This window comes from Aulonocara stuartgranti (assembly GCF_965226115.1).
Source record: "Aulonocara stuartgranti genome assembly, chromosome: 7".
NCBI classification, from domain to species: Eukaryota; Metazoa; Chordata; class Actinopteri; order Cichliformes; family Cichlidae; genus Aulonocara; species Aulonocara stuartgranti.
The window spans coordinates 7,669,763-7,810,923 of NC_138945.1; the positions used below are offsets into that span (position 1 = coordinate 7,669,763).

The 141,161-nt window shown below is 40.8% G+C and overlaps 3 protein-coding genes and 2 long non-coding RNA genes across 9 annotated transcripts; 3 read left to right on the forward strand and 2 right to left on the reverse strand.

Annotated features, from left to right (window-relative positions):
- Positions 1–4,821: 4,821 nt before the first annotated feature.
- On the reverse strand, positions 4,822–40,194 carry LOC309709529 (myocyte-specific enhancer factor 2C-like). Of its 4 annotated transcripts, XM_082538166.1 has the most exons (12): positions 40,016–40,194; positions 37,149–37,259; positions 24,739–24,907; positions 22,466–22,669; positions 13,279–13,422; positions 13,001–13,181; positions 12,151–12,195; positions 10,492–10,655; positions 10,367–10,390; positions 9,803–9,932; positions 9,599–9,719; positions 4,822–9,187 (listed from the first exon to the last, which is right to left on the reverse strand). In XM_082538166.1, exons 3-12 carry the CDS (start codon positions 24,790–24,792, stop codon positions 8,848–8,850), a joined length of 1,407 nt encoding a protein of 468 aa, XP_082394292.1. In that variant the 5' UTR covers positions 24,793–24,907; positions 37,149–37,259; positions 40,016–40,194; the 3' UTR covers positions 4,822–8,847. The 4 variants fall into 4 exon arrangements, with proteins under 4 accessions (XP_082394292.1, XP_082394295.1, XP_082394293.1 ...); XM_082538169.1 differs by lacking the exon at positions 10,367–10,390; XM_082538167.1 differs by lacking the exons at positions 37,149–37,259; positions 40,016–40,194 and adding an exon at positions 36,782–37,142.
- A 12,477-nt stretch (positions 40,195–52,671) lies between these two features.
- On the forward strand, positions 52,672–55,915 carry LOC309711587. Its single transcript, XR_014278020.1, has 2 exons — positions 52,672–54,890; positions 55,499–55,915. It is a non-coding gene; the product is annotated as an uncharacterized lncRNA (long non-coding RNA).
- Positions 55,916–57,636: 1,721 nt separating this feature from the next.
- cetn3 (centrin 3) lies at positions 57,637–62,714 on the reverse strand (the record flags this gene model as incomplete). 2 transcript variants are annotated; one of them, XM_082541994.1, is made up of 5 exons in its annotated part: positions 57,637–58,288; positions 60,617–60,808; positions 60,929–61,043; positions 61,248–61,383; positions 62,545–62,714. In XM_082541994.1, the coding sequence occupies 5 exons, from the start codon at positions 62,559–62,561 to the stop codon at positions 58,245–58,247; spliced, it is 504 nt and encodes a 167-aa protein (XP_082398120.1). In that variant the 3' UTR covers positions 57,637–58,244. The 2 variants fall into 2 exon arrangements, with proteins under 2 accessions (XP_082398120.1, XP_082398119.1); XM_082541993.1 differs by lacking the exon at positions 62,545–62,714 and having other exon boundaries at positions 61,248–61,406.
- A 14,783-nt stretch (positions 62,715–77,497) lies between these two features.
- LOC309712030 lies at positions 77,498–84,312 on the forward strand. Its single transcript, XR_014278161.1, has 4 exons — positions 77,498–77,514; positions 81,275–81,388; positions 83,325–83,418; positions 83,619–84,312. It is a non-coding gene; the product is annotated as an uncharacterized lncRNA (long non-coding RNA).
- Positions 84,313–116,934: 32,622 nt separating this feature from the next.
- LOC309711823 (hyaluronan and proteoglycan link protein 1-like) lies at positions 116,935–124,986 on the forward strand. The gene is made up of 5 exons (XM_082542306.1): positions 116,935–117,063; positions 118,245–118,408; positions 118,833–119,031; positions 119,830–120,132; positions 121,602–124,986. The coding sequence occupies exons 1-5, from the start codon at positions 116,958–116,960 to the stop codon at positions 121,889–121,891; spliced, it is 1,062 nt and encodes a 353-aa protein (XP_082398432.1). The 5' UTR covers positions 116,935–116,957; the 3' UTR covers positions 121,892–124,986.
- Positions 124,987–141,161: the final 16,175 nt, after the last annotated feature.

Below are 141,161 nucleotides of genomic sequence, written 5' to 3' on the forward strand. Positions count from 1 at the left end.
TATGAACGGTTCAATATCGATACGAGTATCGTTGCACCCCTACTTTCCATAAAAGCAAAGTGATTGGTGTTCTGCTGGATCAGCTGGAGGAGGTTGATGGGGAGAAGCTTAGAAGTTGTTGGGGAGTCACTCTCTCTGTGCAGCTGACACTAACATTCCCCAGCTAGACAAGAAGGCACAACAGAAACTCTTCTTCCTCAGAAAGTTGAAACAGGCCAAACATCCAAAGAAATGGCTGGAGAGAAGAAAAGTATTATTCTACTATCTATCGGTCCGTGAGTCGTTTGGTACCGGGCGGCGAGAGTTGAGGCTCAGGTGTGAAATGTATGGTTTTCAGGGTTTTCAGCGTTGTTATCGTTTTTATCGTTAACCCAATTTTCCTGGGTCTTTTCACGTGTGTTATGAATAAATCTTCTTTTTTTCGGTACCGTTACTAGTTTTATTTTGTTGTATTTATCCGCAACACCCTAAAGGCCGGTCTGTGAAAATATTGTCAAGCATAAACCGGTTTAGTGTTTACAGACAGAATACTTGAACCCCAGTGGATTTGTTGAAGGCGATCTTGTTTAAAAAGTTCAGTGCAGTTGAGAAATTATGCGAAATTATCTCCACAAAGGGCAGACAAGAGGTGTAGTGATGAGAGAGCGCAGAGGGTACACAGCTGCAGTAGCCAATCCAGTGGCAACCAGGCTATCACAAGAAGTGGCAGGATGAAGAGAGATGTTGGAGTGGCTTGTCGGGCAGCCATCCCCTCTTCAGTACTCAAACTGTAACCCCTGAGGCAGATGCATCAACCGCTTTAGAGCAGACACCTGACCAGAACTTAACTGGTTATTTGGGTGGTTGTGCACTGGAAAGCAGGGTACATCAACATTTTACAGTGGGTCAAATTTGTTGATTTGTTTCCCTAGTATGCTCCTTACTGTCCTTTACCAGGACCAGGCTCTGGGTTGCAGGGTGCAGAGCACAATTGGGACTTTGGCATATGTCATCGGCCAGAGCCAGGAGATATCTGAGATGACTGGATGTCCTCCAGAGGTGGCCAAACCGGACCAGAGTGTGGTGTTACAGTGAGCTGCGACCGAGCACTAAGTGGAGGGGCGGCTGTCGATGTTTCCACAGCAGGAGATGTGTAGAGACGGTAGGTGCTTCTCTTGTGTTAGCCACATATGAAAATCCCATGATAAGTTCCCACTTTGGTCACTGCATATCAGCTTGTAAAAGTGAGTATGTCAGCAGGCAAAGTTCACAGACAGCTATAGCTTGAGGGTAACAAACAGTTTGCAGACAGACCTCATAGACAGACATTAATGACCTTGTAGTATTGTATCACCACAATAGAGGACTGCTGGCTTACTTGTGGTGCCTAGGGTATTTCAAAGCAGAATTTTAGGCAGAGTCTTCTGTCATGGATCGGCAGAATCATAAACCCACTTGCTAAGTACTGGGAAAGATTAAACAGGTATATTTACAGGTAAGTGAATAAATGCAGAGTTAAAGCAATCTATGATTGCATTAGAGATCTGGGAGAAGTGGTGAAGGTACGCAGGCTTTTCTAATCTGCACACACACGCTGTCATATTAAGTTCAGGTGTATAAGGCCTCAGAGTACATGGAGAGATCAAATGTATACTTTTTAAGGATTCAAAGACTTTAAACACTTGATTAGTAACAAATGAAAAACACAATTAGTAAAACTGGCTTTTAAACCAAGAAATATCCACTGAAACTGGACTAATAAAGGGTGTAATTCCTAACAAATGAGAACCAATGTTTATAGTGCTGTCGGTCTTTTCTGCCCTCTGGTGGTTAGTCTGCTGAAACAAACATGAAGATTTCTTTGTGCTGTATGGATTACTTGCAATTATCATATATTTATCCAGATATCCTCTACACCCCCCCCCCCCCCCCCCCCCCCAATTTTTGCACATGTCGAGGAGCGTGTCAGGCTACATTTCACTGTGTGTTATACTTGTATAACTATGCACGTGACAAATAAAGAATAAAGAAGAAGAAGAAAGATAAAGAAGATAAATACTAGTGAGTGAAAAAACAAAGGGAAGACTAACAACCTTATGATGAGTACATTTACTGCTTACCTCCTGAGCTACAGCTGTGAGACCAGCTCCTACACAGCAATTCTCCATTTCTCTGCGTGAGGGTTGAACAACATTCTTCATTCTCAGCACCGTCAATTCAATTCAAATTTTATTTATAAAGCACCAAATTATAAAAACACTCACCTCAAAGCACTTTATGCTGTAAGGTAAAGAGCCTGCAATAATAAAGGAAGGAATAGCAGTAAGAAACCTCTGGCAGGACCAGGCTCAGGGAGGGCCAGCCATCACCTGCAACCAGTTGTTGGTGAGAGGATGTCTAACACCTTGCTCCAATAGCTGTTAAACTCTGCTGTGATCTGATGAGCATGAATGGATTTGTTCATGGGAATCATCATCCAGAAAAAGATTACTGCCATTAGAACAAGAATCTGTTACAGTAGGATAAAGGTGGTCAGTAAGAACAACTTTGTACGGTGACTGACATGTGGTAATGTCCTAAGATACTGGAGCAGAGCAGGCTACAGCACAGATTGTGCTTCTAGTGTAAAATGAGTTCAATCCAGTCTTTGAGAATCACAAGAGAAGAGTCTTTATTTCCAAGTCTGGAGGTGTTCGCTGAATCCTTGAAACCCCCCCCCCCCTAAAACTTATTTATCAGCTAAAGTCTTCTTGCTTATTTTGGGCAATGCAGCAAAAATCGAGAGCTCAAATCAAAATTTATTTTCTGTTGTTTGTGGGATCTGGATCTCATAACCAGATGCGTACTTAGCTTGGCCTCCAGTAACACAGTGAGGAATGGTGGAGTTACCCTGTTAAAAGGGAGCCATCTTTCCCACTGTCGCCCAGTGCTTACTCATAAAGCATCTTGAGGTGACTGCTCTTGTGATTTGGTGTTATATAAATAAAATTGAACTGAAATTTAATAAATAAAATAATGTCAGACTATGCCATCACTAAACCATTTTAATGCATTTTGATATTATTATATGTGAGCGTATGTGAAAGTTTAAAAATTATTGATGTGTACACCTATACAGTGGGGCAAAAAAGTATTTAGTCAGCCACCGATTGTGCAAGTTCCCCCACCTAAAATGATGACAGAGGTCAGTAATTTGCACCAGAGGTACACTTCAACTGTGAGAGACAGAATGTGAAAAAATAATCCATGAATCCACATGGTAGGATTTGTAACGAATTTATTCGTAAATCAGGGTGGAAAATAAGTATTTGGTCAATAACAAAAATACAACTCAATACTTTGTAACATAACCTTTGTTGGCAATAACAGAGGTCAAACGTTTACTATAGGTCTTTACCAGGTTTGCACACACAGTAGCTGGTATTTTGGCCCATTCCTCCATGCAGATCTTCTCGAGAGCAGTGATGTTTTGGGGCTGTCGCCGAGCAACACGGACTTTCAACTCCCGCCACAGATTTTCTATGGGGTTGAGGTCTGGAGACTGGCTAGGCCACTCCAGGACTTTCAAATGCTTCTTACGGAGCCACTCCTTTGTTGCCCGGGCGGTGTGTTTTGGATCATTGTCATGTGAGAAGACCCAGCCTCGTTTCATCTTCAAAGTTCTCACTGATGGAAGGAGGTTTTGGCTCAAAATCTCACGATACATGGCCCCATTCATTCTGTCCTTAACACGGATCAGTCGTCCTGTCCCCTTGGCAGAAAAACAGCCCCATAGCATGATGTTTCCACCCCCATGCTTCACAGTAGGTATGGTGTTCTTGGGATGCAACTCAGTATTCTTCTTCCTCCAAACACGACGAGTTGAGTTTATACCAAAAAGTTCTACTTTGGTTTCATCTGACCACATGACATTCTCCCAATCCTCTGCTGTATCATCCATGTGCTCTCTGGCAAACTTCAGACGGGCCTGGACATGCACTGGCTTCAGCAGCGGAACACGTCTGGCACTGCGGGATTTGATTCCCTGCCGTTGTAGTGTGTTACTGATGGTGACCTTTGTTACTGTGGTCCCAGCTCTCTGCAGGTCATTCACCAGGTCCCCCCGTGTGGTTCTGGGATCTTTGCTCACCGTTCTCATGATCATTTCGACCCCACGGGATGAGATCTTGCGTGGAGCCCCAGATCGAGGGAGATTATCAGTGGTCTTGTATGTCTTCCATTTTCTGATGATTGCTCCCACAGTTGATTTTTTCACACCAAGCTGCTTGCCTATTGTAGATTCACTCTTCCCAGTCTGGTGCAGGTCTAGAATACTTTTCCTGGTGTCCTTCGAAAGCTCTTTGGTCTTGGCCATGGCGGAGTTTGGAGTCTGACTGTTTGAGGCTGTGGACAGGTGTCTTTCATACAGATGATGAGTTCAAACAGGTGCCATTCATACAGGTAACGAGTGGGGGACAGAAAAGCGTCTTACAGAAGACGTTACAGGTCTGTGAGAGCCAGAGATTTTCCTTGTTTGAGGTGACCAAATACTTATTTTCCACCCTAATTTACGAAGAAATTCTTTACAAATCCTACCATGTGAATTCATGGATTTTTTTTTCACATTCTGTCTCTCACAGTTGAAGTGTACCTCTGGTGCAAATTACTGACCTCTGTCATCATTTTAAGTGGGGGAACTTGCACAATCGGTGGCTGACTAAATACTTTTTTGCCCCACTGTACATACTCAGTAGGGTTCATCATTTTGACTGAAACTGCAGTATATCTGTCTTCACACAATCCTGTTAAAACGAGGCAATGATAACAAATCAGACAGAGACCAATATATTTTAATATATATATATATATATATATATTTATTTTTTTTTGCAAAATACAAATACTACCACATTTCTGAGTGAGGGAATTGCTGTACATCTGCAACAACAGTGTGTTTAATTTGTTTTTCATTGTCTCCAAATTGGCGACAAAGGCCAGCTTATGCCGCTAACAATCTCTTTGAATATCTAACTTAATAGTTATTAGAAACATTAGTGCATGAAACAATGGCATAACAGAGCCAAAAGTGTACATTTCCCCCAGTGTACAGAGGACATTCACTGATGTCACCAAAAAGAGGAAATGAAACTATTTCATTGGGGCGCTTCAGGTACAGGCAGTAATCAAACTGAAAACAGATACAGAGGGGCTTTCACAATGTCAACACTGCATCTCCCTGTTTTGTGAGCTTCACCTCCACCCGTACACAAGCCACTCCACTTGAAGCCCAAGGATGAGCTCCTGGCTCTCACTTCATTGTGGTACAGTAAGACCAGCTTGATGAAAAGGAAAAGGGTGCAGAAGTGAACACATCTGGGCTCTGCCCTGGTTAACAGACATCACTTCATCCCATCACAGCTACAGGGATTTTCAGTGAGAGAATTTATTCGCTGGATTTACAGTAGAGATGATGGCTGAGGGTTTGAGCTCCAAATATACAGTTTTAAAACCAAAATATTCAAATGTGAACAAGCCTCAGCCACCAGCATCTCTTCAGTATTAAAAACTAAAAATAAGTGGATTTCACTCTGCAGTCCTTCAGCCTGTCTGTGGCTGGCGTCAGACCCAGCTGACATGCAAGGCACAACTCAGTCACTTATGTACACTTGTAGAGTTACACAAACACAAACACGCGGTACTGGAAAGTAGCCAAGTACTTTAACTTTTCATAACTGTATGTTTTGTTCTTTATTTTGCAAGATTTTATATCCAAAGATAAACTTAGTGTATGGTGGACAAAATTCTTGTTCTTAGTACATTTTTTACTAAATATGGTGGCAAATCCTAAAATGTATTCACATGTGCTTCTATTATTGCTGTTACATAAAAAGGTAAAATCATGAACAATCTTGTAAAATGACCATGGGAAGCACTAGACTCAAGGGCGTAGATTTGGTTTTGGCATTGGTGGGGACGGATGATTCAACCACTGAACGCTGCCCTGTTTCTTATTTTTTTCCTTTTTGTCTTTGCTTCTTGATAAAAAAAAAAAAAGGAGAAATATACTTGCCTACATATGCTATTCTACATGCTTTTAAACCGTTTAAAATTACAATTCATAGTTTTATATGTGAATTATATAATGTTAAATTATTATTAAACAAATGACTAAGTATTTTAGGCTTTAGTTTACTTCAGCCATATTCCATATAAATCAGGTATCATACAAAAATAAAAATAACTTCAAATACAGTCATGACAATAAAAGAATATGACTTTAAAGACTTAACATTACTTCAGTTATAGTACACCAACATCTCTGATACATTAGCACTACGGGAACACTGAATGACCTGGTGGTTTTTGTCCATAAAACTACTCTAAGTAAAAGATCTCTCACCAAAATTATGCAACATTTTAGGCACTATTGCCTCTATCAAATCAGTGAGCTGGGATTTCTTATTCTAAACATGAACTACTGTTACAGCAACAGACATGGACTACTGATGTCCCACACAACAACTCAATGTCTTTCTTTACTGTCCCATCCGTCCATGCCAAATCTACGCCCTTGACTAGACTAAACCATGGTGGACAGTCTAACGGGTAACATTTTTGGCTGGTACTTCGCTTGAACTTAACCGTCCTGAGGACTTCTTCCACCACTGCTAGTATTGAAAAATGATGAAAGTGGTAAGTGGAAAACAGGAGCTTTGTCCTTTGTGCTCTGACGGATTGTCGCTGTGAGATCACGTTGGGTCTGACACCAGCTAAACAAACTTTTTTCTACCTTAGAGCAAACGTCTCCCTGAACATCTGATGGGAAACGGTGTGCATGTGTGCATTCTGCTGCTGCTTTTTATATCGTTGTTATTACACGGGACTGCAGACATCCAAAAATATCAATCTGATCTAACAAGCAAAGTTTAGTTTGAAAAACACTACACTACAAACTCTGTGCAGCAAAGCATCACTTGTCCCAGTCAATATGGCTTTTAGGATCCTCACCCTGACTGCTAAATCCTGCAAAGCTATCAGCACATGCTAACTTTCATGCATCAATTACAAAGACACGAATAACAGTTTCATTGCTGCAGTCGCCTCACGCGAGCGCCCTCTGCTGTCTGGTTCCACACACGACCTCGTTTGTTTTCCTAGGAATAACAACTTTTAGATTGTCTTTTTATAAACTGGATACCAAATTGTGAACTATACTTCACTTCAGATTACTTACATTTGAACATTTTAAAAAGAAAGTAAGTAAATCTATTGTTTAATTTTACAAACTACATTTAGAACCAGAATTTGGGTGTAATTTCCTCATTTCTTTTGGTTTTATTATTTATATAATAATAATTAATGATACAATTCTAATTAATAATAAAATTCCTACAGCTTTTAGCTTCCTTCTGCTAATATACATCATTTTGTGTATATGTAGCCTGTGTGACTGACATTTTAACTAAAATACTTTGAGGTGGGTCATTGTCAGAATTACTTACTTAGTTACTTCCAATCACAGCTTTTTTTGCTTCAGTGTTTTCTGATGTTTTTGGTATCATGTCTGAATTAACTGTAGTCCCCCCCTTTTGCTCTGAAATTGTCTTCACAATAAATGAAACTTGTTTTCTATCCAACTTGTTCCAGATCACTTTCTTCTCCCTCACAATGAAACCTCTCACGATTTGACATCACTTTCTCTTCCTGCACTTACTCATACTCCCATTTTTTCAACCCATTTTCTTCGCCACACTTTACTTTCCATATGTTCTGGTTACATGAGTGATTGATTATGTGCATAAATATGTTGTACCTGCAGCAGTGAACTGATGCTCCATTTAGCCACCTGACATTAAATTCACCATTAGAGTCACTATTCAGAGTGCCAGATTTTCTCACCTTGATCTTTTTGTTGCTTTGCATACATATGCTCATAAGTAGCACATATGTACATATGTTATTTGCTTATACCCACACACATGAACACACACACATAAAACAAGCAATACATGTACACCAACAGCCCCTCTGACAGCTTCAATATGTTTGGCTCCTGAATGATATCATGGACCAACAGTGTTTGTAGAAAAGGTGGGGGGGAAAAGAAACTCTTAACAATTTCAAGCTTTTACTTCTGAATGAAAACAGTTGGATATTTCCTTCTTACTTTTTTCTTTGTACTAGTTGAAGTTTAAACTAGTTGTTTTTAATTTTTTCACATATTTGTGATTTACTGAAGTATTTCCTTTTCAGGAGAATTTTTATATTGTTCTTTTTACACTCCTACATTCCTCTAATACATCCATTTTTCTTGACTCTTTGGGATTATTCATATATTCACTGACCTCAACATTGGGAAATGAATGATATGAACACCCGCCTTTGGAACAGTAAGAAGAAGTGATTATGAATACTTTTAGGCCCAGACAAAAGTCTCATCTAACTCACTGAGCACTTCTTTAATTTGACTGAACTCTTTCATTTAAAGCTTTTGGATGTTTTAGAATCTGGCTCTGGTTGGGATTGGCCTGGTTCACTTTTACTATCAAATGAATAAATGAATAAAAACTTCCTTGGACAATATGAAGCTCTGAAAACTGTAAAAAGTTGGATTTAAGTCAAACAGTTTTCTTCCTTTTCTTTCTCGATGTCTGAAAACTGGTTCTGAACTTCAAGCAGTCATTAGTGTGAAGTCTACCAAGAGTATATGCTGGAAATACAGCTGAGCAATCACTGTATCCACACATAGCAGCCCCACCCCCATGTACATGTTACACATATAGCACACCCACTCAGTACAAGAAGAATATGATGTTAATAATAATAATAATAATAACACTATGCGGTAACTTTACTAATACTCCTCCCCCGGCTGTAGAGAGGCTCTGATCATGCCGTCCACCCTTCTGATAGCCTCATCCGTTTAACTGATGGGTTGTGGTGCTCCTCATGACTGGACAGGGGGTGGAGGAGGAAGCTGTCGTTCCCATGGTGATCCTCTCGCTCATCGCTGCCTTCATATGAGCTCCCACAGCTGGACACGCTGTCACCAGGGGAACGCCCTTGTTCATGGGACCCCCGGCCTGTGGTGGAGTATCCAACTGTGGTCATGCCTCCTTCAAGTCCTGTTCCAACCATCCGGTCTCTGGGAGGGGAGGCTGGCTCAGACTTGATGTGGACATTTTGATGGCCAGAGGAGAGGTTTAGGTTTGAGTTCTGGCACAAATTCCTGTAAGATCAAAGCAAGAGAAACAGCATCTTAAACTCAGAGCAAAGCAAATTTTAAGAACGTCTTTAGAGGAAATGTCGATTAAACGCTTGTTTTAATTCTTTGGTGAGAATATGAAGATTCTTGTTTTTGGCTGCTGTTTCCAATTGAACATACAAGTGGATGGAAACATTGATTTACAGAAATGTGATCATGTTGCACTTGGGCTCCGTGGAAATGTCTGTTTTTTAAGGGGATTTCTGAATAATTAAGTAACAATTACTATTAATTAAACTATTTTTTTAATTTTCATTTTTTCCAGTGTATGCTGGATAAACCAGGACACTAACAGCTGAAATTATTGCATTGATTCTGGACAATTCTTTCTAAGGCTTGGCCTGTGGCCTGAAGGTAATATACACAGCTGCTTACCCCATGTGTCCCAGTGCTGAGTGTTGTAGATTCTGTATCTGCTGTTGCTGCCAGTTCACTGATCCCAGAACAGAACCTCCAAAACCGGACAGCGATGGCAGGTCACTGCTGAGGGAGAAATCTGAAGATGGACAAAAAGAGAAACTTGAGCAAAGACGAGGAAACCTGTGGAGTCCAGCAGCAGTGTGCTTTTGTTGTAATCACCTGTGCCATAAGATGAGGAAAGTGTAGATTGGTACCCACCCATCCCCTGACTGGGGATAGTGGTGGCAGAGAGAGTGACAGCAGGGGTTGACAAGGTCTGAGCTGTCTGGGAGTGATTTATTCTCTGGTTCTGCAAAGAAAAGGTAAGATGTCACCAAGCTAAACAGTGACAGCTGATTCAGGGCCAGCATTTTATGGTTATCTGCCATGCCTGGTAATCATGATTTGCTCATTTTAGAAAATCAGTAATCTCAAGTGGTACTTCTAGCGTTTGCTGGTATTCACGGTGACCTGGTCATGCCAATAACTCCTTTAGAGATCCTAAATTTTCAAGCTCATCTTCAGGAGCCTTTCTTCATGGTTCCTTAAAATCACTTCAGCGGCAGAATTTTTCAAATATCTCTAAAGTACAAATAGTTCCCTTACTTAAGGTAATAATGTAAATGACATTGGCACTAATTTCACATATTTGTAGCTTGTATATCATCTATAAACTAGCAGAAGGAGGCATACATGAAAAGTATGGTTCTCTCTGCTGATCAGATTTTTTTCAGAGCTACTTACCAACATCAGGTCAAAGTCCTCACACTGCAGGGCAGCAATAAAGCACAAACTCAAATGAGTCCGCACATAAAAATCAACTTATGAAATCAAACAAATCAAAAGACTAAGCAGAAGGAAGCACTTACAACAGCTGGTATGTTGTTGCACTTGTTGGAAGGGGGCATCAGTGTTCGCAGGTCAGGTTTACGGCTCATGTTCATTGAAGGACTTTTATCCTGCATGTTCTTGGGGGCGCCTCCTGGAGACAGCAGTCCAGGGGAGGTGCAGTGGTTGCTGTAGCTGTCGTTTCCTGGTCGGGCAAAGTTTTAAAAAGGTATCTCTCATTACAAATGACTACAAAATCACTACTGTACCCCAAACCCATTTTTATTTGTGCCTATATTTCATGGAAGTATATTTATCATTGCTGTTTTCAAACTTCTGATTCTGACCAACCACTTCAGCAGGATGTTCTAAGATTTCGTGCGACACCATTTTTACATAAAATAGGTGAATCTTCCCTTTTTCTAGTGTGAGGCTGGTAAAAGTGTCTTTAACTTCAGTATCTGCAGATGTATAGTTGATTGAATGCTACTGGAGCACTCTTTAACGGAACATCTGGGGAGAAAGTTCAAAGTGCATCACTCCAATGAAAAAGTCTGAAAACGTGCTCATCCACTCAAAGTTTTATAACTGCAAACTCTAGCTGAAGTCAATAACCAGAGAGGGAAGATTGTCTGTCACAGAAATGAATTTTATATTTTAGAGTTTAAGCAGCTGAACAATGAGCAATGACAGACTCCCAATGTACTGCTTTATTCCTCATCTGAACTGGATACAGGGGAGATACCTAGCTGTCCAGTCACAGGGGAGGAGACTTACACGAGTGCTAAATAGCAAGAAGAGACATTATCGCTACAGTTTTCTTCATGCATGTCCTCAAATTACCAAATGAAATGAAAAATGACACTCTGAGAAGCACCTTTTTTAATTGTGGGTCTAGCAGCAGTAAGCTGTTGAGGTGCTTGCAAGATATTTCATCAATGGATGTTCTATATCTTAGCAACCAAAGGGTTCCAGGTTAAAAAAAAAAGTTGCACACCCAACCACGTGCTACCAGTTTTGATCTTGTCAAGATCCTAGTGTGTGAGAAGAGCCTGAAAGAGGATGGTGTGTTTTCAGCTGGACTTTTAAGAGAGAGGAGATTTACAGCACAGGATTTACCTATCATCACCCTGATTTACTCAGCCCTTAAAAACAGAGTATTTGAGCTTATGTACTCCTTGCCCTCCAGGAGGCGCTATAGTGCATCTCTAGCAACTAAAACTGTATTAAGGAAATGCTGCTGCAGTCAGTGCCCTGATGACATTTACCACTGGTAACACCTACTGTTTAGAGCAGGCATATTTCTTCTCATACTGAGCACAAGGTGGCGCAAACATATACATAATGATGCCCTAATCAGCAGTGCTGGATCCACTACACTCACATTTTACCTGTTTCCACTAGAAGACTACACTATCATGTTCACCACAGCAGCAACAACTGATGGAGTGGAGGAATGTAGATGAAGCCCCTCAAGAACTGGCTGTTCTTTCAGTGCCTAAAACCGACTGTTATGTAAAACATCATCTACATTTGTAGTTATGGCTGCTCTGCTATCTGACTTTTCACACGTTTATGTCATTTAATATTTAGGTGACCTAAAGACAGTGTTCAGTTTACTCTGTTATGACGAAGATCTATCTATACAAAGAGAGTGATAGAGATATATATAAAGAAATAAGACAGAGTTGCGTTCTTACCCACACTTGACAAAACAGTGCTCGACAGCTCTGAACCCATCAGTCCTACAGACAGAAACACACACATCAAATGAGTATACAATCTGGGTTTTGTTGTTCATTTTTATTATACAACGCCATAATACTTTGGGTGTTAGATTCTTGATCAGGAACTTTTGCAAACTATTTATCATGTAGAGCTCAGCTGTTATTCCAAACCTGATATGCAGAGATTGTCTTCATTCTTAAGAATAATAATTATTCAAATGAACATACTATATAGGGCTCCCAATAAATTACTACTAAAGAAAAAGACGATTCAAGAGAACCTAACACAGCTGGCAAAATTGTAGTTTTACTAACCGTGTTAGGAAATGCAAAGTTAACGCAAACCCACAATAGAAAGATTACTGGGAAAATGATCCTCTTATGGCCTTAGCATATCTATTGATTGTCATTATCATAGAAAAAAGTAGGAAAACACTCACGGCTGAGTCACTTTTTAAGTTGTATTCTTAAGTCTAAAATGCCATTAATGCCTGACTGCTACACCTTTTTGTCACTGCTGGACCAAATGTTGGCCAATACTGTTTTTTTTTCTCATATAGAAAATCTGGAAACACTGCAGCGCGTCAGGCTGTCTATGAAAGGAAAATCAGCAGGATTGTGAAAAGATTTTTAAATAGAAGACAAAAAACAGGAAAACACGTGCTAGGTAGGTTAACACCGAGTATTTGCTAGGTGTGGACCAGCCTGCTTATTTGCCCAAAGGCCCATTTTGAGCTCTAGCTGTGTTACAGTCCAAAACAGCTGAACATTTAATAAGGTCTTTGATGAGGACTGAAGAAAAAGCTACTGACCACAAACATACCTGCATTTCCTGTGCTGGAAGGACTTTGAGGCGACATGCTGTTTCTTTGCAGAGATGAGTGAGAGATGGGCAGCAGGCTATGGTTACCTAGACTGCCCCCTATGCCCTGATGGGAGTAGAGCAGCCCACCCTGATTACTGCCTGGGATGGATATACCCATGTCATAGTTGGAGGGCAGACCCTGCACATAGAACAAACAAAGCCAGTCGTCACTGGTAAGGAAACACGAAGCTGCTTAAAACAACGCTATGCATCAAAAAGAGCAGGTGTGAACATACACAGATTCTCTGTCGGTTGATCATCAGGTCAATGTCTTCATTGATTTTCCGGTATTTATCGTCCAACTCTGGGCTCTGGCCAGCAGAGTCATCAGCCTCGATGTCAGGGCTTTCACAGCCGTTTAAACCCTTCTTTCGCAGGGTCTGGATAAAAGAAGACAAACAAAAGAGTCAAACACAGCAGGGTGACTTTACTGTATGTACTACATCCACGGATCTTCTCTGAGACCTTCCTCTTTTCCTCCTGCCCGGCAGCTCCATCTTCAACATTTTTTGTAAAGTGTGTCCACTATCTCTCCTCTGCACATGGCCTAAACTTCATCTCAGGTTCACCTCTCTAACTTTGTCTCCACATCCCTCAACCTGAGCTGTCCCTCTGATGTCCTCATTTCTAAGCTTGTCCACCCTCTTGTGTTAAACAGTCTGGTCTAAAAGTCCATTACCCTCTCTCCCACACATCTGCATAACTGCACAGGTATGTCACCTGGACCAAATCTTCATCCAACTCTTCTTCATTTGCTAACTTTCCTCCATACTCACTATAAGCCTTTTTGTTGCTTCCCTTCTCTCTGCTGTACATCTAGCCTCCCAGCACTCCTGTCTACTTTATTTCTCTTTATGGCTATCGCACTTTTTCTTTGCTAAAACTTCCTCATTCCAACAACATTCCTCATTGTCTTTGCTCTGTCCTGATACACCAAACACCTTCTGGCAGTTTCCCTCAACTGTACTTTTCCAGTCATTTGGTAAGTCTGCCCTACCACCCAGAGCCTTTCTCAATTCCTCCCTGAACTAAGTGCATAATTCTTCCTTTTTTGACTTAAATCGTTTAAATCCTTACGTCTGCCTTCACTTCCTTAGTCGTCTTGATGTCCAAAGTCAAAATCGACAATCCTTCTCTCCATCATATCAGCTTTCCCTTTAGCAGCCATAGTCCCTACTCTCAACTCCACACCCCTGCCTTTCTTTCCCTCTCGCTGCCTCCTAACACACCTCCCTCTATTTCTGTTGCTATGTATTCAGCCAGCAGTAGTACAATTTCCACCAGCACCATGTTGGCCAACAGCATCAGAGGCAGTAATTGTTATCCGGTCCAGAAGAATCTGGAATGGAAATCTCATTCTTGATGACCCACATATTCAAACTAACAATGACTACCATTCCTGATGGTAGCCTCTCCGTTTATACAGGCATCGGACTGGCACTGCACTGCTACTTGTGACTACTACAATTAGTAGCTCTATAAAACTATAAAACATGCAATCTAAATATGATTTTTATGAATTAAAGGCCCTGGTTGTGTGGTTAGTTAGTCTGCTCTGAGAAAGTTTTGATCTTTCACCAGGACTCTTCTTCTAATGAAGAGGTCGAACTTAGAACAAACATTTCCAACCACAAGAGGGCGATAAATGAGCAGCTATCCCACCAGTGAGGTTCCAAACTGACTTCTATAAGCCAGACAGCAGTGTAAAATGCAAGTGGTACAATCAAACCCAACATACTCGTTTCACCAGCATGTGACAGCATTCACAAAAAGGTCTCTGAATTTTTATACTCATGTTATGTGTGAAGAATAAACAGAATTTAATTTGTGTGTGTGTGTGTGTGTGTGTGTCTCAAAGGTCAGATGCTTCATGTGAATATTGGGAAATCTCTTCTCTTACACAGATATTGGATGATAATGATGATGGTGATGTGAGTGTGTGTGCGTCTGTTTGTACATGTGTGTGGTTTGGGTCTTGGTGGCCTGCTTCAGCGCTTCACAGCCCGTTAGTCCAGTCTGTCACCGTATGAGCATGGCAGTGCCTCTTTCAAACACAGACATACAAATATGACTGTTGGAGCAGCTATCCCACTCATCCCAGTCATGTACACCTGTTGTGCTTTAAAAGGGAGGGGGGGTTAGGGTCTGCAGTGAGGGGAGGGGTGAGGCAGCTTCCACCAATACCAGTGTGGCTACTGGAAGGATGGCCGTAGAAGGTTATTTTTTGCCACTGTGCTCCGCAGTGTTCCTCGTCACTCCCTTGCAATTTGTCAATCTGGCTGCTCTATTAAAACATAAAACTGACTCCACTAGCCTACTTTTCCCTCATCAAATACACACAGAGCACACAGTGCTACTACATTACGCCTCACTTTGCTTTTTTAGTGGAAATAAAGACTGAATGCAAGGAAGTCAGGTGGAAACATTTTACTTATTAACTTATTAAAGGAGCAAACTGTAAAAATACTTCACGTGTTTATGCAATAAAATGTGAATTTAAGGTAAAGTAGAGGTCTCCTAATGACTGGTATTACATCTGTAAACAGTGTTTAAGCATTAAAGTTAGTCTTAGTCTGCTGGTTTCAAATTTAGGTTTGACCCAACTCCAAAGCGATTGTGAAATGATTCATTTGAGAGGATAGAAGAAAAACAAAATTGTAATTAGGGCTGAGAGATAAATTAATCTCAGTAATTATCACAGGAAAAATTACCTCTATAATAATGACGATAACCTGATGAGTAATTGGCAGTCTGCACAATCATCTGTACAATTAGCCTCTGAGGTTACAGCATCAGGGTTATGTGGATAAAATGTTCACAAAGATCAAGAAAAAGACAACACACACAGTTTCTTTCGCTCTCTCTCTCTCTCTCTCGGAAAATTAGAATAAGTGATCATGGGGAGAGTGTGCAAGATGAGGCGATTGTTGTTAAGAGACAATCACTGACAAGAAAACAAAAAACTTTTCCAGGATTTTAAAAGGTTCCACAACCAAGCAGCCAAATCTGCTAACAAGCCTCACAAGTAGTTCAGTCTGCAGCTTCTTTTCTTTAACAGAAACCTATCTGTAGCTGTTTGTCAGCTACATCAGCAGCCATGCAGTCAAGCTTTAACTGCAGCCAGGCAACTTCACCCGCTCACTTTCACCCATCCGGCAGACAAATCTATGCACATCATTTAAGCTGCTTTGGTTTGCCTACAGTTGCTGCACATAACAGCTGCTTTGAAACCCACCTCCAATCCACAGCATGTCTTTTGTCCCGTCTTCCTCCCCTCACCCACCCCTGTCACGGCAGATGGCCGCCACTCCCTGACCCTGGTTCTGCTGGAGGTTTCTTCCTGTTAAAAGAGAGTTTTTCCTTCCCGCTGTTGCCAACGCGCTAACTCATAGAGGGGGTCTTATGATTGTTGGGGTTTTCTCTGTTGTATTATTGTAAGATCTACCTTACAAAATTCCATCCAACTCATCTTTCCATAGCGTATCTGACTGAATCCTATTTGTTTCCCATATATCCTGTCCATCTCTACTGCATCCATCTAATAAGATACTTAAGAAAAAGCAATTCAAGTTGTAACATACAAGTACACAGTATACACTAAATTCTTCCAAGGGACTAGTGTTGTAGTTTGCCGAGACGAAGCTAATGTGTTACAGATTCATATACTTCTAGGTACTGCAATACACATCATTGCTTCTTACTGTATAAACTGAATGGAGGAAACTTAACTGGTGGTTTTCAATCAGTCAATTACTTGTAAAAGGTAGTGGGGAAATTTAGCTGCCAGTGGTGAGACTGATAGAATCGCACGCAAATATTCAGCTAACATTCATTAGAGTTCAATTCTATTTCATTTATACAGCATTAGGTGCCTTTCTTTTAAGGCACCTAGTGAAATATCTATGAAGAGTACTGCTCTATAGCAGAACTCTTGCCCTCATTGACCTCCAGCTCTCTCTCTGGGCAGCAGCTGTGCCCACACCAAAGCTAGGCCCTGTTTGAGAGTCACTCTGTTGTGTCTAACTTTGTCGCTCAGTGATCATTTGTAAATATAGCCAAGATCACAGCACATTCATTAAGTGGTGTGAGCTGGTGTTGTCAGACAGTGCTGTTAAATCAGGTGCAAGGTTCTTAGGTTCTTTGTACAAAATATGTCTGAATACAAAGAGCATTAAATTACATCTTTAGTCTTGTTGTGTTTTAATGAAATTCAAAAGCATTATTTGGGGGTGGCTGTAGCTCACGAGGTAAAGCAGAAGGTTGGTGGTTTGATCCCTGACTGCTCCAAAGTAACCAGATATTTGGACAGTAAGCGATATCACAGTCTTCACATAATAATGCAAATACATAAGTACATGTTCTGAGGTCTTAGTTATTTCCAACCACTGATGAGGAGTGTGTGTTTGTCAGGGCTGAATATGTGTAACGGCAGGTGGCTGGAACAGATTCCTGCTTTGGCATTTGCAACTTAGGGGGAGACAGCTGACGAGGAAAGAGGGAAAGGGAGATCCCATAATATCAAATCAGCTGCCCGTCTCCCACCCAACTCCACCATTCATTGCTTTTCCATCCATTTTGTTTTCTCTTTTTGGCTTCACTTGCTCCATTGGCATCTCTTTTCGTGAGCGGTCTCCTTCTCTTTAACATCAGACGATACTTTAAATCTATGTGAGCGTCAGTGTGTGTGCGCAGTTGCTCTGAAAGTGAGCATGTGCCAAGGAACATGACATGCAACATTTACACCATCGCAGGCAGCAGATTGCAGTTTTGTCCAAAATTAGACCAACATTATTTACAAAGACACAAGAAACAACTGTAAACATTCAAGTTATGGATCCCAAACTTTCTACGCATTTCTCTGAAAATTTCCTCATGATTTCCTTAAGAAATAGCTTCTATGTAGCTATCAGCTGTAAACCTATTACTTCTGACTGAGGTTGGTGAATGACAGTTTGTAGAGGATGGGAAAAACTCCAACATGATTCTGTAGTACTGGAAAAGTTCATATATCATTAAGCAGTTTTGTCCCCTTTATGACGGTTTCTATATTAATTGTAGAATCAGATGTTGTGTAATGTTGCTCATGAAAGGTATGTCTGACTACCTTTCTTTTGAAGAATGTCCCTTTCATCACCTCCAAAGTTTCTGCTCTGTCTGATAGGTCTGCTTTTTTTTTCAGCTCAGTGATGCAGCAATACCTTTTTAGACCACACACTGAGAGGTCCATCCTACTGCCACCTATGCAGAGAACACCCTTAACAGGTCTCCAACCCACTTTGTTTAACAAAGAGGGACATATAAGCATTCACTGACCATGTTAATTGACCACGTTACTGGGGAGGAAGCCAGAATACCTGGAGAGAACCCATGCAGGCACAGGGAGAACATGAAATCCACACAAAAAGGCCCCAAGCCAGCTGGTGGACTCGAACCCAGAACCATCTTGCTACAGACCACACCCCAATGCTGCCCAGGGGATCATTTCCTTTAAAGGATGTAACATAACTAAGGACCTGGAAAAAATTTCTGACCCTTAATTTGCCACGAAAAACTAAAAACAGTCCACACCTGTCCATGAAACCGTAATCACACATCTAAATGTTTATATGTGTGATTATTTTTTAACTACATTAACAGCACACAGATTTCCATCCACAACACTAAAGAAGTGAGACAGTAGTGTAACATTAGTTTCGCTCTACTGTTAATGTGGTATTTTCAGTATTTCTGTATTAGTTTTAACTCACAAGAGTGCTTCTGCAATGCTGCTGTTATATTTAGTTATGGATCTAATCTTTTCCTCCACTGCTAAATGAGAAATAAAAAAGGACATCTCATTGTGTATATATAAATATCGGACACACTTTTACATGAAGTCCTTGACTTCCTCTCGTTAGGTATGTGCTGGACTGGACAGAGAGGGGAAAAGGAAGGAGGGAAGAGAAGGAGGTTGTGGGGAACTTCAATGTGGTTACTCAGTCTGAAGTTGCTTCTTTTCCTATTCTTTATTTTCCTCCTGTGGTTCACACACTTATATACACACACACACACACACACACACACACACACACACACACACACACACACACACACACACACACACACACACACACACACACACACACACACACAGCAAACCACAATCACACACTCACTGCCCGTCATGGCTATTCTTAGCTGTGTTCTGGGCTATTTTTAGACCACTACCGGTTTCCAGCCATTTAGCAGGGAGGGATCTCAGCCAACACAAAGGAACTGGACTCACTCCGCAAGCATATGTGAGTGTAGGTTTCATCTGTTTCTAATCAGAACACGGCACGGATCCACAGTTTAACACACACACGCACGCACAAACACACACAGCGGGCTAAAGCAAAAGAAGGTTAACAGAGTAAAAGTGAGGAATGCAGACTTATAAATAGCAGCAATGTTCCCAGTCTAAATGAACACAAAACAATAAGCTGATAGTTATCTGGCCAGTAGCCTGTACACACACAAACAAGCACATGAGAACAAAAAAAGATAACCAAAACAAAGGAGCCTCTCTTCTACTAAATTCCTGCCTGCCAGATATTTCATTGGCGGAGTCTTTTCACATCTCTGTGGACATACTATCATCTAGAACTCACACTTCATTCCCCATCCAACTCAGTTTTTCCAGTACATAAATAAGCGTTTCGCTCATAGGGAGTGATGTGATTGTTGGGTTTTTCTCTGTTTTCTTCGTATCGTTGTAGGGTCTTGACCTTACAATATAAAGAGCCTTGAGGTAACTGTTGTTGTCATTTGGTGCTATATAAATAAAATTGAACTAAAAAAATCCTCTTGGTCTTTAAAGATACTCTGCACTTAATAACAGCTGTGGGTGAATGTTTTTTACATAACTGACACATTTGAATACTAGTCCTTTGTTTGTGCTGTTGGTCCCTTTTTGGGCATTTGTAAAGGGATTAGGACACAAAAGATATGGTTACTGTGTGGTATAGACTGACCAAGAAGTCTGGGTTAAGTTCATTTCTACACTTCCTGGCATGTTAGCTTATGAACCTGGCAAAAATAATCAGTCCTATGCTAAAAAAGGTAAATAAATAATAAAAATCAACCCTGAGACAGACCTAAACATACCAAGCCTTCATATTGAACAGTCAAAAATGCAATAGATGATGTTATGGTGGTCAAGTCTAGTCTTTAATATCTATAATTTATAGCATGACATGGAGTTACATGAAAAATAGTCTCCACAGGACATTCAACTGCTTCCTTACTCAATCTTACTGCTTCCACAGGAATTAAGAGAGAAGCTAGCAGCCAGGTGCTGCTAATCAAATTCACTTGATTAACTGATCATCAGTGAATGTGTGCACCTCCAGAAAAGCTGAACTTTTGCCAGTTTGCTGCACTGAAGCATTCAGATGTGTGCTAACACAATATCACGATCTTCACAGAAGTGAAGGATATTCACCCCAGGCTCACACAATACAATGATCAGAGAAAGCTTGCAGTCAGTGAGTGGAGCATGAACTCTTCGATAAACCAAATAATCAAATGTGAGGCTATTTGTATGACAGCTAAAGTGAGAGCTTTCTTCTCAGACTGCATGCCTGAGCATGCAGCCACAGCTCAGGGTGTATGGCAATTCACTATAGCACTGTATCATAATACATTTAAAAAAGTAAAAAAAAAAAAAAAAAAAAAAAAAGGTCCGTCTTTCATAGATTATGGGGCACAAATTTACAGTTGTGCTCAAAGGTTTCCATCCACTCATCATGGGCTTTTTCAAGACTAGAATGAATTTGCAGCATCCATCGAAGTGTGTGTGCAGATAAGATGCTTAGGTATTGAGAAAAGCACTTGTGGGCGAGGCTTCAAGTAAAAAGTGCTTGAGTGCTAAGTTAGAGTCTCAGTCCATTTCATTTGGCAAAACAAATTAACAATGGCACCCTTACATACAGAGCTGGAATTAAAATGAGTCCAGAGAAGAAAAACTCCACTGGCTTTATCAAAATGATCCACTCATTCATCACTCCTTTCCACTACAATTTTACGAAGGTTAGGAAACTAACAAAAACGCCATGGCTAGGCAAAAGAAAAAGTGTGCACACACACAGGAAAAGAAAGCTGGACAGTAGCGAGGGAGGATAAGTTGTACAGAGGTTACAGTGGCAGCGACAGCAGTGAGCAGTAAATAACGCTGCTGTTCAAACTGTGTCTTTACAGCACAGAGATGAAGGGACTGCAGGTATAGATTATAGTAATGAGCTAAACAGGATTGTAGTAGATTACAGAGGATTACATAGTGCGTAAAGCTGGCTCTGATGGGGTTGCCCGAAAGGTCATGTGGTCGGCAATGTGGGGGAAAAGCTCAGGTGATGCACGCATACGGTGTGTCCACGTGCAGGCAGAGAGCAGAGAACGGCATCAACACAGTCCTCTGCCTTCTCGTCTCAACAGGATAGTCCTGCTTATGAGAACAAACCTTGGCTGTTTACATTTAATTGTCTGAGTCATCTTCCTCATCATTTCCTAAACATAATCTGTTGTTTAGCAATATGTCACATGTTTCATTCAGAACTGCCTGGATTCTGACATCTTACAGCTTAGATTTGACCTTGGTGTCATGGTGTTCTTAGCAAGTGTCCAAAACGTGGGCGCGTGTTTCCACAGAGTGTGTGTTTGCATGTGTCTGCAGAGGCAGTTGCTATTGTGCTCTTTTCCTAATACTGTGACTATTAAGATTAGGCAGAACAAGGTTCAGTCCAGCACAAACTTTAGTACTGTGTGTTGCTGAAATGTTAAACAGTAGGTCACACACACATTTGCACAGTGAGGTCAGATCCTCAAAGCATCATAGTTCCGATTAATAAACTATACAGAAAGAGTTTTAGCTACACAACACTGACTGTGAGGACATAAGCTCCATCCACCAGTTGTTCAAAACTGCTCTTTAACTTGCTGGGCCCACGTCCTCATTTTAGGTTTGACAGTGTTTTAGTAGATAAAGGCGAATGGCTTAAACATGAATTGAGCTGCGGTTTGGGGAAGGCCTCGAAGGGGACTGGCGGTGGCTCCTGGGCCTGGAAGATCCCCACGTACTAAATAAAAGTAAAGAAGTTAAAGAACTGAAAAGGGGAGGGACGTAAACGAGAATGAACAGCTTGTAGAACTGGGGGAACATAAATAGATGAGAGCCAGAGGGAGCATGTTTGGAGGCGTGGTCCCGCTCCTGAAATTCTGATATGAGGGGCAGCTAGTTGGGAGAAAGTAGTCTTGATGTGACAGGGTGTCCACATCAAATAGAATAAGTAAGAATAGTATAAAAAAGATTAATGGATGGTTTCTCAGAATTCTTTTTGCTCAATCAGGAAACTGAAAAGACCAAGGTCAACAGCTTATACATGTTGAACGTGTGTGTGTTTTACTTACATCCACAATGTCGGAGTTGGTCCTGCTCTCGTGTGGTTCATTGTATTCGGTGTATTTCAGCAGAACTTTGTCCATGTCTGTGCTGGCATACTGAAACAGCTTGTTGGTGCTGTTGAAGATGATCAGTGCAATCTCACAGTCGCACAACACACTGAGCTCATAAGCTTTCTTCATTAGGCCAAATTTACGCTTAGTGAAAGTCACCTGGAAGAAAGGAAGGTAAAAGGAGAACCGTGAAATGTCTAGTTATTAATGAGTCCATCTACCATTTTGCAAATCGTCACCCTATGACATATTATATATAACTTACATGGTCATATATATGGATTTAGGTATGCAACAGAATCATCTTCATCAATTATGGAAAGCCATAAAGGTTGTGAACAGGTGTAAACTGCTGCTGAGATATTGCATGTGGCCCTGACAAAATAACAGAACATCTGAAGTACAGTGTGCCACCAGAAGAATCTCAGTATGAAAGCATAGGCTATAGAATAAAAGCATATAAGATAAAGGCATAATGTTTTTATCCTTCCTAACTCCATGCTAACTATTGGTGTCAGCAGTCAAAGACGAAACTGATAAAATGTCCAGCTTAAACAATTACAGGTTTCTGTGGCTAGGTTACTGTCAAAGGTATTACAACAAATTATTTTATATTGTCTTCAAAAACACATAACAACTACCAAGAATCTTGCTCGGTCAACGGGATAGGCAAGTGAAGGCCAAATGTTTATAATAAGTAACATTATTGCCTTTCACACTGTGCTGATAAATGTATGTTCCAATGATTTGATGCTGAAAATATGGTTAAAATCAGAGTCAGAGAGGGGAAGAGAAGACAGGAATAAAGCATAGAAAAGTAAAAAATAAATAAATAAATATCAGGATAACAAGATTATCTCAACAACTTGGTAGCTTGGGTGGAGGTGGGTTGCAAATCAGCTTGCATTTGCACTACAAAGAGTACAAGTGTGTCAGGTCAGCAATCGCTGGTGCTTGCTGCTATTTTCCACACATGTTAGCCATCATAAACTGAGCCACTGACATAAAAAAGGAAATGTTATTTTTTTTCAGTATGAATAATTGTCATCAATATGACCAAGTACACATACTTTTACTGTGTTCACACCACAAGCCTGCACACAAAGAGGCACTGGTATACCTTGGTACAGACCAGGGAAGGACTGGGAGGTCAGTTCTGCCCTGTCAGGGGGGTCAGGAAGCACATGTGCCTGCATTTCCTGTCATAACAGGAAGAAAGGAACCACTCCCCCAGAAAAGATATGTGTGTGTGTTTGCGCCCGTGTGTGTCAGTGCACCTATTTACAATCAGTAGTTATAACACAGTTGTTATTTTGCCATGAGCTAGATGGTGCTGGCACATTTTGAAATGATTCTCACACACAATCACACAGTCGTGTTTGTGGGCGTCACATGACATGGTTTTGCTAGCTTGTCTGTTTTAAGTGTTCTTGGTTTGTGTTGTACTTGAGTGAAAGCAAGCGAAAGAAAGAGCGTGAACATGTATATACAGCAGCGTTTCATGTGTTCACCTAAACACAGACATCCCTCTGCACAGGGTTCTTGCTCAGAGTAATCATGAATAAATGTTTCATTGCATGTCACAGAAGCTCCTTTCTTAATGAGCTCATCAATTTGTATAATTCCTCTTTCTGCTGTATGATCTTTTTGTTTGATTTGATCCTATCCTTTAATTTTTTATTTTTACTTAAATGCAGCAGCTTTTCCTTCGTGAATTATTAAGGTTATTTTTTATTTTAAACAATGCGCACTTTGGAAACTGACATGAAAACACTTCAGTTCGAGTTGTGAAGTTTTCAAGTGGAGCTAAAAATGTACCCTTAATGAACTTGTTCTATAAATACACTGTGGTGAGAATAAACAGGGGAAAGACTGAGGGGGAACCACAGGAAGAAGATGAGTCCTAAGTTCAGAGGCTGAGCCAGAAAAACTGTTTGGTAAATATAAAAAAAACTCTTTAAGTACTTTAAAGGAGATGTTTTATACTCATTTTCAGCTCAATTCAATTCAAATAATCCTTCTTCAGCTTATACTTGGCCCGGTGCAGCTCCTTACTTTATCCTTTGCCTGCAACAAGGCAGCATGGAGGCTGAGTGGTTAATTGAATTGAATTTAAACTTGCGAAAGTGTACCTCATAAGATTCTGTTCTTTCATATCTCAGTGATTAAAATAATAAACTGGAAGCACACTGTGAAATAAGTGCTAGTCAGAGTCTTACATCACTTACATGTCTGTTCCGTTCATCCATAATCCGTGCTATCTGGATCTTCTTTCGCCCCATCTTTTTATCGTTGACTGTTTTTCTTTTTCAGAACTGTCGTATTTTCAGGTTCCTTCGATTTACTTCCAAGTCCTCACGCTTTTTCACTTCTCACTTTCGAACTGTTGTGTGGTTCCTGCAGAAAAACAGCAATAAACAAATCGAGATTAACAAAACTTATGTATACTACAAAATTCACTGTCTGTAAGTCGTGTTGATGATCAAAACTCAGAACGTTTTTTGTTTTACAAATGGGATTTTACACACACACACACACACACACACACACACACACACACACACACACACGCACAAAGAAATGTGTGTGTCTGTGTGGTTTTCTACATTTCAACCCACTCCCAATTAACCAAAACAGACTCCAACAGCAACATGTATGAACACATACATGCATAATTGAAATAATTACCAAAAAATTAATTGTGAGTGGGTATCTTCTCATGCTACAATGCACAGTTTAACTGACATGCATGCGTGGTCAGGCAGCACATTGTCTGTTTGCATGTCACCGCTGTTGTATCCCCCCAGACACACCCATAAACCCAGCTTCCTCAAGGGGTTTACTGTACACTCAGGAGGAAGTGAAACAACTGGGCATGTCAAAATGCAAATGATAAAGACGGAGGAGTCTGGCAATGTCATACGGTAAATAAAAAAACATCTACGTTTGAAAAACCAAAGTCGCAGACTGGAATTAGGTACATCTCAACCGCTCACCAGAAAACTTCCTCTTTGGGCGGAGCTGAATCGGACAAGAGAGCGGGAAACACCACGACCCAACTCCAACTACAGTCTTTACCCTCAAACTGGTGTCTTTGAAAATCAGTCCTAAGCAGAGCTTAAAAAAGGACAATTCACTGATGAAAATTACAATTTGATAACACAAGTAGAACTTACATAACTAACAGTTATTCAGTAAATTGTGTTTTTTTGTACCGTCTTTAATCTAGCCTTCAAAATCTTGATGAGCAAAGGACAGAACTGAATGACAAACAACCCACACTCAAATAGCAGCAACTAGTTAAAAAGAACTTCAAGTAGGACCATGATTTATAAAACCAACACCATGTTGTATTTGGTAAGACTTGAAACTATCAACAAGACCATAAACTGATCAGGCAAAGGCTGACTGCAGTCACAGATCCGGTAAGTGATTTCAGTACAACTGAATTTCACTTGCTTTGGCAACATGAGGAGCTAACCTCTCAGGGTACCCACTGTTACCACAAGGAGTTAGTTACAAGAAGAAATCTAGCCATTATTCCGGTAAGAAAAAACAGAGGAAATAAGGAAGTGAAACTAGTGATGTTAAGAGTGTGCAGCGTCGATATATAAAACATTGATGTAGCAGGTTTTCAGTGGTGGGACATCAGAGAAAACCCACACAGCGGACATTGCAAACTCTACACACACAAAACCATACTCTCCTGCTTATTCTAAGCTCAACGGTATAATATCTAAGGCAGTTTTCATTTCCCTGCACATGCATTTTTACTGGTTTATCTTGTGACTAACAGTTAACACAAAAATCAGGTACAGGACATCATCATATGTCATTTCTTCCATTTCTTCCAAAAGCATCTTCCGACTTTTTGTGATTATTTCTGTAATTTCACAAAATGTAATGCAAGTTACATACCAGTGCCTCTAATGCAGCTGAAAGGGGGCTAATTTTTTGTTTTAAATGACCCATGCAAAGATTTAATTCTCTGGAAAAAGGCACAGACTTTAAAATGATCTGTTCTTTCACAACTATGTGTAAAGACAGGCTGCATGGATAGGTGCTTGATTTTAGACACCTGTCGCAAATCGACTGAAAACACATGAACTCAAAGAGGGATCCAATACTTTTGACTATGCAGTGAGTGTGTGAGAAGAATCACAGTGAGCAGTATGTGGCGTTGTGTTACTAAATCTCACATTTAAGAGAAAAGAGACTCCTGTCCTCTTGGTGCAGAATGTGACAATTCTTAGTAGCAGCATGAATCTAAGCAAAGGGTTTGTTAATAACTTGTGTTGCACAGAGCATGAAGCAGGATGTGAGCTAAACAGGGGACATAGAAAATTTATGCTTAATATAAAAGCAAGAGTACCAGTTAATGCAGTGTGTGTGTGTGCGCGTGTGAGTAAGAGAGACTGCGTATGCCATGTGACCTGTGTCACACTCCTGAAGTGGCGCTTAAGAGCACGCTGAATTAACTGGATGTTCACACATGCAGGAACAGACACCCACAAACAAACACACATGGCAGGTTTTCTTGGCAGCTTCTCTGCCGTCATCATCATCGTCGCACTGCAAGGACAGAAGAGGTGTGACTGTTAAGGTGGTGTCAGCCTTTGGGCACACAGGATGAAACGAACAATAAAATAAGGATTTATGCCGATGTAAGCGATGACGAAGGTGTGTGCTCTCTGAACAAAAGCTAGAATGACTTTGCTGCAGAGTGTACTTCTTTTTTTGCCTCATCTCTTTATAACCATCATCATCACTATTTAAAAGGTATGAAGGCTACAGACAGCACACAGACATAAATCATGGCAGCACAGGAACAAGCTCTGAGTGCAAGATCCATAGAGGCTGGGGTCTATCACACCAGGCAAGACCCCAGGTGCAGGCTGGAGACAATCCAGCACATAACAGCAAGGTGCAAGATGCTAGCACGCAGGACATACATGAAACGCCATAACCAAGTCGTCAGCATTGTATACAAAAACATCTGGAAGTTACGAGGTCAAAATGGAACACCCCGCCTAGGGTGGTTGAAAATTACTGAGCTAAGATACTGTGGGACTTCCAGATACAAACAGACCAACAAAATGGTGGTGGCTAACCAACTGAATATAGTAGTGGTAGACAAGCAGAGGAAGATGGCTGTAGTGATAGACGTAGCGATACCGAATGATGGCATCTTCTGAACAAGGAACAGTTGAAGCTGAAGAAGTACCAAGGGCTCAGAGAAGAGCTCAAGAAGATGTGGAGGGAGAAGGTAACAGTGGTCCCAGTGGTCATCGGAGCACTAGGTGCAGTGACTCCCAAGCTAGGTGAGTGGCTCCAGCAGATCCTAGGAACAACATCCAAGAGCTCTGTCCAGAAGAGCACAGTCCTAGGAACAGCTAAAATGCTGGGCAGGATCCTCCCATGTATCTGGTAGAGGATCTGAGCTTGAGAGATAGACCGCCTGCAGGGGCAAGAGGTGAGTATACGTCAATGGACACTGTACTGGTGACTATTTTTCAGCTTAACCAATCTAAAAATAAAAACAGAAGGTTCTGAACCTTAATTACCTATGAAAACTACTTCTCATTTCAGCCCTGGTGTTCACATCTCTACTTGTTTTCATGTTACACAATCTAAAGAACAAAGATTGACTGCACTCTGAGAAGATCCATCCAAATAATAATTACTACCAAAACACTCTTGTATAGTGTGTTAGTTCACACTAAATGTGTGAGCTGAATCAGTCTGCCATGTCACAAATAACACATAAATAATCCATAAAACAACAACCAAACGCTCAATGTGACCACTGAGAATTCAGTAAAAGATTTTGTATAAAATAAGGCTGTTGGCAACAGGAGAGAAAGGCAGCATCACTTTAAATGATTAAAGCTGAAACTGCAGTGCTGGCTTTAGTGGTTTGTTCATGTTGATCACGACCCTTCTGCACTCGTCATGTGCTTCAAAACCCCTCAGTGGTTCATACTGTGTGCCCGAGTTATAAAAGCAAGAACAACGAGTAAGAAGACATTTTTCAATGTTTTGTGTTTGCAGCAGATGGCCGCCACTGCCTCAGCCATACTCTGCCAGAGGTCTTCCTGTTAAAAGGGACTTTGCCCTCACCCAGTGTTTGATCATAAGGTATCACCTGATCTCATGGGGTTCACTCTTAAATAGATGCCAAAGTGTAACTTTTTTCATGGTGAATTGACTGATTCTTATATACTGTACACATTTTCTGCTCTCAAGAAGCACTCAAAGCATACCTCATTCACCCACTCATACAAGCACTTTTTTCTATCTAACTTTCACACACATTCACACTCCAATGCATGCATCTAAGAGCAACTTGGGGTTAGTATCTTGCCCAAGTCTGGCATGCAGACTGAAGCAGCCAGGGATCAAGCCACCAATTTTCCAATTAGTAGATGACCAGTTCTACCTCATGAGCTACAGCCACACAGAAAAGGCTTCTTCCTTTGTAGACAGAGAAACAAACTTCTCCGCCTCAGTTCTCACTTATACAATGGAGAAAAAACTTACACTGTGTAATTTTCTTTACCTCGTCCCCATTACTGTCTACTTTTTTGTTGTTGTGTCAAAAACAAACAGAGACAGCTCATAGAATATAATAGAACAGAATTCAACTTTATTGTCATTGCACATGTCACAAGTAGAAGGCAACGAAATGCAGTTTGCATCCATCCAGAAGTGCTTTAGCCATGATATAGATATATTACAAAATATATATTAGCAATAATATAGGTATATAGCTATATTACAGAAATGGGTCTATTATGGGTATGTTACAATGTACAAGGTAAGAAGATATGTTATGAATATGCTATAACTAAAAGTATGTACAGGCTGTAGTGGGTATACAAGCTATGTACAGGCTATAAACAGGATATAAATATGAAACTATACAGAAATATGCAAGTTATAAACAGTTGTAAACAGTTGTAGAATTATAATTATCGTATTGTACAGAATGATTGTTCATGACATGAAGCCCCATAGTTGTTGTTGGTATTGCCACAACAAATGACCAAAATTAAGCAGTTATTTTACAGTATCAAAATCGTCTGCAGCAAGTAGCAGCATGCCGACTAAAGAGCATTACATGAATATCTCGTGTGTGAGTCATCCTGCCTGTGAGCCTTCCTCATTTTAGGACATTACAAGGAACAACATGGTTTAAATTTAGGGCCTCACAGGCGAGCACAGTCAGCATATTGTAGGGAATTTTAGGCCAAATGGAGATGTAAGCTGGTGAAGGAAGATTGCGTAAAACAATAAAAATCAGTATGTGGGCACTTGTCTGCCAGTGATTTAACGCAGAGTTTGATCTTTTCTTGGATGACGGCAAATCTACACCCAGCTCACACTCCACACGCCCACATGCACGAACCTCCCAGGTATTTTTAGACTTGTTTTAAAACAGGATTCCAAAAATACAAGAATGAACTTTTTACCCTGAACAACAATACGGCTGGTTTTTGGTTTGCAGACAGAGGAACAACTGTTAAACAAAGGAAAAGATGAAAATCAGCTGTCTCACGCAGCCCTCAGCTGCTCCCTCGGCAATTATTTTCCTACACACCAAACCTCACAGACAGAGTGTGGCTGTGTGTATGTGATTGCCTATGCGCTGTACATTTTTTCTGTGTGCGTGTGTCTTGTTACATAGGAACGGCTAATGGCTGACATGCGGCAATGCCCTTGTATTTCTTGGCAGGACACCGCATGCCTCTATATAGAGACATAGAGCCAGAGAGGGTGGGGGTGGGTGGAGACTGCGGGTGTGAGGGGTCTGACAGATACAGGATGTGGATGGTGAATTCTGAATGGTCCCATGTGATCACTGCCTTCAGTGAGTCTAATGTTGAGTGTTTTTAGATCAACCTGGAAGTGAATCATTTGAAAAGCAGCAGCTACAGAGTGAGCAGAACTAAGGGTGCTGGAATCAACATGCAATGAATCAAATGTGTCATGTGAGAAGACTGCATGAGTGTTATTTCTGCTAATACCACCTGCTGTGATCAGTCTTCTCTCAGTAACAGGCCGTGATGGGAATAGCGGCGTTACAAGTAATGGCGTTATTAACAGCGTTACTTTTTTCAGTAACGAGTAATCTAACTAATTACTATTTGTATCTTTACAACGCTGTTACCGTCACTAACAAGAAAATGCAGTACGGTCGCGTTACTATTTTGCAACAGACGGTTGAAGCTGTGTTCAGCTTATCACATCTTATATCAGCTGCACGGAAGTAGCTGTAAGTAATCTGGGCGCTACAGCTTTAAGCAGCTGTGTGCGCTCCCGCGGGTGGCAGTCACTTTTGGCACAACACCTGGAGCTAAGGGGGCAAAACATTGCACGAGTGCTGCTGTTTGACTGAGTAAGAATAAAGTAATCATGGTAAGCCAATCGCATGACCACTTCAAGATGACAAAGCAACAAGGTGACATATACCAGTTTTTAAATTGTGTTGATAGGCCACGTAAAACCAGAGTCATGATAAACAATATATACGCAGCGTTTTTTCCTCAATAGTTTTGTCACATTTACTGCCTAAGGACAGCGCTAGCAAGCACTCTCTGCTTATGACCAAAAAACAAGAAACCAAACAAAACAAAAAAACAGTCCATTCATGTTGGTGGAAAAATGCACCATGTCGACCAATCAAAAAATGATATCGCACCATGACATTTGTCTGTGAAGGTTCTCAGTCATCCAGGTCATCGTAGTCAAAGGAGCTTGCAAAGAAAAGCGTCTGGACTTCTTTAAGTTGCTTGAAGACGTTTCACCTCTCATCCGAGAAGCTTCTTCAGTTCTAAGGTCAAATGGTGGGGAGTCCCAGATTTAAACCTAGTGGGAGTGACCCCCACAGAGTGACAAAATGACCCCCTGATGATCCTCTAATCGCCTGAGCCAAGGTGTGAAACTGGGTGTGGGTCCCAATCAGCCAGAGTTTCGGGTGAGCTCATTGTGAAACCTGGCCCCACCTTATCATGCGAATTCCTGAGGTTAGATGGCCCAGGATGTGAGTGGGCGTTAAGGCATCTGGGGAGGGATCTCAAAACTGGATTATAGATGGCAGAGAGTTGGTGTCGTAAACCCCCGCCTCTGTTCAAAGATGGTCGCTCACAGTGGACATAGATGGCTTCTTTCACTCCTCTTTCAAACCATCTGTCCTCTCTGTCCAAAATGTGAACATTGGCATCCTCGAAAGAGTGTCCTTTATCCTTAAGATGCAGATGGACTGCTGAGTCTTGTCCTGTGGTGAAGAAGAGGTGGCTCTTCTGTGTTGTGCCATGCGCTTGTGAAGTGGCTGTTTGGTCTCTCCAATGTAGAGGTCTGGGCATTCCTCGCTGCACTGTACCGCATACACCACATTGTTAAGTCTGTGTTTAGGAGTTTTGTCTTTCGGGTGAACCAGTTTTTGTCTGAGCGTGTTGCTGGGTCTGAAATGCACCGGAATGTCATGCTTGGAGAAAACTCTCCTGAGTTTTTCTGATACACCGGCTACATAGGGGATGACAATGTTGTTGCGTCTGTCTTTCTTATCCTCCCTCGCTGGTGTCTGGTCTTCTTTTCTGTGCCTCTTTGCTGACTTTAAGAACGCCCATTTAGGATAGCCGCACGTTTTGAGTGCTTCCTTTACATGTGTGTGTTCCTTCTTTTTTCATTCAGGCTTAGAGGGAACATGTTCTGCCCGGTGGTGTAGGGTCCTAATTACTCCAAGTTTGTGTTCCAGAGGGTGATGGGAGTCAAAGAGGAAGTACTGGTCCATGTGTGTGTGGGCTTCCGGTAAACTTCGATGCTGAGGTTGCCATTCTCTTCAATGTGCACAGCGCAGTCCAGGAAAGGCAAACAGTTATCCTTTGTGTCTTCCCTGCTGAACTTGATGTTTTTATTCACAGCGTTAATGTGCGCAGTGAAGGATTCCACTTCTTGTGTCTTGATTTTGACCCAGGTGTCGTCTAAATATCTATACCAGTGGCTGGGTACTCTTCCTTTGAAAGAGCCAATTAAGCCAATGACATTTGGTTGTTTAGGAAGAGGGGGAAGTTTTAGGAGTGACGGCGAGAGACAGAGAGACCGAGTTTTGAAATGTGAGAGATTTGTGACGTTTAGCATGTTTGGAGTGTGTAGTTAATGTGTTGTCTTGTGTAGTTAGTGTGTAGTGTTGTGGATAGTTTTGTGTTGTGTGTCAGAACAATGACTGCTGAATGAAAAACGGAGTAGTGATACACCTGCTGCTGTCAGACCTGCAGGTATCTGTGATGTTCTCCTTTATGGTGGACAGAAATTATTTTTTTGGAGTGGCACAAAAAATTTGTGTGACATCTTATTGATTGCAGAACAGTTGATGGTTATGTAAATAGTTTGAAGGTTATTTAAAAAAAAAGGGTAAAAGGTAAATTGGTGCAAATAACTTTGTTGTTTGCAAAACTTGCGCGTATGATTTTAAAATTTATATTTATATTTGAATTGAAAGTTATGAAATATGATTCAATAAACATGTTTGTGGTTGTTACAGTAAAAAATATAACTTTTTCTACTCAGATTTTATGTTTTTTGTCTGATTTTAGATCAATTGTGTTAATACAGTATGTCAAAATGAAAACACAACTGTAAATTCAGACACGTGAGGTTGTGCTGAAAAGAATGATACCAAACAAGGCAAAGTAAATAGTTTTTAAAGGTGAAATGCAGAGGTCAAATCAAAAGTAGTTAAAAATGGCCAATTATACCCTGGACCCCATTATTAAACATTTTTTTAAAGTAACACAATAGTTACTTTTCAAGTAATTAATTACTTTTAGAATCTTGTAACTCAGTTACTAACTCAGTTACGTTTTTGAAGAAGTAACTAGTAACTACTACTTTTTCAAAGTAACTTGCCCAACACTGGTAACAGGTACTGCAGTTCTCTGGATTTGTCCATGTTTTACTAAATGGGTATCAACAAAAGTCACAAAATGTGATTTTCCGCTACAAGCCACAAAGCTTGAAATTAGCTGTATGCATAGAAAATATTTAATCTCAGGTCCAGATGGGAATTCTCTGATATTTCTTGACTGCAAACAGTTTTCTCAGCATTTTCGCAGCAAACAAACTCCATTTAAGCTACAGCACAGACACAACAAACAGCAGGCAGAGTTAACAACTAGCTGGTGGACACAGTGAGGCATAGGACAGCAGTAAATCATGCCGGAAATCTGACTCCATCCCAGGCATCCCAGTTCACAAGAACCACCAGACATCAGGAACAGGAGCAAGTCACACCTGATGCGTTCCAGTTCCAGAACTGGTTCTGAATGTGTGGACTCACTCCTGCTAGCAACACTCCTCAAGGTAGAGAGAAACAATTGTTTAGACCTCTGCTAAACTGTTCCTAACAGGTTGATTACCTGTGAAGGTGATGACCAAAAAAAGAGCTAAAAGACAGTGAACACAACTCCAAATAGAGCATCAGTTTACTCAGCTTATCGAGACGCTGCTAGTTAAGAAACTTTTATGATTTTTATTATGAGGTGACATTATCTGAAAGTTATTGTAGAAGATAACACTGGCAACTTAACTGATTTAGTACAAATATACTGTTGCTAAGTTGACAGACCCAGTGATAACACATTGTAATGGTGGTGCAAAGATCAACAAGTATTTATGGTTGTGTAGCCATGTGATAATCATTAAATATCTCAGTAACACACAGCACACAGTAGGTTTTTTTTTAATGGTGTGCACTCAAAAGACATTTTTGGAGCAAAAGAACCCATTTAATGAACTCTCACTTGATTTCTCCCTGCTGGATTTTAATCTTAATTGAAGTTCTGGATTTTAATCACCATAAAAACGTGATAACTTGGATACTATTATGATGATTTTTTTTTGTATTTTGTTCTATAAAGCACCCATTTTGTCTTTGACAGCGCTTTCTTTATAGGGTGCACTTTTACACTGAGGTTTGGTAACCTGATCTTCTTTGGAGATGACCTCTCTGGGGGATTTATCCTGGAAGAACCAGGATATAAATGCAAATTCAGAGAGAATGTTTAACCCCCAAAAGATAAAAATGTTACCTTTGTGTTTTCTACAGCATTTCTGAGCTCACACTTTAAAAAACCTACAATCAAGTTTAGCTGTTTTGTGTTTGCACTTTGACAAAAACACATGGAGCTACAGAAGAAATGGCTGTCTCATCACTCTTAGAGGACCTACTGCTAATAAACAGAACTCACTGAGAAAAGTCCAGGGCATTTTATTTTGAAAGCCTACTTTCCGTAAACCAGCTGGCTCCACCCAGCTCTGTCTCACAGAAACACTGATAAGGGAACTACTATAGTACACTTAAACATCCAGGCTGTTCTGTCCAGCGGTGGCATAAAGAAATCATTTCAGACCTCGGGCATTTTGATACCTCTGCACAAAACTTTGTTCAATTTTCTACCTACTGTGGAAGTGGACATCAAAAAAATGTTGGAAGACTTTTACTATTGGCAAATTTAAACTTTGGGAGGAAAGCAACCTCAATAGTACTGCACACAGCAGGCTAACAGCTGGTGTGTGGTGTGGGAGAGCTGTGCAATGCTTCAAAAGTGCAAAAAGCATATTGGTTATGTTTGGGTGCCTGATACGAGGCAGAGCAATATGATAGCAAAGTTCAAAGTCTCTCATAAACTTTTACCAACAAATAAGTATGCAAGGCTAAACTTCTGATTAAAGTTCCTTTTAAGGCTTCAGATATAGACATGTGTAACCTGATCTAATACATGTGGTTTGGTTAGGGACATCCCTCTATAAGCAGCAGATGAGTCACTGTGTGGCACAGACACTAAAACACATGCTCAGCATAAGCGAATGACATCATACAGACATTTGCAGCATCTTTAAAGGGTTTTACATTTATCTGTGCAAAGCTATGATGAACTGGAGTGCAAGTAAATGTCTGTTTCAGAAACACACAACACAAAAATCTAACATTTTATTTAAGAAAGTACTATTTAGTCTTTTGGGCCACTGAGTGGCTCTATAGTGTAGTGGTTTAAACATTCACCTAACAAGCAAAAGATCCCCAGTTCTTTTGGTTGTTGGAAGACACAAATTTTGGCAGGTATAAAAGCTGAATACACCCGTGGCTTAAATCAAATATTTATGGGACCATATCTGTTGCAGAAGGTCCCATAAATGTGTGGCACTTGTAGGTTGCTTTGCTTTCACTCTTATGTCCAGTTCATCCCAAACCAGCTTGATGGGGTTTTGCTGGCCCGAGACCATCACAATTACTCCTCCATGTTTGACAGTTGATGCCACACTGTAGAACCAATGCCTACTGGACATTATACAAAGATGCTGTGTGATGAACTAAAGATTTGAAATTTTGATTCATCAGTCCATAATACCTTCTTCCAGTCTTCAGTAGACCAATGGCGGTACCATTTCAAGCTATTCATTGGACTTGAACGACTTGAACTGCAATATATAACTGAAAAAAATGGGGTGTTCTGATTCTGAATCTCAGAATACTACATAGATATAACGGGGAACACATCAGGCTTGTGTATGGATGCGTGCCCTATTATAAATGTATATTATTAGCTGGGACCACATCTTCATTTAGGCTTGACAGTGTTTCTAGTAGAATTTAAGTAACAAGGGGGTGTGGGACACCCTGTGACCACCTCTGTACATGCCCCCTGGATGCATGCTGTATGTAAACTTAAGTTTCGTCTCCTGTAATCTCACCAATGTAATTCTAAAAGTTGCTATGAGCAAAAAAAAAAAAAAAAAAAAAATTTATATATATATATATATATATATATATATATTTATATATATATATATATATATATATATATATATATATATATATATATATATATATATATATATATATATATTGCCTGCTTTCCAAATTTAAATATTATTATTTATTATTATTATTATTTTTTCAGTGATTATACAGTCATTTTTTACACAACAACTTTCCTGAACTGGTGAACGAGATCACCTGAGGAGATACAGTACCGGAGACATATAACTTCAACTATTATTTATTTATCAAGATTCTTGTCATATTGGCTACAGCTGGTCAGTTTCTGGGTTACACAGCTTCAGCCTTTAATAGTGGTCACTTACAACAAACCTGCCTCATCAGGAATTCATCCCGTCCAGATAAGCACCTCGATAAACAGGCGGATGAATAAGTACAGTGGTTTCCATCAGCTGCAAACTTTCTCCAAGCACTCACTCCAGCTGTCTTACCTGCGCTGCTGCAGCACAGCGGAAACATTCCTGAGGCGGAGCGGCGACGGTACAGGAAAGGTCCCGAGTGACTCCACCAGTCTGAACCGGAGGGCAAGTCGAGTACCGATCCGAAATGTAAACTACGCGATAGTACGACCAAGCCGAACAAAAATAAAGACAATTAAATTAAGTTAGCAGGGAGCCGACCCCGGAATACAAGTTGTCCCGAAACCGGCGAGCCTCCTCTGACTGTTGAATCCGATGTGCAGACAGAGAAGGATAACCCGCTGCTGTTTGCTTCCTCTTGTTTATTTGTCAAATGCCGTGTCAAGCCAGCATCGCGCGCGCGCGCACACACAAAGCGCATTGAGGTGAAGCAGCTTACCTCCACGCTCACTCCCGCATGTCTAATTATTTGTGACTTCCCTCCGTCCAGCGGATCACTCCATCGGTGAGTCTCCTCCTAGAGCACGCGCTTCTGACTATCAACGAGCACCTGGACGTCAGGAGGCGGCATCGTCACGCGGGCACACACAAACACACACAAACACACACACACAGAGGCAGAAACACAAAAATGAAATAAACGAAACTTGCGAGGGAAAACAACGAGATATATTGGTTAAATAAAAATAATTGTGTAACTAGATTCTAGTTACACAATCTAGACTGAAAAGACATAGTCTAGATTGTTTCTTGATTATTTCCATTTGAATTCATACTTTCAACAGGTCTACAAACACGGGAACACACTGTTTACTCTTGTTCAGGCTCACTACTGTCTCTCTGTGGAAACTACTGAAAAGTGCACCAATTCTCTGCAAATGGTACTCATGATGAGTGGTTGTTGATTAAAAATATAACGGACACTTCTTCTGTACTTTCATGGAAATAAAATAGACTTCCTGATGGCACACTAACACACGAGTCCACAGACGACGTTGCAGCAAGTTGGTAAGAATGTAGCCTTTGTTGCTCATAGTGTGAACTTAACATTTAAGTGTCTTTATTTCAAAGGGACTTTATCTTCTGTCATCTATGTCCTGTTTCACTGGTGAATGCTTATATTTAACACTTGAACTCAAGGTATGTACAAGTATCACTGAGTAAAAAGCCAACACTTCAGGGTGCATTAAACACACATTTTTTTCTACTCTTGGATCTATATGATGCCATGCAGAGTGTAGATCTCTAATATGGTCTCCTCAAGAGCACTGACTCCTGGTCCACATGCTGTTCAGGTCTTTTGTTCATGAGGTGCAGCCAATCAGAAAAAAGTTGTTTAAAACAGAAGCTCAAGCTAAAACTGTTGGCTTCAGTCGTGAACCTAAGCTCCACCAACACCCTGTATTAGGTTAATAAGGATTCTGTTGAACTATGATACAAAGCTACTCTAGTAGAGACTACTGGAGTAACTTTGCATCTAATAGGTCCCCTCACAAATGCTGACAGGATGACAAGTCAAAACATTTTACTGGGAAATCCCTTTGTGGAAATTTGTGTATTCCCCTTTTCATATGGAGAAAGTAAGTGGAAGACTTCTCAGAAATTAAGTCTATTTTATTTCCATGAAAGTACAGAAGAAGTGTCCGTTATATTTTTAAATATTTTATCTGTTATATTTTTAGATCTTTATTCCTGATGGCAACAATTTAATGTCATCATATGCTGACATATGTGGCATATGTTGGTTATGTTTGCTTTGTACCATATCACTAGGTAGCTGTTGCTGTGCAGTGTATAAATTTTAAAAAGTCAAAAGTGTTAAAAATGTTGTAAGTCTTGGATAAATGCAGCATGTACAATATCACATATAATTATAAGATTTTATTTTATTTTTTTATGAAAACAGCTGGTCACAAACACTACTACATGACTTCTTTGAATGAACCCAAAGACACATGGCTTCTTCTACTTGGTTTAGTTGGATTTCACCATAAACAGATACATAATAGAGTGATGGTTTTATCTGCTTTAATTGTCATCAGCTTTCCTATTTTATCTGACAGGCAGCATAAACAGCTTCGGTGACACTTTCATCTGCCTGTCATTGGTCTATATATTAGCTGTTAACCACAGCACATCATTCCACAATTTTCATTTATAAAACTTTATTTCTCTTGTGCATTTCTCCCAATTTCTTATACTGTTTACATTTTCTTATTATTAGTTCTTCAGTCAGCTGTAGAGCCTTCAAACTTGTGTGCAAGGCACTATATGAATAAAGTTTGATTGACAGATGATTTATTATGCATGTATGCATTAATGTAGCCAGCTCATACTGTGAATAAATTTGAGATTTGAAGGGAGAGGAGGACGTTATAGAAGAAGAAATCACATGTTGCCCAATTAGGCAACATGTTTTTAGGTGTTCTAAAACTTTTGACTGGTAGTGTGTGTGTGCATGTGTGCGTGTGTGTGTTAGATTCAAATTATTGTAGGGTCTTTACCTTGCGATATAAAGTGCCTTGAGGTGAGTGTTGTTGTGATTTGGTGTTATTTATACACATAAATAAATAAGTACATTAAATAAAAGAAATAATATTACTCATCCTTAAGTTCTCCTTTACACTTTTTATACTATTATTCCTTTATGTTCAGTATTATCTACAAAACTTTGCTTTAAAGTATCTTTATTTTGCCTTCATTTATATGAAGTGAATTTTTAAATGTATGCCAGTACTTAAATTTCAGCAATTTTCACTTATTTGGAATCTTTTGTCGTACACGTTAATTCAAATAACAATATATACAGTTTGCACATTTCTGATCTATATAACAAGCACATACAAAAGCAGATACAGTTCAAAAACACACTGTGCAATTCACTCCTAACCCTAAACACCAGCATCGAACCCCAGCCCATCAAACATCCTGAACAAAGAGCAATATTTAAAGCTGCACTAACCAATATTTTTGTATTAACACTGAATCAAATGAGCCTCACTTGAATGGCAAACACAATGCGAATGATCATTGGTTTGGTTTAATAGAGCTCATCTATATTTAGTGTCAGTGTTGCTTCATATCTCATGGATATTTGTATTTAGCACGTTAACAGCTTGTTTCTGCTGCCACCAAGTGGTCGAAAGTCTACCAGTTCCACCACAACTTTACTTATTGTCTTCAAAGTTAATATTTGTTTCCCGTGTAATAACAACGCTTTATCACCTTCTAAACAAGAGTGTTCTAGTTTAATTCAGTCCTTCCATTTGTCCATTACTAACAGACATATTTCTCTCGCCAACTCACCGGTGCTTTTGGTTCAGTCTTCACCTGGAAGGTTCCCCAGCAGCTCCAGCTGTGGGTTTGCTCAGTCAATCCCTTGTATCAAACAAGAAAGGATTCTTTTTATAAAAGAAAAAACAGAACTCAGACACGAGAAGAGATTTTAAGCCAGACCAGCTGGCTTAGAAGAAGGGGTACCCAGAACTGGGCAGTGTTTGGATCTGAGCTCTCTCTCTGCACTGAGCAGCAGATACCCCACACACTCAAACACCGCCCACTCCATTCCACCACCACACACAGTTGTACACACACACACACACACACCCAGTGACCCCCTATGTCTGAGCCAGCTGAGTGTATGTATCTGAAGGAGCAGGCTCACCTGTTGTTATCACTCATGGTATATTTAGATTTGCCACAGATGCTACCAGTGTGTGTGTGTGTGTGTGTGTGTGTGTGTGTGTGTGTGTGTGTGTGTGTGTGTGTGTGTGTGTGTGTGTGCTACAGAGACAGAAATGTGTTGCTGACACTCAGAAGCCTACATGGGCCGTGGTGTAAGAACCCTGGATTACTTCCCATAGACCATCGGCTCTACACATTACAGAGATAGAGAGAGTGATCAAACCTGTGAGCATGTCGTAGATATCAGCACTCCAAGCATCTGCAGCAGAGGATTAGGTCAGCTGTCCACTCCTGTCACTTCTGAGCAGAGGGAGGAAAGGGGACAAGTGTGTTCGGTTGAATTTCTTAGTCTATGAAACCATCAGACAAGGGTGCAGGCTGAGTGTCTGAAAACCCCAAAGACAACAGCCCTACTTGTTTCTAGACTGGAGACAACTATTCCAAAGCAGATTAACTGAAATTTTAGATGGAAATTAGAGCTATCACAAAATCATACATTTACTAGTTGGTTCCATTACATTTAAAAACAACCACTGGTGATAAGAATTTGAATACTATAAAATCAATTAAAATATTATATGTACTCTTGTATTTTTCAACAGCATGTCACACACACAATGTTAAACAGGCTGAATGATAACAATAGTGGTGACTAACATCATGGCAGGAACTCAGGGTTTGAGCTACACATTAGCATATACAACACTGGCCTAAATAATATTGTTTGGTACTACCATTAACATTAATAACTTTGTGATTGCTTTTGTAGTGAGTTAATGACTGCAATTTCATCAAACAATGCGGTTTCTCTTTCTTATGTTCTCATGAGCCTGGAGTTCTGTCCGGTCAACTTTGCTGCATTTGTTGAGTGTGAGCATAAAGTTTTAACTTATATACTTGAAAATTCAACAGGCTGCTTATGTTGTCTCTGATATCCTTAACCCTTTAAGACCTACCATAGATAAGATAAGATAAGATACCTTTATTAGTCCCACACGGGGAAATTTCATCCAAGTCCACCAGAGCTTATATTATATTTTTACATGCTCTAGTGCCATTTTTGGGAAGTTTTCAAGTTGATAAACATCAATACAACCATTATTGCCCATATTTTAATAATATGTATGCATTAAGTGCATATTAATTACATAAATTGCACAAAAGTGCAATAAACTACAAAAACATTGAAAATCGTTTTTGTTTGTTTTTTTGTTTTTTTTAAACATATATTTCTAGTTAGAGAAATTTAAGAGGCTTATCCCTCAAAACTGTAAATACAAAGTTGCATAAAATAGTTTCCCACCACAGGAAATTTATTTTTAGTGTCTTAATAGTTTTATTTTTGAAATACACCAATTTTTATGTACTGCAGGAAAAACGAAAATAAATATTATAGTGCAAATTTGCAAAAAAAACAGCATATGCATCAAAATAAACTATTTCCAGCATCCCAGACATGACACAGAAAGTCATATAGTCAAACATAACTTTTAAAAACACAAGTATAGGCTCATAAGGCCTGATGGTAAAAAACGACATTTCCGCAAAATGACGTCACTTCCAGATTCGGGCAGATCCTGGCGGACATGCGATAGTTCGCGCTGATGGACGTAGGAAGTGTTACAAACAGCTGATCGGATCGGCAAATTTTTATGCAAATTTTGACCCAGGACAAGCTGATGGCATAAGATGTAAGTACAACTCCTCCGGTTTCATATGCAAAAAAACTTATTGCGCTAGCTTACGTGGTTGCAGTGCTACCGGGATTTAAAAATAGTTATGCAAAACGGAGCGTGCCCGCTCCGACCGGCTTTAAATGAGAATCAATACTTTATTAATCTCTAAGGAAATTATGTGACTACAGTTCCTCTAAGACAATAAGAACGGTAACAGACTGAAGTAAATTAAATAATAGAATATATATCCAATATATGTACAACATATAAAAAAGTAGAAAAAGGTACAATATAAAGCGCCTTGAGGCGACTGTTGTTGTTGACACTGTATAAAATTTAACTGAATTGAGTATAAGTTCCATATATAAGTTACAAAATATAAGAAATAGCTCTAATATATACAAATAGCTCAATTACAATAATACAGAATATATATGACTGACATTTTACTGCAAACTGTACAACTTTGCTACTTGTTATTTTCACTTTAGAGGACGTGCAAAAGGGTGTAACTATTGCAGTGTGTACTGTACGATAGAGCTGTTGAACAGGGAAACTAGTGGAGATCGTTCAGTGGTGCCACTCAGTGTATCACTGAACATGCTCCTGTGACTGGCCAGCAGGTCATGGAGTGGGTGAGAGGTATTCTCCACCATTGTCTTTATCTTGGACAACATCCCCCTCTGAGACCATATTAACGGTGTCCAACTCTATCCCCACAACGTTACTGGCCCTGCGGATCAGTTTATTGAGTCTGTTGGCATCTGCGACCCTCGACCTGCTGCCCAAGCATGCAGCGGCATACAGAATGGAACTGGCCACAAGAGACTCAGAGAAAATCCTGACCATTGTCCAACAGATGTTAAAAGACCTCAACCATCTCAAAAAAATTATTCTATTCTAAAAAAAAAAAAAGAAGAAGCAAAAAATAAAAAAAAAACACAATTTTGTTGTACATGTACAGTGACACTAAAGGCTATTCTATTCTATTCTATTCTAAAATAGAGGTAGCCTAGTTTATTCTCAGCGTGTACTCAAGCTATTTATAGTCCTCCACATCAACCTCTTGGATTGAAAAAGGGGTCCACAATCAATTCTTTGATCTTTGTCATGTCGAGCTGCAGATGATTCCGCTCACACCACTTGATGAAGCAGTTAACCACAACCCACAACCACAACCACATCCAGTACCAAAGGTCTGTAATCCTGGGGGCCACTGGGACGTGGTGTCAGGAATGACTCAGATTCATCATGAACAGTTTATGAAAGACTCCACAAGCTGGGGGCAAAGGCCTTAAGGACACGGGGACTCACCTCTTTTGTTCCAGCAGACTTGCCTGAGTGGAATCTTCTCATTTGTCTCTGAACTTGTTAATGAATGAAAGTAAAAGGTGGCGAAGGAGTGTCAGGACTTTCACAGGAGGCTATGGTGCAATGTGGAGAGAGAGTGGTGTGGCTGTGGATTGCAGGCTGACTACAGGTAAGGCTACCTCCTCTTTGTTTCTCACTCTGAAGGCCCCATTCCTGCCATTCAGGAGTGATTTGATGTCCTCTGTCACCCACGGCTTGTTATTTGGGTAACAATGGACAGTCCAAGCTAGGAAAATGAAGTCGATGTAGAAGGTTATGTACTCAGTGATACACTCAGTAAGCCCATTAATGTCCTTAAGGTGAGGTTCACAGAGTGTCTCCCAGTCTGCAACCTCAAAACAGCTCTGCTGTTCTGCTAAGACCTCCTCTGACCACCTCCTAATACTCCTAGTGGTCACAGGCTCCCTCCCCACAATAGGCACATAGCAGGGGCACACCCTAATCCTAAAAATGTTATTACTAGAGGCAAGTTTTATTTTTGTCCAACTACAACTTTTCTGTGTGCTTTATTGCAAAGTATGTGCCACTATAATAGAAAAGTCACTCCATCACTTTGCCAAATTCCAATAAAATGATCAAATGTATGGAAACTACAATGTTGTTAGGAGGAATTTTTTTTTCTTTCAGTGCCATTGAGGGTCCACAGCAGTGTGGCTGGGTGAAGCTGGGATGTCGAGAGATGAAGTTACTGTGAAATCCATGAGCGTGTGAAAACGAATCCATCTTCACCCAGCTGCCAAGCATAGTCCACAATCCACTGCGTGTGTCAAGACATTCCCTCTTCATGTCTGTGTCTGTGTTTTCCTCCAGCTCCTCCATCAGCATTAAGCATTTCTTTTATCTTATACAATACAATTTATGAAATACTTTATTGCAAAGAATTGCTGAACAACATAATACTTGTGACACTACTGTATGTAAAGTCATTAGTCTCAGAATCATACTCACTGTTTTAAAATCCAGTACTTGATTTATAAATAAGAGGTGGTTGTGGTGGAGGTGAATATATAAAGCATGCACAGCACAGATATTGTCTAACTCTCCACAGTTCCATCACAGTTCCAAAAGAGTTGAGATGAGTAGCAATGATTTTAGAATCTTATAAATCAATCTTTTATTCACAAAATAACAGAAAAAAAAATCAAATTCTGGCTTCTCATTGTCCCATTTTTGGTTTCATGATGCTCCAAATGTTGTCAGTTGATGAAAGGTCTGGACTGCAGGCAGCCTAGCTCAGCACCCGGACTCTTCTACTACAAAGCCACGCTGGTGAACTTCTGCCCATCGTTACTTCTCTGAAACTCCAAGATGCTCTTTTTATACCCAATTATGCTACTGGCCTATTGCCAATTATATAATTAAATAGTTGCAAAATTGTCCTCCTTTTTAGTACCATTTACCTAGCATGCATATCTCTGGGAAGAAACCTGACTGCCTGTAGGAAGTTCACACAAAGAGAATACAAACTCCATGCAGAAATGTCCCAGCCAGGACTAGAACCGTATTAGCATTATATCGCATCGCAGGAGAATCATAAATGCCATTTATTCCAATAGTCTAGAACAACCAACTGTTCATGAAAAAGATTTGTGAGTTTTCCCGACTTGTGAGTTGAGGTAGAAAAGTCATAGAAACAAAACAAATAAATAAAAAGCAACTGAAAAGGCCCAACTTTTTATTTGAAGGTGAACAGTCTGTTTCTGGTTTCTCAGTAAGCTGTTTGCAAGTGTGTGTAAAAAGGAGGAGTTGGTGCTCGGCAGTTTGGATGGCAGTGATTTGTATTTATTTTTTAGCTCAGTATGTGCAGCTTTTCAGCCCTCTGCTCCAGCTCGGCTCACACCACAGGGCTCGAACCTCCAGGCCCCAGCAGGTACTGAAATGGGGAAGGTGTGGTTAGCGTGACAGGTATCAGCTGTGCCAGCCAGCCTTCCTCGGCGCTGTCCCCTGATCCTGATCCTCCAGCTGAGCCATAAACCACACCCAAAATGAAACACAGATATGGTATTTAAGACCATTAAACAAACAATTTTGTGAATTCATGGCCTTCACACGTCCAGAAAACATAACAAAAATATTGTCTCAGGGGCCATTACTTGGTTTTGGCTCTCTCAGTGGTATATTATCACTTTATGTTCCTGTTACAATGCAGGAACATGGCCTCCCTCTTCCTTCTGCTGGGGTGAGTGCATGGTTGTCAACGAGATGTGTGGCCTTGGGTCTTCAGCCCTCTTGTTGCCAATGGCTGCTGTCTCCTAGGTCTTTTGTGCGTGTAACACACAGCAAAATTATGTGTTTATTTGTGTACCTCCCTTTGTGTCCTTCGGGTGCTGTGTTGGAGTTGGAGACCCAGCATGTCTGTTGGCTTCGAGGATGGACAGTGGTGTTCTGTGCCGCCAATTTATTTAAAAACATTTAGATGAGATTATGCTATGAAATAAGAAATTAAAATGCTTTATCCCTCTGTTGAATTACCTTCAGTTCAAATTCTATTTATATAATGCCAAATCACAAAGACACACTTTGGAAAAGCCCCAAGGATTCATAAGAACTAATGATTACATGCAGAGTAATAATAATGGATTGGATTTATATAGCGCTTTTCAAGGCACCCAAAGCGTTTTACAATACCACTATTCATTCACTCTCACATTCATACACTGGTGGAGGCAAGCTACAGTTGTACAGTTGGGGCAGACTGACAGAAGCAAGGCTGCCATAATCGCGCCATCGGCCCCTCTGGCCAACACCAGTAGGCAAGTAGGGTAAAGTGTCTTGCCCAAGGACACAACGACCAGGACAGAGAGCCCAGGAATCGAACCGGCGACCTTCCGGTTACAGATGCGATTCCCAACCCCCTGAGCCACGATCGCCCCCAATACTTGAGACAGCATTCTCAAGTATTGTTCTAAAATTAATATTTCACTAACCTCATGCACCGTTTTTCCCTTTGGCTTCACCCACTTCTCATATAACTCTTTCAATCTTGCATATAGTTCTTTTGGATTCTCATCAGGTTTTACCTCCAGTGAACGGAATCTCAGTCTGTGTCTCAGGATTAATGTCATATTTTTGAAGGATAGCTGCTTTAACTTTGTCATAGTCTAGAGAGTCATCCATATCCATATGAACATACGCACCTCTTGCTTTGCCAGTGAGTAAAGGAATCAGATGAAAAACCCAGTCCATTTTTTGCCACCGGCAAACTACAGCCATGCGTTCAAATGTTGTTAAAAAATGTTCAATATCATCCTCCTCTGTCAATTTTTCCAGCCTGGGTTCATAAAAGCGAGACTGACCTGATTGAGGATGTATTTGCTCATTACTGGAGCCAGCACAGGGAGGATTCTCCTCTTCAAAGGACTCTACCTCTGGTTGTTCAGGTTCCTCCACTTGAGGCTCAGGGACCGGGGAGGTACGAGCTTGCAACCTGCAACAGCTGAAACTGATGTTGCAGTGCTCTAAAGCGCTGTTCCTGGCGGGTAAACTCCTCCCTTCTTCTTGCTTCCTGGGCCTCCTGCTGACCCATATGAGAACGAAGCATGGAAATCAGTTCTGACATTGTCGGCTCCTTACCTTGGCTCTCAGTACTATCCACCCCTCCAGAGGCTCCATTTTCCTCTCCTCCTTCTACTTGCTCTACAACTCCAACTGGCTGGTTTTGACAATCTCCTTTTGCTCCTCTGCCACTCCTTCCCATTCTGTGCATGGCTTGATAAGTGAAGAGGGGAAAAAAAGAGAAAAAAAATCCTGTGCCTTCAACTGCTGATCCCACTCCTGACACCACTTGTGATGGACCGAGCAGTGAAGGAAACTTAGGCACAGGTTAAAGTCCAAAAAAATTTTTTTTTATTTAACCCAAAAAACATAATTGGTTAACTCATGCAAAAAGAATCAAAATCTTGGGCCCATAAAAGAGGTCAAACTAACAAAACTCTACTCAAAGTTGACACCACAACTGATAACTCAAACAACCTGACTTCACTTAATGAGACAAAGGGGAAACTTAAATAGTGGCTGATCAGCCCACAAAAACAGGAGAAGGGGTAAAACACACAAAACCTAACTAAACCAAACATAATCAACTCCAATTCCCCCCCATGGTCCTGAATTATGGTATGAACCAATTTGTAGTCTTCCTTCAACACTCGCTCCGCCCCTTTTCCACCTCTTGGCTCCTTAATCAAGGGACTGGAACAGCTGCAACTAAGGTAACTCAGAAAACAAAAGATTAATCATACATAACAGTGTAAACTAAAATGTGCGCACTTATTTTAGAATGCAGTGTTATGTGGATATGTGAATTAACTAAACCAAAACCAGTTATTTATTGTTCTGTAAATAAATTCCTATATTTAAAGAAAGAAATGTGAATGCAAGGTTACTTATAAGCCTCTACACTAACATGGTGATATTACCACTGTGTGGCTGTAAGTGCAGCCATCACACAGATATAACCAAGCACAACAGTAAACAGTCCAGTGGTCTTTCCTCCCATGTTCCCCTGTCAGGGTTAGAGGGTAACTGTTGTCACATATTTGGGATAGCTCGCCTAATGACTGACAGGTGGGCACCAGATCTGAACTCTGGCACTGTTTCCCATCAGTTTTGAAGCAGTTTTGAAGCATTTGACATACAAATTTAAATATTGGTCTGGTTTTGTCCAAACAGATATACACAAACCCAACTAAACAAAGAATTATTCCAAACAAATATTTTATTTAGTAAACAAATATTAACAAATATTTTATTTAGTAAAATATTTGTTAATATTTGTCTGCCATTTATCACCAAAATTAAAGTATTGTAGAATCATTATTTTGAAAATGTTTGAAAAATATAAAATGTTGAGATATCCTTGCTGATACATTTTTGTGAATTTATTAGATGGTTTCTCATGAATAGGAATAACTTTGGATATTGAAGTTTTTAAAAATTACCACGATATTTTTATGTACTTTGCATAACAACAAAATCTGAGTGAACAGTAAACATAGCTCACAAGAAGTGATGAAAAACTGTAGTTATCTTTGGACTGGGACTTGATTACAAGCACCTCTTTAAGATTACCCTCTGTTTTGGACACAAACAGCTAGAGACACCACAGTTAAGGAGGCATTCCTGTTACATTTCATGAAGTGCATTTTAAGTCAACCCCCATGAGGTGCATGTCTAGGTCATACAACTAAGGGACTGTCTGAAAATAGTCACTCAACCAGCTTCTTTAAAAAAAAAAAAAAAAAGATACATTTTTGTGAGACGTGAATTATAATTAAGATACATAATAACACTGACATTTTTGGTTAAGAACAAGAAATCTTGTTGTTCCCTCTGGTGGTCAACCTGTGTAATTAACAATATTTGACATTTTCAGTATTTTCCTGCAAATACAGAAAGTAAGGCTTATTCCACAGCTGCCTTAAATTAAAAGTATTGATAATTACCAAACTCCTTTTTAAAAAAAATAATAAAAAAAAATCTATCTGTAATGGTTAATTGACTGGTTTAATCAAAAGGATATTTTTAATATTAAAATATAATTATAGTCGTTATCCATGCTGTTTTAAAAAAAAAGTTGAAAAAAGTAAAGTAAAAATATTTGGCTTTTTAAAAACATTTTATTAAGATGCCAGAAAACAGATACTTACTTGCATTCTTGAAAAATTAGTTTTAGTGATTGAATGTCAATAATTTCTGACTTTTCACTGAATCCATTGTCTTTAAAGTGTTTTGAAACCAAATGTAGCTGAGCGATTCTCAAAATAATGGACAAAACATGTCCCCCAGATAAAACCTTATTATTGGGCTAAAAACATGCATAAAAGTCTTAACCCAGTTAACTAAAAGGCAAACCAAGGCAATGTTTATACAACAAAAGTATAATTTAGCTTTACAGTCTCATTGTAATAGCATCTGTTGCTTAATACATAATCTGTATATATGCATATAAATAACACTTAAGGATAAATACGTGTCAGAAAAATTTCTAGTAAGTATAAAATGGTCAATTTCAGGCTAGAATGGCAAAACTTAACTTTTTAGTAGAAGAAGGGAAGTATGATCAGGGAGTATCAAAAAATGAGAAAGAAAATTAACAGCCAGTCAAAGCTCAGAAAGGAAAGAGAAAGATGGAGAAATGGAATTTAAGAGGAAAAATTAAAGAACATTGGTGATCTGAAGGGAAAAAAACAACAAGTCCAGCAGTATGTAAACATAAACCCACAGACTCCTTTAAACATCAGTTTTGAGGAACCGAGCAGTAGTAGGCAGCTACTTGCTGGTGAATCATTAAGATACATAGCTTGAAAAAATGCATTACAAAGAGATTAAAGCATTCAAAGGCAAATAGAAGATGGAGCTCACTTTCACACCAAACTTCAGAAACATAGTGGTACTCTGTCAGAGTTTATGGTTCTCAACCAAGACAAATTAAGAAGTGAAACAACCGCCCATGTCCACCTACTTCAAAATCAAACATGAGGAGTACAGAAACATAAGAAGTTGCAATGAAACAACAGTTATTGTGCATGTTGACTTCTGAGGCCTGGAAATGCAAATTCAGCTCAGAAATACAACTATGCCATTATGGACAAAACCTACAGATAACACTTCACACGGGCATGTTTTACACCAAACATGAAAAGGTAGGATTCTTCACAACTTCAGTCCAAGCACCAGGATGCAGCAGCCATATGGACTGACATGGATCATGTCCTGAAAGATATAATGGTCAAAGCAAACAGTTTTGCTGTCCTTCCTCCAACTGAGATTCAAGAATGCAACATGGAATTCCCTACATCCCATGGCAAGGGTGCCCCAGATGGCATTGGGGCGACAGTGAAGAGATGTGCAGACCCCATTGTGCTGAGAGGTGAGGACATTGTGGATGGCAGACACTTACACTAGATTATCATTATATTTTATGACACTATACTCGTGCAACCATTGAAATCCATCACAGGAACAAGAAAGATTCATAAAGTATTAGCTCAGAAGAATATCATCCATTGCAGACATGTTTCATGTTTTTGCAGTAAGCCACTGATTTTCCAGTGTTTCAGTCCAGTTGCTTACTCTTTTGATGGTATCTCATGACACCCAGATGAACATCAGATTTCTGTGGCTGTTGTATAACAGAGACCTCTGGCGATCTTGATGGAACCAAGGGAAGAAGAGCCCAGCAGAGCACCTGAAGCAACTGAACTGAACAGCCACACAGTTTATTTCCGTACAACCAAATACTAGACAATAATGGAGGAGCATCTGGCGAAGGACCTTTTTTGAGTCCTCAAAACAATCCTAGCATGTTAGTCTCACTGATGTGTCCCATACAAATCATCTGTTTTTAACTATTATGACAAAGTAGATAAGATAAAACCACAGAATTCTGTGCAAGAGGCCCACCTAAATTATTTGATCCCATCAAATTATTTCAAGATTACATTTTAGCAGATGGTTTTCTCACTTCACAGATTATTTAGATGAATTCAAGGAAGACATGATTAAACCATCAACTGCAAAAGGACTGTTCATAGAAACCAGAAAGCCTTTTAACCAAGCCAATTAGCCCATCTACATGTGGAACCACAGGTAACCTATGTTTTTACCCCCAATCACAGAGCAATAAGATCTTGGTCTGCCATCTGATGCATTTGTAGAATTCTCATCAGCACAGATTACTACTAGTAATACAAGAGAGTGAGTGTGGAAAGTCATGTAGTGGAAACCACAGGGGGCGACTTTGAGGTTGTAACTAGGAAGGAACTGGGTTGGGTTATTTCTAGAGCATGTGCTGCTCCAGTCCGGGACGTGACAGCTGAGCATGTACCAGAGGAAGGCTAAGCTCAGGGCCTCACTGTAATAACCACATGCACGTTCATATAATCAACATTAGTGATGACTTTCAGCCTAGTCATGTACATACATACAATACTTTGTTTCTCAGCCTTTTACAGCATCACTAACATTTATCCCATTTACAGAATTCAACTCTACTGCTCAAGAGAAAAACCACAGACTCATTTACTCATTGGCACAGGGTAGTACCAAAGCAAACTGGGTTATTCAACCCCAATCATCTTAAACATCTGAGTACTTGATGGGGGCTGGGACAGATGAAGTGTAAAGCAATGCGATCCAGATACCTTCATCCAAACCAATATGTAGAAGCCTGTGGGGCGTCAAGTGACGGAGTTCATGAGGATTCGCCGAAAAGCTCTGTGGGCAGTATTCTGCATCACAAGTGCAGTGTGTGACAAAGGCCTTGACTAACTGGCGTTATTATTTCATCACATACATCACATTATGAGATGAGATTTCTTAGCAGTATCTATTTTTTATAGTCTGTATGGAAGGTGTCCTTTATTGTTTTAAACATGAGCTTAGTGGCTTTATGCTGTGACATCATTTGCAGTTTGTAAATCACACTCAACTAAAATTTTACTGTACTTTTATCCACGGTCCTCTTTTTTTTATTTCAATTTTAACATAAAATAATAAAATTAAAATGTAAACTTTACCAGAAGTAGTGCTCACAAAGACCTGAAGGACACAGAGTGCATGCAGTGATCAGGTGCATAATGTGCTGTCACACATCACTCCATCTTGTGGGCAGTCGAAGTAAAGCAGGAAGGCTGTACAAGCTTGGTTCAAAACTACTGCATGCAAGTGTGCATTCTGTCTGCAGGTGGAGACATTAACATACAGCAAACACTTTGTTTGCTTTATTCATAACTGCCGAGCCAGGAGACCGATTGGATTTACATATTATTTTAAGTAACTGGTATCAAATACTCTGTTTTTTGTAGTAATTTGTGGTTTTGCTATACTAGTGTGTATCAATTATATTGTGTACCATTAATTTTGAATGTCATTTTTTTTCCACTACGAGGCAATGTACACGAGGCAAAGGCGTGCCCTAATTTAGTGTAACTAACATGACCTTGAATATTACTATGCAGCCATTTGGAAAGTTTTCACAGGACTACAGAGTCCTGTGAAAACCTAAGTACACCCCACACCATCCCGCTGCTAAAGAGATAAGCTGCACAGTATGCAAGTAAATGTCTGATGTGCATACAGGAGCTCCACAAGGGACTGTGCCATCTTTTTCAGCTCCACTCCCATGAGCACAGACACAGGAGATATTTGATATCCCATGCTATCACATATGCTGCTAATAAAGGAGGACTTCCCACTAAATGTCAGAAAACTTAAATTTTAAAAACCACTTATTTGGGTGTCCACGCCTGCCCCCTGAGCATTTTAAGGCTGAGAGGTTAAAAAAGAAATAAACTGTTAAGAGATTAACAATCGATGCTCAAAATGTCATGCTTAATTTCCAGAGTGAAACAGTCTTCAGGACCCACTCCACAAGCCTCGCCTTTTTAGCCCATATTTAACTACATAAAAAATAAGTAGACATGCCCTTTATTTTTGCTACATAGAAATTTGTTTTTATTAGTCATCTTTCGTGAGCAATAACAGTATTGCAATAACTGGTGATTAAAACAACCACAGAAAATGCAGGGAAAATGCTTTTTTTCAGTTGAACACAGTGAAATCCCTCCTAAATCCCACAGCAAGTCTCTACATAATTGAGTAAGGCATCACTCAACTATGAAGTTAGGTGGCCCTGGTTGGAAGTCGAGTGATGCAACAAGCCTCCACTCTTAATTTAGGAACAACCAATCCCCTCACTGTTACTGGCAGCCCTAAGCAGCTGAACAACACCCACCCTCCAGAGGAGGGCACAGCTGAAGCATGTAACATCCTGCTCCCTGCTCACACACGTTAAATATCCACTGCTTCCTTTTAATCAAGACCCACAGTCTCACTGGTTGTGCAGTCATGCACACCTCATATCAGTCATTCATGTTGGATCAGTGAAGAAGAGTTCAAAGCTCATCACAGTCACATTACAGTATATAGTATGGATATAGCTGGCAGGACATCATTTTGGTGTTTCGAAACCAGATGCGATGAACAGGGTCAGCTCTGACTGAAACTGCATGCTCATTGGCTAATGGCTTGTCAACCATAAATTGGTACCCAGTGAGAAGATCAAAAATAGTTGCAAAACAACCAAAATTAAGAAAATGGAGTCCACTTTCTGTACCGTATGACCTGAACTGAACAACCGAGCCCACAGGATAATCTAAAACATGTTTAGAGAGACCCCGGCAGAGGGCCGATACCCTTATGTCCCCCCTTATTGAGTAAGGCATCACTCAACTATGAAGCAAAGTCTAGGGTTCATGAGGGGTGCAACACAACAAGGGCAACAGCACGAGCTATATAAGCTCAGACTACAAACAGTGTCAAAGATTTTACAATTTCCAAAAAACAATTTACAAATTCTTTACACTGTTAACTTAATTAGGAGGGGAAAAGGAAGCATATTAATTTTCAGGGTCTCCAAGGCCAAAACAAGAAACAAAAACCCCACTCCTCCGGGAAAAAGAAGAACACACTAAATTCTAGGTTAAGACCAAAGAAAAAGTACTATGCCTGTGCCTGGCCACAAAACAGAAGAAAAGGTTTTTATAATGAGGAAATGGCAGAGAATACGAACGCAAACTAGAAGTGATGGCGCGTTTGAAGCTGAAGCTCATGTGTCAAAAATAAATAAATCAACACACTGCTTCAGAAACACTGTGTTGAGGCTTTGTTTGTCTGAAAGAGTCACATGATCAATGACGTGATCAAAGCTTCAATTGCCATGCGACTGCTTCAGTACTTGATTTAGTGGCTTTTAAGGAATTGAATCATTGGTGGGATTTATGCTGTTTTGGTGGTGATTTTGTGTGACAGCAAACCAGTGTGTGACATAATTACAGACATAAAGCCAGGAAGAGTGGACGCTCTGCCTATTCCTAAATAAAAACAGTTTATCAGCAGTTCTGCTCCCAGGTCTAAAATGTACATAAGAAGTACACATACTATAGCTATAATTATAGAAGTTATAGTATAAGTTATAATATAAGCCTGTGCCATCAGAAACTGAATTTGAATAAGTTCAATTTGAATTTGAATTGCTCAGATTGAATCTGAATTGTAACTTGAATAAATGCTTTTGAAAACTGAATTTGAATTAGTCTAATTTGAAATTGAATTTATGGTTTGAAAATGATCATCACTAAATTGAAATTGCATTTTATATTTTGAAAATGAATTGATTTGCTTTGAAACTGCATTTTATCCTTTAAAAATTCAGCTCTCGAATAATTTCAGTTTCACTTCTCACCATTCAGTTTCAGTTCTACAATTCAATTTCAGTTCCAAAAGTCAGTTTTTTGGAACTTACATCCGGTTCCGGTTCAAGCGCAGATTAATAGAACTACGTTTTACCAGCGGACCGAAAGTGTTACTGACAGGAATCTACAGCGTCTTGAGCTGAAGTAAGACTTCAGAAGTCATTCGTCATGTCGAATGACCAGCGGATAAACTCTCAGGTTGGTATTAAATGTATTACATGCATAAGAACAAGCGTCATGTTAACAAATGATAGCCGTAAGGTAACTTTTATGCTTATTGTAGCTGTTAGCTAAAAACGCTAATTTAGCTTAGTTTGCCCTGAATTCAGCTTTGACAAACAAATATGATCGACTGTTTCTAGTAGAATTCCAGAGTTGTCATCTTGTACCCTCTCAGAGTACCCCCTCTGTATGCTTGCAGAGACCCCTACAGTAGGGAAACATGCAAAACAGTGCCCAAACTTTTGTATTTTAGCTTTATTTATGTCTTACACAGCATCCCGACTCTTTAGCTAACTTAATAACTTTAGCTAAAGTGAATAGTTAGTCTAATTCATTAGTGCAGCATTACTGGATCACCTCTGTTTGAAGTGATATAATGTGACATACAACTATCACTGAAACAGCAAACTTTGTAAATAAGCAAACAACACTTCTCATTCTCTAAACGTTTGGCCACAGCTGTAGATTACACTATCAGTGCTTGTTCACTCTTGACAATAATTACATTTCAAAATTTACTTTGTGCATTTACAGGTAAACAATATCTAATATTTTATCTAAATGACTGCTTTGTCTTTGAAAAGGGTGAAGAGCCTGAGGCCGGTGACAGTCCAGTTCTACTCTAAGTACATCCTTACAGTGGCTCACAGGACAAGGCCACATTCCTGTCCTGCCAGAAGAGAAGATTAACTTCAGAGTCTTCATGCAGTTCAACCACACCTGTCATATTCCATACGGCAGGGGTCTCAAACTCCAGTCCTCAAGGGCCAGTGTCATGCAACTTTTCCATGCCCTCGAGGACTGGAGTTTGAGACCCCTGCCGTATGGTGTTCATGCTGTTTTCTACCCCACAGTTACAGCATGTCTGACTGCCTGTTCAGCATATGCAAAAATATATGAGTTTAAGCATGTGATGACTAAGGCCTTCCATTATGGTGTTTGTCATCACATGTCACAGACATCTGGATGATCATTTGGAATAAACAAAATACTAAAAACTTGTTACTTCATCTTATCTTTATTATTATTATTATTTTACATTGTTAGGCATTAGGTTTATTTGTAGTAGTCCTTTCCAACTTCTTTCCCTCTTCCATGTTACTGTGGCAGCTTGTCAGCATCTATTTGGGGTTGGGAGTGGAACAGAAAGTAAGGAAATCCAAAGTGCCATTAAAACCAGGAGAGGTTCTTATATTTCAGAAGAAGGGCTTAATTCAAAAGAAATGACCTCAATGCCATATTTTATTTAGGAACCCTAGAGAGCACTTTGCAAAATAACACATTCTTATAATTTCACCCTCAGATGAGCCAAGCTACAACTGTCAGGGAAGGTGATGTAGGTACAGAGCATATGAGAGTGGTTAAGTTAATGTCTCTTGTCTAGATGAAGGCACAAGAGGGATCATGGCAAGGCGTAGGGATTCAGTATCTTCAGTCTTCAGTGGACACTCCATTTCTGGCACAAAACACCTGTAAAAGATGGTCGATTTAGGAGGTGACCCGACAACTTCAGCCTGTCAAACACATTAATGGAGCAGTATGCTTTAAAAACAAAACAAAAAAATCTAATTAAGCATGCACTCAGTACCCTAAGAATTATTATGGTAGTTAAACACAGTGATAGTTGTATATCATATTATATCACTTCAAACAGAGATGATCCAGTAATGCTGCACTAATGAATTAGACTAACTATTCACTTTAGCTAAAGTTATTAAGTTAGCTAAAGAGTTGGGATGCTGTGTAAGACATAAATAAAGCTAAAACACAAAGGTTTGGGCACTGTTTTGCATGTTTCCCTACTCTGCAAGCATACAGAGGGGGTACTCTGAGAGGGTACAAGATGACAACTTTGGAATTCTACTAGAAACAGTCGATCATATTTGTTTGTCAAAGCTGAATTCAGGGCAAACTAAGCTAAATTAGCGTTTTTAGCTAACAGCTACAATAAGCATAAAAGTTACCTTACGGCTATCATTTGTTAACATGACGCTTGTTCTTATGCATGTAATTAATTTATTACCAACCTGAGAGTTTATCCGCTGGTCATTCGACATGACGAATGACTTCTGAAGTCTTAATTCAGCTCAAGACGCTATAGATTCCTGTCAGTAACACTTTCGGTCCGCTAGTAAAACGTAGTTCTATTAATCTGCGCTTGAACCGGAACCGGATGTAAGTTCCAAAAAACTGACTTTTGGAACTGAAATTGAATTGTAGAACTGAAACTGAATGGTGAGAAGTGAAACTGAAATTATTCGAGAGCTGAATTTTTAAAGGATAAAATGCAGTTTCAAAGCAAATCAATTCATTTTCAAAATATAAAATGCAATTTCAATTTAGTGATGATCATTTTCAAACCATAAATTCAATTTCAAATTAGACTAATTCAAATTCAGTTTTCAAAAGCATTTATTCAAGTTACAATTCAGATTCAATCTGAGCAATTCAAATTCAAATTGAACTTATTCAAATTCAGTTTCTGATGGCACAGATTTCTGCCCATACAGTTCATTGTAAGTTGTAGATTTAAGGTGTTCATCATATTTTAGGCCACCAGATGTCACTAAAGATGACTGTGTTGAAAAGGTTCGAGTAATGAACCATTTTTCAATAAAAGCTTCAATACTTCACAAGGCTTCATTTGGCCATCACTACAAACTAGGTCGCACAACAGAGACACACTTACCAGCACTCAGAGAAAGTAAAATGGTAAAAATGGTGCGACTTGCTGGGAAACCAGTTTATTGTGTCAAAAATAAATAGAACACTTGAACATGCACATGTAAACTGGAAATACAACCATTCAAAATAGCCATGTATGAAATAGGTGTCCTTTACAATATACAGACACTTCTGATAAAAGCAACAACATTTTACTGCTATTTGTCTATATTTTCCCCAACAGTAAATTAATGTGTTTATAAAAGAGTGAAAAGATCTTTTTACAGGATCTAATTACAGAAAGGTGTGAAATGGTTGCAAAACACATTACCGTAAATATTTAACAAAGATGTTAAAACATGGGGGGGAAAACCCAACAAAAAAACTCAACAACAATTAGCTAATTTTAAAGACTAGCATGATATTGATACTTTAACTTTCACCTTCAATAAGAAATGAGTTTGGCTGACATTGAATCTGTCACACAGTTCAGTGCTTTTATGGAATGACTCAAGTACAACCCTCAGGGTCAATGAAACAACTTCTGTCCACCTGCGATGCTTCAGAGGAAGCTGTGCGTCCTTGTTGACAGTCAAGTCGCTTAACTGCTCACAAATTGGACAACCAATCCAACCAAGAAGTCCTCAGCAACAGAGAAATCCCTCATCAGGACTCCCCGCCCATAATTGTAAGGAACTCCTCCTGGTTTACTGGAAAGGGGGTAAACAAGTCCAGTCAGTCAATGAGAGCACCAAACACAAAAGAAAAAAAGTTTTAAAAATGTCAGTTTCAGTTCTCTAAAATACAAAAAAACCTTTCGTTTTTGCATGTATGTGTATATATGAATTTCTTGTAATCTTTTTATCTCATTTATTTAAATTCTTTTATTTTGACTACAGTTTCTCTGTTCAGGCCACTTTGACCTTAAGTGGGCTGGAGCTGTGAAACTCCTTTTTCTGTCAGTGTAAACATGTTACATAATTTACTGTTCTTTTACATGACAAAAAAAAAAGCTACCGTGACAAAGAAAGAAATCTGTCAACAGGACTCTTTGGACTTAAATTGTAAGAATAAAACTACAGAAAAGGTTCTGGTAGCCAATTGCCCAAAGGGTATTTTGTTTGTTGGTGTGTTTTAAACTGTAGTGGTTTAAAAAAAAAAAAAAAAAAAAAAAAAGTGGTACATGCAGACATTTCTACATCTCTGCCATTCAGTTTGAAACCTTCTGTCCCCCTACAATGAAAATGGAAAGGGTATCACTTCAGCCATTTAATCAATTCTGCACTAAGCTTTGCAGTCTACAAAATCACTGAAATGCAGCCAGATGCTGCTTAATTTACTTTTTCGCTTGTTTCTTCACATTTTCCTGACACGGAGGCATTTAAATCCAGCACCCCCATCTCTCTGTGCAACCTAGCTTCCAAAAGTAGGAAGTAGTAACAAAGTAAAAAATACTTTGTTACTGTGCTTAAGTACAATTTTCAGGTATCTTTACTTCAGTATTTATCTTTCCAACTTCTTTTTACTTTTACTCAAAACAGGTTCATTACTTTTGCTTTAATGTATTTGGGTCAAGCTATTTGTGTCAGGTAATTTCAAATGCAAGGTTTCTATCAGGTCAACAAACACACAAACTGTGTACAGTTTGTCTCACAGTGTGTTGCTACCTACAGGTCCAGCTGCTGGGTTTCACAGGGAAGAGAAAAGAAAGAGCGCTAACTTCACTGAAAGATGGAAAAGTTTAGAAAGCCAAGAAAGACAGGACAGGAGAGGAAGAAGAGAGCTTAGATTTAAAGGTAAGGACTGCTCAGTGGTATTTGATTTAAATGCAGATTATGCATATTTAAAAGCTTACATGTCAGTCCTCATGTTTTTAAATCAGATATCAGGTCTGTACATGTGACATTATGTTTTTTCATATTGTGAAACATGCTGCAAATCAAACTGAGATAGACTAACTGTTGTGTTATTTAAAAGCTGCATGAAAATCCTCTGCAGGTTAGTGCAGGTAAACAAGTTAGTTTGCTGTACTGTGATGGATTTAAAGTAAAGAACAGTGTGTGACTAGCGCACACTGGCTGTGGGTCCATGGTCAGTGTGAGGTTACATTCAGTGTAGCAGAAATTCACATGAATTTTCACTGATGATGCTGAAATCCACTGACTTAATTCTACCTTCATACCGTATAGGAAAAAGACAGCTTAAATAGTTTACTATCAGCATAGAAGATGGAAATCAGCTAGGACAACTCATAAAACATCTGCTAACATCTGGTTGAATTCAGTTGTGTACATCTGATCAGCTGATCACAGCCTTTACAATAAGAAAATCTACTGAAGGTCTCAGTAGAAATTATTGTGAGTTATGAGTCTTTTCCCCACATTAAGCCATTACAACCAATTTAAGGGTTCCCCCCACCAGCTGAATCCCACTGTAACCCCTAACTGGCTCTAAAATTTGAGTATATTTCATATTTAAAATCAGAAAAAAAAACATAAAATCAGGGTAGAAAAAAATGGATACATTGACAGTTTGGAGGAAGTAATTGCATCATTTAACTCAAAGATTAATAGGAGAAAAAGAGTCTACGTAATTATCAATGGTCCTGAAAGTAGCTGAACATAATGGTACGTCTGTGAGATGGTTATGAGTAATTTTGCTCTAATGGTTAAAATCTCATGAAGGCATTATTAAGTAAGTTTAGAGACTCAATAGCGCTTAACAGAACCACAAACAATTTTTTGAGATTTGAGGCTTTCTTTTTCAGAGGAGCGCCAGTAGCCAGAGTCGTAAACGGTAAAGATAAAAAACTATTAAGATATGTATTTTTCCCAAACTACTTGACGATAAATATGTCTCCATACGAGCACCTTATAAATGGTGTTCATACGCCTCTTTTGTACGTACACCAAAACAAACAAAAGTCCCGCTCATCCACTCCTGTTCACTTAAACAAACTGAACGCATTTCCCTTCTAGGGATTAAATGTATAGCAATAATTATCAATGTCGAAGGAAAAAGAGCAAGTGCTGACTTACTTTCACCATCTCCGTCAGTATCAAACTCCTCGATCATGCTGCGGAGCTCTTCATCGCTGATATTCTCCCCAAGTTCCCGCGCCACACGTCTCAGGTTCCTCAAACTGATCTTTCCTGATTCGTCATCATCAAACAGCTTAAAGGCTTTCATGATCTCCTCTTTCGGATCTCGCTCTAGGATGCGATCAGTCACTGCAGAACCATACATAACATGCATCAGAGTTACTGAAACACTTCAGTTAAAGATGTCAGAGATTTTCTTCCCCTCGGCCCCTGTCTGCACAGGGGCACATACAGGGAAAGCAAACTTACCAACTTCGCTGAAGTCCTCGAATGTTATTTTCCCATTTCCCTCTCTGTCATAATCCTTAAGGATCTTGAGAACATCCACTTTCTTCACTTCAAAGCCGAGTGCACGCATTGCCACCTGTTGACAGTTTGTGACAGTGAGATGTTTCTGTATTCCAACAGCAGTACAGCAGATGTAAACATGTGAGGAAAAACTGTTTTTTGAGTTCATTATGACAGACATATTGCACATTTTAACATACTAAACACAGCAGATTAAATACTGCGTCACCGGACTGTTCTTAGCTGTCAAACTTGTTTTCCTTCATCATCCAGTGCTCACCTTCAGCTCGTGGTAGTCAATTTCTTTGTCTTTGTCTGTGTCAAACAACTCAAATGCTTCTTTGATTTCATGTTTCTGATCCTCAGTGAGCTCTCTCCTCTTCTTACGCTTGGTTTTGTCTGCCATGAGCTCCGTTCTGGAGAGAGACAGATGCAGCATGTGATACACAAATGTATTGCACATCACATCATATTGCAAACATTTTTCTTTAACTTAAGTGACACACTTATCTGCTGTTACCCCAAATTAAAGCTTCAATACAGAGTATGTTGTACAGCATATGGCAGAACACCACAGCTTTACAGAAGAAGGTTAGCTAAAAAGCAAAGGGCTGACAAAACACACAATAGACAAATATGCAGGCAGTGCACTCAGTGTTTAGACAACGTACACAGCCTTGTGATCAGTTTTACCCAGCCTGAGAAAACAAACTTAAAATCTGTAACTATTTACAGACTGAAGTTTACAGGTATCTACGCTCTGTGTTTGCAACACAAGCAGAGTGCAGTGCATATATCGTTAGCAATCTAACGAAGTATCTACGACCAAATACTTATTCAATAATATCTGATTTATCAGCAACTTAACAACATGATAGAGTAATACTCTGACACCTGTTTATCTAAATATCAACAACATAACAAAATAACATAACAAAACAAATTGACTGTAGTATCATTATAACATTAATTGTCAGATACACATAACACGGAAGTGTTTGGCTGACCGCTGATACAGCTACTTTCCTCGGTTAGATTTTCTTTGTTTTTGGTCCTTTTTCCCCTTTCTGTGCCAATTCAACACAAGATTATCCATTTATAATATTTAATATAGGATTTTCCCCTTACAATTCCACTACACGTACACAAAAGTGTATGTGCACTGAATAAAACGGAATCAGCAACTATGTTGGTCAAGAATGCTGATTTGTTTAAAAAATAAATGAGAAAAAACGCTCCTTTGTACTGTTACTGATGACCTTGTGCTGTGGCTATGCAGTCGTACAGGGGTGGCATCTGAACAGTAGTTTTGCAACTAAATGTGGTCTATAGTACAGTACATTGTAGTCGTCCAAGTCACATTCAAAGAAACGAAAAACAAAAAAACAGTAAGCAGCTAACGTCGACTCTACACTGATTAGTAGCTGCAGCTAATTCCTATGCACTATCGCTCCCGAACAAACACAGCAAACGCGTTGCAAAGTTAACATGCTAGCGCCTCTTATGTGAAAGAGCTAGCGAATAGCTCTGTGCGCTGGTTTGAGGAATGTTGGAATAACTGCGACAAACCGGCTTACCTCAGAGACAGGCTCATTGTGAGGGGATTTAACGGCCCTGAAACAATTACTCTTATTACTGTCACCAAACACAATATCACCGAGGCCGACACACAACAATTCCGTTTATCCGCGCTCACATTCACGCTTCCTATTGGTAGCTGGTCACCAGGCAGCAGCAAATTGCTTTCTGATTGGCTTAGAGTCTTCTTCTTCTTCTTCTTCTTCTTCTGCTTATTTATTTATTTTAATATTTCCTCTAGTGCAATCGCAGCGGATCGGAGCAGTATCGCCGCCAGCTCCACGTGTGCTGCACTGTAGACGCAGTAGACGTGCAGATGTGTATGGCAAATCAATACATATCATCTAAACTACGACGATTATAACACGTAAAGGTCCCTAAAATGTAGTAAGTATTTAAGTATAATTCTGAACAGTATTCACCATAGAACAAGATCCTGTGAGTGTTTTGTTTTGTTTTGTTTTTACCGCATTTTATTGTGTGCCAGCTATGTTTAAAAGCTATTTTATACGAGGCTGCGACTAATTATTATTTAAATTAATGTTTAAAATGTACTTGACATCATCATCATCAGCATTATTATTATTATTATTATTATTATTATTATTATTATTTCTTTTTATTTTTTTAGCAGTCGTAGTAGTAGTATTTCAACTGCTGAACAAAAGAATATCCTATGTAGGATAAATAAAGTATTTTTAATATTGTTGTGCTGATATTTTCTTGGTAAGTTGATTGATTGTTTTTTTAAGCATGATGATGCTGGACCTTTGCAGTCAATGCAAAAAGAAAATGTCGAACAATGAACATATGTGTTCACATATGTGTATTTTATGTCTCCATCTTCCTACTCTAGACCTCCTCCACCTGAATAAAAAAAAAATACATTTTCATTTTATTTATTTGTTCAGCAATCAGTAGTTGTTTTTTTCATTTGTGTCTCTTTGTAATCTTTTCAGATTTTATTGACTTTTTAACAAGAACTCTCAACTTCAAACAGAAACCCTGCAGGAGTCTTTTAAATCTATAACAATTTTTTAAATTATCATATTTTAAGGTGTTTTGTACACAATTACCTTCATATAAGATGAATGCTGTGCAATGAAAAATCTGTTTCTCTCTGAAATGCAAAGTATGGATTATTGTTTGAGAAGATCACGTCAGGTGTATGTATTTTATACATACACTAATAACAATCTTCAATCTGAATCTTTATTTTTCTGCAGATATCATAGTGTGAACCTTTTGATGAGGTGCAGACATGAGTTTGATTTCAGTAGCAGGTGCATCCCCAGCACTTCCTGAATGGGCATCTTTCTCCTGCTAACCAAATGAGCTTCTCTGTTTTCTATCACCTTCAATTCTAACACTTACAGCATATTTTAGTAAAAGCCACATTTACCCATTGGCACATACATGCATGTAATTCTTTATGCTGCTCTAAGTACTTCATAACTAAGTGGTGGGACTCAAACCTCCAACTTGCCACTCTATCTCCTCTACTGCCTGAGCCACAGCCACCCCCTCCGTCAGTACTGTATAACTGAGGTATTAATTACCTCAAGGGATGAAAAATGAAGGCAGTGCTTTAAGTGCCAAAACCTGCAGTTTCTCTTACAAGACATTAGCTGCATTGCTCTATTATATCTTTATTTAGCAGTATACAGTGTATACCACTCATGATAAAAACTGTAGTCTTTTCTCTAAATTAAAGACATCTGCTGTCTAAAACTGAGTATTGCAATAATGATGAGAAAGCCTCTCTCTTCACTGAGCCTTTTGTTACAGGCAGGGCAGCAGAGGGATTATGCTGTGATTATGCTCCAAATGAACACTACTTACACCATGAAGATATCTCGTGCTTATTTCCTCCATCATGTTGTAGCCTGCATTTTCACTGTGAGTTCAAGATTTGCTTTCCTTACCAAAATTTCCATAAAATGCAATAAAAGCTTGCATTGCAAGCTTGCAAAAGTATTCGCATATTTGTTTTGAGGCAAGCAGTTAATATTTCACATACATTAAACCAAACCAAATTAGAAAACTGGTCTACCTTTTTTATAACTTCACTGAGATTGAACTGGGCTTTATTTATTTATTTATTTATTTATTTTTGTCAGCCAAACATGGGAACACAGTATATAAAAGCAACAAATTCATCTCATTAAGAGTGTCAGAGCTGAACTGAGACACACACCTGGGGACATCCACTGTTTCTTGTAGAACTGAGTTCAACTTAAACAGTCAGCTGTGGAACAGCAGACAGAGGCTTCTTGTGCTGCTTATGTGAGCTGCCTCTGTCTTCAGCAATAGAGAAACACCTATGAAACAAAACATACCAATGCTTGCTATGCTTCCCATCAGTTATTTTGCACTGCTCAAATTTATTACACACAGTGTCCACTATATTAGGAATGGCTCCTTACTTTCAGAAAGACTCAGTTCTGTATTAAAGGTGAACCTTCTTTGATAATCTGCTAACATATGCTAGCATGTCATTGCATCACATCAGTTAAGCAGATCTTTAAGCGCTTTCCAAAGGTGTTCTGTGAGACTGAGACCTAATGAATGGGGAGGCCAATGAACTAAACACAGAGTTTACCCCATACAAAATTATCCCAAACAACCCAACTTAAAAATGTAATTCACACAGTCCCTCTAAGACAGGGGTGCCCAATCCCGGTCCTCGAAAGCTCCCGTCCTGCAGCTTTTAGATGCATCCCTACTCCAACACAGCTGAATCAAATGGTTTGATTACCTCTTCAGCATGCCATCGTGTTTGGCAAAGGCCTGATAACAAGCCATTCATTTGATTCAGCTGTGTTGGAGTAGGGATGCATCTAAAAGCTGCAGGATAGTAGCTCTCGAGGACTGGGATTGGGCAGCCCTGCTCTAAGAGATACCATCTGCCCGAAAGGTAATAAGTATCCGCCTATCATGTTTTCCAGGACGTTAATTCATGCTTTTCTGCCAAACACACTGCTCATTTCTGTGCAAGGTGTCTTCTGGCAGTGATCTCTGACATGCTGAATTATGGGATTGCTGTGAGCTCCTCAAAAAGATCATACATGATATGATCTTTTTGCATGCAGGGAACGTCCATGAAACCAGAACATTAACCTAAAAACATAGTGTTTATTGACTAAGTTTCGAAACTTAAAAAGCAAAACAAACAAGACAAAGCTATCAGATGGCTGAAAGCACACTCTCCTGTCTGATTAGTCCGGAAAGTATGTATAACCAGTAAAATGATCAAATATTAGAAAACTCTTGGTAGGGAGCTTTTATGTCATTTATTGCATCACAAGTGTTTCAGATATTTTAGTCACAGCCAGATAGTTCCAAAAACGTGCATCCTCCATTATCTGGTGGTTCTAAATTTGCAATAGATGAAGCACGGTGTTTACGTGCAGCTACGGTGCAGCTTGTTTATCTTCACGGAGACGTGGCTAACCGAGCTAACGCCGCAGGCTAACGTAGACCTATGCGGTTTCACATCCGTGAGAGCCGATAGGGACACGCAGGCCAGCGGACAAAGCAGAGGTGGGGGACTCATTGTCTACGTTAACAACAGATACTGTAACCCTGGACACGTCTCCGTTAAAGTTTCGGTATGCCGTCCGGACCTGGAGCTGCTAGCTGTTAGCTTGCGGCCATATTATCTACCTCGGGAGTTCAGTCATGTGATCTGTGTGTGTGTTTACATCCCTCCGAGGGCCGACGCAACAGCTGCCTGTGAGAAAATACACACAGTCACAGCAAGACTTCAGACACAAAACCCCGAGGCTTTCATTATTATATCTGGAGACTTTAACCATGCCACACTGGATTCTACTCTGGCTGCTTTTCACCAGTTTGTGAATTGTCCCACAAGGAGCAACAGGACAATTGACCTACTGTATGCTAATGTGAGAGATGCATACAGAGCCACCCCCCTCCCCCCACTAGGGAAGTCAGACCACAACCTGGTTTACCTACAGCCACAATACACACCCCTCGTCCAAAGGCAGCCTGTCACAACACGCTCCATCCGGAGATGGACCCCAGAAAAGGAGGATGCTCTGAGAGACTGCTATGACACCACAGACTGGGATGTGCTCCTGAGCCCACATGGTGAGGACATAGAGGGGGCGACACACTGTCTTACAGACTACCTCAACTTTTGTGTGGACACAGTCGCCCCTGCTAAGACGGTACGGTGTTATCCTAATAACAAACCGTGGGTAACACAGGAAGTCAAAGCTGTCCTCAACATGAAGAAGAAGGCTTTCAGGAGCAAAGTGAAGGAGGAGATGAAAGCAGCACAGCGGGAGGTGAAACGCTGCCTGAGGGAAGCAAAGGACACCTACAGGAGGAAGGTGGAGCAGAAGTTGGAGAGGAACAATATGAGGGAGGTCTGGAATGGTGTGAAAACCATCACAGGCCACAACACCAAGAAAAGCACAGTGGGGGGGGACTGTGGAGAAGGCAAACGAACTCAAACAACTTCTTCAACAGGTTTGACCAGCCCACAACCCCCCCACCCTCACCTTCACTACAGAGTCCTCTCCCCACTCTCCTGCCTCCCTCGCTTCCCCCCCTTCCTGACACCATGACACCCCCCTCCTCCAATCCCTCTCTCAGCAGCAAGACATCTCCCCCCCTCCCCTCCTCCCAAACATCTCCCAGTGTCACAGTGGATCAGGTCAGGAGGCAACTGAGGAAGCTTCGCCCCAGAAAGGCAGCAGGCCCAGACAAGGTGTGTCCTAGGATGCTAAAGGCGTGTGCTGCTGAACTTGGGGAGCCGCTACAACGAGTCTTCAACCTCAGTCTGCGACTGGGGAGAGTGCCCGCCCTATGGAAGACATCCTGCATCGTCCCGGTCCCCAAAAAGAACCGGCCCAATGAGCTGAATGACTTCCGACCGGTGGCACTGACGTCACATCTTATGAAGACTCTAGAGCGGCTCTTCCTCAACTTCCTCCGACCACAGGTACAACATGCCCAGGACCCACTACAGTTTGCATACAAGGCGGGTGTCGGAGTGGAGGATGCCATCCTGTACCTCCTACACAGAGCCCACTCACACCTGGATGGGGGAAAAGGCACGGTCAGGATACTGTTTCTTGACTTTTCCAGTGCCTTTAATACCATCCGGCCCTGTATGCTTCAGGAAAAACTGAACAGGATGGAGGTGGACCCCTGCCTGGTGGCTTGGATCTCCGACTACCTCACCGACAGACCACAGTACGTCAGGCTGAAGGACATCATGTCTGACACAGGAGCACCACAGGGAACTGTGCTGTCCCCTCTTCTCTTCACCCTGTACACCTCTGACTTCTGCTACAACTCTGAATTATGCCATATTCAGAAGTTTGCAGATGACACGGCCATCATGGGGTGTATCTGGGATGATCAGGAAGAGGAGTACAGAAGTCTGGTGAGGAACTTTGTCGCATGGAGTCACACAAACCACCTGCAACTCAACACCTCAAAGACTAAGGAACTGGTTGTGGACTTCGGGAGGTCCAGAGAAGGTCCACTGCCGGTTCAGATAGAGGGGGTGGAGGTGGTCAACAAGTATTGTGGGTGGACAATAAACTGGACTGGTCATGCAACACAGAGCACCTGTATAAAAAAGCCCAAAGCCGACTGTACTTCCTCAGGAGGCTGAGGTCTTTTAACATCTGCAAGAAGCTCCTGAGGATGTTTTACCAGTCGGTGGTTGCTGGAGTACTTTTCTATGCTGTGGTGTGCTGGGGGAGCAGCACAGCAAAGAGGGACTCATCCAGGCTGGAGAAACTGATCAGGAAGGCTAGCTCTGTGGTCGGCATGACACTCTGGTGACAGTGGCAGAGAAAAGGACATTAAAGAAACTGCTGGACATTATGAACAATGCTGGGCATCCTCTGCACACGGCCATAAACAACCAGAAGAGTCTGTTCAGTGACAGGTTGCTTCTCCCCAAGACAAGAACTAACAGACTTAAAAACTCCTTTGTCCCACACGCCATCAAACTGTTTAACTCCTCTCTGGAGGGGAGAGGGAGGGGGGAACAACTAAGCTGTAGTGCCTCTTCACCTCACTGTACAATACCTTGTGCAATACTTTTTGTAAATAGTCAACAGTGCAATAGACTCAATACTTGAAATGTGCAATTCACTTGTATTTTTATTCCTATTTATTCTATTTATCCCCTTTGTATATTTTATTTATATTTGTCTCTGTATTTATATATATATATGTGTGTGTGTGTGTGTGTGTGTGTGTGTGTGTGTGTGTGTATGTATGTATGTATGTATGTGTATGTGTGTATATATATATATGTGTGTGTATATATATATATATATATATATATATATATATATATATAAATAAAAAAAACAATTCTGTAACTGTAACTTCGGTCGTTGCTGTGCTTTTTTGGAAGTCGAATTTCCCAGAGGAACCCACCCGAGGGATTAATAAAGTTCTATCTTATCTTAAATACTTAAGCACATATAATAAAGGCTGTATGAGTAGGTGAATGTGGTTTATTGTATAGAGTGCTTGGGGGTTCATTCATTGACAACTCTTCTGTAGTTATCTGAAGGCAGACATTTCAGATAAAACGGTTCTAGATCTGCTTATCTTTCCAGTCCATGTGAATGCTGTCTCTTCAAAGACTTTCTTCACCACTGTCATGAACTTCCTACAGAGAGTTCTCACTGGCAGTGACAGCACTGTGTGAAGTAGGTGCCACTGGGTCTCTGGTTATCTCCAAGTGAGTCTCCTGTTTCACATGTGTATGCTGAGATAGAAGCTGGAAGGAAAGCAGATCTCTGTTCCTCAAAGTCTCTTCTTTACTTGATAATGTCCTGACGTCCAACCAGGCGTAAACTGTTCTTGTAAATCTGAGGCTTCATTCCCTTTTGCACGAGCAAAATGACAGAAATGACAAATGGCTCATAACCAAACTACACCCTGCTGCAGTGAATGGGTTCCCTCGAGTGCAGTAAAGCATCATACTGAAGAAGAGATGGGTGCGACTGTTCCTGCACAGATGTTCCATCGGTTTGAACATAGTGAGATTAAATGACCATCAATTATTTGCTGTGTTTAAAGCTGTGTTTCATTCAGATTATGAAAATAGATTGTCGTTATGTATTGTCATTTCAAGAGAACTCTGAAGGTTTATAGTTTTATGAGATTTTTGTCCATCATCACAGAAATTTGTGGCGTGGTCTTTAATTTGTAGACACTGCAGCTTTCAAAAATGGTATTCACATCTAGAAATAGTTTCAGCATTACAGTGGAAAACCCACTGTTAGGCTTTCAATTGGGCTGTTGCTGCAAAATATTGTTTCACAAACATAACAGATGGACTACAGCAGGTCAAATGAATTACACTCTTAAAAGTCAAAACACATGAACACTTGGTCAGCTACAAACACAAACATGTAGTTGTTATTATTGCTTTTTATAGTACTTGGAGGAAAAAAATCCTGGGCTGTTTACAGATGAATTCTGTCTTGCCATGACTATTCCAATATCCTCCTCTGCATGCCCTCCATAAATCTTCTCCTCATGGTAATGTCTGAAAATTTTTTTTTTTTACAGCATATGAGAGAAATTGGCCAAAGGATGGGCCATTGGCATCGCTCACTGGTTTATGTACTTCTGAAAACTAAAAACACAGCACTCAGAAGCGAAGCGGTAACTAAAAGAGGTCGCTTTATTTGCTGTAACTGCTAGACTAAAAAGAAAGACAAAAGTACAAAATTCCAAGAATTAGAAATTGGGAATGAGGAAAAATTGATAGAAAGCACTGAACACATGGAAACACACAGCAAATGGGAACAATATGACAATATGACCATCAGAGGGAGACTGAGGATATAAATATACACAGGAGGTAATTAAAGAGATGGGATGCACTTGGGGAAAACAAGGCACAAGTGAATTAAATCAGACTAACGACAGGGGCAGCAAAACTGAATATGGCACAAACAGGACGAAAGACTATCAAAATAAAACAGGAAACTAAAAGCCTGAGACTGCACACATAAACTTGACAGAAAAAAATAAACATAACCTAACCAAAGCAAAGGTCACTTTTAAACTGAAAACTACAACAAATTCAAACGGAATATATGAAACAGAAAACAGTGGGTACAAAAGCAAGGATCATGACAGACATGCCTTAAAGCACACCTTTAATCACTCATTCTACTCTAAATGGACACACTTTTTTTGCATATGAGCCATCCATGCATTTTGAAGAAGACTTGAAACTAGCAACTTGGAGTATTAAGCTCTGTTTAATTAGTGGTTAGGACTGTTGCTTGTTACTAAACCTATGGTGGGTTCTAGTATGTTAACTCTGGATGTTTTCCCGGGGGTTGCGCTGGTTGTCTCCATGGGTCTTCACAAAAGAGAGTCTAAATCTCAAGACTTGGACTTCGTTGTCAAATGAAGGTGAATACAATCAGTAATGTGTTCTAGTTATGTCAGGAGGAGGAAGCCAAGTAATAAAAATAACCAGTAGCGCTGTACTGCATTTGACTGTAGCTAGTTGTGAGTCAGACCTCCATGCCTCAGACCAAGCTTGTATTTCATACCCCCTCTCCATGGTTGAACCCAGTTCTTCAGGTCTAATAAAACAAGCACATTCAGGATCAGCAGGCTGCACAGAGGTGGCTTTCTCAAGAAGCCACATGTGAGCGTGACGCTTGAAGCACATGCTATGCAAACAGACCAGCAAACGGTCAGCCTGTGCATGTATGTAGGTGTGTGTGTCTGACTTTGCCTGAGGTAGGCTAATGGAGGCATCGGTGGCAGGTTAGAGAGCTGGACTCAGAAAGGAGTGCTTGTTTCTACTCGGACAGAGTTTGATTCACATTTTTCAGAAGCTTAGCTCTGGTTAAAGGAGCTTTGTTAAAGGACTCCACTCTACATACACAGATAACTGAGTCTGAGGCTTGAACCCTGGGCTATTTCAGTGTACAGTGTACTGTATTTCTTTTTCAGCAGACCTTTATAAATTTAGTTATATTTATAATTACTTATAGCTGTCAAACTTTAACTTTTGATGAAATTCAAGTTTAAGCAATTCAGAGTGTTTGACGTAGTGAAGCCTTTGCTCACCATACTGCTGGAGACTATTTACTGGATTGTGTAAATGAAAAAAATAACAATTAAAAAACATTAGCAGATCACAGAGAAAAATAGTTTGAAGTTGTATTTCGCATTATTGGTTGAATAATACAACAATAAAAGATAGATGCCTAGATACAGTTAATAATAAAAATAAAATAAAATAAAATAAAATAAAAAGCAATGGCAGTACCATTTTTCAGGGGGAAAAAGCAAAGTACACAGCATCATTTTAATGTAGCTGCAAAGTGGTGAGACTTCCACTTTATTGCCCTATTAAACTATTCCCTTCTGTTGATGGTTTTAAATCTTTAGTATCAAGTCTTTTTCAATAGAGCGTGAAGTTATATTTGAAAATTGCAGTTACATTTAAAGTAAAACAGAAGATTATCTGGATATGCTTTAGAGTGTAACTACCCTGTGACTGACCGTTCACTACTATATTAGGATACCTCTGTATACTTCACTCTATGGGAACTTACCGTTATTCTGTGGCCTTTGAGGTAACTGTAATATTTTATGTTGACTACAAATGCAACGCTGAACTCCTCATAGTAGGATTTAGCAGAATTCACACAGTTCACAGTTCTATGCTATAGTTATGCTATTGGATTAAATCTTCCTAACACTGACCAATAGAACAGGTTTTCAAAATAAAACAGCAAGTACTGTAATGGTTGTTTAAAAAAACATAAACCAGCTACAAATGATAAATAACAGTTTCTAAAAGATTAAAATTTCTTATAAAATATGATCTCTGGGCCTGATCTCTGATAACAACGAGACGGCCTACGTGAAGGAGATTAGGAATCTGGAGAACTGGTGCCAGAGGAACAACCTCCTTCTAAACGTCAGTAAGACAAAGGAGCTGATAGTGGACTTCAGCACTAAGCAGGAGAGGAACTACCAGACCCCCGTCATCAACGAGTGCCCAGTGGAGAGAGTGGACAGCTTCAAATACCTCGGAGTTCACATCACGCAGGACCTGTCATGGTCCTGTCACATCAACACCGTGGTGAAAAAGGCCCGACAGCGTCTCTACCACCTCAGACGCTTGAGAGACTTCCAACTGCCCTCCAAGGTGCTCAGGAACTTTTACTCGTGCACCATAGAGAGCATCCTGGCGGGAAACATCTTAACCTGGTTCGGGAACAGCACCATGCAGGACAGACGAGCTCTACAGAGGGTTGTGCGGTCAGCTGAGCGCACCATCCGCTCCGAGCTCCCTGACCTGCACTCAATCTACAGCAGGCGGTGCTGGACCAAGGCCAGGAAGATCGTGAAGGACCTCAGCCATCCCAACAACAGACTGTTCTCTCTGCTGAGGTCAGGAAAGCGATTCCGCTCCCTGAAGACCAACACAGAGAGACTGAGGAGGAGCTTCTTCCCGCAGGCGATACGGTCTCTCAATCACACCACCACACAGTACTGACCCACACATATGGTTCTTACACACACACTGGACTTTCTGGACATTGTTTTTGCACAACACTGGTCACTATATTCTTCATTTCCAGTTAATACTTGTACAGCTGCTGTTATTGTGTATATATTTATTTAGATTTAGATTTCTTCATACATTCTTATATAGTTCTATATTGTGTATTGTGTATTTTGTTGTACAGTTATTTTATTTTCAACTTTAATTTATATATTTTATCTTATTCTTCCCAGTTAAATTTACCCTTCATTCTAATTTGTGTTGTACAGTTATTTCATTTTTAACCTTAATTTATATTTTATTCCTTCCTAGTTAAATTTACCCTTTTTAATTTTTCATATTTATTTCCTATCTTATTCATAGCCTTTCCTTTTTTGTTTTCTTTAGGTCACGAGCAGTTGTCCAAGCATTTCACTACATATCGTACTGTGTATGACTGTGTACGTGACAAATAAAATAAAAATTTGAATTTTGAATTTGAATTTGAATTATGAATGGTTGCCTAGAGTCATTCAAGGTGTCTGGGGAGGGGCTGCAGAATGTTAAAGTTGAAGTGTACGTGTGTGATTCACCTTATTAAAACAATACCCTCTGAACTCTCACTAAACAAGTAGAAATACCAACTATAGTTCCTGCACACCTTGGTGCTACTTAAGCTGTAGCACTTCTTGTGATAGAGGCAGTAGACAGTGAGTGCCCTAAAGCCACAGCAGAACAAGACAGATAACAAGATAGAAGACAAGTAGTTGAAAAGCTGTGAGCATGTCTGCTGAAGTTATTGAACACATAAGAACTGTTTGTGGCATTATGTTTGAAAGCATCCTCACTTCACTTTCAATGCTTGGATGTATTTTGGAGGAATTTTTGGAGCAGTTAATCACAAACTGGATTACAAAATGCAGACAGCTTTGCCCTTTCTGTCTATTCGCTCTCTTTGGGTTGACTGCAAATTAGTAAGGTCTACTGCGGTCAGCTATGGATGTTTCACTGTTAAAAAAATATTAAATTAAAGTTCAGGAAGCTCCTTGCCAGGGACTCTACTACACTGCTGAAATGAATGTATTTCAAAGTTATGTTTCGCAGTTTTAATGGTGACGTGACTGTGGTGAAATGAAATCAGAAAAGTGAGGCTGTTATACGATGACACCAAGAATACCTTTAAGATCACTTTAATGTGCAGGGAGAACTTTTGGGTGCCCATTTCAATTTTTTATGCAGTGTGGGTTTTCTTTAAAACTGGCTTCATTTTTGTTATTCTTGTTCTTGTTCTTCTGTTATTCAGAAGAATAACAATTTTTGCTGAAGCGCTGACTGTAACATGACAACAGCACTTTTTCCAAGCAAAACTCATTAAGTTCAGAGCAAGATTTACTTCCTCTGACAAACCTCCTCCTCAGCTGTTACGGCTCACAGCCTGACTGCTGACACTAACAACGTTTTATTACTTATTCTGCCGGAAAAGTCACATAATGGTGTAGTTAATGATGCAAGTTGAGCAGAGTGAGCTACACTAAAAGATGTATTGCATGTGGTCCTGAGTCATTTATGCTGTTTGGTGATCCATTAGACATTTTTATCAAAGTGATTTTAAACTGTGCAAATCAAGATCCACTTGTCTAATCTAAAGTGTAGCTGATTTTCTTGTTCTCTGGCACCAATAAGGTAGACCAATGTGCATCAAGTGATCTTTACATGTTATCAGGAGTGTTTTCAAAAGGTAGAAGAAATGGGTTGATGTACAGGGGGAAAAAAGCAACCATGCTGTATTTAGTCCTGGAGACTGGACCTACCAAAGGTATGACGTTACTGTTTTGTAAATGCTGAAAACATAAAAGATTTTCATACACTATTAAATTACTAAATTAATAATTTAAAAAAAAAGTTGTTTTCAAAGTTGGAGTTCAAGTTATTTTTGCTTCCAATAGTGTTAACATACTACACAGGTCATGAACAAGATTTATTTAAATTTTCATTGTAAGTGGGCTAAAGCAGTTAATTAAAAGTAGTCTAACATAAATGTAAATGCTGTAATTTTATTATTTTAATAAACCATGTAACTTGGATGGATTCGATGCTGGCGTGACCACAGTGCACACGTCTGCTGTTGCTCACAGTGGTCCAAGGGACCGCACAGGGAGTTTTGCTCAGACACGGAAAAAATTAGAGGGAACATTTCTCACTGTAATAAAATATTATGGTCAACAATATTGAACACTGCAGAACAAGCACAGAGATGAGTCCACTGCAGAGGCCATAAGAAGATCATTTTTAACCTGAGCTAGAGCTGTTTCTGCTGTTATGATTCAGTGTTGTGGTTTGTGATCACATGCCGCCTGTGTTGATGTGTCGCTCCTCCCACTGGGGTGTTGGGTGTGTATTTTCTTTCTCCTTCCACAAGGCTGGTTGTGTGGGTGTGTCTGTGATTGGCTGATTCCAACAAGCTCCTGAAGTTAGGATTGGATGATTGACTGGACAGCAACCTGTCAACCTCCACCTGTAGCCACCTCGCCCCTCACCATGTCCAGTGTTGGGGAGTAACGGAATACATGTACCGCCGTTACGTATTTAAAATACAAAATATGAGTAACTGTATTCCGTTACAGTTACCGTTTAAAAAGGTGGTATTTAGAATACAGTTACTTTGTTGAAATAAATTGATTACAGTACGGTACTTTCCTGTTTCATATTGTGGCGGGTCAGGACTGTTTGGGTTTTGTTTGACAGCCGTGTTCTGTTGTCCCAGGCGGCAGCGTTACGGTTGCCATGGTTACAGGGTGACTCTCTCTCTGCGTGTTTCCTGGGTGAGAGAGCGCCTTTTTGTTGTTGTTGTGCTAAGCTAACAGGCAGAATGCTACAGATATAGCTCTAAAGAATGTAGCCTCATGGGCAGTGTAGTCCGTGCTGCAGGGAGAATGGACTGCCATACACGTTATGTGTCTGTGAGCGAGGGAGGGAGAAAAAGGAAAAGTACGAGCTGTCATCGAGCAGAAACGAGAGCTGGAAGCATGTAAATATAATAATAACCACTGCAGCCAAGAAGAGTGCCTGACGAGCCCAGTTGTAAGTAAGCTATTAAGACTCGACTGTACACCGTGTTCGTGTTTTCCTCCAAAAACAATAAGTTCCGTTGGAGCAGCCTTTCAACGCCTCTCTCTGTCTCTCGCAAGCAAAGTTTTTTTTTTTTTATAACTTTTTATATATCATTTTACAGTATGGGAATACAAAACTTAAGGTCAGCATGGGAGACATTCACAGTTCCAGTAATAGCATCTACTTACATCATGGTAATATTCATTTATGCAGTGCAAAGGGGAGTACACAACCCATTTTTCCCAGAGCTTCTTAAATTTCTCGAGCTCGAGTCTAAGGACAAAGGTAAGCTTTTCCATTCCAAAAATTTCTTCCACTATCCCACGCCATTGGGCCCGAGTTGGAGGGTCTGCCTTTAGCCACCTACGGGTTATGGCCTTTCTGCAGCCAGCCAAAAGTATTTTCAATAAATAAATATCTTTATGTGGGAGTGCCGTAGGCAATTTGCCAAGATACAACGTATCAAATGAATAGTCTATTGTAATCCCAATTATTTTGTTTATCTCAAGGGCCACCTCCCCCCAATATGGCTGAATCCTTGGGCAGGCCCAGAAGACATGAAAATGGTTTGCCATGGGGGTTCCACAACCTCTCCAACATAGGCCCTGGCTCTGTGAGCCTGTTTGCCGAGCTGTGAGTTTAGGAGTGTTAAAGAATCTCACTACATTCTTCCAACCAAACTCTCTTAAGGACCTTGAATTTGCAGTGGTAGCCTGAGACTCACATATTCCCCACCAGCTGTCCTCCGAAATTCATGAGCCTGATTCCCTCTCCCATTTATGCTTAATGTACAGCGTAGAGTGATTTTTAGAGGCTTGTATACTACCGTATATTTTCGAGACCATCTTTTTAGAGTCATTTCTCTTGTATGCCTCTTGAAAGATATGAATTAGGTTGTATTCGTTTTCATCTCTGATTAGCAACGTCTTGTTGTAATAGTCTCTAACCTGCAAGTATCTAAAAAAGTCGTGCTTTGCCAATCCGTATGTATCTGAGATGGTTTTATAGCTTTGGAATCCCCCATTTGTTGCTAGTGAACAAAAAGAAGTAATTCCTCTCAGAGTCCACTGTTTAAAGGTCCCATCCAGCCTGGCAGGTACAAACTCCGGGTCATAAGCTATCCAATTCAAGGTCTTAGCCTGCTTTTCTATTTGTAGTTTCCCCACAACCCTGAACCATAGTTTCAGGGTGAACCGGGTCAAATGGTTCAAATCTTTGTAAAAAAGGAAAAGTACGAGCTGTCATCGAGCAGAAACGAGAGCTGGAAGCATGTAAATATAATAATAACCACTGCAGCCAAGAAGAGTGCCTGACGAGCCCAGTTGTAAGTAAGCTATTAAGACTCGACTGTACACCGTGTTCGTGTTTTCCTCCAAAAACAATAAGTTCCGTTGGAGCAGCCTTTCAACGCCTCTCTCTGTCTCTCGCAAGCAAAGTTGACCCACACAACAAAGTAAAGCTATTTTTCGGCTACGGAACCCACGGTATTAGCCAGAGGTCCCTTTACTACGGTTCGGAGCCGCGGACCTTCAGTAATAGTAATAAATCACACAGCAATAGTACATTCACGTAGTTGTAAACAGCATGATAATATATTAAGTAATCCAAAGTATTCAGAATACGTTACTCTCATTGAGTAACGTAACGGAATACGTTACAAAATACATTTTGGGGCATGTATTCTGTATTCTGTAATCTGTAGTGGAATACATTTTAAAAGTAACCTTCCCAACACTGACCATGTCTCATCTATACCAACAAAGTGCCATCTAGTTGTTTGTACTTTGTACTGATTGATAAGTCATTCACCAATAAGCATACACTGCTTTACCCCCCTTCTCACTTTAATGAGACCTCTAACCTACAAAACAAACTAAACAGCTTACTGTTTCCCTCAAGAAGTGAAATTAACTTTTCATCCAATAAACTAATCAGGAAAGTGGTGTTAACTGCAGACGTTTGCCTTCAATATCATAATACCACAATTTCTGTCTCAGAATAATATACAGTGGAACAGAGGGTGTTTCGTAAGTCCAAATTTTCGTATGTCGAAGAGCCTTTTTCCATCGCCTTTTTGAGTGAGGCGATGCTGGCTGAAGACGAAGTTCTTGGTGGAGGCTGAAGAAAGCATACATACGTACGTGTATGTTACGCGGGCATTTTGCCATACCACGGGCAAAAATATTGCCGTTAAGTGATTTCATAACTTGACTTTTTCGTTAAATGGGGTCTTCGTAAGCCGGGGTTCCACTGTATTTCCCATGTGTTGTTACTAACAGTCAATTTCAAAATGTGGTCAAATAAATAAAATTGTGCACTAAAGATAATTGATACTTCCTGAAGTGACATTTATTATACAATACTGACTATATAGCGCTTGTTGTACAAAAACAAAACAAGAGATAAAACGAAAGACAAAACCACTAAACCACCAGTAAAACAAAGAGAATAAAAAGAGCATGTCAACTCACACTGGTCCAAATGCTTTTGAAAAAAGATGTGTTTTCAAAAGAGACTTAAAAACAGGAAGTGAAGGTGCCTCTCTCAGCAGTTGGCTGATCTAAGGGCCCAGGAGGGAATATAAGGCTGAAGTACATCAGAAAAGTATGGAGGAGCAAGACTGTTTAGGCACTTATAAGCCAACTTTAGGACTTTAAAATAAATTCTGTGATAAACAGGAAGCCAGTGAAGAGAGGACAGGATAGGAGAGATATGCTCATGCCTGTGTGTACCAGTTAAGAGATGGACAGCAGCATGTTGAACAAGCTGAAGACGTGAGAGGGATGCTTAGCTGACTCCAGCATAAAGTGCATTACAATACCCAAGCCGAGTTGAGATAAAGGCAAGTATTATTTTCTCCAAGCCATGCCTTGACAAAACTGGCTGAAGCTTTGCTATTTGCCTTAAGTGGAAAAAGCTTTGTTGCAACACAGAACTGATTTGTTTATTAAATTTAAAATCCAAGTCCATAATGACTCCCAGATTTGTGACATGCTGTCTGATGTATGACCCAAGCCAACCATAATTAATAACTGGGTTGCGTCATGTTTTGAAGGGAGGAAGGTTCAGGGCTGAAGCAATCAGCTTCATGGGCTCATCCGGTTAGAATAAGAAAAGCAGCCATCTAATGCAGAATTATTTTCAGGGTACTCCTTTTATTCTCAAATAAATAAGGCAAAAAAGGAAGGAAACAAAGACACACATGGACTGCCAATGCTCAGCTGCCGCCCCGTGTGGAAGTGCGGAAAGAGTGAGCCAAAAGTGAATGCAGTCCTTATATACTGTGTGACATATAATGTGTGACAGGTGAGTGCAATCAAGGACAAGCACCACACCCAATCAAAGGTGAGAGAACTAAACAAGGTGCATCTGGTGAAGTGAGTGGGTGTGCTGGGATGTGCTAAAAGGTGGGTCTCTACAACAGCCGCCCCCATATTTCTAGTGAGAAATATGTTGATATGATCAGGATCTGTCTTCGTCAGGAAGCGAGGGCAGGGGGATCAGACAGGAGACATATAATATAATTACCTCTGTTTTGCTTTCATTGAAGCTCAAAAAGTTCAGAGCCATCAAAGCCTTGACATCTTAAAGGCAGTTTTAAAAGAGTTTGATGGTGCCTGGATTATTAGGTGTTAAAGGCAGGTAAATTTGGCAGTCGTCTGCGTAGCAGTGGAAGGATATCTCATGTTTTCTAGGAATAGAGCCCAAAGGCTGCAAGAATAGGGGAAAAAAAGATGACCAAGGACTGACCCCTGAAGTACCCCACAGGAAAGGGGGACTGAGGTGGATAAAAAATGTTCAATAGTAACACTAAATGTTCTGCCACCCAGTTGGAACCCAGTGTTCCAAACGTGAGATAAGAATACTGTGGTCCACAGTATCAAATGCTGCAGTAACATCTAAAAGCACAAGAATCACAGAGCTTCCAGAATCATTTGCTATAAGGATGTAATTGAAAACCCATTAGAGTGCTGTTTCAGTGGAATGTAAATGTTTAGAACCTGACTAAAAATCCTCGATTAAAGGGGTGATCGTGGCTCAAGAGTTGGGAGTTCGCCTTGTAGGTTGCCGGTTTGAGCCCCGGCTCGGACAGTCTCGGTCGTTGTGTCCTTGGGCAAGACACTTCACCTGTTGCCTACTGGTGGTGGTCAGAGGGCCCGGTGGCACCAGTGTCCGGCCTCTGTCAGTGCGCCCCAGGGTGGCTGTGGCTACAATATAGCTTGCCATGACCAGTGTGTGTAGGAATGGGTGGATGACTGGATGGGTCCTTAGGGACTAATAAAGCGCTATACAAATACAGGCCATTTACCATTATTCAACTGGGTAAAAACTATTTTCTCTAATAACTTTGAAAGGATGAGATCAATTTGAGATTGATCTAAAATTTGAGCAAAGTAAAGGGTCAAGGCCAGTTTTTTTTAAATAAAAGATTTACAATTGCATGTCTAAAACCACCAGGAAACACATTGGAAGTAATACTGCTATTTTTTATAGCTTGCCTCCACCAGTGTGTGAATGCGAGAGTGAATGAATAGTGGCATTGTAAAGCACTTTGGGTGCCTTGAAAAGCGCTATATAAATCCAATCCATTATTATTATTATTATTTTTTATAATGGCAAGGACTGAGGTTCCAGTCGAGGGAAAAACCTCTTTAAAGAGCCATGCAGGTATAACATCTCGTGAGAGCCAGAGGGTTTCATTTGCCTAACCACCTCTTTGAGAACTTAAATGAAACAGGCTCAAACTGATGTAAAACAGCTGAGCAGGGAATTAGCATGGGTGGGTCATATGTTGGAAGTACTATTGCTGACCTGACCTCGACATGTTTACAAAGAAAGAAAGGAATTGATTACATGAGTCAGCAGAGGCTTTCAGGGCGGTAGACTGTGGCACATTTAAAATAGAGCTGATAGTCTTAAAAAGAACACTGGGATTATGACAATTTGGCAGAGTGAGCTGAGAAAAATCTCTGTTTTTCTCTTTTATTTACATTTCAAACGAAACCTGCAATTTGTCTTTCTTCCACTTTCACTCTGCTCTCTTACACTGATGCCTGACTGCTCGGGTCGATTCATTTAACCAGGACTGAGGAATACGTTTTGGGTGCTTGGCCTAAAGATTTTCTTCATAAAAGTGGAGGAGAAGAGAGCCGCAATGGAGGAGTTAAACGTACAGCAGCGCCTTTCAAATAAAACAGGTTTGTGACCAGAAAACACTGAATCCCAATTTCCAAATTAAAACAGATAAACCATATAACATGATAACACCAGGTCAAGAGTGTGCAGTGTGTAGGGTCTTTTGTACAAGGTTAAAACACTAAATACGATTTAAAAACTCCTAAGCTAACAGTTTATCAGGGCAACAGACATGAATATTAAAATCACTAACTATTAAAATATTTAGGCACAATTTCAGCCAAAATCATGAAAAGTCATTTAAAAAATGTTTTTTAAACTGATTAGATTAGATTACTGTACACTACTAGTTGAGAACATCCCCATTCAAATATGCAAGTTCAAAGCTGGAGGAGGAAACTAGCACCTGGAGTAGTTAGCAGTGAAAATTATATTTAAAAACAGTCAATATTCTTCCTCCTCTACCTGACATCCTTGGAGCATTAAGAAATGAGCAGTTGGAGAGTAACATTTCATAAATAATGCTAGATTCACCAACTCTCATCCATATCTCAGTCACAAAAAAGAGATCCAACACATTAGCAGAAAAAAAAATGTATAATGAATGTTTTATTTCCTAAAGACTACACATTTACAGCCCCGATTCAAAGTTTAACACCACTTAAAAATGGCAAAAAATTATATTTTGCATTGTTGGATCCTGATAGGGATCCTCCTGAAGTTCCATTGTTCCACTGGAGGACAAAGCACTCTAGACCATTATGGCGCCCCCTACACTGTGGCGCATAGAATTCATCTCAGGTGGGATTTGCTTGTTATGCCAGTAATGTTGGAAACCATCAGGGCCATCAAGGTTACCGAGTGACCCTGCTTATACAGCTCAACAACTCGACCAAAAAGGGAAAGGTGTTTTGCCTTTGCCATCAAAAAGTCATGACAGTGTGACTACCTGACAGAAACTGACAATGAATCTGTCACAGTTCTGGGTCAGTTCGACCCAGCATTTTGAGTTCTCTTGCTTTGGTTTATTTTTGAATGATCGTTTTGTTCGCTGGCGCTTTGTTGGTTATTATTATTATTATTATTATTATTTATCTATTGTTTCTGTGATTCTGGTTTTGGTTTTTGCTCTCAGGTTTTGTGTTCTCATGTTTGGTGTGGGTTTTGATCTGTGCCCAGTCTGCGTCTTTGTGTAGTGATTTCTTGTTTCCTGTTTTATTGTGAAGGTCTGCGTCTCATGTGAGTGTATTCAGTTTTACCTCCCTTGTCTCGTCTTGTTAATTACTCCCAGCTGTGTCCCCCATGTGTAATCGCCCTGTTTTTCTCTGAGTGTATTTAAGCCGTGTCTTCTGTTGTAATACTTGCTGGTCTGTCTGTGTATCTACCATGTATCACCCGTGTGTTCTACCTGCTGTCAACCGTCGTTTGCCTCTGCCCACCCTCCTTCATTTTTGTGTTTAGTAGTTTAGTTATTCCCAGTATAGTTTAGTTTAATCTTCGTTTGCCATTTTTTCCCCTGTGTTCAATAAACCACCTTCACGACTGCCTGCAATTGGATCCTCCTTTATTTTCTCCACAGCTCACTCCACTCGCCGTGACAGAATCCCCATTTTTGCACAGATTTAGCTGTTTAAAGGCATGCAGTCCTAAACTTTCAGTCAGCTGTAAAACAGCCCGTTTCAGTTTAAGCGTTGTATTCAATAAGTTGCACGCTTAAAAAAATGTTTTGTCTCACTCCCATTTCTTCTTGTTGCATGTTGCTCTACTTGGAACCTTGTTAATATCAGCCTTGCAAAATATGATTTTTGCCATTCTTCAAGTGGTCTTAAACTTTTGATCAGGACTGTATTAGAGCCATCCTCGTTGGAGCCAGAGCCTGGGTAGAGGTTGTCTGTGAAGCCCAAGTTAATGGGCGAAAATTGAAAAAGCTTATTCCACGACTATCAAGAAGCGAAAAACATCAGCTAGCAGGGTTATGGACACATAGTCCTTCCACAGGAACCAGAGAGGAGATAACAGGATAAAGGAGACGCCTTAGGATGCGATGGAATGGAGCATAACCAGTTGGAGCAGCTGCTGAAGAAAAGAAAAGGCAAGCTTTAAGCTTCACCAGCCAAGCACTCTTTCCATGGAAAAAGCAGTCTGTCTTCATTCAGCACAGATTACATTTTACTTAGTATAATCCTTTCTAAATAGTTTGAATTGCACTCTAAGCTTAAGGAATTGTTTGCTTTGATTATTTGATGTTTAACTGTTTAACATTTGGCTTTGTACCTTTTTTGTCTTTAACAGTCTCGTACTGTACCCCCAGAACAACAGGATCAGAAGATAGGGAAACAAAAAGAAGGAAGCACAGTGTCCAGAAAAGCTGTAAAGCAGACAATGGTGAGGCAGTTAGGAGAAGATAAGTAATGATAGCTGGAGAGACATGGGGGGAGGGATGGGGTGTGATAACAAGAGTGTAATTAATTCTGGGCTTAGGGTGTTGTGAAACATTCCCACAGCATGTGGTTCATACTGGAGACACTTGAGAAATGCTCCTAATTAGCCTAAAGACTGGGCAAACAGATGTAAAAAGAAGAAGGTCGTTTCCTATAGGACACTTTCCATTTAGCTCTCAGTTTCTTAAATTTGAATGTTGAAAGCGTGTAGCAGTGCCTGTTTGTTCACTATGACATAATGTTCTGTAATATGTTTACATCTCATCACAGAACAATAAGTACTTTCATTTTCCACTTTACTGTTCCTTTAATGTTCCATTGAAACTGAATTGGATAAGCAGAAGAAAATAGATGGATGGATAAGAAAGAAAGAAAGAAAGAAAGAAAGAAAGAAAGAAAGAAAGAAAGAAAGCAAAGTAAGTAAATGTAAGAAAAGGGATGCATGAATAAGAAAGCACAAAGGTTCAAACACACAATTAACCAACTCAAAGAAAGACAAATCAGTAAATCATCAAAACAGACATTACAAATTCCACAAAACGAGATTCAAATAATACCGTAAAACTGATGTTCAACATACCAGGATAGCAAGAGATGAAAACAACAATCAAAGAATTACACAAGAGTCAAAATCTCCCAACACTAGAACTCAACCTCAGTTATATTCTCTAAGAATTTTAAGCAAAGAACACATTTAATCTCAGGGACCATGGCAAAGATGTAGTTGTTAAAAAAAAGCAATCTATTACAAATTGTTTATTTATTTATTTTTTAACAGTAATGCAGTAATTACTCAGAGAAAGTAACTTGTTACATTACTTTCTCGCTACTTCATAAAGATAGATGGCCCCATAATTATTAGTTAACAATATAAACCTGAGGCTACAGTTCCACATACCAACACAAACTCCTGCATTTGTGTGGTCTCCTAGTGAGACCACACAAATGAACATAAAACCAGCAAAGCAAAGATGAGCACAAAGAGACTTCGAGATGATCATCACAGTGATTCTACGTAAACAGGTAGAAACAGAGGCTACAGTCCTACTGCTCACTGGTACCTCTGTTACCTGTTTAAGTTCAGACTTAGCTGGTGGGTTGCAATTTCCAGTATTTGCCAAAAACTCATTGCCAGTATTTAAAATATTTCGAATGAGTTGTTTGCCTATATCTCTTATGAATTTTGTTAAGTTATATTGAGCAGCAATGATCGTTCCTGTCACAAGGTAGAAACTGCATGTTGTGGTTCTGGGTCATTTTGATCCAGCATTTTGGGGTATGGTGTTTTTGTGATTTCATTGTGTTGTAATGTTTTACTTTCTATTATTTAGTATTGCTTTATCTTTTTATTTATATTTCTGTTTTCATTCTGTCTTGTTGGTGTGTCTCATCTCCCCTAACACACAAATTTCCCCACCGTGGGATCAATAAAGTCTTATCTTATCTTATCTTCCTGTTTGCAAGTTTCCCTGCTTGTTTTTCCTTTGTGTATGTTCTCCCCAGTTCTTCTTGTGTCTCTCTCGCTTCGCGTCCCTCTTTACCTCTCATCTCCCTTGACAGTTTTCTGTGTTCCCCTCTTTGTGTCCCCCCTCATTGTCTCCCCAGCCCGTTCAGTTTCCTTGAGCCTTCCTTCCTTCCTGGTGTGTGATTAGTCAGCGTCTTGTGTTTCCTGTTTTACTTTGACAGTGTCATGTGCTGCGTTTAGTGTGTTCTGTTTTGCTTCCCCATGTCTCGTAATGCTTAACTTGTGTTTATCTTTTTATCATGTATCACGTTCAATGTATCTCATGTTCAGGGTTTTTTTTTTGTCTCTTATCCCTAGTGTTAGTGTTAGTCAGAGGTGTGGACTTGAGTCACATGACTTGGACTCGAGTCAGACTCGAGTCATTAATTTTATGACTTTAGACTTGACTTGAAAAAATGTTCTAAGACTTGTGACTTGACTTGGACTTTTACACCAATGACTTGGGACTTGAATTGGACTTGAACCGGTTTACTTGAAAAGACTTGATATTTTACCCCAAATATAAAATTTAACATGCATATTATATAGAGATTGAAAATGTGACGTCATTCACGGGTAGAACCGCAAAGGATTCTGGGAACTCGTGGCAAGCGGTACTAGCGCACGCAGGCTTTCAATTAAAATCAGTTATACAGCGATAAAAAGAAACACAAAAATGTCAAGAAGCTGTTGTATTATTAACTGCAATAGCCGGTCGCATGACAGCCACGGGAAGCCGACGGGTAAAGAGATCGGTTGTTATCGGATTACGTCGTTGAAGAGAAATTGTTCGAGCCATGTTTCCGAAGTAACAAAGACGCGACGGATGGCCTGGATTGCAGCCATTCAAAGATAAAATATAACGTCCCAGAACACTCCAGCTCACAGGTTAGTCTGCTCCAAGCATTTACACGAAGGTCAGTGTTTTTTAGTAGTTAATACGTCATTTTTCTTAACATAATTGGTGATATAGGTTACAAGCAAGTCTGGCGCTGAACAGAAATGGTCGCGCTATGCTCCTTTGTTTATTGTGCATAAATAGTGAATTGTCCTGACACAATATTGCGTTTCGCCTCTGTTATTATGGTACATTGACAAAAACACATACTTTTATTCACAGGATAAAACAGGTTTTTTGTATCACTAATTGTCCAGTACGATTACAGCATACAATATTATTGTCACTGCTACATTTCTGTAACACGTACCAGAAATTATTTCCACTACTAATTAATTACCGTTGAGCTCAAAGGTCCTATTAATAAACGGTTAACGAATGTGTATTTATGACGACAATTTGTGAGACTGGTAAACTTATGATACGTACGATGGTCTTTCGTTCTACACGGTGCATTTCAAGGTCCTGTACCCATCCGTCGGTAAACTGTACCTGGGCTTGTTGCAGTGACCTGAAGTTACTAAACTTCATGAGTGTGTGCACTCACTCCAAGAACCGTATAATTATAAATATGCATATAAATATGCTAGGATGAGATAGCTGACTTCATCTAACTAGCAAATGTTGTCCAGGCTACGTTGGTGATACAGTTTTTTTAATGTGTATGATATTTTTGTCATGCGATTTTAAAGCCGGTCCTACAACCGCATCCAAGAATAACATGCAGCTTATCTCAGAACTGTCGGTGAAAATTATTCTTGGAGCTAGGTTTAATTGAGCTGCATTTTAAAGAGGTGCAATTTCACAATTTGTGTATATTTTCTAAGTTCACTATTTTGTCATGTGTTGAGAAAAACACAGATTTTAAAATTACATGGTCTAATATTTACATTTAGCATAACTGCAACATTATTTTTTCGTTTTTTTTTTTTTTTTAAAGACTCGAAAGGACTTGAAATTCAAAGTTTCAGACTTGTGACTTGACTCGGACTTTTACACCAGTGACTTGAGACTCGACTCTGACTTGCCTGACATTACTTGAGACTTGACTTGAGACTTGAGGATAAAGACTTGAGACTTACTTGAGACTTGCAAAACAATGACTTGGTCCCACCTCTGGTGTTAGTGTTGCCTCAGTTTCCGTGTGCCTTTGTTTCTTATCCTTGAATCAGCCAATAAATCGGTTCACCTTTCGTTAAGTTCCCGCCTCATTGTCTTGTTTTATTACATTAAGGTCTTCACTTACAACACATCGACCACCGGGCTGTGACACTGCTCAATTTTGGCAAAGTGATTCTTAGATATTCTTTTTATCTTTGTAGCTAAAAAACACAATTTACAAATCTTAAGTTACAAATGTATTTTTCAAGACAAATGTGGTGAAGAGGGAAGCAGAAATTTCAACAAACATAATGCTTTTACAAAAAATATTTTAAGTGGTGAAAAAGAAATGCATTTATTCTAATAACAAAGAGAAACTGTAGTTCAAGCCTTTTTATTTTTTATATTTTTATTTAATTCTTTTCTTCTGTAAAGTATCCTTGGATTTCTTTAAAGATGCTAGTTAAAATGGTTTTTATATGTTATCAATAATATATATAATCCTTTTGTAACTCCTGTTGTCTATACCCAATTTCCCAGTGTCTATTTATAATGTCTATTTCCCAATATAAGCAAAGATATTACACTTTACAATAATGAGTAGAAACACTTGCAATCGTTTTTTGCCAGGTGATCGCTTTTTGGCTCAACAGCGGCATACATTCAACTATAACAGCTCACTAGGTTCTGGGTGAGGTTTGCGTTAGCATGCTATATGTGGAGATGCTTGCAAAGAGCTAAAGTTGTATTAGCAGCATAATGCAGTTGTTTTATGTCTTGGACACAACTTACACTTTAACATCTTGCTCTTGTCCTTTTGTGCAATAAAAGTAAAAGTAATGTCCATATCTCCACCCCTTAAAAGTTCCACCTCCCTGCATAGGAACTGAAATCAGCTGACTATCTGCACAGGAAAAAAAAAGTATGCCTGGGGTTTTTTTTTTGTTTGTTTGTTTGTTTTGGTTTGTTTTTTTGTCCAACGGTTGTGAGCAGATAACTTAAGGATCTTTGTAACAAAAGCAACAATTACAACATTTTTGTGATAACTGAATTTAGCATGTTACTGAAAATTTTTATGTAATTACAGTAACTGGTTATTTTGGAATCCTTTGTAACCAAAATTGCCTGCCAAGCACTTTTTTTTACTGAAAGAGATACTCTATCTAGGTTGTTCTGTTGCCAAGGGTGCATGGGATTACCTACAACTGTTTTCCACACTTCTGTTTTAAGAGAGTGGAGATCTGATAACAGAAGAAATGTATCTCTATCCCTTTTGTCTCAACAAATTTGTAATAAGTAGTTGTCAAACAGCTAACAGATCATCTGCAGAGGAATGGCTTATTTGAAGAGTTTCAGTCAGGTTTCAGAGCTCATCACAGCACAGAAACAGCTTTAGTAAAGGTTACAAATGATCTTACGGCCTCTGACAGTGGACTCATCTCTGTGCTTATCTTTCTAGACCTCAGTGCACTATTTGATACTGTTGATTACAATATTTTACTGGAGCATTTAGAGCATGCTGTAGGTATTACAGGTACAGTATTATATCTAACTAATAGACTCCAATTTGTTCATGTAAACAGAGAGTCCTCTTCGCACACACTAAGGTTAATTATGGAGTTCCACAGGGTTCAGGGCATAACCTATTCTGTTTACATTATACATGCTTCCTTTAGGCCAGACCTTCCCAAAGTGTGGGGCCCGCAGAGCCATTGTGGGGGGGGGGGGTATGAAAAGGGGGGGAGGGGAAACAACGCTTGGACACTGCTAGCACGGGGCGCCCACACGAACGCAACGCAGGAGATGAAGCTGAATATGTTTCCAAACCAACTTCATTCTAAGCCAAATACTAGAAAATATGGTGAAGCATATCCTCCCTTTGGCTTCATCTGCACAAGTGCCGAGGTAGGTCTCCTCAGCAGAATTGGTTTTCCCTTCGTTGGGAGCTGGGCTCTCCAAATCACAGACAAACAGTGTCCCACATTCTAGAGTTTTAGTTCACAAACACTTGTTGTAATGACTAACTACTCCTGACATTTTGGAGATGTTAGCTCTTTATACAGTAAAGTTACAGCGGGATACAAATAATATCAGGCTGATCCTGCCACAATTTGTTCTCCCGGTTCAAATCACGGACAAACAGTATCCCACATCTGTTTATGTTTTTAAACCCATTTTGCACAGAGAAGCATTTTTTGAAAAATGTATTGATAGCAATGTTGAATATTGTTACACAGGAAAAAAACAACTACACCTAAAATAATCACACCGTGAAGCCTCTGCCTTTGTAAATGGAGGGACAGTAACTGTGGGTGTGTATGTAAGCGTGTAAAAACTGCAGATAGTCAGATTAACAGTATTTTGTCTCAATCTGCCATTCTGCAATTCATCTCATGTAAACAATAATGTGGCGCACAGCGTGACATGAAAAACGGCACATACCTTTGACGTTGCGTGACCAACTCTGTATTCCTCGTCCACACGTAAACGCAAAATAAGGAGTTTTAAAAATCTCAGTTTTCGGTGATTCGAAACGCCGTTTACGTGTGGACGAAACAGCTGCGTTTTCAAAAATACCCGTGTAGGTGTGGACGTAGCGTAAAAGAGTTAGTAATTTATTTTATTACTACCTGTAATTTATTGCAGATTACCTGTATTTGCTTAACTGTTTACTAAATGTTTGAGGTGTGAAATAAATCGCAATGGAGCAAAATATGGGTGTGTGGAGGATGTGTTTTTGCGTGCGTGCGGGGGGCGGAGGACATTTTTCTTGTAAAACAAAGGGGGGCCTGGCAAAAAAAAGTTTGGGAACCACTGCTTAAGGCAGTACCATTAGCATGCATAGCATATATTTTCACTGCTATGCAGATGACACCCAACTTTATCTTTTCATGAAGCCAGATAACACACGTTATTGTTACGGATTCAAATATTGGGGATGGATACAAGAGGAAAAACCACAATAACAACACTGGTCCGGCCGGGTTGAGTCAAACAATGATTTTCACATGCGTGGGAGATGGACACCGTACGCAGACAGCATCAGATCTCAAAATGGTGGAGCATTGATCAAACTCTTATAGCCTCTAGTGGCCCCCACCTAATCATAAAAGCCTAAACATTCACATTCTTTCTCTCACACGGCGCCTAAGCTACGACCTTGGCTCCCTGTTTATCTGCTCCTGCTGAGATGGGGCAGAAAACTCCAGTATGTTCTGTTCTCTTCTAATCAGACAAATAAGGCGATGACTTTCTGCGAACAGTATTTCTTATAACTCAGCAGTATAATGCATCATAAAACAATATCATTCATTCACAATAAATCAGCAGTCTAATGTAATGCAAATCAGTTTAACAAATGCAATAGTTAGCAGCTTCTTCTAATTCAGGAGAATAATGCAAACTAAAACTACATAATAATTCACAATCTTTAATTAGGGGTATAACATGGCATAAAATAATATTATAATCCAACATTCCCCCTGATGAGCTCTTTAGAATAAAGAGCTCACCTACACCCTGTAATCCAGTGTGGCCGGGTTCATTTCTTCTCACTCCTGAGGTCCTTTGTTCCCCTGTTGGGCGAACCATATGTGAGATGACCTCTGAGTTTGCGCAGTTCAGATGCAAGAAAAACTATTATTACAACAATAGCAGGTACAGATGACACTCCCCAGTTCTTCCACAGCTTTATTTTGGTGCTACCTTATACCCTTCAGACGTACTCAGACTAGAACCTCTGTCCGAGGAGCTTTTAGCCTTTATTTTATTGCTGCAGCCACCAGTGTCTTCCAGTCAGGTGATTCTCTGCTCTTCTTTCTTCAACCTCAGGGGTTAGACAACCCTTCAGTCGTTGCACAGATCAGGGGATTATTCTGCCCCGATTTCAAACAACGATCTGTGTATCCTCGGGTCCTGTGTATCCTGTGTATCCTCCAGAAAAAGGAACAGGAACGTGTCCCCCTTTTGCCCAAGAGCCTCTTGAACCTCGCTGGTCTGGTGTTCCTGGATTTCCGCCAACCCCTTCATGGTTATTGTTGTGTTTATGGGATCCATCCTTTTGAGGTAACTAGCTGGAGTCCAAACGCCATGACACTTGAACCCAGTTGGTGTCTCGGCAGTAACTGTGTCTGTCTCTGCTGCGAGGGATCCTCGTATGTCTGTGACCTCGTCTGGTGTCTGTTCCTTTCTCTGTAAGAGACAGAAAACCAAAACACCTCTCTTCCTAGCTCTAATAATCTAATGTTGTTATCTACTGATCTTCTGGCAATTCAGAATTGGTTTAGAATATTCAGAATGTCCCAGGGACTTATTCTAATCATATCCTATGTGTGTGTAAGCGTGTTTGCATTTAGCCCTCTGCACTCAAAGTCAATACCTGCAATATATCAGTCCGGACCATCACGCCGAACGAAGCTTATGACCTCCAAAAGACCGAGTGCCAACTCATTATAAGCACATTTGCAAGGTGTGTAAGAAAACTATTAAAACCACTCACTTTAACCAAAGACATCAAAAACAAATTAGCCATTTTTAATCCTAACATTTGCCCCCCAAAAATCATGTGTTTGCTTCCGCCTACTGTCCCACGGTTTCCTCTCCAGTGTGGTACTCAGCTTCTCATGAACACAGGCATTTTATCTTCTAAACGTTATTCAGTTAATTTCAATGATTAATGCTTAAACATGGAAATAATGATTTATGCTTCTCACTGATTCTCTAAAAAAGTCCGGAAACCTCTTGGGTCACTATTAGCTTAAGCTTTACCATACCTAAGTTATTAAAAACACAAATGAAGTCATAAAAATGTTCATATAACCCTTGTTTGATGTTAAAACTCAACTTTCCCCCCTTTTTTGACACATTCCCATGTGTCAAATCAACGGAGCTAGAAAATTAAAAGAAAAGGTTAGTGACCTCATATCTTAGAAAGTATGAGACCTTCTCCTATCCAGTGTCGTTGCTCCCGTCCCGTCATCCTGTGTTAGGGAATGAAATCAATTTAATTGTCATGTTAGATCTGTTCAACTCCTGGCTCCGCTCAGAGCCTGCGTCCGCAGAATTGCCAAGAAACAAAACCTTTATTAATATGAACTTCACTTGAATATGAACTTGTTGACACAGCAAAGGAACATTCTCTCCTTCTCGAGGACAGGCACTGACTCCCACTTATCTCCTGGAGCCAACTGTCCCTTATGGAGACACAACATTGCAGCTACAAGGTTTTGCAGATTGTTAAGTTGATCTGTGTGTAATGCTCTGAATCAGGTATGTAATATTAAATGAATGTTGTTTAATCAACTGCCACTACTTAAAACTTAGCAAAAGATATAACTGAATAAAAGATCACAAAGAAAAGCATGACATCGGTGTTATGTAAGCGCGTGCGGCCTTCTATGCTCGAAGTCACTCCAGTCCATAGATCAGCCAAACATCGCGTTGACTGTAGCTTTTAACCCTTATTAACTCGAGCACAACTCTATAATGAGCAACAAACTGCAATATGTATAAAAATGATCATGGTTACACCTGCAATGAAAGATCATATGATTACCCTGACACCTGTATATAGGAGATTAACCTGAGGTTATAACCATCAATGGAACACAAATGTTAGTACAATGTCAAAAGCTTCAATAAATGATTAATGCAATGCTTGTTATATGATTCTGATGCAATAATAATGCTGATGCTAAAATAACAGTAAAACACCCCCTTTTATCCTGTTTATAAACTTCACACATAAACGTTTATCCATGCCTCTTCTAATTTTATTTCCCCCTGTTTTTGTCACGGTCCTGGGTCAGTGACCCAGTGTTTTGAGTTTCTTGTGCCTCTGAGTTTTCTGTATTATGTTCTTAGTTCTCGTTGTTGTCCTAGCTTGTTCTTTAGTGTAGTGTCTTAGTTTGGTGTTCTTGTATTCTGTTTAGTTCTCTGAGTATTTAGTAGCTGCCCTCTGTGTTTCTTAGTTGCTGTCTCCCCTAGTCTAGTTTGTATCTGTGCTAATTCCTGTTTTACTTTGATGGTCCGTGTCTTATGTGAATGTGTCCTGCTTTGCTTGTCTCGTCAGTCCTGATTTCTCCCAGCTGTGCCCTCCTTCTGTCTCATTCCCCTCGTTACTCCCCAGTGTATTTAAACCCTGTGTTTCTCTGAGTCAGTGTTGCGTCGTCCCTCATGCTGTGTGGATCTCCCTGTGTCTCCCTGTGAGTTTTAGGTCATTATTTCCCAGTTTAGCTGTCACGGTTTGCGGGGCAAGCCGTGTGGATTTGTAGTAAGGACCCAAAAGGCGGCAGCTCTGGTGCAGGTGAGTGTTTATTTACAGGGGTGTAAGTACAAACAGCGGTGGCGACAAAACATGAAACCGGAAACCTAAACTGCGTAAACTAATAAGACAAACCAGAATGAGGATGCAGGGAGGTCCGGAGAAATACATACGGGGAGACGCAGGGAGACCGAGGGGAAACAACACAGACGAACCAGCGATTACTAAGACAGAAAATACAACTTAAATACACTCAGAACACAGGGAGATTACACACAGGTGGGAGACACAGCTGGGAGTGATTAACATGACGAGACCAGGGAGGCAAACTGAAAACACTCACATAAGACGCAGACCTTCACAATAAAACAGGAACACACGGGGGGAACAGGGTAAACACCAATTAGAGAACAGAACCAAAATCGCGAAGAGAAAACACAAAACCAAAAGGACCCAGGATCATGACATTAGCTTAGTTTACTTTGTATGCTCGTTTTTCTGTGACCAGCAAATAAAGCTGTGATTTTGAGTTCATCCCCTGAGTCTGAGTCCTGCACTTTGAGTCCTCATCTCCTGCCTGCCACACAGCGTTTCATGACAGTTTTCCCCTTACTGACCACAGCAGGGGAATCTATGTTTTGATTCAGCCATGAATCCGGCTCACCTGATTAATCACTGAGCCCCACCGTCACTGGCATCTGACAGGGTGGCGCTGCATACTCTTCCTCTTATGTCACTATTTTCAATCTGTTAATTAGAGTGCTTAAACATGAAGTAGACTGTGTCCACAACAAATCAATACAGCTGTAAATGTGGCCAATTATCAATCTATTACCAATCAATAACAAAAAATAGCTTTTATTTTATGCATGCTTTTAGTCAACCACTCACCCAGAGGATCTCCAATCCCAGAAAAATCCTTCTCCTCATTTAATGAGTCTGTCCTCCTTCCATGCCCTGGTAACTGGTTCATCCAGAGCTGTATCATCTTGAAAGATACATACAAGCCAAACCACACCTTGGTCACACCAACCCTTTTCCACCCTGAAGATGTCCAACGCCATCTTAGTCTGGACTGTCAAAGGTGACTGTAACGCTGACTGTTCCGACAATCCATTTTATAACATTTCCTGGTCAGATTTGCCAATCTCTGCACCAGGGTTTTAATAGTTTTGCAATTTTCATTATTTTTTATTTTTATTTAGCTTCGACTTCAGATTTTCAATTTTATATCAGTTGTAATTAGTTTTTACCAATTGTTTGCTAGTTTAGTCTAGTTTTTATTTTCTGAAAATCCTTAGTTTCAGTTTAGTTTTGATTAGTGTCAGTTATAGTTTTAGTTGTGTTTGCAATAATTAAGTGTAACAAAATCCCAGTTTCATCATATCAGTCATGCTCTTGTGCTTATCCTTGGGTATTGAGACTATTAACTCTTGCAGCACCGGGTGTTCGTAATTTTGGTTCAAGTGAATTGATAAACTTTTTGAAGGCAATTGACTCACACAGTTATGTAGATGTCCCCGTCCTGTTGTCTCGGGATGCATCACGCTGCCTTGCCTGGGGTTAGCTTCTGTTCTCTGGGGGTGAGGGTTGAGTGTGCTCCCGTACCTTCTCAAGGTAAGCTAGGTTAGCCTTCTGGTGTGAGCTTTTCAAGTGCACTTTAAGGTTTGTGGGATTTTTTCCCTTTAGAAATGTCCCTCATATAATTTGTCTCTTTCCACTACAAGACACTTGCTTTAAGCAAAGCACAGTCATACTCAAAGTAATCCCAAATTGGACTCTGGCGCTTTCTCCCAACTTTTCCTAACATGATTCTGCGCGTGGACGGAGCAGCAACACAGATGACTCGACTAATGTACTGCCACCTGCTGGCATAATGAGACAGCAAGAAAAAATCGGGAAACTAAACTTCATTTTCACCCTTGACTATGGTAAGACATGCACACATCAATGAAAACTAAACACATTTTTGCTATAAATTCAGTTAATTTTAGTTAGTTTTGTGAACACTCATTACAGTTTTAGTTAGTTTTCCTTTTTTGTTTTTATTTTTATTTCCGTTAACGAAAATGTTTTTTCACTTCTAGTTTTCGTTATTTCGTTAGTTTTCGTTAATAATAATAACCTTGCTCTGCACACTGGAATAAACATAATCAACATGATCAACATTTTACTGCGTGTTATTTCACCATCTTATCGATTCCAACTCTCCATCCGCATGTGGTTTGGCACATTATATTTATCTAGAACTCCACTCTGTCTCTAAATGTTTGAAGAATTTTCCATGTTTGGGGCAAATTTTGAGAATTTGACCATAAACGAAAGTTATGGTGTTATCACCCCCTTCGGGGCTTACCTTTCCCAGTCTTGATGATATTCCTCCCTATTCTTTGCAAGTACCCCCTTTTGGTGGCGAGAAACTGTTGGTGTGGTCAAGTGGGTGCTGTAAAAACAAAAGCTCAGGACAGAACAGTTATCAGTCATGTACTTCATACAAAATTAGCATATATTTGATTTCATATTGATCCTCTGAGTGTAATGGTACATTTTAATTTGAATTTATCAAAGCTAAACACAATAATTTTTCTTTATTTTACTCTTGTTCTTGTGCAGCACCACCTCTCAGCACATGCCCCTGTTGGTTCTATCCTACTTTTAAATTGCTGACCATTTCAAGAAAGCACCTAAAAGACGGGGACCAGTGTTTATTATTACATATATCCATTTTGAATGTGACAAGCCTACCATTTCCCTGTTATCCATAGATATTACTAGAGTTTTTTGGCTTTTTTTTTTTTTTTACCTCTATTTAAGTGACCAGTTAATTGACTCTTTACAGTGGCCCTCTATGGTTAATAATAACATGCTCAGTCATGAGTGAAATCAAACCTCTTCTTCCCTTTAGCATTTAACATTCCCAACAATATAATGTGATACGTTAATCGAAACACAGCTACTAAAACACACTTTTCTTAATGCAAACATCAGTAACTCAAAATTAGCAACCAAAGGGTTAAGTCTGCAGTTCACACTCATGTGAAGCTACAGCCTCCCCCTTTAGTCCCTGTCATCCTTCTGTTCCTGCAAAAACAAAACAAAGCAAGACAAAACATCCACCCTTCTTTTACAGGCTGGGTGAATTGTTTGTGGACATTTACTAATCCTAAAGTCGGTACCGTTTTTGTCTCAGTATCAAGTCAGTTAAAACTTTTAGTCGTCAGTCCATCACAGTCCAGTCACATGCATACATTCACACACATTCATACCAGATATTGCTGATAATGGAGTCTCACGCGCAACCTATTCGAGCCTCCCTCACCAGCAAGATGACGTCATCATTTTAAAGGAAAACAGTTCCTTGTTTTTTGGACTGGATTGACTTGCTGCAATCCTTTTAGGCTCAGGACTTCTCATGTGATCAATGTCCCATATAAGTGAATTTCTCCCAAGCCCATTATAATCATGGAGAAAAATACTTTGCGACTGTTTCCAGTAAGAATATTTTATAGCGCTTTAAAGTTCAATCTCTCAGGCCTGGATTAAAGAGCTGATTTGTTAAATCAGGAACTCACAAAATACCAAAATATCACCACCGGTGGATCACACCTCTCAGATGGTCTTATCTCAGTGCACTGTAACAAAAGCAAAAACAAACGTAACCAATAAAATACTCATATAATAACAAATACTGGGGCCCATTGCAAACATGTCCAAGCATAAAACCATCTTTCTCTCTCTTAGAGAAAGAAAACAATCCAAACCTCACTGATAAAATCAACCTAGTGTCAAGAAAAACCCAAAAATCAACCAAAACTTCACCAGAAAGTTTTTCTCCCTCCCGGGACAATATTGTGTACCGTAACTCCTTTTTGCACTGAAAAAACATGTTGGACTTACTTGATTCAATAGTGTACACTGGTTGCACACAAATGTTTTGCTTTGGCAGAAACTTAAACACCTGAGTTAAATCAACACAACCTTTTCATATTCAGTAAACCTGTGCATTTTGTGTTCATAAAACACAATTGAAACATGTTCAGATGGAGTAAGTTGAGCTCCTGGAATATTTTAATCCTTCACAATTCTGTCAGTTTATTTCAACACTATTCAATAACGTTTATCCAAATACTACTTTGTCACTTAAATACTACATGTTGTCTTCATATTGCATACTGTTCAACAAAGTCTAGATCCTGGTTACCATAAAAATTGAAGGGGTCTACAACAATTACCATCCTCCTATCTTTATCCTGGTTGCAACAGGGCTGAGAAATAACCCTGAAGTGACAGGTTACCAGGCAGGGTACAACCCGGACAGCTGACCAGTCCATCAGATAGAAACAAACAGCCGTTTACACTTCCATTCATGGATAATTTAGAATCATCAATTAACATAGCTCTAATAACTGCGAGAGAGAGCATATTTCTCCTATATTGGCTTCCCTTCATTGGCTCCCTCTTAAATCCAGAATTGAATTTAAAGTCCCATTCCTCACATACAAGGTCTTGAATAATCAAGCTCCATCTTGTCTTAATGACCTTATAGTACTGTATCATCCCATTAAAGCACTTTTCTCTTTTACTGCTGTCTTACTTGTGGTTCCTAGAGTATTTAAAAGTAGAATGGGAAGGAGAGCCTTCAGCTTTAAGGCGCCCAGCTTCCAATTTGGATTTGGCAGACAGACACTGTCTCTACTTTTAAGATCAGGTTTAAAACTTTCCTTTTCACTGGATCATTTGACCCTGAATCCTCCCTTAGTGATGCTGCAATAGCCGTAGACTGCTGGGGGATTCGCATGATACATTGAGTATTTCTTAGTCAGCCACCTTTCTCACTTGCTATGTGTTAATAGACGTCTCTGCTTTGAATCGTGCTTGTTATTAATCTGTGGCTGTCTTGTGCAGCATGTCTTTTGTTTTGTCTCCCTCTCCTAACCTCAACCGGTCATGCCAGATGAGCCTGGTTCTGCTATTAAAGGGAGTTTTTCCTTCCCACTGTCACCAAAGCGCTTTCTGGGGTCCTATGATTGTTGGGGTCTCTGTCGTATTATTGTAAGGTCTACTTTGCAATATAAACCAACTTGAGTCGATTGTTGTTGTGATTTGATGCTGTATAAATAAAACTGAATTGAATTAAAATTGCTGGCCAAAATGCATCTACCATTTTCTAGTTTCTGAAACTATGCCTGTTACAAACTTGAACTAAACTATGTGACTGTAGCTCCATTCTGCATGCCAAATATCAGTAGTTTGCTGGTGACCCTGTAAAGGCTCAGTTTATAATACTTTGTTGATGTCACGGGTAATGGGGAAATATGGACTCAGTCGCGGAGCTCTGGATGCGAAGCAAACAGTGCGTTTATTTACAGTGCTCAAAAACAGTCTCAAAACACAAAGCGAAGTGCAAAAATTCAACGGTGATCATCTCCAAATTCCCAGTGGTGTGCAGGTGAGTCTCCCAAGTGATTATCCGAGTGTGTTTCTCCTCCGAGAGCTTAATCCAGCGGGCTCCTTCTCTCCAACCTTCTGCTCCGTATCACTTCCTCCTACAAACGAGTGACGACGACAACAGGTGAGAAGGGTAGCCGGCTAAAGCTATGTTACAAGTAACAAACATTCTTTACTACCGAGCTTCCAGTACAATCCGGACACACAGTTAAATACCTCAGCCCACAACGAAGGATGATCAGTGACAGCTGGGTGGCAAATTAGGTGCAGGTGTGTCAGCCACTGGGTGGAGGAGGAGAGAGAGAGAAGCACACACAGACACACACAGGCAGGTCGCCCTGGGAAGGACCGTCCGACCAGGGCCCTGTTTCAGAAAGCCGGTTTAGTGCAAACTCTGAGTAAGTATACCCTGAGTTAACGAAAACTCTGGGTTTTCGGTTTCACAAAGCGAGTTCAGCTGAAGCCTGAGTGAGTCACTATGACGACACACTCCGTGAAGCTAACCTGCCCCCTAGCAGGTTTACTACAACTAACCCTGACTGTCCCCGCCTCTTTGTCGGAAACCTGACAGTAGGAAGTGTCAGACATGGCATGTCCCTTCCTTGAAGAGCCAGTAGATCTTGAAGCCCAAATACTCCGCAGAGCTCTCCGCCGGGAGAGAGTGATCAGAGCGCGTATGGACATTTTATCATTACCTGATGATTTCCTGTGCGAACGTTACCGTTTCTCAGCACAATCAATAAGTTATTTGGATAACATCCTCAGGCCATATATTACGCATGTGACACATCGCTGACATTCTCTCAGTTCTGTACATATTATTTGTATTGCACTTCGGTTTTTTGCAAACGGGAGCTTTCTGTATAATATTGGTGACGCTGAGCACGTTTCCAAGGCTACCGTCTGTCGGGCAGTCAGGAATGTTACAGTTGCACTGAAACGTCTCCTGTACTCGTTTGTGGTGTTCCCCGGTCACAGACCCACAAGATTTATCAAAGAGGGATGCCACAAAATTGCAGGTAGCAGGATGAACAAAACTTAATACATGATGTGGTGATACTTGAACTACTACTTAAATTTCACATTTATTTTCACGGTTCCCAGGCGTGATTGGCTGTACAGATGGCACTCACATTCCAATCATTGCTCCTTCAGTAAATGAAGGAGACTATGTGAACAGGAAGTCTTTCCACAGCATTAATGTACAGGTACATAGTTCCCTGTAGCATTTCAAACTAACAAATTATTTCATTATAGTAATGGATGCTAATTTGTGTTCTCTGCACTGTGAAGATCATATGTGATGCTGCCAACATTATCACAAATGTGGAAGCCAAGTGGCCAGGCTCTGTGAGTGGTGGTGGTGGAGGACCCCCACCTGTTTTTTGGGCCTCCGCTTTTTTTCTAGTGGCCATAATGGGTCACATTTGAGCACACAGAGTAAGCAAATATGTACTTATAATGTGCTCAGATAATTTCAATAAGTGCTTACAGAGGGGAAATTAATGTAGCCTCTAACTGAAATTGATTTACATGGGACAAACAGACCAAGCACTATGGCTCATAATACAATTACACCTTACCTGTTTGGACTATATTTTTATATTTCATTTTTACTTGCTGCCAGGAACGTTTGGGGCCTGTTGGGTTGCACCTGCGCTCAAATCACATCACAAAGTAAAAGGTATAAAATACAAAATAAAATATAATAAAATAAGTGTTAAATGGGTGGAAATCCCTAGATCAATGTTTAAATTAACACTCACGCATTGACTCTGTCGGCTATGTTTTGCCATGCATGCCCCCTTTCTTTTGCAGCTGAGGCTGTGTTACTTTTTTTCTGCAAAATTTGCATGTTATCAGCATATGCTGCCATCAGAATTTCGGCCTCAAGCGCTGTAAAATACATTGACCGCGCCTTCTTTCCCTCCTTCTCCATGGTAATTCGCTTAATCTGTGCTCCACTAATCAGGGCTTTATGTATCCTCGTGCGCGCGCTTAACTTGGGGTTAAAGCAACTCCGCGTTGACTGAACTACTTGTTATCAGCCTTTCTGAAACCGAATATTCCGAGTTGGACAGTTCGGGGTTACTCAACCCTGAGTATCGTTTTTCACTCTGAGTTTTCTAAACCGGCTTCCTGAAATAGGGCCCATGACAGTTGATTTGTTCTGTCATAGCAGTGAAAAGAGCTCATCATGGTGGAACTCAAATACTGAACTACATTTTACTGAGTGTAAGAAAGACTGACTCTCTCTCACGAGACACTTCATTCTTTTCATGAGCATGTTTGTGATTTGATGTCTGATTTTTCGTTTCTCTTCAGGTAAAAAGAGAAGAACACATAAACAGTACATCACTACTGCTGACAAAGGCACGTTTGAATGTTTACTAACTTTAAACACGACGTGTGATTAAAGCTGAGAGGCGCTGAGAAGCAATGAGAAGGCGGGGTGATGGGCTTGTGCAAATCTAGTCTGTAAGCACAGATTGAGCAACAGGGCCGGGTACCTCCTTTGTTTGACACTTTTCCTGAAATGGGTGTGAGGCATTTGGAAATAGTTGTCCAAAAAGGCTAAACATCCACTTCACAGTGTGGATTTGCACTTCACGCACTTCACCTGCATGCGCGCGGTGCCGCTCGCAAGTCGGACTGTTCTTACCCACGTGCGTGTAAACTGGAGGACCGCGCTGCCGCACTGCTATTAGTGCTGATAGTGGAACCTGTTATTGGAGCAGATAGAGAAACACCCGCACCGCCTGCTGCTCTTAACTTGGTGCGTAAACGGTTTACGCTTCAATCACCTTCTTGGCTGCCGCAGGATTGAGGCTTCCAAACAGCACAGGGCGAGGTAAAGAGCTGGGGTTTTTTATTTCGTTTTGTGTTTACAAAAAAAAAAAGTCCTGTGAAACTCTTGTCACTTTGACGCATTACAAAGAATATGAGAATTAATGCGATGTTTATTGGAATGATAAATATAACACCTTGTACTAATCTCAAGGTGTTTTAGGGAAAAGGAAAGACGTGTAACAGTAATGAAGACGTTAAAGTGCGTATCACAAACCAAACCTAATAGGAATAAGCAGTAACACTATTTTTGTTTGTTTTTTGTTTTTGTTTTTGCTATATAACTGTTTTCATAAAGAAAACCGACTTGTCCTTTTAACAGCAGAAACGAACGTTCACTCACTAAGCGCCTTGTAAATCTACTTCTTCTTCTTATTATTATTATTATTATTATTATTATTGTTGTTGTTGTTGTTGTTGTTTTGTTATTATTATTATTATTATTATTATTATTATCATTATTATTATTATTGTTGTTGTTGTTGTTGTTGTAGTTATTACTGTTATTATTTTTATTGTTATTATTATTATTATTATTATTATCATCATCAACTCTACTATCTTATAACAAATATTAAAATGTAAAGAAACAAAAAGCATTCTGACTGCCACAGATCAAAAACTATTTACTTTTCCTTTTAAAAAGTCCTGCTTGTTTTTCCTCCTCAACATAAATACTTGCCTGAGGTTGTGTCCTGTGCACAGGTCTGGAACATTTTGGGGGATTTTGTAAAAGGTAACGGAAATATTTGTCTCCTTGTGGAGCTGGACTTTTAAGGATTTCCACTGCAGTAGACTCCAAACACCCTTCGTTGAGTGCTATATTTAGACATAGGCTTAAAGGTACTTGAGCTTTAGTTGAGTTTTCAATATGCATGCTAGAGGGTGTAATCTTTTGATGAAGTGAAGATGAGGCAGGGTCTCGCTTAGGTTTTAGGAGTTTTTACCCACAAAATGCTCCTGCTTGGGGGTAGTACTTTCACACAGTTCAGGAACATCTGTTGAGGGACTTGCAGCTCAGTGATACTTATCAACTTATCAGTGATAAGTCTACTGTTTTCTGAAGTAAAGTAATACAACCTGAATTTTTTTCCTAATATCTGTAAAGGCAGTCGGGTAGTTTTTCTTGTAGCATGAGCAGACCAAGACATATTACAACTGATGTACATACAGGTTTTGTTATACACTGCGAACAGGGAATTGGAAATCTGTGCTATTCAAAGCCAGGTTGCTTCATTGTTCAGGGGCCCGGCCATGGAAACACTAAGCAAAATGTTCTGGAGGAACATCTAACCAAGCCACGGAAGAGATGAATATCTGTGAATAAAGAAGAATGTCCCACTGCAGCAACCTGTAAAGAGCAAAGAGCAGTGTGTTACATAACAAGGATGAATTTATTTTTTAAGAATAGTTGATATTGACAGTTTTCACAGTTTACTTATTGGACTATTGCAAGTGGAATGCAGAAATTGCTTCTATAAACTCCATTGCGCTATAAACCAAGGTTTTGTTTTCTTTCCCCATCTTCATTCATCTGCTCATCATGGAATCGTGCAGCCGATCATATTTGTGAGACTTCTGAGAATAGTTGTGGTCGACCATGTTGTGCAGCAACAGGCCAAGTGATTTAGAGCTGAAAACATCAGGACTGTGAGCAGCTCTCAGCTCAACAACCCCTCTCTGTTTGCTGGCTTAGACTCTGCGGCTCCACCCGGACCCCCACCCATTACCCCTGCACCCACCCAGAGCACACACACACACACACAAACATACATTCAGACTGGGGCCTGCAGTGGACCATGTCAACCCTTAATCAAAAGGGGGGTGTTATTTCACACACACACACACACACACACACACACACACACACACACACACACACACACACACACACACACACACATTTTATATGAATTAGTAGTGAGCAGGAAACAGCAACATCTACTGGCTGCTAGCTTGAAAGGGAAAAATCTGCATCAGTATGTCTTGTGTGTGTCTATTTATGTGTATTCACCTTTATATAGCAAATGACAAGCAAGACACATGAGCCAAATTTTCTGAACGTTTTCTCTCTTCAGTAACATTACCTTACCTTATTTATTATTTAACCATGCTCCCAGTTAAATGCTGTAGGTGAGTCTATTGTGGTGTTGAGTGGATGGACGAAATCACAAGGTTGACATTTTTCTCACTACAAGACTATTTGTGAAATATCTTTCTTGGTAACTTTTTCTCATACTGAAGCTATTTTTTGCTGGTTTTTAGTTTGTTTTTTGTCTGTTTGGAAGCTGACACAGTCTCTAAGGGGATCGGGTTTGGGGGATAACAGGAGGAGAGAAGCTGCAGAGAGGCTTGTAAGACTGCAATTCTGCTTCCTGGTCCCAACTCTGGATAATAACGTTTTTGGGGGGGTTAATAAATTTGGCAAAGTTTCTAGAAATGAGAGCTGCTCCATCCAAAGTGGGATGGATGCTGTCTCTTCTAACAAGACCAGGTTTCCACCAGAAAGTTTCTCAATTATCTATAAAGCCTACATAGTTTTTTCTAGACAACACTCAGACAGACAGCAAGTTAAGGAGAAGATGCAGCCGGTCATTCCAATGGACTGATTCTTATATAGTACTTTTCTTTTTACCTTATTTACCCATTCACAGCACTTTTTTTTCTAAGTCTAAGTGCTTTCTATCTAAAATTCACACCTTACTGAACACATCGGAGAGCAACCCCGTGACCCTGAATTAGATAAGTGGAATAAAATAATAATAATAATAATAATAATGGATACTTTATTGATCCCCATGGGGAAATTACTTGTTTTTTCTCTGCATTTGACCCATTCACTCAGTGAAGCAGTGGGCAGCCCACTAAGCAGGCGCCCGGGGAGCAGTGTGTAGGGACGGTACCTTGCTCAGGGGTACCTCAGGGTAGCCGTTAAGTGGATTCGAACCGCCGACCTTCCGATCATGGGGCGACCACTTTACCTACTGAGCTATCCCTGCCCAAAATGGATGGACAGTTAACAAGGCAAGGATTAAAAAAGCACTTGAACACTTAGTTACTTTTAGCTCTGATAGTGCCTCCTGTGTTTGGCTAGCAGTGAGTACCCTGTACCCATTTAGATGCTTATGAGGAGTGTATCTAACCCTAACCAAAGCTTGATTTCCCACAGAAAACAAAAGCAGAAACAAAAACAGAGATGGGCAGGATTGTAGGATCATACATTTCTAGCTATTCTCGTTCCTGCAATACAATCAGTGTCACCAACAGTATTACTGTTTTCTCATAGTATTTATATGGAATATTAAAAGGAAAATCTTGTGCTCTGTACTGAGGGCTCTTTGTGGCAGGTATGACGTGGTGTGCTGGTGATGTATAATAAAGAATTCAGTAGACTAGTTTGAACTCACCACGTCAACCATAGGAGGAAAATATATCAGCTGTGCAATAAGGAGACAGACTATTTGTGAATACCTAAGGCTGCATATACAGTAAATACCACACCCATCGAATTGCACCCCACCCACATGCAAACACATAGTAGATTCTAGAGACTGCTAATGTCTGTATGCTTGGCAGGGTTTGCTTTTCCAAAGCAGGTTGCCTCACAGCTTTTAAAAGACGTTCTCCAACAGGGTGTTCCTACTAGAATGTTTTCTGCATCATTTCCCTGTGGAAAGACTACACGAGGAAAAGAAATGCATAAGCATACCCTAGGCTAAGGTTTACACTAAACCTCCAAGTTTCCATTCAGTTTATTTTAAGAATGATTCTCCTATGTAACCTTTACAGAGTTTTAATGTGATCTTTGTGGACTCCTTCATAAGAAAAAAAAATATGTTTAGCATTTATACTTCTGCACTGGTGCTGCAGAGACTGAATGCCTCTCTGTTCGCCAGAAGTTTTAGTGTAAGCCAGGTAACCCTAAATGTTGTCCAGAGCTCTGAACATTTGCAGGCTTGCAGCAGAGATAGCAGCACATTAAAGGAGTCTGTCACTATCTGTACCATGAAGTTATTCACCCAACCACAACAGCCTGATCTGGCCTGTTGCATTGTTACGTTTGTTGAATGCAATCTCATTTATTGAATTCACATTCAACCTACAAATTGATACCTGTCTGAAACCAGTTTTCCCCAGACTCTTTTACAACTTGGGAGATAAAGAAGCTGCTTTTATCACTAGATTTTTGTCTTTTTATAGCTGTAGCTGAAGCTTGCTCTGTAGCTGGTTAAGATACTGACTAAAACTGAATGCTTCAATTGTCCTGCTTAATCTACCGCTCAGAAGGACATGTACAGTGCTGTGAAAAGTATATGCTCCCTTGCTGATTTCTTTCTTTTTTTCTTGTTCACGACCAGTATGGATTGAGAGGAGGAAGACAGGATAAAAGACACGCTGTGGAAAAGAGTTACAGTTTAAAATGATTAACAATTAAATGCAGAGTGGTCTATAAACACATGGAGGAAAGCATCTCCTTTGTACTGGTTTTCAGCATAAGCCAGGTTAACAACTTGTATGTAATGAAAGTATTGTGTTTATCGCTCAGGCTACAAAGTCTCAGGAGCTCTTACATCACCTTCTCACTCAGTCAGAAGTGAGATGTCCATTCAAGCAGAACAAAACTCCGCCTCTTTAATTCATAATGGTTACTTTATTTGTAAGCTTACACTGGGGAAGTGTGGTGGTGTGGTTGCTGTTGCGTCACAGCAAGAAGGCCCTGGGCTTATATCCAGCCTTTCTGTGTGGTGTTTGCATGTTCTTCTCTGTATGAACTCCCTGGCTTCTTCCCACAGTCCATAAACATGCATTGGTGATAGTTGTTTGTCTGTATGTGTTAGCCCTAAGACAAATTAGTGACCTCTCCCAGGTGGAGTCTGTCCCTTGTTCTGTGATAGCCTCTAAACTCCCTGTGACCCTGAATTGTATAACTGAAAGAAGATAGAGAGATGTCTGCATTAACCTGTGAACTATTTTCTAGTTATACAGTTGAGTGTTCAAAGAAACTTTCCAAATCTCATGATCACTTATGCATTTCTTACAAGAACAAGTACTGTCACTTTACAATGACATAAATGATTGTTTTGTCTCTTTGTGGTGGTCTTCACATCTCATTGTCTCATTAATGTCATTACCCATGCATTCCTTTGCATGTATCATTGTCCTGAGGTTTTGGTGCTTTTGTTTAAAAAGAAGGCAACAGTCCAGAGATGCTTGGCTCCCACACAAATGTGTACCTTAAAGGAGATAACCCATAACTGAGCAAATGATGTCTTACAAATAAAAAAGAAAATAACACAGACTTTTCTTTCCCTCTAAGTGGCTCATCAGGTCTCTCTTTTAAGGTTTTTACACTAAATTTAGTTTTCTCTCTAAAGGAGGTTTGTTGAGGTTCAAGTTACTCTGTTTTGTGGCTTAGTCATAAATGTAAACAATTTCCATATTCCAAACCTGGAATTTGGAAAGAACATTAAATTTAAAAAAAAAAAAACAGAGTATATGGATATTAATAAAAAAAAACCAGTTCTGAATACATAAGATAAAATTGCATCACATGTAGTAATGACGTGTGCAAAGGAGACATTTAAGAAGTTTAAAGGATGTTTACCCTTCTTTTCAACCTGATGAGAATATTGTAGCCAGCACGGGTCTTCTAGAATATGTTGAGCAAACCAGCGTGCAGCTGGAGAATGCTTCCACTTAAGTGGTTATTATTGGCACCGCTGTGATTCTAATGTGTGGTACACTGATTTGGTGAGTAAGTGGTTTACTGTTATGTTGTGCTTTCTTGCAGTTTAGCACCAGGTTCATGAACTTGCTAGCTAGCTAGTGTTAGCCTAGTTTTCGTATCCCGATGCTTTCTCTGCATGCTGCTGCCTCTCAGCTTAATAAAAAAGTAACCCCACGGCTTTTAAAACCTTATATAAAACGCTCTCAGTAAAATTTCCTGTTGTTGCTTTGAAATGGAAAAGTGAGCTTAGCAACTTCTACATAAGAGTTAAGAAGAATGTGGGGGCCTGTTTTCAATCCACACAAATTGTAAGGCAGCAAAATCAACCCAACACATTAATTCACAAGCCCATGACATAGATGTATTCTAAACTGCATTTACTTTAATGCTTTGTGGCTGCTTTTGAACATCTGTGGCATCTGTTTTTTACTGCAGTTTTACTGCAAGGTGGTTGGTGCTTTTTGTGGTGGTAATCCGAGAAGAGAGCCATCAAGCTGAAGGAGGAGTCCGTCCTATTGGGCTTAGTTAGCCATCAGGAGGTGTTCTATAGCTTGCACTGGAGTGGCTCACAGCTGACTGTGAAGTGGCGGGAATGAGAATCAGCACAGATCTGTGGCTGTGGTCCTCCGTGGGAAAAAGGTGCAGTGCCCACTCTGTGTCACGGATGTGTTGCTGCCCCAAGTAGAGGAGTTTAGGTATCTCAGGGTCTTGTTCATTAGTGAGTGGATAGAGGATCGAGAGATTGACAGATGGATTGGGGCTGCAGTCTTGCAGACACTGTACAAATCTGTCGTAGTGAAGAGAAAGCTAAGTGCAAAAGCAAAGATGTCCCTACCCTTACCTATGGTCATAAGCTCTGGGTCCCACATAGCAAAACTGGTATGGTCCAGATCCACACATGGGCCACCACAAGGCCAGTTGCAGACACACTGGTGGTCCTGTGCTGGCCCATGTTTGGATTACCTCTGGGAAACCAGATCTGGGCCACCAAAGGCTCATCATTCTTTGTGGTATGTGGGCCATGTGTAAGTTGTGTGCACCCACAGGCCAGTTGCAGACACACTGCTGGCCCTGTGCTGGCCCAGAACAGTTTCAGCTCTGGCCCCAGATGTCAGCCTAATGTGTACCTTAATCAAGCCATGTAATAACAACATGTGCCAGAACATGATAGCACAAAAGAAACATGATGAAACTTTGTTCAGACAGTGAATGGACTGTTTCTTACATAGCGCTTTTCTACTCTCCTGGATTATTCATAGTGCTCTATACAATATTCACCCAATTTCTCTAAACTGAGTGCTTCCTAACTACAGGGTGGGCCATTTATATGGATACACCGTAATAACATGGGAATGGTTGGTGATATTAAAGTCCTGTTTGTGGCACATTAGTATATGTGAGGGGGCAAACTCCTCAAGATGGGTGGTGACCATGGTGGCCATTTAGAAGTCGGCCATCTTGGATACAACTTTTGTTTTTTCAATAGGAAGAGGGCCATGTGACACATCAAACTTATTGGTAATGTCACAAGAAAAACAATGGTGTGCTTGGTTTCAATGTAACTTTATTCTTTCATGAGTTATTTACAAGTTTCTGACCACTTATAAAATGTGTTCAATGTGCTGCCCATTGTGTTGGCTTGTCAATGCAACCCTCTTCTCCCACTCTTCACACACTGATAGCAACACCGCAGGAGAAATGCCAGCACAGGCATCCAGTATCCGTAGTTTCATGTGCTGCACATCTCGTATCTTCACACCATAGACAATTGCCTTCAGATGACCCCAAAGATAAAAGTCTAAGGGGGTCAGATCGGGAGACTTTGGGGGCCATTCAACTGGCCCACGACGACCAATCCACTTTCCAGGAAACTGTTCATCTAGGAATGCTCGGACCTGGCACCCATAATGTGGTGGTGCACCATCTTGCTGGAGAAACTCAGGGAACATGCCAGCTTCAGTGCATAAAGAGGGAAACACATCATCATGTAGCAATTTCAAATATCAAGTGGCCTTGAGGTTTCCATTGATGAAGAATGGACCCACTATCGTTGTCTCCATATACCACACCAAACCATCACTTTTGTTGTTCCAACAGTCTTGGAGGGATCCATCAAATGTGGGTTAGTGTCAGACCAATAGCAGTGTTTTTGTTTGTTAACTTCACCATTCACATAAAAGTTTGCCTCATCACTGAACAAAATCTTCTGCGTGAACTGAGGGCCCTGTTCCAATTTTTGTTTTGCCCATTCTGCAAATTCTGTCCGCCGATCTGGGTCATTCTCGCTGAGATGCTGCAGTAGCTGGAGTTTGTAAGGGTGCCATTTGTGAGTAGCTAATATCCGCCGAAGGGATGTTCGACTAATGCCACTCTCCAGTGACATGCGGCGAGTGCTACACTGTGGGTTCTTGCTGAATGAAACTAGGACAGCCACTGATGTTTCTTCATTAGTGACAGTTTTCTTGCGTCCACATTTTGGCAAATCCAACACTGAACCAGTTTCACGAAACTTAGCAAGCAGTTTGCTAACTGTAGCATGGAAGATGGGTGGTCTCGTAGGCAATGTTCCCTCTAATTTTTCATGTGTCTGAGCGAACACACAAACTCCCTGAGCGGACACTTGGACCACTGAGAGCAACATTAGACGTGTGCACTGTGGTCACGCCAGCATCAAATCCATCCAAGTTACATGGTTTATTAAAATAATCAAATGAAAGCATTAGACTACTTTTAATTAAGTGTTTAGCCCAATTACAATGAAAATTAAAAAAAAATCTTGTTCATGACCTGTGTAGTATGTTAACACTTTTGGAAGTAAAAATAATTTGAACTCCAATTTTGAAAACACAACTTTCTTTCTTTTTCTTTTTTCTTTTTTTTAAATGAAGCTCTGACTTGTATTATGAGTATGAGTCTGTGGTCTGGGAGAGAGTCCTGTAACTCTCTGCCTGCAAAATACAGTATATAATGACCAATGTTGGGCAATTAATTATGTAGTTACTTCTTCAAAAAAGTTTTGCAAACAAGTTTTTTGCAGCTGTTTATCTAAAAATGCAGCCAAGGCGTTTTTTAAAATAAACATTTCAAACTATTTACAGAACAATCAGCTGTTCTGCATCAAATCTGATGCCACACAATTATGCACTCCAAAACATAATTTCTGTCCACTATGAGATAAAGGGGAACAACAGCCTGATACCTGCAGGCCTGACAACAGGAGATGTATCACTGCTGTAACACCTGTAACATTTGTAACAAACCTTTTGGGTTATAGCACCACTAGGGGGGGAGTCTCCTAGGGGGTGTGTGAGTATAGCGTGGCAGCCATTACATGCTGCTCGTGTTCTGTTCTCAGGATAGACCTCACCATTGTAACGGCCTGGCACCGGCGACTACCGATCCCCGCACGTGTATGTACGGACAGTGTAGAGCCGTGGAGACCTGGCTTGTATGGTCTTATGTTGCTGACAAGGAATAAAGGTCTGTTGTTTAATTTAACTGACTGGCTCCGTGTTATCCGGCTAACCTCCACACCACATGCCCGCTGGACCGGCTAGCCGCTCCTTCCTCGCCAGACTGCTGTTACACATTCAGCAGTCGCCTCATTGTTCTGACACACACAAGAAAACTACTGACTACACTACACACTAACTACACAAGATTTGCGCTAAACGTCGCAAATCTCTCACATTTCAAAACACCATCGTCACTCCAAAACTTTCCCCTTCCTAAACAACTAAATACCATGTTGCCATATCATTTTTTTGATTGGTCGACATGGTACATTTTTCGACCAACAGGAAAGGCTGGGGTTTTTGGTTTTGGTTTTGCTCACAGGTGGAGAGCGCTTTCGAGGCTTTCCTTATAAAACGCCGTTTTTACCGTTTCTCCCCAAAGTAAATATTGGCTGGATTATGGGATAAGGTGGCATCGTTCTAATCCCATGCGGGAGCCGCCAGTCACTTACTGACTAACACCGCAAAACAGAATTATTAAAGTTTTAATTGCAATTCAGCTTGGATTTTTTTGTGTGCGCAACGCAGATTTTCTGTGCGCAGAGATCATGCAAGCAGTGTGCAATTGCACATATACTAATGTGCCACAAACAGGACTTTAATATCACCAACCATTCCCATTTTATTACGGTGTATCCATATAAATGGCCAACTCTGTACATTCATACACATTCACACTCTTGACATGCAGCCTGGAGGAGCCAGGGATCGAACCACTAACCTTCCGATCAGTTGATAACCCGCTCTACCTCCTGAGCTACAGGAGCCCGGTAGTAGACATAAGTAAACCCTCACTAGGTTGTGGATGAAGTGTACACTCACAAACCTGTCAAACCTGCATTTGAAAAGTTGGCTACCATAGCAGTATAGTATTGCAACATGGCACTTGGGTCCTCTAACTAAAATAGGAAAATAAATAGCACTATCATTGCCAGACCTGGCCCACATATGGTTGACATACACCCTGACATGACACCAGTCAGTCAGAAGTTCCAGCTTATTGCCGGATACAGGCCAGACCTGTTTTCTATGAGCCTTGGCCAGATAAACCAATCCACAATCGGGCCAGATGTGGCATGCCATCATATAAACAGTGCCATCTACGCCAGGCCTGGCCCATATCTGAATGATACAAGCAGCAGAAATTAGATTTCTCTGAAGGGTGGTTGGCCTTCAGAGAAAGGGCAAGAAGTTCAGTCGTTCACAAGGGGCTCAGAGTACTGTACTGCTACTCTTCCACATTAAAGGGAGCGATTTGAGGTGGCTCAGATGCCCGTCTCCAATCCACATCCACTGCCACAGCAGTTTGTTAGAAATGTTGAAGGTTTAATGAATTCATGGGTCCACTTAAAATAGTGCCACAGTGTTCCAGTGGCGGTTGATTAAAGACTAATTAAACAAGGTTAATGCTGCATTTGATTCAACTCACAGCTCATAATCCAGTCTGTTTGAAAAAGTAGCCTGGAATAGCTCTTAAAGTTGGAGATTCAACTGGAAAACTCCCAGTTTCCATCAGTGCTCTGGTCCTCTGTTAGTCATGGAACACTAAAGGTTCAAGAGATTCCAAACTATGACTGCTGTGACCCCTGTGCTATCATGCCCAAAGGACATATTAGCATATTAGTCAATTATCTTATATGTTAAATGCAGATAAGAAGCAAGTGGACATAGCATCTGAATTTCAGGAACAGGATCATTCACACCCCTTCCAGCCTCAGGCTATGTATATGCCCCTTTCACCAATACCTGCTGTTCTCATTTTGAGCATATCAAACTCAACCAAAACTGAGGGTAAAGGCACATTATGATGTCATACACAATGTCTTTTCAGTGCTAAAGAAGGAATGTACTTATATATCCCAAATGGGTTTAATTCTATTTTTATGGCATAATACTAAACTAGTAAGTTTTGCAACTAAGACTTACCTGTGGGTTCATGAGTAAGGTGGGGAAAAAATCAATGGATGTCCAACAGCAGGGTAAAGAATCTGCCCTGTCCCTAGCATCCTCTTCATACATAATACTTAGACTAAAGCAATGAACTGAAGCACCAGCAGCATATTTACTCTACTGTGCAGCCAATGTCAAACTCAAGGCAAAAGACAGCAAAATATCTTACTTCTGGGCTCCAACAAAGTGACAAACTGTGTAAAAACTCAGTCCTCCAATCCTCCTTATGCAACTCAACAGCTTCTTTTTAAAAAGGTGCTTTCTTTCTTTCTTTTTGCTAATTAGAATATGAGAGATTTAGCAGATGGTGACTGGACATTCGATTTCTTTAATTACTGTTAAACTAAATTTGGTTGGTTGCTGCTATTAAAAAAATGTTAAAAAATGTTCATAAACAAACAAGGAGTGGAAATTTTGAATATATGCACTTGAAGCAAACCTTTTTGATGACTGCCTCTGTCAGTGCGCCCCAGGGCAGCTGTGGCTACAATGTAGCTTGCCATCACCAAGGTGCGAATGTGTGTGAATGGGTGAATGACTGAATGTAGTATAAAGTTTTTTCTTTGGGGTCCTTAGGGACTAAGTAAAGTGCTATACAAATACAGGCCATTTACCATTTACTTAACTAAGAGAGAGTATTTCTGTTCCTGTGTCTGACAAAATCCTGGAGATCCTGTACTTTGAGTACCTTATGCTAATACACTTAAAAACAAAGTCAAGCATGAACATATCCAACTTAATGCATTATGTAATTTTGTACCATAAACACTGATTTATTAAGTGACTACAGGCAATGCTGAAAATGGTAGGAACCCCATGAATGCACTTGTTTCTGGTACAGTTTGCTTTACCTCAAGATACCGTAGGAAAACAAATGTATAAAAGTATTATTTTTTGAAAAATGACACGATATCTCTTTTGGCATGTCTTCATCACCAAATGCAGATCATGTGCCTCCATCTCACTGTCCCAGCATCCTCCACTCTCACACCAGCCCTCTGCATGTCTTCCTTCACTATATTCATGGATGTTCTTTTTGGTCTTTCTCTTTTTCTCTTGCCTGGCAGCTCCATGTTCAACATCCTTTGTCTGTTTCATTCTCGAAACCATACTTTACAGCAGGTCACACTACTATTACGTAAGGCTTCCCTTTCTGTCTTGCTGCTATCCTTTTGTGGCAAAACATACATTTTTGATAAGATCTCAAAAGAATTAATCTTTTCCAATTTCAGCTGTGGTTCATTGTTTAGCACTGTTGCCTCACAGCAAGAAGGTCCTGGCTTTAAATGAACTAGGTGGGGGTTGTCCAGCTACTCTGGGTGGGTTCTCTGGCTTCCCCCAACAGTCCAAAGACAAGGATCAGTTTAGTGATTTTAAATAAGTTGTGACCATTAATGGTTGTCTTCCTCTACATATACATATATACATACATATCTCTATTTAGGTATATATCTATATATCTCTCTGTCTCGATAGAGAGAGAGAGAGAGAGAGAGTATGATTGAGCATAACCATCATGCTCTTTGAGTACAAATAGGTTTTGTGTTTACGCTTCATGCAGCTGAACGTGGAGCCCTACATACCACTATGTTTACCCAGGGGATGCTGTACCTTGTAGGAGGAGGCTGTCAGAAATGACTACAGCAAGACAGCTCCTCCCAAAGCAGAACCAACTTTACCCCAAATCAGATTTGCACACGATTACACGTCTGCCTCATCACGAGATATTTTAAATACAGTGAGGGTTTCTACAGACACAAACATGCCTCTTCAGTTCAATTTTATTTATATAGCAGTTGACTCAAGTGTAAGGTACAAACTACAATAAAAAATGGACAAGAAAACGGAACACCCCAATGATCATATGACCCCCTATGAGCATTACTTTGGTGATATTGGCAAGGAAAAACTCCCTTTTAATAGGAAGAAACCTCAAGCAGAACCAGGCTCGGGGAGGGGCGGCCATCTGAGCAACTGGTTGGGGTGAGGGGAGAAAGATCAAAGAGATCTTGCAGTAGATAGCCAGAGATTAGAGGATGCCAATGTTCACATTTTGGACAGAGAAGACAGAATCCCACTAGGATTTAAATACCTGGTGCACTCCACCTTTTGGGTTTAGAACTGAAGAAGCCTCTTGAATAAGAGTTGAAACATCTTCAGAAACTTAAATAAGATTTTCTCTTACAAGGTCTTAAAAGTGAATGTAAATCAGGCATCAAGAATTTGATAAAACATCACAGACCTGCAGTTCAATGTAGAGACATTAAAAACATTCCCTTGCTGTAACATGTCCAGGATTACACAACTGAAAAACATGAATTAAATGGATAAGTAAAAAGACTCAATGAACTTATAACTTGGTAAGTATCCAAGTAGGTAAAAGAAATAGTTCTTCGTACGAGGTGTACTATAAATGCAAATGTTATCAAACTGATCTAAACTTCCACTCTTCAGCTGTATGGAAAAAACACTACTTATTAACTTTTATATTTATTTAATAATGTTAACATTTTGTTCAAATAAAGTCAGCACATGACAGTTGTGGATGATGAGGTGCTGAAGCTCATCACCTAATGGTGCCAGTGAAGATTCAAACTGCATCATTTTTGCTGCTGCAGTCCCCTCAGCTTCTTCCGCCTCCCTCCCTCCCTCCCTGCTTTAGCTTCTTTTTTTCGCCGTATCTCCCAGTCTTAGTCGCTCTCTGTCTGCTTCTCTATTATCATTTCACACATCACCTGCTCTTCTTGTGTCCTGCAGTGCACATTCTGACTCAAGCATTTTTACCTTTTTTTTAAACGACATACATCTTTCCCAACATACTTCACTTCCTTATCATTGCACCCTCCCCAGTTGTCCCGCCCATAATGACAGGCTGGGAGGGGTATAAAGTAAGTGTGTGTGTGTGTGTGTGTGTGTGTGTGTGTGTGTGTGTGTGTGTGTGTGTGTGTATACGCTGCAGTTTTTCTGCTGACTTCAGGAACTCCACCTGGCAAAGTCGGCCAGCACTCCTAACCATCCTCCAGCACATATATTGCCACACAAGCTGTGAAATATTTTTTACAGGTTATACAAAACCTGTCCTGCCAATATTAAAATGAAATTGTTGGTTTTTTTTCTTCTGTTATATTTTGTATAAGATATATAAGGGTACAACAATAATTTTTCACCCATCATCACCTAAACAAATACCACAGAAACCACCAATATATATATATTTTACATGTAAATACATTACATGTATATTTACATGTAATTTTTTAAGTCAAATTGAGGGCAATGAACAAAATGTGGGAAACTCAAAGGGCTAGTTAGCTGTTAAATCAAGAATTTCTGTTGTGTCAGCTGGTGTCCTCACAAGGATGCAACTACAGCTACGCCAGTGTGTGAGTGTGAATGAAGCTTGAGGTGCAGGGGTGACGCTGCACGGTGGCAGTCTCCTTCTAAAAGTGTGGGCTGTCATCAGGACATGCTGCTTTCTCACAGTGCTGAATGACAGAATACTTCCTGCACAGTATGTACTATATGGCTTACACAGAATGTGTATTTGTGTGAACATCTTCTGTGGGCTATAGCTTGTAGGGATGCCTGGTTTGTGCATTGAGAAGCTTTATTTTAATGTGCTGAGTCTGACTGTATGTTTAACTGCGTTCAACAACTTAGAAATGGGATTTTGAGATGTGTGTGTTTCTCTTTAGATGTGCTCAGTACCCAGCAGGCAGGCGTCCTGTTAACCAACTGTAATTACGGAGCTCTCGGGGGAGAAAAAGCACTGCAGATAGAAACACAGGGTCATACAGTTGCATACAGAAGAAGCTTATAAACGGGCTTTCTGTATAGCTTATACATGGAAAACTTTCCTTAGCATCCTCACTGTAGCATAACCCCACCCTCTGTCTGTGTGTCTCTGCAGTGGTCAGAACCTAGCTGGTGAGTGAAGATGATTCCTGTGCTGATCTGGGCTTTGATATCACTGAATGTAGCAGAAAACGACTTAGATGCTCTGTACCCTGACCTGGAGCATTCGAGAACCATTTATGTCACAGGTGAGTACATGTTCACTTGTGTTTCTTTGTGAGAGTGACAATGTCATTCCAGCGTCTGTTTCTGTGTTTCGTTTAGAACACTCACTCTGCAGTGTCCTTTCTTCCCTCAGTTTATCAGCATGTTCTCAGTGATAAGACTGCTATGTAGGGACTTTTAGCTAACTTAGACAGAGCTATCCAGTTTGGCTTTTATCAGCAAATTAAAACACTGTATATCTCTAGTTTTTACATGGTAAAAAAAAAAAACCAACAACACATAACAGCTATTTTGTTATGCAAGTCACTTCGGAAATTTATTTATTTATCTATTGTTTGGTTTTCCTTGTTTGTGAGATACGAACAAAACCAAAGCCCTTTTCATTTAGGCTGCGTGATTCAGTGAGAACGATGATATAAATCTTTACCAGCATGACTTCCAATTTCCTTTTTTTCAATATCACTAGCTACTGTATAATATTTTTAGTAAAATAAAACATGATAAATTAATCTCTATTAGTTATTGTTTAAAGTAAAGTTTAAAGCAGTTTAGCAGCAGCTGAGTCTTTGGCACTGTTTGGATCTATGGCACAGATATTCTTTGCTGTTTGGTTTGAGACCTTGGAGCAGTTTCGTCTTAACTGGACTAGCATTTTTTAACGTTTTTGCTTCATTTTGGGGTTTTTTTGTTTTTGTTTGTTCATTCATTTATTTACTTTTGTTTTTCTAGTCTAATGTGACCATACATAGAGAAGATGGCAGAATGCCAGAACCTCAAAGTTTTCAGCAGGCTTGGATATTCAGCTGCATAGCTGCAGCATTCTCAAATTTGTTATAGTCTGATCTCAGTTAGAGACTAAAATGTAATAGAATTTCCCTCTTTAAAACTGGAGGACAAACATTTTAGAGGGTTCATACCCCACAGATCTGTCTTCTTTCACCTGCACAATTGCTAAGACTAGAAACATCTTGTCAGCTGATCCAAAACATTCGACAGGAGTTCTGGTTGGGACTAGAAAGAAAATCATACTTCTAAAATACTTTGTCTGTCTATTAGCTTCTCTTGACTGCCTCGTTGGTAAATATGGAATCGAATTTAGAACCCTTCTTCTCACATATAAAGTCGCTAATAATCAGTCTGCATTCATTTCTTAAAATCCGTCCCATTGAAGCACTTTGCTCTCTGTTTGGTTGCTGTTTTTCAGAAAATGGCCCCCAACTGTCAGTGGTAGCAGAAAAAACCAAAGTGGTGTCAAGACGAGGGGGAAATGCTACTTTACCATGCACGATTCTAAGGGACCAAACACTGGCACAAAACCGTAAGATGCGGATCAAATGGACCAAGCTGACCTCAGACTATCTAAAAGAGGTTATCATTTATTTGACATGAACTGTCATTAGTAATTTTTTTTTCAAAACATTGTGTGTAGCATTCCAAAGTATCAATATATAATTTATGTAGAAGCATTATAAACTAGTTTTGTTACACATGTCCAATGGTGGCCTTATTATCTTATTATTCATCACTTGCTAAGACATCTTCCCTCCCACTGTCATCAAAGCACTTGCTCAGGGTCGGGGTTTTCTCTGTTGTATTATTGTATTATTGAAGGGTCTAGCTTACAATATAAAGTGCATCGAGGCGACTGTTGTTGTGATTTGGCGCTGTTTAAATAAAATTGAATTGAATTTCTTGTTTATTCTGTTCAAAATGTGCTGGACTATTCTTAAGAAATTCCAAAAACTGAAAGCAGTGGAAAAGTATAACATGAACACTTTTCATCGTGCTCTAGGTGGATGTGTTTGTTGCCATGGATTATCACAAAAGGAGTTATGGCAGATTCCATGGACGTGTCCACCTACAAGGTTCTTCGGCCATGGATGCTTCTCTAGTCATTACAGAAATCACTTTGGAGGATTATGGGAGGTATAAATGTGAAGTAATTGACGGGCTGGAAGATGGAACAGCAGTGGTGTCGCTGGACCTTGAAGGTATAATATTTGGAACTACTTCAAAAATTACTAGAATTTAAATATGGAAAGGGGGGGGGGGGGGGGGGGTAATGTCAGCTGAAGACAAAAATGCTGGAGCCAGTCAAACACACAGACAGCTGACCAAACACATCCAGTTTATCCTGGCTGCAGGTCATCTCTATAAAGTTAAGGATCTTCTAAATCAAACATCATTATATATTATATACTTTGTATTGTTCCATTATACTTCTGTACTGTGTGGAATTGTGGGGAGCCACCTATAGAACACACACCATCCAATATATATTCTGCAAAAAAGAAGCATCAAATCAACTTTTTATTAAATTAAATATTCTTAAATTTAAAAACTTGGTTGACCTGATAACTGCACAAATAATGTATAAAGTAGGAAACAAATCTTTGAGCCACAACATTCAGAACTTGTTCCAAATAAGACCAAATACCCTTAGAGGAAACCCTATGTAGTAAGGATTCATGTAAAAACAATAAGTTACATGAATGTTGCTGTATCATTGTGTTCTATTGAATCCTTGTCTCATTTTTATATTTTTAGCAAATTTTGGTATTTGAAACAAGCGGGTAGCAACAAATAAGTGTAAATCTATCTTTTCTACTCCTTTTCAAGCGTATTAATTGAGTGGATATAGAGATATTAATGACAACTTTGATGCCTTTGTTTTGTGTATGTGTTTTCTTGTTATTTTAGTTATATTGACATGTTCAAAATAAATTCTATTCTATTCTATTGCATCTCCTTCTCTGCCCTCATTTTCTGTTTTCACCCTGTCTGTGCAGGTGTTGTCTTCCCATACTACCCCCGCTTGGGACGCTACAACCTTAATTTCTACGATGCAGAGCGGGCGTGCCACGATCAGGATGCAATCGTGGCATCTTTTGACCAACTGTATGACACATGGCGTGGAGGGATGGACTGGTGCAATGCTGGCTGGCTGTCTGATGGCACAGTCCAGTATCCCATCAACACCCCCAGAGAACCCTGTGGTGGCAAGAACACAGTGCCAGGCATTCGGAACTATGGGTTGAGAGACAAGGACAAGAACCACTATGATGTTTTCTGCTTTACCTCCCACTACAAAGGTGAGGAACAGCACTAAAACTGTGTTTTTGTAGGTATTGGCGACAAACACATCTGCAATACTGAGGGCAACATGCTCTCTGTGGTTACTGGGTTATGAGTTGATTGAAAACATTTTTACCTGTTTGGCCACCTAAAATTGAAAAAGAAACGAATGTTAATACTATAATACCAACATGTAAGAGTTTCTGAAAGTGTGCTTCTTTTTTATGTGGCTAAAACAGAATCCAGCCCTAACCACAAATGGGATGCTAGTGCCCTGATGGATAGCAGGTCTAAAGAAGTTAATTAACACTTGATATTAACATGTCTTTAAAATGTAGCTAGTGACCTCATATTTATCAAATTGTTGTTGTTGGTTTTTTTTGTTGTTTTTGTTTTTTACACACTATTCAATCCAGCTTTAATATGAGTTAGTATGAAGAGCCATGTGAGCTCCAACTGGGATGCTTGCATCTTACTTCCTATAGCAGCACCTAGAATAGATGTGGCTCAGGAGACACACCATGGTTTCCACCACTGGACTCCTCCCTCTTTGTTCAGGTGTCCCAGGGCACAATACTGAATTGTGTGGAACAGAGGGTAACTTAGAGCTTGTGGGGTTAGGATGTGGTATCCGATTTTTTAGACCACCACTCAGTGTAAGTTTTATGTCACAGCTGCGTACTAAGTACTGGTAATTATCAAAATGATTTTTTATGCTTCCACCAATATTTGAGAGATCTTTATGATAATATTTTTAATCATAAAATACAAATATTCTAGTCCAAATTCTTTTAATGTACAGTTTTACAAAATAGCTGAAAAAAGATAGTAAATCACATCATTATCTTATGATGAAAATGACAAATTACAGTTATTTTATTATATTCCGGAATGTCTGAATGTTACACATGGTCTCAACAGATTTTGAGGGCTGTGCAATATGACCAAAATCTCTTATCCCGATGTAAGACATTTCTCATCCCGATAATGATATATATCGCATTTTTGGTAAATTCTGTGAATCTTGGGCAACTCGACTTGGGTAAAGTGTTTTCAGCTGGGCGTTGTGTACCTGGAGTGTACCTGTGACCAATGCATGAAACTATATATCTTTAGATTGTTGTAACAGTTGCCATTTACTTTCTATTTATTACATGGCGTGCCGTGTGAAAAAGGCTGTTCTAACGTTTGAGTCTAAGGTTCATTTTTCAGCACCTGACGGCTCTTTTTTGCTTCTCATCTGATCTTCATCATCTCAATATTGCCGTAAACAGTGTATTTTGCAACACCACAAAACAAACGATGGCGTATAATATGAAATGATGGATGTTTTAACTTCGTCAAATTTGTAAAGGCATCAAAGCATGTATATCCTGTCTTGTTGTGGTGACAGGATCATGTTAGGTTGCAGGAATTTGATACATTGATATATTTTCTGTATGTTCTAACCCATTATGTTCATCCTTCTGTTTTCTTGTCACCTCAGGTCGTTTCTACTACCTGATCCAACCCTTTAAGCTGACCTATGATGAGGCAGTCAGGGCATGCCAAAAAGATGGTGCTCAAATTGCCAAGGTTGGCCAGATGTATGCTGCCTGGAAGCTGCTGGGCTATGACCGCTGTGATGCAGGCTGGTTGGAGGATGGCAGTGTCCGTTACCCCATCTCCCACCCGCGCCGGCGCTGCAGTCCCACTGAAGCTGCTGTTAGGTTCAGTGGCTTCCCTGACAAGAAGCATAAGCTGTATGGAGTGTATTGTTTCAAGGGCCACAACTGAGCCACAACACACATCCAGCAAACAATTACATACACTAACATGCATCAACACATACAATAATGAGCATAATAATTGAGAGAAAGAAAACAGAGAAAAAAGCACATTCAAACTGTGATAGTTTTTTTTTTTTAATGGAAACCTTAAGATGTTTTATCCAGACCGATTCATGTTGTGCTTTGTAAACTGGGACCTTATATTCTACAAGGGATAGTTTACGCATATTTAAGGTTTATATTATTTAATCAATGCCCTTCAGAGAGGTGGGCACATTGTTGTGGGGATTAGATAACCTACGGCTACAGACATACTGTCATTTACAAATGGACTAGGCTCGTCAAAGTCTGAAAGTCTGAAAGTCTGAAACGTAACTAATCCAATCTCTGCTGTTCAATGTTAACAAGGTGCTAAGACAGGTACTTTGTAAATCATCCTACCACCCAGTGTTTTATTTTTTTTTATACAAACGTGATGAACCAAACACTAGTCTCATCACCAAAATGAAAAAGAAATCATTTAACTGTTAGCATTGTTTATGTTTTCTAAGTATGTAGAATGTGATAATCTAGAAATGTATTTCTGTTAATGACTATTTTTTGATATACTGTAGAAATATTTAGAATATAATTTTTATCTTTCTGGTCAAACTATCCAAGTCTATTGGGTTTACATGAAACATACAATAACGGTGGAAAAAACACCACAAAAAATGATTTTGCACTGAATTTACCGAATATGATGCATAGAGGAGAGAAGACAAGGCAAACAGCAGTTTGCTCTTTGCAGCAATACAGAATGCCTGGCATGAAAAAATGCTTTGCAGTGCTAGAGTACGTTTTGTTCTTCAGAGCATGCCTTGACTTCAACAGCAAAATTGCTATTAGAGTATAGCTACTCTTGCTATCTATTTAGCGCCTTATAGACTGCTATTTTTGATACAAATGCCATAGATTCTTCTAGCTTATTACCAGAGCCAGGCTTTGCCCTGCTTGTGACTGATGTTGCTCATTAGCCCAGCAATCCCAGTGCAACCTGAGAGGACAATCAAAAAAATCCTGTTATTCAGTTGTGGGTTTGACCTTCAGCATGTGTTTGTAATATCATAAAAATCTGCTTTCTGCATACAATGTTGCTTGACCTTTAAATCACATTTTTCTACTCCATTCCTCTCCTATGATGGTGCTAGGCTGCTGTTAACTAGAATTGTAGCTAGAATTGGAAAATTTAGATTTAAATCCAGGTTATGCTCAGGTTTATGTTTGATCTATTTTAGTCAACAAAAAAGCAAAACAATAAAAAGAAATAAATATTAGTCATGTCACAAAAGCAAAGATTTAGTTGTTTGTACCACTGAAATTGCAAAGTTCTTTGTGCCAAATACAAAGAAAAAAGCAAAATAGTGACTGTTAGCATGCTAACAGACACACATGGCCAATGACTACTACTCACACTGTGGATTGTCAGCCTAAACAAGACTTGCAAACTCTTTGGACCCAAAAATCTACCCTCTCTTTAACAAGTCATATAGTATTGATGCTTTGTGTGTGTGTGTGTGGGGGGGGGGGGGGGGGGGGACGTAATGAAGTCTTAGTTTACGTTGACAAGAAACTCAATTGTGACTAAAAATAATATGCAACTCTTTTGAATAAATTGGGACTAATGCTAGGCTAGGTCAGAGTATTCAGAAAACCTACTAATGGATACCAGGTAAAAGATTAAGGTGCTGAGGTTAACAGAGATAACACTCTGTGACTGACTTACACACTAATGTATATAGAGATGAAGTCTAAGGTCCTGAACTGGCCCCCTAATTGCTGTCTAAGTTCTGCAAGGCACAGCCATGAAGCAGCCGACCAGTTCTTCCTGCAGGAGCCTCTAAAGGTTTCTTCCATTTAAGGGTATAACAGTAAATGTAATGTGTAAGCTCACTGTACACAGCCCAGGATGGAAAAGACTGAAGTTTAGGTAATCTAATTGGAATGGTGCAGAGTTGGCTATACTTGGCTACTCAAGTCACTGCACAATCAGAGTTTTGCTATACTTATCATCAGTGAACTGCTGGACGAAAATAGCCTGTAATGATCACACACTGATGATGTGGAAGATAAAATGCTATAACAGCTATGAAGTAAACACTTACTAAAGATCTGTTTTATTTAATTTACTCCTTTTGTATTAGTGTATTGATTAGAATTATTGCAGAAATTACAGTCAATTAAATGAATAGTTTGACATTTGTGAAAGTGCAAACTGGTACGCTAACACACAGCTGTGTAATAGCTAGATCTCATAATGGGCTATAAAATCAAGATATTTCTTGAAAGTAAACAGTATTATGTGTTAATTGGTAAGATTCTGAGCTACATGTTGACACCAAGCTCACACCAGTGTTTAAATTTAGGACACCCACAAGCTCATTAGCTAGCATAGAAAAATACCTGGAAAATCCTGTAAAATAAATAGAATGAAACTAATATATAAGATATATAATAAGATATGCAAGGCAGTTCTTCAGTGCATCAGTGCGGATTGAAAGCAATTTCACAATTGATGTTACATCATCCATATTTCCTACAGTCAAGTTGTCTCAACCTGCTACTCGTTAAATGAAGAAAATAGTGGGGAAATTTTGCTAATTCGTTGTCCAGTGTTTCAAGTTTAGTGCAGCTCAGCTACCTGTTTACATTTGTTACTTGCCTTACTTAGTATGTTACATTTTTCCTAACCAGATTACCTGTTTCTACCAGTTGCTAGTCTAAATTCTGTGTGTAGCTAAAGTTCAAGTAGTTGTCAGGAATATCACATTTCAGCAAATGTTTTCACATCTCTTTACTAGCCTTTCTTTTATGCTAAATGAAGTTACGTGTCTCCTGCTTATCTACCACTTTGTATCTACTGTACAGATATGACAGTGGTATCACTTTTGTCATATCACAAGAAAGTAAATATCTATGTTTTCACCATTTCAACTGTTCATTTTAAAGCTTCTATTTTGTATTCTATTGTCTTTCTGATATTGTTCTTCGAGAACCACAGCATAGAAAACAATCTTAGGGATTTGCAGACAAAGGGATAATAAAAGAATATATAAACCATGACTCAGCCTCTATCAATGTATACAACCATTACTGAATTAACATAAATACATCATAGCAACGATGAGCGATTCCACTGTAGTTGCAGCGGAAAAGAAAAATCATCAAAGTTAATGTCTGCCCTTTATTTGTTAGGATGTGTATTTGCAGAGCTGTAGTTCTTGGGTAATGCTGTAATGTGTAAATGTTTGCAGAGGGAGGGGTCCTGCTTACATGAAAATGTTTTTCCAGTGGGAACACTGAGGCCATTCATGGTGCTGCATCAGTTAATTTTGTAACTGAAATACAGCATGTTGCCAAAGTAAATGACTGTTTTAAAAGCTGAGTGACGGCATGTTGGTTTTCATGCTGATTCTTTTGTTTGTGCTATTTTCAGGAAAGCTGTCTGTTTAACATTACAAAGAGAGCACAGATTATATATAGACATCCACAATAAACAAAGACAGCAGTACCGGTCAAAGATTTTCAGAATTATACAAAAAGGCCTGTTTCAGGGAACACAAAATGCGTTAACAATTTAAAGTTGTTCTGCAGCAATGGAGGTTGATCAAGCCCTCAAAGCTCGTGCTACTAATTCCTACAGGTGTTCCAACTTTTCTGGATCACTTACAACCCCCTCTGTCTGCATAACAGCAGTGCTGGAACACACTGTGGTACCCTCGTGAACATCAGTTGAACTGTCTTGTACTGCAGAAAGTAGTGCGTTGCTAGAAAAATGGTGAGAAAAGGGCAAATAACAAGGGAAGAGAGACAGACCATCATAACACTTAGAAATGTAGGTCTTTCCTACAGAGAAATTGGAAAGAAAGTTAAGGTGTCAGTGAGTACAGTTTCCTTCACCATCAAAAGGCACTCAGAAACTGGGGCAAACTCAAACAGGAAGAGGTCTGGAGCCTGGGGCTCGCTCGGGCCACTTCGGGGGTGGGGTGCCCTCGGCCTCTCGGCCTGGGGCTCGGTCACTCTGGCACAGCTGGCTGCCGGCGGAGCTCACGGGCATGTCACTGCAACCCCCCCCCCCGACTTCTTCTGCTCCTCGGCAGCTGAGTGACCCCTCATCTGGGACTCTCCTCAGCTCTTTCTGGGACAGTGGCGCGGCTGCCCCTCTGTTGGTCTTCCTTGGTCTCTTGTGTTCTGGAGGCCTCTGGATGTCTGGAGTTTTGATCTCCTCCATACCTGCTTCATGCCCTGGTGGACGGGGCTGTGCACACATGAAGGAACCTTTTAAAAACAAGCGCGTTCATGCTCACAGGTGTACACACGGGTGCTCACACACACAAACTACACCGTTTTTGGCTCCTACCTCAAAGCACACTGTGCGCTGTCGATCTTACGTGCTGCACAATAATATTCAATATTTAGTATTTACTGTCATATTCCCATAGATCATCGTGATGTTTATTATGTTGCTCTCGTTTTCTTCTACTTGCTTTGTTTTTTCATTCTCAACAGGTGAAATTAAAAAAGTATCTACTGTTATCTATTGTTAGCTAGTTTATTGTGATGGTGTTGTTTTTATTACGTTGCTCTTTGTTGTTTGTTTCTCTTCTGTTTTTTTTTTATCTCCATACAGGTGATCCAGGTGTTTTGTTTGTTTTTCTTTTTTTTTCTTCCTCCCTTTCTCACCATCTCTTCTCCCCTCTATTTTTCTTTCTCTCCCTCTCCCCCAGTCATGTCTGTCCCGTCTTTAAAAAACGAAAATAAAATAAATACATAATTATAATAAAGGTCAATCAAATGGACCGATATGGCAAGGCCATGATGATCCACTTGGTAAAGTAAATCCATTTGGCATCTTTCTTGGCCTTCAGACAACAATTCTGATGGCTAAAGATCCAAACGGGACAGGCAAAAAAAAAAAAAAAAGAAGAGAAGACTTCAAGCTGTAGGTTTGACAGGACAAGTTGCAGGAATAAAGCCATTGCTAAGATGTCAGAATAAGACATAGAGGCTTCCCTGGACCATGAAACATTGCCATTGGGATACTGAAGACTGGAAGAAGGTATTATGAACTGATGAATCAAAATTTCAAATCTTCGGTTCATCACACAGGATCTTTGTACGCCGTCAAGTATGTGAAAGGATGGTTCCACAGTGTGTGGCATCAACTGTTAAACATGGAGGAAGTGTGATGGTCTGGGGCTGTTTTGCTGGATCCAGGGTCGGTGACTTGTACAGAGTGACAGGCACCCTAAACCAAAACAGCTACCACAACTTTCTGTAGCGCCATGTAGTACCCTCTGGTATGTGCCTAGTTGGTCAGGGGTCCATTCTACAGCAAGATAATGACCCAAATATAAGACCCAGCTATGCCAGAACTACCTTAGGAAAAAAAGAACAAGCTGGTAAGCTTGAAAACATGGAGTGACCAGCACAGTCTCCAGACTTAAACCCCATTGACCTGCTTTGGGATGAACTGGAGTGAAAGCAACAGATATGGGGAGAGCTTTCTGAAGTAGAAAAGAATGTAGAAAGAATGCCACGTGTGTGTTCAGCTGATACATCTGCCAAAGGTGGCTACTTTGATGAGTCAAAAATTTAGAATACACTTTGGTTTAATAATTGATTCCATGATTTCCTCTTTAACTTCAGTTGCTTATTTGTATTATGTCTTGCAATGACACACACACACACACACACACACACACACACACACACATACATACATACATACATACATACATATATATATATATATATATATATATATACATACATACATACATACATACATACATACATACATACATACATATTGCTCCATTCTGTAGTTAGTATACGTAGCCAGTCCTGTCAGTAATCTCACTGAGGGGGTTCAGGCCTATACAGAACAGCAGTGGGAATAGAGCATTTCCTTTGTAGATCCCGCACTTGATGGCAACCTGTCCTATGGGCTTGAAGTTGGTCTCTAGTGTTGTCCACCACACCCCCACTGAGTTCCTGATGAAGGCTCTTAGGGTCCTGTTGATCTTGTACTGTTCCAGGCATTCCAGGATCCAGGTGTGGGGCATCGAGTCATAGGCTTTCTTGTAATCATTCCAGGGAGTGCTCAGGTTGGTCAGCCTAGTCCACACTGCCCTGTCTACCAGTAGCTGGTCTTTCACTCCTCCGCTGTTCTGACAAAACGTCCTACTTTGGCAAAACGTCCTACCGTAAGTAGTTTATGCACATTTCTGCTGTCACACAGTAATTCCAGCACAAACGTAAGTAGGTATGACGGTTTACCACTTAACTTTGCCCATCAGAGTATGCTTGTAGCTCACATTCATAAAGCCAGGATGGTTTGCCACTTCATTTTACCTGTTAAAGTATGCTTGTAGGTCACATTCAGAAAGGTAGCATGGTTTGGCACGTATTTATACCCGTCAGAGTATGTTTCTAGCTCTTATTAACAAAGGTAAGATGATTTGCCACTGAATTCTAGCTGTAAAATTATGCTTCTAGCCCATATTAACAAAGGTGGGACGATTTGCCACTTAATTATAGCTGTTAAAGTATGCTTGTACATCACTTTTACAAAGGTAGGACGGTTTGGCACATAATTTTACCCGTCAGAGTATGTTTGTAGCTTATATTCACAAAGGTAAGACGGTTCGCCACTGAATTTCGTGTTGCGCGCATGCGTAGAAACAACGGGTAGGATGGTTTGTCAGGTAGGATGGATTCCCAGAACACCGGTATTCCTGACAATTCCTTTTTGTCCCCCCACTCATGTATTGTTCTTCTTAGCTGCTATGATGCCTGACAGCAGCGTCCATGTGGTACTGAGGCAGGTTATTGGCCAGTGGTTGGATGGGAAAGTTCTCTTCTGGGGGTCCTTGGAGATCAGGACTGTCTGGCCTTCAGTAAGCCATTCTGAGTTGTGAGGAAGTGAGCAAAATGAAAAAGAACTGGATAAAATGTCTATAAAATGGTTTCTTTTCCGTCACCAGAGGATTTGTTTTCCTTTTTGTCAAAGAACAAAATATAATACTGCAATCACTTAAAAAAAGTAGTTCTTCATTTTATACATTTTATACAGTGTTCTCGTTTTTATGTTTTTTTGTTGCTTTTCTTTTCAGTTGGTAAAGGCATAAAATGAGAGAGCTCGCTGGCTCTAGGTTGGGCGAGGCAGGGCAATGTTGGCAGAGTTCAGTCCATGCCGAGGTCTATGCCAGGGGGTCGCTCATGTCCTCGTCAACCTGGGAGAGGAGCTCCTTCTTTTCATCAGTGCTCGCCAGAGAATTGCGGCTGTTGTGGGCACCCATGTACAGGGTGGCATACACTGGGTTCGTGAAGTTGGTGGGCTGCGGAGTGAAGAAAATTTCTCAGTGACTCAGGCAAAAGAAATGAAAAGATTTGGTATATTGTGAAAGAAGCAGTATTTTTCTTATTCAAATAGGCTCAGCTCGCATAAATAACAAGATGTTTCCCAGCTCAGTGCTGAAACCCTGGCAGACATTTGTGGTTTGTTATGTTTTCTGTGTTTGGTTATTTGTTTCTGAAAGTCTGGGCACTAATCATCTGCCCCCAACAAACCAGTAGGTGTATTTCCAGTGAAGAACTTGCAACTTCTTTTTAAGCACTCAGGACTTTATGGACAATTCCTCATTTGATGTTTTATGATTGTGGTGAAAAGTGTTTGAATATAGTGACCATGAGGGCTCCAGCATAAAAGCTTTATTCAGCTGCTCCCCTTATTCACAGTGGATTTCCGTTCCTGACACCCCCAAGGGATTTTTGTCTCCAGCTGGGATTAAACTGGAGATTTTTTCACTTCTTAGGTGAATGTAAAAGAAATGGTATTTATATAGTGCCTTGTGCTTTTATCTGCTGAATGCATTCACACACACAGAGGTAACTCAGGGTTCAGTATCTTGCCCAAGCATTGATCTGTATACAAACCACTCGAGCCACAACGTGTAAACCATGAGACTATGGAGCCACTCATCAGAACTAAAGTATATGATTCACATAATTCTAACAATATTCATTCCAAAATTCATTACAGATGCCAGAAGTAAATACCATAACGACACCCACTGGTTTCCTAAGTCTTGCTTTAAAGCTTTTGCATTTGGACTGTGGTGATCTCGATGGCAAAAAACTGGATATAAATGTAGAAAAGTGATTACAGATCAGTCAAGACAGAAAACTGTTTTTCACTAGACGTCCAAAGGACAGGAATATATTGAGAAACTCACTTTTTATTATTATTTGTAAATATGTGTACAAATGGTTGGTTTTTTGTACTGTTTTTATCAATAAATCTCAGCAACAAAGGACCTACACCCATGTGTGTTGATTTCTCCCTAAGATGGCAAACTGAAACACTCCAAGTTGGTGACTTTTGGAGATTTATTTCCCTGGATGATTGAGAATGCATCAAGATGAAACACAAAAGGAAGTTCACAGCTTTTAGCAGCTCCCCCACCCCCTCATCCACACACCCCCACTCCCCTCCCTCCAGAATTCCCAGCTAACAACCTAATTTACATATGAATGACTAGCCAATTTAGCTTCCACTTGGCTACCAGCCATTTGGCTGGTGGTGGGTTTTAAAGGTAGAAAGGTAGAAGCCTGGGACTCCTAGTGTTAAGACAGCAAAGAAAGAGAAGAGTGGCAACGGACCGGTAACCCATAACAACGCATGTAAACGCATGGCAACGGACAGTTAACCCATAACAACGCATGTAAACGCATGGCAACGGACAGTTAACCCATAACAACGCATGTAAACGCATGGCAACGGACCGGTTACCATGGCAACGGACCGGTTACCGTGGCAACGGACCTGTTACCATGGCAACGGACCGGTAACCCATGGCAACGGACAGTTAACCCATAACAACGCATGTAAACGCATGGCAACGGACAGTTAACCCATAACAACGCATGTAAACGCATGGCAACGGACAGATAACCCATGGCAACGGACAGTTAACCCATAACAACGCATGTAAACGCATGGCAACGGACAGTTAACCCATGGCAACGGTCAGGTAACCCATGGCAACGGACCGGTTACCATGGCAACGGACCGGTTACCATGGCAACGGACCGGTTACCGTGGCAACGGACCTGTTACCATGGCAACGGACAGTTAACCCATGGCAACGGTCATATAACCCATGGCAACGGACAGTTAACCCATAACAACGCATGTAAACGCATGGCAACGGACAGTTAACCCATAACAACACATGTAAACGCATGGCAACGGACAGTTAACCCATAACAACACATGTAAACGCATGGCAAACGGACAGTTAACCCATAACAACACATGTAAACGCATGGCAAACGGACAGTTAACCCATAACAACACATGTAAACGCATGGCAACGGACAGTTAACCCATGGCAACGGTCATATAACGCATGGCAATGGACAGTTAACCCATGGCAACGGTCAGGTAACCCATGGCAACGGACCGGTTACCATGGCAATGGACCGGTAACCCATGGCAACGGACCGGTTACCATGGCAACGGACCGGTAACCCATGGCAACGGACAGTTAACCCATAACAACGCATGTAAACGCATGGCAACGGACAGTTAACCCATAACAACACATGTAAACGCATGGCAAACGGACAGTTAACCCATAACAACACATGTAAACGCATGGCAAACGGACAGTTAACCCATAACAACACATGTAAACGCATGGCAACGGACAGTTAACCCATGGCAACGGTCATATAACGCATGGCAACGGACAGTTAACCCATGGCAACGGTCAGGTAACCCATGGCAACGGACCGGTTACCATGGCAATGGACCGGTAACCCATGGCAACGGACCGGTTACCATGGCAACGGACCGGTAACCCATGGCAACGGACAGTTAACCCATAACAACGCATGTAAACGCATGGCAACGGACAGTTAACCCATAACAACACATGTAAACGCATGGCAAACGGACAGTTAACCCATAACAACACATGTAAACGCATGGCAAACGGACAGTTAACCCATAACAACACATGTAAACGCATGGCAACGGACAGTTAACCCATGGCAACGGTCATATAACCCATGGCAACGGACAGTTAACCCATAACAACGCATGTAAACGCATGGCAACGGACAGTTAACCCATAACAACACATGTAAACGCATGGCAACGGACAGTTAACCCATGGCAACGGTCATATAACCCATGGCAACGGACAGTTAACCCATAACAACACATGTAAACGCATGGCAACGGACAGTTAACGCATGGCAACGGATAGTTAACCCATGGCAGCGGTCAGGTAACCCATGGCAACGGACCGGTTACCATGGCAACGGACCGGGTTACCATGGCAACGGACCGGTAACCCATGGCAACGGACAGTTAACCCATAACAACGCATGTAAACGCATGGCAACGGACAGTTAACCCATAACAACGCATGTAAACGCATGGCAACGGACAGTTAACGCATGGCAACGGACAGTTAACCCATGGCAACGGTCATATAACCCATGGCAACGGACAGTTAACCCATAACAACGCATGTAAACGCATGGCAACGGACAGTTAACCCATAACAACGCATGTAAACGCATGGCAACGGACAGTTAACGCATGGCAACGGACAGTTAACCCATGGCAACGGTCATATAACGCATGGCAACGGACCGGTTACCATGGCAACGGACCGGTTACCATGGCAACGGACCGGTAACCCATGGCAACGGACCGGTTACCATGGCAACGGACCGGTAACCCATGGCAACGGACAGTTAACCCATAACAACGCATGTAAACGCATGGCAACGGACAGTTAACCCATAACAACACATGTAAACGCATGGCAAACGGACAGTTAACCCATAACAACGCATGTAAACGCATGGCAAACGGACAGTTAACCCATAACAACGCATGTAAACGCATGGCAAACGGACAGTTAACCCATAACAACGCATGTAAACGCATGGCAACGAACAGATAACCCATAACAACGCATGTAAACGCATGGCAACAGACAGATAACCCGTGGCAACGGACAGTTAACCCATAACAACGCATGTAAACGCATGGCAACGGACAGTTAACGCATGGCAACGGACAGTTAACCCATGGCAACGGACAGTTAACCCATAACAACGCATGTAAACGCATGGCAACGGACAGTTAACCCATAACAACGCATGTAAACGCATGGCAACGGACAGTTAACGCATGGCAACGGACAGTTAACCCATGGCAACGGTCAGGTAACCCATGGCAACGGACCGGTTACCATGGCAACGGACCGGTTACCATGGCAACGGACCGGTAACCCATGGCAACGGACCGGTTACCATGGCAACGGACCGGTAACCCATGGCAACGGACAGTTAACCCATAACAACGCATGTAAACGCATGGCAACGGACAGTTAACCCATAACAACGGTCATATAACCCATGGCAACGGACAGTTAACCCATAACAACACATGTAAACGCATGGCAAACGGACAGTTAACCCATAACAACGCATGTAAACGCATGGCAAACGGACAGTTAACCCATAACAACACATGTAAACGCATGGCAAACGGACAGTTAACCTATAACAACACATGTAAACGCATGGCAACGGACAGTTAACCCATGGCAACGGTCATATAACGCATGGCAATGGACAGTTAACCCATGGCAACGGTCAGGTAACCCATGGCAACGGACCGGTTACCATGGCAATGGACCGGTAACCCATGGCAACGGACCGGTTACCATGGCAACGGACCGGTAACCCATGGCAACGGACAGTTAACCCATAACAACGCATGTAAACGCATGGCAACGGACAGTTAACCCATAACAACACATGTAAACGCATGGCAAACGGACAGTTAACCCATAACAACACATGTAAACGCATGGCAAACGGACAGTTAACCCATAACAACACATGTAAACGCATGGCAACGGACAGTTAACCCATGGCAACGGTCATATAACGCATGGCAACGGACAGTTAACCCATGGCAACGGTCAGGTAACCCATGGCAACGGACCGGTTACCATGGCAATGGACCGGTAACCCATGGCAACGGACCGGTTACCATGGCAACGGACCGGTAACCCATGGCAACGGACAGTTAACCCATAACAACGCATGTAAACGCATGGCAACGGACAGTTAACCCATAACAACACATGTAAACGCATGGCAACGGACAGTTAACGCATGGCAACGGACAGTTAACCCATGGCAACGGTCAGGTAACCCATGGCAACGGACCGGTTACCATGGCAACGGACCGGTTACCATGGCAACGGACCGGTTACCGTGGCAACGGACCTGTTACCATGGCAACGGACCGGTAACCCATGGCAACGGACAGTTAACCCATAACAACGCATGTAAACGCATGGCAACGGACAGTTAACCCATAACAACGCATGTAAACGCATGGCAACGGACAGATAACCCATGGCAACGGACAGTTAACCCATAACAACGCATGTAAACGCATGGCAACGGACAGTTAACCCATGGCAACGGTCAGGTAACCCATGGCAACGGACCGGTTACCATGGCAACGGACCGGTTACCATGGCAACGGACCGGTTACCGTGGCAACGGACCTGTTACCATGGCAACGGACAGTTAACCCATGGCAACGGTCATATAACCCATGGCAACGGACAGTTAACCCATAACAACGCATGTAAACGCATGGCAACGGACAGTTAACCCATAACAACACATGTAAACGCATGGCAACGGACAGTTAACCCATGGCAACGGTCATATAACCCATGGCAACGGACAGTTAACCCATAACAACGCATGTAAACGCATGGCAACGGACAGTTAACCCATAACAACGCATGTAAACGCATGGCAACGGACAGTTAACGCATGGCAACGGACAGTTAACCCATGGCAACGGTCATACAACCCATGGCAACGGACAGTTAACCCATAACAACGCATGTAAACGCATGGCAACGGACAGTTAACCCATGGCAACGGTCAGGTAACCCATGGCAACGGACCGGTTACCATGGCAACGGACCGGTTACCATGGCAACGGACAGTTAACCCATGGCAACGGTCATATAACCCATGGCAACGGACAGTTAACCCATAACAACGCATGTAAACGCATGGCAACGGACAGTTAACCCATAACAACGCATGTAAACGCATGGCAACGGACAGTTAACGCATGGCAACGGACAGTTAACCCATGGCAACGGTCATACAACCCATGGCAACGGACAGTTAACCCATAACAACGCATGTAAACGCATGGCAACGGACAGTTAACCCATAACAACGCATGTAAACGCATGGCAACGGACAGTTAACGCATGGCAACGGACAGTTAACCCATGGCAACGGTCATATAACGCATGGCAACGGACAGTTAACCCATGGCAACGGTCAGGTAACCCATGGCAACGGACCGGTTACCATGGCAACGGACCGGTAACCCATGGCAACGGACAGTTAACCCATAACAACGCATGTAAACGCATGGCAACGGACAGTTAACCCATAACAACACATGTAAACGCATGGCAAACGGACAGTTAACCCATAACAACACATGTAAACGCATGGCAAACGGACAGTTAACCCATAACAACACATGTAAACGCATGGCAACGGACAGTTAACCCATGGCAACGGTCATATAACGCATGGCAATGGACAGTTAACCCATGGCAACGGTCAGGTAACCCATGGCAACGGACCGGTTACCATGGCAATGGACCGGTAACCCATGGCAACGGACCGGTTACCATGGCAACGGACCGGTAACCCATGGCAACGGACAGTTAACCCATAACAACGCATGTAAACGCATGGCAACGGACAGTTAACCCATAACAACACATGTAAACGCATGGCAAACGGACAGTTAACCCATAACAACACATGTAAACGCATGGCAAACGGACAGTTAACCCATAACAACACATGTAAACGCATGGCAACGGACAGTTAACCCATGGCAACGGTCATATAACGCATGGCAACGGACAGTTAACCCATGGCAACGGTCAGGTAACCCATGGCAACGGACCGGTTACCATGGCAATGGACCGGTAACCCATGGCAACGGACCGGTTACCATGGCAACGGACCGGTAACCCATGGCAACGGACAGTTAACCCATAACAACGCATGTAAACGCATGGCAACGGACAGTTAACCCATAACAACACATGTAAACGCATGGCAAACGGACAGTTAACCCATAACAACACATGTAAACGCATGGCAAACGGACAGTTAACCCATAACAACACATGTAAACGCATGGCAACGGACAGTTAACCCATGGCAACGGTCATATAACCCATGGCAACGGACAGTTAACCCATAACAACGCATGTAAACGCATGGCAACGGACAGTTAACCCATAACAACACATGTAAACGCATGGCAACGGACAGTTAACCCATGGCAACGGTCATATAACCCATGGCAACGGACAGTTAACCCATAACAACACATGTAAACGCATGGCAACGGACAGTTAACGCATGGCAACGGATAGTTAACCCATGGCAGCGGTCAGGTAACCCATGGCAACGGACCGGTTACCATGGCAACGGACCGGGTTACCATGGCAACGGACCGGTAACCCATGGCAACGGACAGTTAACCCATAAGAACGCATGTAAACGCATGGCAACGGACAGTTAACCCATAACAACGCATGTAAACGCATGGCAACGGACAGTTAACGCATGGCAACGGACAGTTAACCCATGGCAACGGTCATATAACCCATGGCAACGGACAGTTAACCCATAACAACGCATGTAAACGCATGGCAACGGACAGTTAACCCATAACAACGCATGTAAACGCATGGCAACGGACAGTTAACGCATGGCAACGGACAGTTAACCCATGGCAACGGTCATATAACGCATGGCAACGGACAGTTAACCCATGGCAACGGACCGGTTACCATGGCAACGGACCGGTTACCATGGCAACGGACCGGTAACCCATGGCAACGGACAGTTAACCCATAACAACGCATGTAAACGCATGGCAACGGACAGTTAACCCATAACAACACATGTAAACGCATGGCAAACGGACAGTTAACCCATAACAACGCATGTAAACGCATGGCAAACGGACAGTTAACCCATAACAACGCATGTAAACGCATGGCAAACGGACAGTTAACCCATAACAACGCATGTAAACGCATGGCAACGAACAGTTAACCCATAACAACGCATGTAAACGCATGGCAACAGACAGATAACCCGTGGCAACGGACAGTTAACCCATAACAACGCATGTAAACGCATGGCAACGGACAGTTAACGCATGGCAACGGACAGTTAACCCATGGCAATGGACAGTTAACCCATAACAACGCATGTAAACGCATGGCAACGGACAGTTAACCCATAACAACGCATGTAAACGCATGGCAACGGACAGTTAACCCATAACAACGCATGTAAACGCATGGCAACGGACAGTTAACCCATGGCAACGGTCATATAGCCCATGGCAACGGACAGTTAACCCATAACAACGCATGTAAACGCATGGCAACGGACAGTTAACCCATAACAACGGTCATATAACCCATGGCAACGGACAGTTAACCCATAACAACACATGTAAACGCATGGCAAACGGACAGTTAACCCATAACAACGCATGTAAACGCATGGCAACGGACAGTTAACGCATGGCAACGGACAGTTAACGCATGGCAACGGACAGTTAACCCATGGCAACGGACAGTTAACCCATAACAACACATGTAAACGCATGGCAACGGACAGTTAACCCATAACAACGCATGTAAACGCATGGCAACGGACAGTTAACGCATGGCAACGGACAGTTAACCCATGGCAACGGTCATATAACCCATGGCAAAGGACAGTTAACCCATAACAACACATGTAAACGCATGGCAACGGACAGTTAACGCATGGCAACGGTCATATAACCCATGGCAACGGACAGTTAACCCATAACAACACATGTAAACGCATGGCAACGGACAGTTAACGCATGGCAATGGACAGTTAACCCATGGCAACGGTCAGGTAACCCATGGCAACGGACCGGTTACCATGGCAACCGACCGGTTACCATGGCAACAGACCGGTAACCCATGGCAACGGACCGGTTACCATGGCAACGGACCGGTAACCCATGGCAACGGACAGTTAACCCATAACAACGCATGTAAACGCATGGCAACGGACAGTTAACCCATAACAAAGCATTTAAACGCATGGCAATGGACAGTTAACGCATGGCAACGGTCATATAACCCATGGCAACGGACAGTTAACCCATAACAACGCATGTAAACGCATGGCAACGGACAGTTAACCCATAACAACACATGTAAACGCATGGCAACGGACAGTTAACCCATAACAAGACATGTAAACGCATGGCAACGGACAGTTAACCCATGGCAACGGTCATATAACCCATGGCAACGGACAGTTAACCCATAACAACGCATGTAAACGCATGGCAACGGACAGTTAACCCATAACAACACATGTAAACGCATGGCAACGGACAGTTAACGCATGGCAACGGACAGTTAACCCATGGCAACGGTCAGGTAACCCATGGCAACGGACCGGTTACCATGGCAACGGACCGGTTACCATGGCAACGGACCGGTAACCCATGGCAACGGACCGGTTACCATGGCAACGGACCGGTAACCCATGGCAACGGACAGTTAACCCATAACAACGCATGTAAACGCATGGCAACGGACAGTTAACCCATAACAACGCATGTAAACGCATGGCAACGGACAGATAACCCGTGGCAACGGACATATAACCCATGGCAACGGACAGTTAACCCATAACAACGCATGTAAACGCATGGCAACGGACAGTTAACCCATAACAACACATGTAAACGCATGGCAACGGACAGTTAACGCATGGCAACGGACAGTTAACCCATGGCAACGGTCAGGTAACCCATGGCAACGGACCGGTTACCATGGCAACGGACCGGTTACCATGGCAACGGATCGGTAACCCATGGCAACGGACCGGTTACCATGGCAACGGACCGGTAACCCATGGCAACGGACAGTTAACCCATAACAACGCATGTAAACGCATGGCAACGGACAGTTAACCCATAACAACGCATGTAAACGCATGGCAACGGACAGATAACCCGTGGCAACGGACAGTTAACCCATAACAACGCATGTAAACGCATGGCAACGGACAGTTAACCCATGGCAACGGACCGGTTACCATGGCAACGGACAGTTAACCCATGGCAACGGTCATATAACCCATGGCAACGGACAGTTAACCCATAACAACGCATGTAAACGCATGGCAACGGACAGTTAACCCATAACAACACATGTAAACGCATGGCAACGGACAGTTAACGCATGGCAACGGACAGTTAACCCATGGCAACGGTCAGGTAACCCATGGCAACGGACTGGTTACCATGGCAACGGACCGGTAACCCATGGCAACGGACCGGTTACCATGGCAACGGACCGGTTACCATGGCAACGGACCGGTAACCCATGGCAACGGACCGGTTACCATGGCAACGGACCGGTAACCCATGGCAACGGACAGTTAACCCATAACAACGCATGTAAACGCATGGCAACGGACAGTTAACCCATAACAACGCATGTAAACGCATGGCAACGGACAGTTAACCCATAACAACGGTCAGGTAACCCATGGCAACGGGCCGGTTACCATGGCAACGGACCGGTAACCCATGGCAACGGACCGGTTACCATGGCAACGGACCGGTAACCCATGGCAACGGACAGTTAACCCATAACAACGCATGTTAACGCATGGCAACGGACAGATAACCCATGGCAACGGACAGTTAACCCATAACAACGCATGTAAACGCATGGCAACGGACAGTTAACCCATAACAACGCATGTAAACGCATGGCAACGGACAGTTAACCCATAACAACGCATGTAAACGCATGGCAACGGACAGTTAACCCATAACAACGGTCAGGTAACCCATGGCAACGGACCGGTTACCATGGCAACGGACCGGTTACCATGGCAACGGACCAGTTACCATGGCAACAGACAGTTAACCCATGGCAATGGACAGTTAACCCATAACAACGCATGTAAACGCATGGCAACGGACAGTTAACCCATAACAACGGTCAGGTAACCCATGGCAACGGACCGGTTACCATGGCAACGGGCCGGTTACCATGGCAACGGACCGGTAACCCATGGCAACGGACCGGTTACCATGGCAACGGACCGGTAACCCATGGCAACGGACAGTTAACCCATAACAACGCATGTAAACGCATGGCAACGGACAGTTAACCCATAACAACGCATGTAAACGCATGGCAACGGACAGTTAACCCATAACAACGCATGTAAACGCATGGCAACGGACAGTTAACCCATAACAACGCATGTAAACGCATGGCAACGGACAGTTAACCCATAACAACGGTCAGGTAACCCATGGCAACGGACCGGTTACCATGGCAACGGACCGGTTACCATGGCAACGGACCAGTTACCATGGCAACAGACAGTTAACCCATGGCAATGGACAGTTAACCCATAACAACGCATGTAAACGCATGGCAACGGACAGTTAACCCATAACAACACATGTAAACGCATGGCAACGGACAGTTAACGCATGGCAACGGACAGTTAACCCATGGCAACGGTCAGGTAACCCATGGCAACGGACCGGTTACCATGGCAACGGACCGGTAACCCATGGCAACGGACCGGTTACCATGGCAACGGACAGTTAACCCATAACAACGCATGTTAACGCATGGCAACGGACAGATAACCCATGGCAACGGACAGTTAACCCATAACAACGCATGTAAACGCATGGCAACGGACAGTTAACCCATAACAACGCATGTAAACGCATGGCAACGGACAGTTAACCCATAACAACGCATGTAAACGCATGGCAACGGACAGTTAACCCATGGCAACGGTCATATAGCCCATGGCAACGGACAGTTAACCCATAACAACGCATGTAAACGCATGGCAACGGACAGTTAACCAATAACAACTAGCAGCTGGTTCATTTGTGCTGCCCAATGCTCATGGAGTGCCGTCAGCTTCTTCAGCCAGTAAGCGCGACTCATGTCGGGGGCTGGTGCTGTCTAGCTCTTACTACTGGAGACCTTCTCTTGAATGTTTGCCACTGTGAT

Coding starts and splice junctions, on each gene's coding strand:
- LOC309709529 (XM_082538166.1), bottom strand. CDS start 24,792: ATGGGGCGAAAGAAGATCCAGATAGCACGGATTATGGATGAACGGAAC. Junction 12,196..13,000: donor TTCCAGCACAGGAAATGCAG/GTATGTTTGTGG, acceptor TTCTGTCTGTAG/GACTGATGGGTTCAGAGCTG. Junction 10,656..12,150: donor CACTGTTTTGTCAAGTGTGG/GTAAGAACGCAA, acceptor TTGCCCGACCAG/GAAACGACAGCTACAGCAAC.
- LOC309711823 (XM_082542306.1), top strand. CDS start 116,958: ATGATTCCTGTGCTGATCTGGGCTTTGATATCACTGAATGTAGCAGAA. Junction 118,409..118,832: donor CCTCAGACTATCTAAAAGAG/GTTATCATTTAT, acceptor ATCGTGCTCTAG/GTGGATGTGTTTGTTGCCAT. Junction 120,133..121,601: donor CTTTACCTCCCACTACAAAG/GTGAGGAACAGC, acceptor TTGTCACCTCAG/GTCGTTTCTACTACCTGATC.